The sequence below is a fragment of the Typopeltis vanoorti genome, chromosome 24, assembly GCF_054136105.1.
Source record: "Typopeltis vanoorti isolate ZY-2024b chromosome 24, IOZ_Tvanoo_1.0, whole genome shotgun sequence".
NCBI lineage: Eukaryota > Metazoa > Arthropoda > Arachnida > Uropygi > Thelyphonidae > Typopeltis > Typopeltis vanoorti.
Window position 1 is genome coordinate 32,856,292 of NC_143572.1, and position 144,179 is coordinate 33,000,470.

The following is a 144,179-nucleotide window of genomic DNA, read 5'->3' on the forward strand; positions in this document are numbered from 1 at the left end:
ACCTTTCTTAAAGATAGGAATCACAATTGCTTTTCTCCATTCTATTGGGGGGATACCAGTTGAGTAAATTTTATTTAAAATAATAAGAGTCTTCCTTTGAATCTTGTTCCTGCGTATTTATATAGTTCTGAACCTAGCTTATCTTCTCCAGGTGATTTTCCGTCATCAAAAACACTGATGAAATCCGAATATAAGGGCTCCACAGAATTCATAGCCTTTAGGTTTTCTCAATAACAAGGAAGCTGGTGGATTTTTATTTCCTTTTTTTATAAGCCTACTCGTAAGTTTGTAATTACTTTTCATAATTTTGAAGTTCATAATCGCAAACATTGTTTATCTGTTTAGTATAAAATAATCAATATTTATTGTCCTTCCTTTAAATAATTGGCTTTTTAATTTAAGTCTCAGATCAGATAGAGTCCCTGGAGAATGGCAGGAAGGTATGATAGAAGGTATGATATGATCCACATTATGCAGTGGAACTGCATATAGGTGGTTTAAAACAGATGTTGAAAATTACAGATTAGTTATTGTCTCAGGAGAGATAGTTTAAGTTTTTTAACAGTTGGTGAAAGCCAGAATTAAGAATGTGTGAATAATAATTCGATTCTCTTTGGGGTCATTATGTCTTTATTAAGAGGAAGGTCTTGCTTTAGCAGTTTACTTTATTTCTATAATAAAGTAAGGCTAGAGTTGGATTAGTAGCAGAGGCTCTACCAATCGACCAACCGTTGCCGGCTAGATGATGAATGGTGGTATATACTTTTTCTCGTAAATATTTTGAAATTATATAATAAACACTTACATTTATTATTATTATTATTATTATTATTATTATTATTATTATTATTATTATTATCATCATCATCATCATCAAAAATAAATGCATAAAGGAGAATTCACAAACCACAAACTCAATTTACTAACGGGAATTTGGAAACGATTTTATTTACTGAACAATGTATTCATTAAAACACAAACACGTTATCAAAACTCCTGAACTGGGTATTTGAATAAACAATAATGCCTTATTTTTCGGCGAATTTCCAAGAACTTGCAACATTAAGTTCTTGGAAATGCAATACAAAAATTCGTCGCGACAGCTACAGTCTCTGGTCATTTGATTGACTACGAGTGGTAATTTTAGTGTTACATTTTTTTTTGTTCAGGATTTCATTTGATAACACTGGCCAACAACAAAAAACAATTTTCTGGTGATTATGATCTGACACTTGTTTTTTACTAATTTGGGTGCGCTGATTTCAAATATCAAACCCATTTTTCTCTATCACGTCAGGTTTTTCCTTTATGGCATATTCTTTTTGCTAATTTGTAAGTTTTTGATAGTTTTAAGGAGGCAGTACTATTTAGAGGATCAAAAAAAATCGATTTTTTAATATTATTTTCTGAAAGTATGTACTTTTAAAAATCTGTTCCTAACTTTTTATCAAGAAATTCGAAAAATTCCCGAAGATATAGCCTATTATTCAAAGCGGTGCGCAGATCAGAATCGGAGCGCTCACCGCTCTCGCTTGTTAGTAAACGAATAAATGCATAAGAACCTGCCACGGCACGTACTGGCGCTTTGAATGCGAGAGAGGCCGATAGCCGACCTAATACATTTAGGTGATGAAAAGTAGGCGATGACAACTGCCTAAAACAAATGAATGCTATATGCGTCATAGCGGACAAAGAACGATCGAAATCAGTCAATCGTTAATCGATCGTGAAAGTATTATTATTATTATTATTATTATTATTATTATTACGGGCAACTCCAGGGAGTCATTAGACTCATCGAGGGAGGCCCCAAATCATTTTCATCACAACTATTCGACATTCATACAGTATCTATCATACCTCGCCTTAAACTCATTCACTGTCACAGCATCCACCACAGACTCAGGGAGCGCATTCCACTCATTCACCACTCTAAAAGTAAAGAACCCAGCTCTAACACCTTTACTAACCACACTTTTGCCCAGTTTCCATGATGTCCCCTAGTCCTCCCACAACCAGCCCTGTTCTCAAAAATATCTTCTGAATTAATTTTATAGAAACCCTTCAGTAATTTGAATGTCTCAATCATATCTCCCCTCCTCCGCCTATCAACCAATTTTTGCAACCCACAAATCCTCAACCTGTTCTCATACGGTTCATTCCACAGACCTGCTATCATCTTGGTCACTCGCCTCTGGATCCTCTCCACCTCCTCCCCATCAAGAAGAAACCTAGGTGACCAAATCTGAGCACAGTAGTCGAGATGAGGTCTTATCAAGGCTCGATACAGAGGAACAATAACCTGCTTGTCTCTGCTTGTCAACGTATTCTTCAGCAACCAAGTGATTTGATGAGCTGATTTGGCCACTTTTGCAATATGTCCCCTAAATTTCAATTCCTTATCCACCAACACTCCTAAATCTCGTGCCTCATCAATTTCCTGGAGCACGGTTCCACCAATGCAGTAAACTGCCTCCCATCATTTCACCCCAAAATGTATAACCTTACATTTTGCCACATTAAATTGACATCCTTCTCCCTAGCCCAGACCTCCAATCTATCCAAATCATCCTGCAAAATTTTGACGTCATCTGCATTCACTATTGCCCTACCCAACTTCGCATCATCCGCAAACAAATGAACTGTTCCTCTCAGATCCTTTCCTATATCATTTATGAACAAATTAAACAGCAGTGGTCCAAGAACAGATCCTTGTGGTACACCACTAGTCACAGGCCGTCTTGTGGACTCTACTCCTGAGTAAACCACTCTCTGATATCTCTCCGTCAACCACCCTCCTATCCATCTCACCAACCCTATGTCCATTCCCATATGCTGCAATTTACTGATTAGAATTCCATGTGGTATCCTGTCAAAGGCCTTAGCAAGGTCCAGCAGAATCACTGCAAACCCATTACCCTTATCCAGTTCAGCCGTCACTGTGTTATAATATGTGAGCAAGTTACTGAGGCATGACCTACCCTTCACAAAACCATGCTGTCCCCGATACAGTATCCCATTTTCTTCTATCTAATCTTGTATTTTCCTCTTGACTATTTTCTCCAAGACCTTGATAACGATTCCTGTTATGCTGATTGGCCGGTAATTTTCAACAGCAGCCTTGGAACCACCTTTGTGCAGTGGAACTATTTTCCCCTCTTTCCACCCCCTTGGGACTGACCCAGTCCTAAGGCTCAAATTAAAAAAAATGGTCAAGGGCTCTGATAATTCTTTGGCCGCTTCACGTACGAAACGAGCCGGTATACCATCCAATCCCACAGATGTATTGACATTGAGGTTCTGTAATAGACTAGTTACCTCTACCTCATTCATCACAATTCCAGTATAAGCTGTTGGTTCCTCCATTTCCGCAAAGCCACCACCTGGATGATATACTCTTGCAAAGTGCTCGCTCAGTAATTCCACAACATCGGCTGATTCAGTTACCTCCCTACCCTCAGCATTTTTTAAGATCATTCTACCATGAGCATTTTTCCTTTTACTTGCAACATATTGAAAAAAATGTTTGGGATTCTCTTTAGCCTGCATGGCCAATTTCCTTTCGTAATCTGGTTTTGCTTTTCTTACCACCCTTGTTATCATCCTGGCCTGAGCTTTATACTGTTCATGCACCTGATGGTCACCCTTCTCCTTAAATTCCCTCCACAATTGTTTCTTTTTTTGCAGCTCAAGCTTAATAGTGTTATTCATCCATTTAACCCCTACCTGATTTATTATTCGGACTCTTGGTATACAGTCAACCATTGCCTCCTGCAAACAGTTCTTAACCACCTCCCATGCACCATCAACATCTAGCCCTTGCAGTTTTACATGCCATGGCATTGAGCCAAGCACACACCTAAGCTTGTCATACTTACCAGCCTGGTAATTCCACATATACCCTGTCTTAATTGTAAATTCGACTCCTTTAGCCACCTCCCAAGTCATGACCTTATGGTCACTCTCACCAATTGGTGGCAACATGGTCATTTTCGTTACAGCTACATTCTCAGTTGCAATTACTAAGTCCAGCACTCTCTGCCCCCTGGTATTTTCCAATACATGTTGCCGTAGATAGCTGTCTCTTAATAACTGCATAAAATCCAATTCCTTCCTCCCATGTGCCCTCTCCTCTTTCCAGTCAATGTTACCATAATTGAAATCACCCATAATAATTACCCGCCTTCCATTCATTTCTTCTATTTGCTTATGCATACTATTCCCACCATCCACTCCATCACCCGGTCTATAGCAGCACCCAATTGTATATTTTGTTCTGCTAGATTGTATCTCACACCAAACAGCCTCAAATGTGCTTTTTTCCCCATCCTGCAGTTCAACTTCTATACTCCTTGGCTGAAGCTCATCAGCTATCATCAATAACACTCCTCCCCCCTTTTTATTCACCCTGTCACTCCTGAACACGCTATACCCATCGCATTCAATCCCACTAGCTTTATCATATTCTGTCTGCCATGTTTCACTAATACCAACAACCTGTGGCCTGGAAGTGCCAACCATGGCCAAAAACTCTTCCTTCTTGTTCCTAATACTCCTGGCATTAGTGTACATGAATTGCAGAAGCCCATTTGTCCCATCCCTACTTTGATTCCTTATACTAATTATCCCATTCTGATTTGTTGTCCGTCGTACTCGCCCGGGCATAATATACTCATTCATACACTTAACTGCCCCCCCTAAAGTCTGCATATCTACTCCCCCCCTCTTAATAAATCTAGTTTCCCTGAGTCTGTACATCCACTTCCCCATCATTCATCAACACTCTTTCAAGTCTCCGTACACCAACTCCATTCAAATGTAACCCATCCATCTTATATAAGTCCTTTCGCCCATCGAACTCATTCCACAAATTCCACACCACTCTCCATGCATAACCCACGCATAAAGTCATTGGCAATTATGGCCCTCCTTCTAAACACTTCGCTGTCATACCGCGGTAAGATACTCACCATCCTAACTCTCTCACTCTTCTCTTTTGCTACCTCAAACAACTCCCTCACATCCTCTATCATTTCCATTTTGTCCTCTTTCAAATCATTCGTTCCTGCCACTATTATCATCTCTTTCACCCTCTGTTTTTGCAGTCGAATAGATTCGCTGACGTCCTTTATGTTCGCACCCGGCTGGTACGACTTCGTTAAACTCTCAATTATTAACCCTCTTAATAGCGAATCCCCATACAGCACTCGCTCCTTCATTTTATTGACGTTTACGTACATTCTATTATTTGCCGTCACAGACTTCCGCCGGTTATTTGTCGGTACGTTGAACACACATTTTTGCATACGCTCCAGTTGTCGTTTGGCTCTATGTATCGCGCCATTTAAACGGGCAATTTCGCTACTCGCAATTATCTCACCATTTTCATTATCGATCAAATCATCCATTCCTTCGGTGTTTCTACCTTCATTTACACTTTCAGCGACGCTCTCACACATATCTGGCACTACCACGCAATTCTCTAGTACACCGCCATTTTCTACATTCTGACCTCCGTTAACGATATCAGTCTCGATACACGAAACACGCTTGAAGTCCTCATTCTCTTTACACTTTCTACACATATTAACTCCACTATCACTTTCTAACTAGACTCCTACCGCTCTTCGCAAGGCATACATCTCACAGACAGCACATTGCATAAATTTTTTTACATCAAAACTCTTAAGCAAGCATGGCGACCTGGCCGCCATTTTTTTCTTTATCGGTGCCATGTGTACGCTATCTTTTCTTAAAAATAATAATTAAAATAACAGAAAACACGCAAAAATTGCACAGACACACCAAGAAACAAAAAGCAAACAATACTACTTAAAATTCTGGTAAAATATCTAATGTTAACACAAAATAATACTGATCTTTTCAGGAGCTCTCGACAAGCCGACAACTTATAACGTTTCAACAAAGTCTCTGGTTTTTTGTCTTGTTAATTGCATGTTAGTCGGCAGTGAAGAAAATACATCATGTCTACTACCCGAAATTGTGTCAATAATGTAGATTCCTTCTGCTACACATTTGTGGCAGCTTTTTCTGTTCCCAGTCAAAGGACAAATAGCACTGATTTCGTTAAGAAAGTGTACTTTGCATACTTTGACGTAAAAATTGCAGATAAGGACAAGTCATGGGCTCCAAATAAAGTGTGTAAGTCATGTGTAGAAAATTTACGACAGTGGAGCAAGGGAAAACGCCAAAAATTAGCTTTTGGCATTCCAATGATTTGGCGTGAACCGAAAAATCACGTAGATGATTGCTATTTTTGTTTAGTTCAGACTTCTGGTTATAATAAGAAGAATAAGAAAAAAATTGTGTATCCAAATCTCGACTCAGCAATTCGGCCAGTTGCTCATTCCAAGGAAATAGCCGTGCCAATTTATAAAGGACTTCCTTTACGTGAGAACGAGCATGATCGGGATATGCCAGATGTTCTTGAGGAGCAAGACCCGGATGTTGATTTAGACAATGAAAATTTAATTTCTAGTTCTGGACCGCAACGTTTTACTCAAGCGGAATTGAATAACTTAGTAAGGGATTTGGGCCTATCAAAGGAATCATCGGAATTGTTAGCTTGAAGATTAAATGAAAAAAAACTTACTGGAGCAAGATACGAAGATAACTTTTTATCGTAGCAGGGAAAGTAATCTTGTACAATATTTTAAACACGAGTGTGGGTTTGTTTACTGTAACAATGTGTCAGGTTTACTAACTGAAATGAGTGTTGTACAATATCATCCAAATAAGTGGCGTTTATATATCGACAGTTCAAGCAGAAGTTTCAAGTGTTTCTTACTGCACAATGGGAATGTATATACCTCAATTCCTATTGGCTGTTCAGTCCACTTAAAGGAAACATATGAGGACATTAAAAAGGTTCTGAAGTTATTAAAATATACAGACCATAACTGGATCATCTGTGTGGATCTTAAAATGGTGAATTTTTTACTTGACTTTCAAAGAGGATATACAAAGTTTCCGTGTTTTCTATGCTTCTGGGATAGTCGAGCTAGAAACCACACTGGAATCAGAAACATTGACCTCTTAGAATATCCTTAAATGTTAGAGAACAGAATGTTATAAATCAACCTTTAATCGACAGAGAAAAAATCACTTTTCCACCTCTACACATCAAACTAGGTCTTATGAAGCAGTATGTTAAAGCTTTAGATTTACAAGGTGACTGTTTCCAATACATATGTGAAAATTTTCCACGACTTAGTTATGAAAAAATTAAAGCCGGTGTATTTGATGGACCGAAAATTAGAACTTTAATGAGAGACCCAAATTTCATGAACTCTATGAACGAAATTGAGAAAGAGGCCTGGACTTCATTTACGATGGTTGCGAATAATTTTCTTGGAAACAAAAAAGCGTGCAATTACAAAGATCTAGTGGAAACAATGCTTGAAAATTTCTAGCGCCTAGGTTGCAACATGAGCATAAAGCTTCATTTCCTATACAGTCATCTTGATAGATTTCCCGAGAATTTAGGTGCTGTAAGCGATGAACAAGGCGAAAGATTTCATCAAGACTTAAAAACTATGGAAGATCGGTACCAAGGAAGATGGGATTCTCACATGATGGCCGACTACTGTTGGAGTATTCAAAGGGATTGCCAAAACAGAACACACAGCAGAAATTGCTACAAACAAAAATTTATTACCTGAAACTCATGTGTAAGTAAAATTGTTATTTTTTTTATAAATATTCTTGTAATTTTTGATGAATATTGTTAAGTAGTTACGTATCTAATTATCGGCCTCTCTCGCATTCAAAGCGCCAGTACGTGCCGTGGCAGGTTCTTACGCATTTATTAGTTTACTAACAAGCGAGAGCGGTGAGCGCTCCGATTCTGATCTGCGCACCGCTTTGAATAATAGGCTATATCTTCGGGAATTTTTCGAATTTCTTGATAAATAGTTAGGAACAGATTTTTAAAAGTACATACTTTCAGAAAATAATATTAAAAAATCGATTTTTTTGATCCTCTAAATAGTACTGCCTCCTTAAAACTATCAAAAACTTGCAAATTAGCAAAAAGAAAATGCCATAAAGGAAAAACCTGACGCGATAGAGAAAAATGGGTTTGATATTTGAAATCAGCGCACCCAAATTAGTAAAAAACAAGTCTCATATAAAAGTCAGCAAAAATTGTGTTGGACTGTGTAATAGGTAAGTTGTAGGTAATATAAGAAAATTTTCTTTAATATATGTTTTTATTTCGGTTTTTCCTTTTTTTTTAATAATTCAAATAATTTTAATCTTAGATTAGAAGAGCCTGTGTAGCTCAGTGGATGTGGCGTTTACACACCACCGCACCGCGCTTGGCCGCACGAAGGAAGGCTTGGTTTCGAGTCTAGTCGGCGACTAGAGGAAATTTTTCTAAGCCTTTTTTCGACCGGTTCCCGAGTTAGTCGATCTCTGGCACGGGCAAGCGGGTTTTTCGTCCCGGAAACTCAAGAAAATCGACCGTAGAACCCACATTATTTCAGACATTAAATATATTGTGTTAGGGTTAGGTACCACGAGATGGCGGCACATTTGAGCCGTCTCTCTTCACTACGTACCGCTTAATTAGTGATAGCCTTGGGCCATCTATCTCTGATTGGTACCAGTGGAGATTGAACTGCCCACTCAGTCTCCAAAAGTTAGATAGGGCTAAATGGCCTCGCCTACTCCCCGTATACGGGAATAAAAAGGCGTTAGACGATTTTTTTTTTTTTTTTTTATAATTTTAATCAGGGTTAGAGTTTTGCAGTCGAAAAAGTGGATAGCAGTTAGTTCAAAAAATGAAATAGAACGAAACTTCTTAAACATTAAAAGGAAAAATTTGAAGAAGTAGAAACAAAGACATCTGAAGATACATAGAGCTTGGTGAAGAATCAAATTTTTCATAAAGCGAGCCGGTCGTTAAAAATTTACCAACACACCACTGGCTAAAGCAAATGGGAATGGATGCTGGATTGGTGAGATGGATATGTGGATGGTTGTCAGCAGGGGCGCGCCAGTAGTGTCCGGCGCCTGTGTGCAAAACTTTAGTTGGCACCCCTATACCCTCCCTCCCCCCAATAAAAATCATTTTATAAAAACGTATCAGTGAGTTAAAATGAAATACGAAATATATTAATTACAAATTTATTGAACGAAAAGCAGAAATTACAAAAAAATGTATAAAAAACAATGAACATACAAGAAGGGTATAAAAGAACAAAACTAATTTGGAAAAAAAAGTAAATAAATTAGATAAATAAATAATAGTAACTTACAAGTATATAAATATCTCTTCCTATCTTCAAATCGGAAGATAGAAGGAAGAGAGGTGACATGATAGAAACATTCAAGTTACTGGAAAGGTTTTACGCAAGTAAAAGAAATTATTCACTATGTGACAGGTTGGGAGAGAACAAGATGTCGTTATTGAAAGTTGAATAAGCCTTTTAGATAGCATCGAAACCTAGATTTTTTGCTACCAGGGTGGTAAATGAGTCGCCGGGTTGGCTGTGAGTGTTGTTAGTTCTTCATCAGTGAATCAGATTAAGGAGAGCAATGATAGGTTCAGTGTAAATACTGGTTAGCTTCTCCTCCCATGCCTTTGACTGAAATTCTGATTGGATTGTGGATAGTATGATAGGTATATTGTGAACTATGCTGTGGCCCTCCTGTGATGAGTCTTTTGACTCCATAGAGATACCCATTAATAATAAATAAATAAAATAAAATAACCTTTTATTCTCTTATAGGGAGTAGGCAAGGCCTTTTCAAACTCCACCGGTAGCAAATCAGATATAGCTGGCCCATGACCATCACTAATTATAAGCGACAACTGAAGAAAACTCGGGAAAACAAGTCCTGGCATCTGTTTCTACCTAATCCTAACAGGATATATTACTGTCTGAAACAATGTGGGTTCTATGGTCGATTTTCTTGAGTTTTCTAAGTTTCTGGGGACCCGCTTGCCCGGCCATAGATCGACTAACTCGGGAACCGGTCGAAGAAAGGCTTAGAAAAATTCATCCAGTCGGCTACTAAACTTGAGCCTAAGTCTATCTTCGTGCGGCCTTATTAGTGAGGTACCCAGGCCCTTAATTTTTTTTAATATTATTATTATTATTGTTATTATTATTCGCATCCTGCAAGGCATTTATTTTTGTAGGCCTTGCAACTTCTTTCGTCTATATGAAAATAATAATACCAATACTGTTACTGAAGGTGAATTAGTCGATCTCATACGAAGGTTGCACTCCTGGAAACTATGGTTTTTCATCCCGCGTACAGACAAATCGACCTTCAGAACACCAGCAATTTACAGACAAAAAAATAGCTTTGTTGGTCATAATGGGCGGTAGATGGCGGTGATGGTAGTAATGTCATGGTAGGAGTATTAAGGGTTAGTCGAGAAACTGAAATGTAGTTAGCAAGTTAGAGTAGCGTGTTCTCCCGCAATGAGTCCTTAGACTCCTGGAAGTGTCATGTAATAATAATAATACTGTAATAAAGTTCTTGATGATTTCTTTTGAAACATTTTTGTTTCCTTTTTCTCATTAATTTTTCACTTATTTTTCGAAGATCTTATACGTTCGAAAGTTATTCTTGTAAGACAGGTGTCGCGTTGGCTTGTGATGATTGCTTGTTTAGGAAGCGTTGGAATTGATAATTTTCGATGAATGTAAATTTTTCATAATGATTGATTAAGATTTTCCTTGAAGTAAATCTAAACACAAACTAGGTATCGATTACGAAGTTCATATTATTAGAAAAGTATGTACTATTGTTTTACGATAAAAATGTTCTGGGCGTTTGGTATGATAATGTTAATTGAAAATATTCTAACATTAACATCTTGTCATTTGGAAAAATGCTTGATTTGGATACCCTAAAATCTGATAACACTGGGAAATTAAGTCGATTCAATTATAGAGATGTATCAATCTTACAGTATAATGCAGTGTGAAATAGTTCAGTCTCTTTTATTTGGTTACAGATGGTCTCCCGTTATTAAATGTAGAAAGTAAATTCGTTATTATTATGGTTAAGTACACTTTTTTTTTTTTTTTTTTAGTAAAGTACCAGTGAAGTTTGATTTTGGCTGATTTGTAGAAATCGTCTTCTTTCCTTGTGTCTCACAAATGCTGGCCTCTGCATGACTAATGTAATGTTTATCCCCAAATTCTAAGCGGTAACAGTCAGGTAGTGACGTCTCCTTATCTGTGAAAACAAGAGAGGAAGCAGATGTATGCCATTCATCGCTAATTCTCTGTTTTCAGCACTGTCCTATTGAAGTTCTTTAGACATATCATCAAACAGTATGGGTGCAAAATTGGAACTATAGTGCTGAAGATATCTATGTGCTTTATTACAGAAAGTGAACTGGTAGTAGTTTGGTTGCGCATACTACAGTCAAATGATCGACTCACGTTCGGTACTGCCATGAAAACTAAGGAAAACTGCATTCCATAACTTTTATATTGCAATCTTGGCTAAGATTTTTTTAACGATTTCTTTCTTTTTTTTTTTAATTATTATTATTATTATTATTACTCCTGCCTATTCCCTCCCAGTGGCTTTATAAAATTAATTACAAAAATATCAGCACCGATAATCATTATCCAATCTGTTTGAAGGAAACTGGAGACATTTTCAACCAATAACCATTGTGTTCAAATGAAACTAGGGCATGGACATTTCTGAAAGTCCTTAGGTAATTTTTGTTGCTTGTCACTTCTTTTCTTATTTTAAGCCTGAAGTAGCTTGAAATAAAGTTCCATTTTGGTCTTTAGTGCATAGTTTTCTGTATTATTTAACCCTAAGTCTTCCTAAGGCATTATATTAAATTAAAGACACCAAGAAGTATATTCTTGTTGAGTCCTTTATGCAATTGTATGCAAGCACTGTATAGCATATTGCTATGGAAATTGCATTTTCATCTATAGCGTTAGACTGCCCAAAGAAAGACTCTGAGTTCGATTTGATATCAACTAGAGGAACTTTTTTCTAAACCTTTCTTTGACCAGTTCCCAAGTTAGTCACTGGCGTGGGTAAGCTTTCTTTTTTCTCCAGGAAAAACTTGAGTTTTTTTCCCCATAAACTCAAGAAAATCGACTATAGAACCCACATTATTTCAGACTATAATATATTGCATTAGGGACTATGTGGCAGTGGCACTTGTCTGCCTCTCTTCGTAAAATTCCATTTGAAATTAGTAATAATGGTTTTGTGAAGGGTAGATCACATCTCAGTAAATTGCTCGTGTTTTATAATACAGTGATGGCTGAATTGGATAAGGGTAATGGATTTGCAGTGATACTGCTGGACTTTGCAAAGGCCTTTGACAGGATACCACATGGAATCATCATCAGTAAACTGTAGCACATGAGGATGGATGTATAGGGTTGGTGAGATGGATAGGAGGGTGGTTGATAGAGAGTAGTTTATTCAGGGGTAGAGTCCAAAAGAAGGCCTGTGATGAGTGGTGTGCCACAGGGTTCTGTTCTTGGACCACTGCTATTTAATTTGTTTGTTAATCATATCATATATAGGAAAGGATCTGAGAGGAAGAGTTCAGTTATTTGCCAATGATTCAAAGTTGGGTAGATCAACAGTTAATACACATAATGTCAAAATTTTGCAGAATGATTTGGATAGATTGGCAGACTGGGCTAATGAGAATGGATGTCAGTTTAATGTGGCAAAGTGTAAGGTTATGCATTTTGGGGTGAAAAGATTATCAGCAGTATACCACATTGGTGGAACCGTACTCCAGGAAATTGACAAAGCAAGAGACTTGGGAGTGTTAGTGGATAGGGAGTTAAGGTTTAGGTGGGCACATAGCAAAGTGGCTAAAGCAGTTCATCAGATCACTTGGTTACTGAAGAATGCAGAGACAAGCAGGTTATTGTTCTTCTTCATCGAGCCTTGATAAGAGCCCATCTTGACTACTGGGCACCAGGGTTTCTTGGTGATGCAGAGGAGGTAGAGAGGATCCAAAGGTAAGTGACCAAGGCTTAGCATGTCTATGAAATGAACTTTACAAAAACAAGTTGAAGATTTTTGGGTTACTGAAACTGGTTGATAGGTGGAAAATGGGTGATATGATTGAGACATTCAAATTACTGAGGGGTTTTTACAAGATTAATTCAGAAGAAATTTTTCAGAACAGGTGTAGTGGTGGGAGAACTAGAGGCCATCTATGGAAACTGAGCAAGAGTGTAGTTAGTAAGGTGTTAGAACTATGTTTTTTACTTGGAGAGTGGAATAAGCTGCCAGAGTCTGTTGTGGGTGCCATGACTGTGAATGAGTTCAAAGCAAAGTATGATAGATACTGTGCAAATGCCAAATAGTTCTTGACGTCATGTTTAGGGCCTCCCTCAGTGAGTCTAAGGACTCCTTGGAGTTGCCCATAATAATAATAATCTTGAGCCAGCTATCTTTGATTGGCTGTAGTGAAGTTTGACTCCCCTTAGGTTCCAAAAGCTTGCCTACTCCCTATGAGGAATAAAAAGCACTTTGATTTATTTTTATTTTTATAAATCAAAAAATATCAACTAATGCCTTTTATTCCCCCTTATAGGGAGTATCAAGGCCTTTTTTTTAACCTTATCTAACTTTTGGAGAAGACTGAGTGGGCAATTCAATCTCCACTGGTAGCCAGTCAGAGATAGCTGGCCAAAAACTATCACTAATTATAAGTGACAGCCGATGAAGAGACGAGCAAACAAGGGCTTCCATCTCTTGGTACCTAATCCTAATAGGATATGATACTGCCTGAAATAATGTGAGTTCTATGGTCAATTTTCTTCAGTTTACGGAAACCCCCCTGAGTTTCTGGAAGAAAAAAATCTACTTGCTCATACCAGAGATACCAACAATCCAGTCAAAGATAGGCTTAGAAAAAGTTTCTCCAGTCAACAACTACACTTTAACTTAAGTCTATCTTCGGGCAGCCTAGCACAGCGGATGCAAGCCCCGATCTACACAGTCCTCTTTTATTTTTATTTATTTATTTTTTTTAGTGGAACTGTGACCTGTTTATTTTAGTGTGTGTACTCCTCTTCATTGCCATAATCTGTTGCATTTGCTCTCGTAATACCTGTGATGTGTCTCCTAATTTAAGATTCTTATCCATCATCATATCAGGTCCTTTGCGCTTTCTGCTTCCTTCTGTACTTTTCCACTAATTTGGAGAGACCTGTATTTCAATATTCTAGAATTCAAAGAGCTTTTATAAGAACATTTTTCTTCTGAATGTGAGTTAGTGTCTCATATGGAGGTGGAAGGTTTTTTTTCCCCTCCTTGGGTTTTTCATCCTGCATAATGGGCAAACTGGCCAGCAGAACACATGCACTTTACAGACATAAATATACTGCCCTCATAGCCTTAGTTGCTTCATCGTTAATTTCAAACAACAACCACCTCAGATGGATACACAGCATCCTTGTCTTCCTAATTTTAAAAATCTTGTAACATTGAATTGGTAGCACCACTCACATAAATGATTTATTCAAATCCTCCTAGAGTGCTGTACTTTCACTCCTGATAGTTTTTCTTATCTGCAAATAAATGTATATATCCTTATTTAAGGCACTCCTAATATCATTAATGCTTTGCTTTAACTATCTGGCCAGTCGAACAAATTTTTCCTTAATTAATACTGTACCAGTTCAGGTTTCTTTTTTCTAGATCTTTAATTATCTGGTCTCTCCATCTTTTCTGTGATCATCTTCTTGGTCTCTTCCCATCAAATTTCATTTCATACATTCTTCTTGATATTTTTTCTAAATTCTTTCTCATTAGATATCCAAAACATTTCAAGCAAGAGTTCATAATAATTTCTTCAACACTTTTTAGTCCACATTTCTTATGCTATCTTTCCTTGTTTTCAACATTGTCCTTAAACTTTCATTCCAATTGCTTATAACTTTTGTTAATCAAAAGTTTGCACTTTGGTGTGACTTCACTCTCCTCAAGTAGACTGCTTACATTGGTAAAAAAAAGTTTGCCCCAGCAAAATCCTATTCATTATCTTCTAGGCCAAACTTCCATCACTAGAAAGTATACTTCTCAGATAATTGAAATTTTCACTACTCTTCAAATCTTGCTCATTGTCTAACACCATTAACTTTTACTCTTCTACTGTGATTTAAAACCATGCTCTCACTCTTCCTGCTATTAATATCTAACCCATAATTCTGGGTCACGCTGTTCCATCTGTCCAGTTTTTTCTGTAATTCTACTGAATGTGCCCAAATCACCACATCATCTTCAAGCACAGCTGTTTCTCCTTTCTTGTCATTAACCATATCCAGGACACTGTTCATCACCATAATGAACAGCAATGGAGATATGACACTTCTTTGTTACAGTCCATTTTTAAGTGTACACCACTTTGAATTTATTTATACATATTTTAATTTAATATATCTATTCTTTATCATAACTATTTCTTTTTTTTTCTATGCTTATTTTTTCCAAACACCTTTCCAGACTTTTTCCTGTTAAGCCCAATCAAAGGCTTTTTCCAAATCAAAAATGCCATAAACAATCCAAATTCTCAGTCTGTCCATCATTTCTTTTACAGCAAAAAACAGATCAACAGTTGATCACCCTTTCTAAAGCCAAACTGCTTTTCCTCTATTTTATTTTATTCTTGTTACTGCTATCTTTCATAAATTTTTGCACAGTGACACGATAATAGTATTCCTCTATAGTTACTGCACCCTCTTCTTGAACCTGCTTTATATATTGAAACACTAATCTCCTTTGTCCAGTCATCAGGTATCACCTTCTTTCTCCATATCGGTCTATATAGATGTCACATAACCATTTCAGTTCCGTACAACCAGAAGCTGTGATCAGTTCAATCGGCGAACCATCTATTCCAGGAGATTTTCCATTCTTTAACTTCCTTAATGTTTCTTCAACCTCTTCTAGACTTATTTATTATCTCTCTCTCTCTGTCATCACTGAATTCATTTCACTATGGCTTTCATCTTTATTTAACAGATTTCTAAAATAACATTACCACATCATCTTATTTTCTCTTCCAGCAGTTACAAGACAATGACATTATCTTGTGATTGCTGATATCATTAATATATATATAAATTAAACCAGCAGTTTTTCAAACTGTGGGTCATGACTCATTAGTGGGCTGTGAAATCAGTTCAGTGGGTCCAACTTTCTTTTTTTTTTTCAATGAAATAGAAAATATCAGAATGTATTTCGTACATTTTGCCGATTTAACACATTCAGTTCACGCTAGTGGTGTCACATCCCACATTTCTCTTCAAGAGGGAACTCACTTATAGTATATTGTATCACTTCTGCATTTAACAGGCACATACAGAGTTTTTTTTTTAATAATATATACAGCATGCTAGTTTTAATGTTTTCAATTAAATTTTAATTGGAAAATTGTCTTATTGATAATGTATATTGTCTGTAGTAGGGAGTTCTTTATCATTATGCAGACCTGGGTTATTTTCATTCCAGATATCTCCAGTTTGCACTAATTATCACTATGTATAGTACATACACTGCTCAAAACAATTAGAAGATATTTAGGTTTTCTTGTAAATTATAAAGTTATAAAAATAATTTACAAATAAGAAATTTATTTTAAAATATTCTTAATATACAACAGTGTAGAACACTCAACTACAAAATCATGTTAAGACTTGTCGAAATGATTGCTTCAAAAGGTCAAAATTGCTCTCACAGAAGAGTGGGGAAATATCCCCCAAGAACTGTTTGATCATCTTATCTGGTCCATGCAATCAAGATGTACTGCTGTTTTGGCTGTTAATGGAGACCACACGCCCTATTAAAAATTAACCAAAGCATTTTTGTCTATTCTTGTTGTTATTCTTGTTAAAATTATTTCACACTAAAATGTATAATTTGTTAAATTTGTAATAAATATTGATTATTTGAACAATATCTCATCAATTACACCCTATCCATAAGTAAGAAATATTTATTCATGTATAATGTACCCAATAGTTATAATTATCATATTATAATTATTATAATTATCATTATAATTATCCAACAGAAACTAAAATATCCCCTAATTGTTTTGAGCAGTGTAGATGCTGTGTGCATATTATTTAGTGGTATGATAAGCTACTTGTTTTTCTTGTATGTGAAGTATGGTGTGTCTGTTGGGGAAGATGTATTTATTACTATACAAGGACATTTTCATTTGTCTTCCAAAAGAATAGTTGTAGTGAGCAAAATTGTTTATTCCTACGAATAAAATGGAATCCATGTTTTATGGTAAGCCCACTTGTGCATTAAATATTGCATGATAAGTTGATAGTCAAACTAGAGTTAATGAGGTTGGATATTAGACTAGGACTGGATTGAAGATTAGCTGTCTGATAGGTATCAACAAGTTGTGTATGGGGGAGAGCAATATCCCAGAAGAGAAAAGTCACTAGTGGTGCCTCAGGGTTCTCTTTTAGGGCCATTGATGTTTAACCAGTATGTTAATAATATTGGGGAAGATTTGAATGGGGATATATAGCTGTTTTCAGATGATGCAAAGTTGGGACAAATTATGAGGAGTAGAGCTGATGTTGTGGCCTTACAAGAAGACTTAAATAAACTGAGTGAATGGGCACGAGAGTGGGGATGATAGTTCAACGTTGTGAAATGTAAGGTTTTAAAATTTAGAAAGCAAAGATGGGATATAGAATTTACTCTTGGTGGCGGAGGAAATAAGAGATTTTGGGGTGATGGTGGATAAGGATCTAAAATTTAGAGGACACGTTGCCAAACTTTTGAGGACAACACAATGAATTCTGGGAACGATGCAGAGGACACTGACTTGTAGAAGTAAAGATATTCCTGTTTCATTGTATAAGGCTCTGATTAGGCCACACATGGGCTACTGTGCACAGATTTGGTCACCTGGTTTTCAAAAGGATGAAGAGATGTTGAAAGGGTCCAGAGGCAACTGACTAAGGTAGTTTCTGATCTCTGGAATGTTGAATATGTTGAGAATGATGAATAAGGGGTTGTTATAGGATCAACGTTGAAGAGGTTTTAAAGAAAACAGTGGGGGAGAACCAGAAGTCATCCCTGGAAGCTGTATAAGGAGGATGTGAACAGGTGAGTGAGAAGGAGGTTTTTTGCAGGTAGAGTTGTGAATGATTGGAATGCCTTGCCTGAGAAGGTAGTGTCTACAGAGAATTTGAGTAAGTTTAAGGTGTGGTATGATGAGCTGTGTGTATAACAAAAGGACGTCCTAGATGAGTCCTAGGGTAATAAAAATGAATAAAACATTTCCTAATTCCTGTTTTTGTCATTTCAGTTTTTCTTTTTTAATGTTGTATTTAAATGTTAACAAAATTCATGTTTGATGTTAACAAAACAGCTATAAAATCTAAAATGTATTTTTTATTGTGGGTCATGGTCAGAAAAGTTTGAAAATCATTGCATTAAACAACAATGGATTATTGTGTGTTGTCTATTAGACAGCTGAGCTGCTATCTAAACAGCTATCTGGCACCTTTACAAAATACTGCTACATGGTTGCAGGGATAGTTATCCTTTAATTGGAAAGACAAGATTTGAATCATATCTGGGATGTGATGAATCTGTATAAGGTTTTTCCAGCTAAAGGTGAGTTGTAGTCCTGTAAAGAGTTGCAAGAGTCTTTTTTTTCTTTCCTATAAACTTGGGCAGTATAGCAGATGGAACATGGTTGTCTAATGGCCATGATTGTGTGTGTGTGTGAATGTAAATTGAAAGGAGGATGTGTGGAAAAAGAGTGAGAGAACTCCTTCATTAGACATTGAAGGAATGAACACTAAGTTGAGGAGGATAAATGAAGATGTTAAGATGATGGAGAGGTTGGCTAGTATGAAAAGAATGAGAATGTAAGAGAATGGCCTCAGAGAGCAAGGGAGAGAGAGGAGAGAGAGATTGGGAGAAATGGGAACATTGAAATCGCAAAAAAAAGTTGAGAGAGTGTAGAAGCAAGGCATCAGAGAGTAAGGTGAGAGAATGGGAGAGACAGTGGAAGAGAGGAAATTGCAAAAAGTCAAGAGAGTGTGAAAGCAAGGAATAGAGGGATGAGAGGGAAAGTGGGAGAGAGAGAGAGAGAGATTGGAAGCTGCAAGAGTTGGTGATCCCAGTAGAGAAGGATGAATGAATCTATTCAGAGTATCATGTATGGAGATTCAGTGATTTGGGGGTGTGCAGAGTAGAAGTGCTAGAAGAGTGCTTGCCTGGTGGAATGATAGAATGTGGCTATCGGTGAGGAGGGGTGAAAATGTGGAGGAGATAATAGTAGTGTTTGGGACAAGTGACCTGAGAAGGCAGGAATCATGTAGTGCAAGACGAGGTTGATGTTAGAGATAATGCAGTAGAAATGTGTCTGAGGAAAGATAGTGAGTGTTGCCCCAGTATGATAATGTGGAGTGGAGGAGAAGAGCTGTAATAATGAATGAGATGATAGTGAGAATGTGTAGGAAAAGAGGTCTGGAATATGCAGATGTGTGGAGTATGTTTCAGGACAGAAGAGAGTTATAAGAGATGGATTATATTTGAATGCAGAGTGGGTGAGGGCACAGGCATTTGGAGAGACTTGTTTTCTGGGGAAGTGAGTTTATCGGGGTAGGGAAACTAGAGCTGCACAGATGGAATGTAACAGGGATGGCCTCACAGAGATAGTGGCTTGGGAAATGAGAGGGTGTACACTATATTACAGCTCCAGGTGAAGTATGAGGGGAGTAATTTGTTGAAAGATTTTTCACTTGGTTATACTATAAATTAAAGATGCCAAGAAATTATATTATTGGTTCATCCTTTATCTAAGTGTAAGCAAACAAAGTTTGCATGTGAAGTAACTTCATGACTGGGCTACTTGCATATAGAGGCTAATGACTTCACATCAAATACCTTAGTATCCCATAATATAAAGCACATATTCTTACGGACAAGTATAATGCTATGCATTGTGGAAACGGCTACTACCCAGACCGGTTTCGACCTTTATCGAGGTCTCATCAGTGGGAGTCAGATCCAGAACTGATACCAAGGTTGAAATAATGCAGAAGTCATATTTCCATATACAAGTAGTCAAAAGATTTCCTTAAGGATATAGGGATCATTGCTTTTCAATCTTTATGTCAATGATATTGTCAGAGGACTACAGGAAGATATTCAGTTGTTTGTAGATAATGTGAAGCTTGGGAGGGTTATTAGTAAAGTACTGATGTTTTGGCTCTTCAAGAAGATTTGAATAGGCTGGAAAGGTGGATAAACAAATTGTGGATGTCAGTTTAATGAAATTAAATGTAAGATTTTAAAATTTGGGATCCACAGATAGGATATTTATTACTCACATGGTTGGGTTATACTGGAAGAAATGAAGGTGGCAAGTGATCTCAGGGTGATTGTTGATAGAGATTTGAAGTTCTGAGGACATATTGCAATGGTTGTGAAGACGTCCCAGGGAATTGCTGCAGTGTTGAGGAGGACATTGACCACAAAAGATAAGTGTAATGGTCCCATTGTATAAAGTTCTGATCAGACCACATCTGGATTTCTGTGCTCAGATCTTGTCACTGGGATTTGAAGTAGATGAAGTAACCTAGGAGAGGGTGCAGAGACAGATAACAAAAATAATATCAGGGCTCTACAATGTTGATTATGAGGACAGACTGAGGGCATGCAGACTGCTGAGTTTGTTGGATAGAACAGTGCTTCCCAAACTGTGGGCCCTGGCCCCCTTGGAGCCGCAACTTTTGTTGAGGGGCGGGGGACTGTGAAATAATGAAAACAAATTTAAAATGTTTTAAGACTAGTTCTTTTTTTTTTTAATCTTAAAAGAAACGTATTTAATTTTTATTTATTATTTCTTTTTTGTTATTTTTTATATTGTAATGGAAAAAATCACATATTGGTGTTGGTTCACAAATTTTGCTTCCTGCATATTTCGGCGCTTAATGAATATTAGTAAATATATGCTTATTCATATAAGTTTCATTTCAAAGGTATTGATAAGAAGCACAAAAAAGCTTACAAACACAAAATCTTGAATATAAATTGTATTGAATATAAATACAATAAATATTATAATAATATGTGTCTGTATTACATTTTTTTTTGTTGGGGGCCCGTGAAATATTTTAATTTTTCCAAAGGGGACCTTTACATAAGTTTGGGAAGCACTGGGATAGAAGACAAAGGGGGGAGGGATATGACTGAGACATTTAAGCTATTGAAGGGTTATTATTGTGTTAAAAATAAGGAGATTTTTCATATGGTAGAATGAGGGGGAAGGAGCAGGGACAAGGGGCCATTCCTTGAAGTTGCAAAAGGGAGTGGTGAATAAAAGAGTAAGAAGTAATTTTTTTGCATGGAGAGTGGTAGGAGCATGGAATACATGCTTCTACCACTGAGCCTGAGAGGGTGGTGAACACACAGACAGTGGATGAGTTTAAGGAGTGGTATGATAGACTTTGTGTTGACCTCCCATGATGAGTCTTGTGACTCTATGAAGGTCAGGAAATAATAATAGCTATTTTTTTTCCCCATCTCACAAAATTTATTTGGTCAACAGAATGGAAGCACTTAATTATTATTATCATCATCATGTGACACCTCTAACGAGTACAAAGATTCATCATGGGCAGGGAGGGGAGTGGAAAGAAGGGCACACTACTCCATTATACAACTCACGATCTCCTCTATTTAATCCTCCAACTACTCAGTTGCACTACTACTATCAATACACAATGCCATCTACCATCCATCTCCACCAGTATTATTTTTTGTCTGTAAATTTGCCTGTATGCAGATGAAAATCCCAAATTTCCAGGAGGAAATACCCTACTACATGCATATGAGATCAGCTAGCTACCCTAAATTGAGAAAGCCTATATAAAGATTCCTCCCATCATGATGAGAATCAAAAGACTTTTCTGATTGTTCTGTTGCATGTCCTGTCATTCTTCCAATTGCTCTGTAGAGGCTTAAGAGGCATATTTGGCTGAGTTGGCTGAGTGGTTCACGTATCTGCTCTCCAGCCAAAAGGCTATGGGGGGTCGAATCCCGCTGTGGGCATGGATGTTTGTAATTTTCTGTGAAAGTACTAGTGGTGGTGCTGGTGGGCGGTAGATGGCATTGGTGTAGTTGCGGTTCATTGTAGTTGGTGAATTGAGTGGTGAAGACAGTGAGTTGTAGACTAGGTGCCCTCCCTTGATTAATAATAATAATAATATTACACTGTATGAAATTAGCTGAAATGTAAGAGTTGTGTGATAACTAGATTTGATAATCTGGAGAGGTTTACACATAATCATGGATTGTGACAATGAAGTATCTCCATTACTGTCCATTGTTGTGATGAATAGCCATAGATACTGTTCGAAAAGCAAAAAGAGCTGTATACGCAAATGATGTGGTGATTCAGTCACATTCATTAGAAGGAGTCACAGATGAAATGGACAAATGGAACAGTGACGGTTTTATATTAATAATAAGAAGAGTCAGAGAAAATGTACAAAGTAATGATGTCAGACTTAGTGGACAAGTCTTGAAGAGGTGAAAATTTCAGCTTCTCGATATCCCCTAACCTGTTTTCCGTGTAGATTTCTTGTGATGATCGTATTGGTCAATCCTTCTCTTAGAGCATGACTTAAGAAATTCATTTTTCTCTTCTCAGTCTTTTAGTAAGTTTCGTTTTTGGTTTGCTCTTTCAAATACTTGTTGGTTTATAGCCTTTTCTGTCCAGCTAATCTGCATTACTCTTCTTAGTAATCATATCTCCACATCCATCAGTCTCTTTCTTTTTTTCTTTTTTTTTCCCATTTCTTTTCCAATAGTCCATGTTTCTGAGGTATACATTAATGTGGAATATACTTAGAAAGTCACCAGTTGTATTCTTGTATTATGTTAAGAAATGCTGGTTGGCTCTTTGCATTCTTTTTTTATTTCTTATTCATATTTTTCATCATAAGGAGACTTTCCAGATATACAAATCTGTACTTATTTTATGGGATAGCCTTCTAAGATTATGTTTAGATTTTCATTCATCACTTTATCTAGGATTATGTTTCTGTGTGTTTATCTCTAGTCCAAATTTATCACAGTTCTCTGTTTATTTATTAATTATACTTTGCATGTCCTCTTCATTCTCACTGATTAATGCTGTATCATCTGTATATCTTATGTTACTTATGTTTCTTCCACCAATTAGATACTTCTTTGTGTTTTGTTTTCTTGTTTGATCTTTTCCAGGAAGCTCTCAAACAACAGTGGTGATAATACACATTCTATTATTTTTAATAATATTTTTTTTTTCTTTCTTTACAGGAAAATGGCACTCTATAAAGGTGCAGCAAGTGAGGCTGGAAGAGCCTTGCAATTAAAAAAGAAGCGTGAAAAGGCCCTTGAAGAATTGGAACACCGGAAACGGAAAATTGAAGAAGAAATGAAATTATCTAACATCGAAAATAAATTTGCCACTCATTATGATGCTGTAGAGCAGCAGTTAAAGTCTAGCACAATAGGTTTAGTTACTCTTGATGAAATGAAGGTAAGAATTAATATTTAGAATATTTATTGCACTATGATAGATTATTGTTATAGCACTTTGCCAGATAATGATTTTCTGTCTACCCTGTTAATAAAAGTTGGACAGAAGTCCATAACTTTATTCCATTTGTTGGAAGACTTAAAAAAAGTTGCATTGCTAGATAAAGTGTAATCTGTTTTATTATCTGAGAGGGGATTCTACTTTTTGCATGCAAGTAACAGTGACACAGAAGTGACCCCCCTCACATATACCTAGTCATTGATTATCTGACAGAAATATTTCTGCAAAATGGACATTTTCATCTATTTGGAGCCATCTCAAGCATGTTCAACATATTTTGACCTGGAGCAGTTAATTTGGAGACACCACCATGAACCTCACAAGTTATGCAAAACACCTAGCATATATATTTGCATAGAAACTTCTAAATATGCAGATATTTAAGTACGGTCTAGTATCTTAAAATAGAAAAAGAATGTATAAGAGATTTAACTTTTCAAACAACCCTCATAAACACAAAGTTATGAGGGTTTTTTGAAAAGTTTGGTAAAAAAATAAGTTAAACACATTTTTTTTGGAAAAAATCACCTTTATTTCTTAACATAGTCTCCAAGGTCTACACATTTGGTCCGATGAGTTTCCAATTTTTTCATCGCATCTAAAAAGTAGGATTTGTCAAATTGTGCAAAATAGTCATTGACAGCCTTGATGACATCCTCGTTCGAAGAAAATTTTTTCCCACTGAGCCAAATTTTTAAGTTTGGGAACAAGAAAAAAGTCACACCGGGTCAAGTCCAGAGAATACGACAGATGTGAAACCAATTCGAACCTCAATTCGTGATTTTGCCATTGTGATGGCTGATGTGTGAGACGGTGCATTGTCTTGATGAAAGAGCACTTTTTTGTGCGCCAATCTTGGCCATTTTTTCTTTAGTTCTTCTTTTAAACAGTCCAACAATGATGCATAATAGTCTCCTGTTATTGTCTTATCCTTTTCCAAATAGTCTATCATGATAATTCCTTGGGAATCCCAAAAAACAGTGGCCATCCCACTCCCAGCTGACAAAATGGTCTTTGTTTTTTTTTCCAGTACTCTTTCACCAGGCATTGTCAAATGTTTTGACTGCTGCTTGGACTCAGGTGTGTAGTGCTGGATCCATGTTTTGTCTACAGTCACTAATCGATGCAAAAAAATCCTGCGAATTGCGATTAAACATTGCCAAACACTGTGTTGAAATGTCTTTTCGTATGCGTTTTTGATCGACAGTCAACAATCATGGCACACAGCTTTTTCATGTGCAATTTTTCATGCAGGATATTATACACCCATTCATTTGAGATGCCTACAATCTCAGCAATTTCATGCACTTTCACTCGGCGGTCTTCCATAATGATACTCTGGATGTTGTCAATCATATCCTTCGTAGTGATCTCAGGTAGGCATCCAGAGTGTGCTTCATCTTCGATCGACTTACAACCATGTTCAAACTCATTTATGCAAAAATAAATAGTCTTTAATGCTGGTGCAGAGTTCCCATGAACTGCATCTAACTCAGCTTTGATCTGCATGGCCGTTAACTTCTTCAAATAAAAGTATTTTATCACTGCATGAAACTTGTTTTTCTCCATTTTTATGAAAAATGCAAAACACAGTCATTTTAAATGTTTGCCAAACGAGAACCATGCATCGCATGTGGCTAAAATTTTGCTCGGAGTCATGAAAAAGATGATATGTGTCAACACTGGTATGAATGAACGAACTGTGTTGCCATCTATTGGAAATTTTCCAAACTTTTCAAACAACCCTCTTATATGTTATATGTAGTCATTTTTTAAAAATCTCTCAGCTCTTGGGTCAAGATAAAATGAGATAATGAATATGTGATCTTTCATTGATGCCCACTCATACCAAATGCCTGCATGAGCACCCATCATCATACTGCATAAAAATACAGGATCATACGAACCACTTACCAAATTAGTGTCTCTTTATAACTTTCAAAAAAGAATTATGTATCAGACAAATTCTTTCATTATTAATGGTTCCAAAAATTGATTGTATGTACAAAAAATTAATTAAAATATGTAGATAGCAATTGAGAGATAATAAAGTGTATTTCAAGATGAATTCACTTAAATTATGTTATTTCATATATAGGCTTTAAAGGATTACCATGATTGCTGCCATTTGCTAGGTTATACAGGATCCCTGGTCTTTTTACATTCTGTGGAACATAGAATTGACTGGGATATGACTGTTATCATTTTTAAATCAAAGGTCAGACCCTAGAGACTTTTTTTTTCCCCAGGTGGCTGTATGGGCCTAAGTTAAAATATGACGATCTTATTTTCATTCAAAAGTTGAGTTCAGTGAAATTATTATTATTATTATTATTATTATTATTATTATTTAGGCCTCCAAGGAGTCAAAAGACTCATCACAGAAGTTCCTTCCTAGGAAACACAAGTCTATCAAGACTCATCATGGGAGATCCCTCCTAGGAAACACAAAGCCTATTATATCACTCCTTAAACTCATTGACCATTCTCGCTCTCACCACTCTATCAGGCAATGCATTCCACGGTTCAACCACCCTCCATGCAAAGAAACCACTCCTCACCCTCTTGCTCACAGTTTCCTTTCGTAACTTCCAGGGATGGTCCCTTTTCATCACTCCTTCCTGTTGTTCAACCAAGCGAAAGAACTCCCCAGTGTCAACCCCCATACCAGATGCTGTTAAGAGGCAGTTACAAAGTCTCAATCATATCACCTCTCCTTCTTCTATCCACCAAACTCTGCAGTCCACATTCCCTCAGCTGATCCTCATAACTAACATTGTACAGTCCTGAAACCATCTTTGTTATCCACCTTTGTACCCTTTCCATAATTTTCCCCCTTCCAATCCTGGGGACCAAATCTGAGAATAATAGTCTAAGTGTGGTCTGATACAACAGAATGATAACTCTTTTATCTCTGCAGGTCAGCGTTCTTCTCATTATTGCACCAATCCTCTGTGTTACCTTCACCATTTTTGCAATATGTTCCCTGAATTTCAGGTTTCTATCAATCATCAAACCCCAGATCTCTTGTCTCCCCTACTTCCTCCACTATAGCTCCTCCAATAGAGTATGCAGCACCCCATCGATGTGTCCCAAACCTCAAGACCTTACATTTTACTACATTAAACCGATAACCCGATTCATTTGCCCATTGTCTAGCTTATTCAAATCCCCTTGCAGGGCTACCACATCTGCACTATTACTAATAACTATTCCCAGCTTCGCATCATCTGCAAACAACCTTTTCAGTTGTTTAGAGTTCTTTTGAGGCTACAAGGTTGCAGATTTTCTCCAGCCACTTAATATTCCCCTGCAATCCACTGACAATGTCATTGATATGAAGATTAAACAATATAGGTCCCAGTACTGAGCCCTGTGGACCCCACTTGTAATCCTCTACCTCCTTGAAACTGCCCCACCATACACAACTCTCTGATACTTATTGGACAGCCAATCCTGAATCCAGTTGACCAACCTGACATCCAAACCCATGTGCTGCAACTTAAATATCAGCTTATCATGTGGCACCCTGTCAGATGCCTTCGCTAAATCCAAGAAAATGGCAGTGTATGCCTTTCCCTTATCTACTGCTCTTGTAACTTTATTGTAAAAGGCTAGTATATTTGTACTAAAATATTCTATTTTTACTAAAAGAAGAGCACCCCTTCACAAATCCATGCTGACTCTAACAGATAACATTATCCTCATCTGCCCAATGTTGTATACGATCCCTAACTAATTTCTCCAATATCTTAACAACTACTGATGACACGCAAACTGGCCTTTCAGGGCTGTACAATGTTAGTTATGAGGATCGGCTGAGGAAATGTGGACTGCAGAGTTTGGTGGATAGAAGAAGGAGAGGTGATATGATTGAGACTTTGTAACTGCCTCTTAACAGCATCTGGTATGAGGGTTGACACTGGGGAGTTCTTTCGCTTGGTTGAACAGCAGGAAGGAGTGATGACAAGGGGCCATCCCTAGAAGTTACGAAAGGAAACTGTGAGCAAGAGGATGAGGAGTGGTTTCTTTGCATGAAGGGTGGTTGAACTGTGGAATGCATTGCCTGATAGAGTGGTGAGAGTGAGAATGATCAATTAGTTTAAGGAGTGGTGTGATAGGCTTTGTGTCCCAGTTGCCTCAGACTTGCACTACGTGCAGGTGCAAACTTGACTTACTTGTCTGTTTGCTTACTTGGGAAATAGGATTAAAACCAAGTTTATATAAAATTACTCGGTATCTTTAATGCATAATATACCCAAGTTAAAAAAACTTTCTACAGGATATATATATATATATATATCCTGGCTCTGTACTTCACATTTTCTTTCAGATTTTGCTTTTCGGTTTCTAAGGTTTGTTTTTATTTTCAAACTCTTTTACTCTCTCTCTTTTTTTTTTTTTTTAATAATATTTGTATATCATGGTAGACTAAGTTTCAGTTCCTTTCTGCTGAACGTTTTGAGTATTCCAATCAATTTTTTTTTTTTTTGGGGGGGGGGAAGGATACTTGTTTTTATGAAATAGGAAATAACTACCATCTCATGCTCAACATGTGGTGATAGTTAATTCCTGTTTCATATTCCTTGTATGCTGTTGTGTCTTGACCATTCTGAAAACATCATTATCAAGAATAACATAATAAGACTTCTTATTTCTCTTATGTTTCCTCAAGTTAATTTATGTTCAATGTTGGAACATATAGCTCTTTTATGCTCAGATATTAAAAGTGTTTCTCAGTTGCGTAGCTAGGGGGGGGGGGCGGTCCGCTTTGGGTAGCACTTTGAACCTTACCCTATACATCGGTTTGACTTTTTATAGTATTTTTGGTGTGTATTGAGAGGGGTGGCAAAAGCTATAGCAATGCTGCTGGTGCTGCTCACTGTATCTTGCATACATTGTGAAGTATGAATTTTGAATGTAAAAATATTTATGTAGTTATTGTAACCAAACACCATTCAGGTTTATAACCTTTATTTCTAATTTTTTTTTTTTTTTCATTGTTATTTCTAAAAATCTCTAGAAATTGTTCTGAATCTTAGATTAAACTTCAGACAGTTGAATCCTTAAATAATTTCATTACTACATGGCATTCATGCTTTAACCTGAGAAAAAAGTGCTACCTGTTGTGAAAAATAAACTTGCAAAGATGCTCTGAAAAACATCAGTTAATGATGAAGCATATCTACCAAAACAAAGGAGAGTAATATGCTGCACTGCACTACTTTTGGTTGTTGTTTCTTCCACCCACACACACACACCTTTTGAGTTGTTTAGAGTTCTGTTGAGGCTACATGGTAAGTTGCAGATTTTCTTCAGCCACTTAATATTTCTTGCATCTGAGATGAGATTCAGACATATTCTTTCTCTTTATAGCCTTTTATCATGCTTAGTGCAGGGTCTGCTATGATTATGCGACAGTGGGAAACCCCAACTGACTTTTTGCAGAGTCTGGCATTGTGGAGAGGGAACAGTTTTTATATCTGTAGATGTGTATGTCCATGGGGCCTGGTTTGCCTGTTCTGGGGAGGTGAAAAAATCCCCTACCTCTATATGAGACCAGCTAATACATCTTTAATTGAAAGAGACCAGATAAAGGTTCCTCACATCCTGGACAGGAATCGAATCCAGATCTTTCTGACCAAAGGACTTCGTCTATACCAACTAAGCTACTGAGGCTCTGAGATGAGATTAAAACATGGAACTTCAAATGGCTTTCATCACTCTATCAAGTATGCTACAGAAAAGTTCTTCACTTTGTACCACACAGCTCTTTTAAGATAGTTACAACGATGAACCAGTTCATCATGAAGTATTGTTCTTTTGACAATATATTAATCAGTTGTTCATAATTACAGGGCTTTATTTTTCACTTTCATTGGAATGATAGTGCATAGCCTAAAAACTTAAGTAAAACAACAAAAAAAAAGTACAGCTGACTCTCATCATAGCTAATACCATTACATCAAATTCACTCATCATAACAAACTACTAAAAATTCTGTTGAATTTTTAGTAGTTTGTAAGCTCTGTAGGCACAAAAAAAAATTCATTATAGGAACTATCTACTAAGACAACTACTCCCAAGGTCTATATGAGTTCTCTGTAATGAGAATCAAGTCAACTGTAAATAAAAGTGAATAATGAGAAAAAAATACAGAAAGAAGTCAAGCTGTGAGTGTTGACTGTGCACAAGCCAAGATACACTAACCACTCAGCAAATTGTGGGTGAATAAATCTCAACAGTCTGCTCATTGCACTACTATAATTATAGCCGACCTGATTTGCTGAGTGGTTAGTGTATCTGCTCTCCAGCCAAAAGGCTGCAGGTTTGAATTCCGCCATGGGCATGGATGTTTGTGATTGTCTGTGAAAATACTAGTGGTGGTGGTGGGCAATAGATGGCATTGGTGTAGATGATGTGGTTTGCTGTAGTTGGTGGATTAAGTGGTGGAGACGCAGAGTTTTAAAGTAGGGACCCTCCCTCAGTGAGTCTTTGGACTCCCTGGAGGTTTCCATAATAATAATAATAATAATAAGATCCAATTCCAAGGAAGCACCATATATTATCTTTCATGATGGTATACTAGGCCCAAGTTGCTGACAACATTGGCATTGCAAAATATAGTTTTTTTTGATATGACATGACACTGTTTTTGATAATTGTTTCATTTGTGTTAATTAATATTAATTTCATTAGCATTTGATAATCATTAAAGTCATAATTACATGCCAGCTTAATTGAATGTGTTGGATATGCCATACATGTCTGGAAATGCAGCTGAGTTTTTTAAATCTCTCTCTCTCAGGTAAATAAGTAAATATTATGATTGACTCTTTTCACAGGAACATTCATGCTTCATTTTGTTTCTTGCAAATATTTGGTTTCAACATTCTTGTTTTGTACTCCCCAGATTAATGGTTACAAAAGATTTTAGGTTTAGTAAGGAATGAATTAAACATGAGTCTAATGACTCAAGTATTTCTCTCTATCACAGGAATAACTTTGGGGATACAATATAAGAATTATAAAGTGCACTCACACATGTAGCCTGTAAGTCTAAAGTCCTATGAGAGTGCTATCATTGTATGTTCTAAGATAGGTTGTTGGGCAAGACATCTAAGAATTAGTTTTCCATATCTTAGAGAGTTTCATACCATCATATGTATTGAGAATTGAGATTAGAATTGCGTTAGTTTTTAAGATCTGCTGCTGATTCAAAAAAAAAAAAAAAAAAAGAGAAAGTCTCTTGATTCTTATTAAAATCAGAAACTGATTTTAATAAGAATCAGTTGGCTGCTTTCAGAGGTGCACTGTAACCAAGTATATAAATAATATTTGCACGGGGGGGGGGGGGTGAAAGAGCTGAAAAGGAGAGCCAAGCCTTAGTGACTTAGTGGCAAAATCTGAATAGAATGTTAATTAATTCAGCCACCAAAAGTCTCAACTTAAAACCATTATTATACCTATGGCACAATATGGAGCCGAGACATGGAGACTCAATCAGAAAGAAACAAAGAAAATCAGAGCATTCAAAATAAAATACTCGAGAAAAATAAATAAGATTCACTGGTTAGAACACAAAACAAATGGACAAGTCAAACATGAATAAACTATAGAGAAGATATCATTGCTGTAATTCCTAAACAGCAGTTAAGATAGTTTGGACACCTCCAGAGAATGTTTTATCAGAGATTACCAAATATAGTCTTAAATGGAATCATTGACAGAAGATGATCAAGAGGTAGACCAAAGAGAACTTGGCTACAGTCTTTGAAGGAAATGTCACAATATTGAGCTTCAGAGAGAGAGAGAGATGACAGAAATGGCCAGAGATAGAGCCAGATGGCAAAGATTTCATAGGGGGACTCAATCTGTCATCTGACGAATGAGAAAGAAGAAGATTAAATAAACTTCCCCAGGTCCTTATTCACAGAACACAGGACATTTTGTTTTCATCATTCAAGGCACTTTAGTAACTGAATTCACTTTCTATGTGAAGTCTCAGCAGACTTCATTGAAGAAACAATTAGAATCATAGCAACTGTTTCAAATCATTTTCAGACCGAGAAGCTTTTTAATGACTGATTTTTGTTACACAGAAAATCATAAATATTAGAGCCATCCTATTTTATTGCTCACTAAAATAAAACCTTACTGAAACCATTTCTGTTTGAACTAGAAAACAGCAATATTTCAACTGAATAAAATCCTGAATAAATATTTTTTACCATCAAAACATTGACTTTTGGACTCTTCTGATGTTAAAATAATCAGCAAAACTGTGAATAACATTGAAATGTGAATTGTGGTCTCGTCTCTTCCAGTCTTCTGCTGCCTAAAGACATTTAACTATTCTCTGGTGTCCATTATTTGTAGTTAAAATAACTGTAAATAACAAACATCAGAGTGATCAATTTTTGAACTCTTTCATTGTTAAATAATAATTTAATGTTCAATTAATCGGTTAAACTGAAACAATTGATACTAGAAGTAGATTTTTCCAATGTTAGATAGTTGTTCACCATTCACATAATCGATAAAACCACATACTTTTAGATGTCAGGTGTGTGTGTGTGGGGGGGGGGGAGTTCAGATTACTAATAAAGCTACAAGTATTGCAAATCAGAACCTTTGATTTTTATGTGTTAAGTCAGAGTTTGAAAAAGTCAGATATTAGGAGATCAGGCGCACTATATAATGGGAAACAATAATGCAATTCCCCTTCAGGATTATATATATATATATTTTTTTTCATTATAGTTACTGAAGGCTCTCTTATGTGACTGTTCTTCCATGAAAGAATGTTTTGAAAAGTATGAAAAGTACAGCAACTTGTGATTGTTTTGTTTTGGGATTTCTATTTCAGTAGATTAAAAATATTTAGTTGAATGCAAGTAAATGACTCCATAAATTCTCATCAGTTTATATGTATTTTTACTGCTATTCTATCTTTATGCATATTAGGCCAAACAAGAAGATGTTATAAAAGAAAGAGAGCGACAGCTAGCACAGAAACAACATGAAAAAGAGCTTCAAAGGCAGAGAGAAATTCAAGAAAAGCGAGAAGCCAAAGAAAGACAACAAAGACAGGTGATGTTTAAATTTATTTTTTAATTTTATAATTTGTTTATTTATTTATTTGTCTTGTTTTGTTGTGGTTTATGTCTTTTTCTGATAATTTCTATGTATATATCCTTTATGCACTTCATACTGTAACTAACCTCAGGAGGAAAAAAAAAAAAAAGTTGCGATCTGGAAGAATTCATGAAGTATATATCTATTCTTTAAAGGTACCTGTGGCATGACTATAAACAATAAATTACATGATAACCACAGATTACATCAGCCAAATCTAAATCGGAATGATTGTCTCTCTCTCTCCCAAAAGTTTGGGAGATTCTTATTTTATGTAACCATCAAAAATAATTTTTAATAATGTTATTTATTAATATTAATTTCTAGCATGCAGCAACAGTTTTTAATTGGTAAACCACCGACTGCTGTGTGTACCTTGTATTTTTGTTTCTTTGATTTGCTTGTTTCTACGCACTGATGATGTACTGTTATTTTCAGTACAAAATATCTGTACTTTCATTTCATTAAAGTTAATTACTGTGTTTATCATATAATTTATTGTTTGAAGTATATATCTATGTTATTAGGCATGTGTGTTGTAGCACTGCATAAATGAAATTAGGTCACTTCACCATTCTATATTACAGTGCTACTCTAATTCACTGGATTGTAATGAAATTTAGTAATTTGAGATCTTCCTCTAAAATTTCTTAAGTCATTTTAATTTTAGTTTAAATTGGAAGTGTTTTAGCATGTAAATTATTTCCAACACTACTAAATATGTTCCAACGATACAGAATCCAATAATTTTTGGTGCCACTTCACTGTTTTGTTGTCATTATAGCCACAGTAATTACATCCCTTGAAAGTTCTTCAAGAAATATACTTTCATTTCTTATATTATTGTCTTCTTTTTTATTATACATCGCATCTTATGAAATCTAGACTCATTGTGGGATTCACACACACTAATAAACATTTATATAATGTCTATCATACTCCTTAATAAGGAATATGATAGAAAAAAGGCAACCTTTTCATTCATTTACCACATTCCAAGCTAAAATTATGTCTTGCCCTTGCTGACCATTCCAAAGAGGAATTCTTTGGAATGAAGAAACAGTAAATTACATTGTTTTGCCCACATTTGTGATATGTCTATCCAACTTCAACTATCTATCTACCATTGCCACTAAATCATTACCTGCAGTGCAGTTCTGTGGTTGATCATATAGAAGTCAGCATTCAAAGGTACAGGAAGATGGTTTGATGTTTTAAATCAGGTATGAGACAAGGATGCACATTATCTCCACTGTTATTCATCATCAGCATGAATCACATTATGAAAGAAAGTGGCATTAAATTTAATGTCAAAATTGGAGATTTAATCTCATCTATTTACTTTATGTAGATGATGTCATACTCTTAAATAAATCCAGTATATTCTACAGGATTCCTCAACTAAATTGAGTAACTGCTCTTAACAAATTTGACATGAAAATTAGAAATAAAAAGAACATTAAAAATATCAACTGCATCTTGAATGAGAAACATATAGAGCATGATGCTAGGTACAATTTTTAGTGAAGATAGCAAATTAAACATGGAAATTTGTCAAAAAATCCAGACGTAGGAGGAAGAATTCATCATGAAATTAATACCAAAATCACATTTAATTTTAATGGCTTTATAAAATTTTGGGCTAAATTTCATAGCAATTGTCAATATATAAGGGAACCTAAAAAGAACATTTCAATTGAAAGCCTGTGATATGTGCACTATTGGCTGCAGGAGAATGGCTCCATTCTCCTGCATTTTCCAAAGCAGAAGAACTTCTTTTTTTTTTCCCAGTAGGTTTTAAGTTTGCTGAACTTAGCTGAATATTTTACAAATAACATTAAAATTAAATGTGATTCTGGTAATAATTTCATGATAAATATGGAAATAGACAACAGAATAAGCAAAGCTGGTATCATAAGGAGTCAGCTGAATAAATTTATATGGAATAAGATAGAAATTAGTCAAGCTCTAAACTAGTATGAATTTGAGAGCTGTATTAAAAATAAAACTGTTGATCATAAAATAAAGACCTCAGATCTGAGAGTTTGAAAAAAAAAGGGGGCGGGGAATGAAACAGATAGCATCAATGGCAGAATTAGATTAAAAATTAAAGTATTAGGCACTTATTATTATTATATATAAGGTGCCTTCACAGAGTCAAAAGACTCATCGTGGGAGACCCAACATTGACATACTAACCATTATTCATACAATACTCATCATACTTCCCATTAAATTCATTCACAGATGAAGCATTCACAACCACCTATGGCAATGCATTCCACCCATTTACAACCCTCCAAGCAAAAAATCTAGTCCTAACACCCTTGTTAACCACACTCTTACACAATATTCAGAGAATGAGAGATGACCCCTCATTCTCTCCCTTCCTGCACTGGTCTTAAAAAAGTTATCAGTATCAATCCTATAAAACCCTTTTAATAATTTATATGCCTTTATCATACTCCTCTCCTACATCTATCAACTAGTTTTTGAAGCCCACAGACCTTCAATCTATCCTCGTAGGAGACATCCCACAGGCCTGCAACAATTTTCGTAACGTGCCTCTGAATCCTCTCCACTATTTCCACATCACCAAGAAATCCAGGTGACCAGATCTGTGCACAATCCAAATGAGGTCTTATTAATGCCTTATAAAGTGGGACAATCACTTCCTTATCCCTGCTTGTCAGTGTGTTCTTCAGTAACCATGTAATCTGATGTGAAGTTTTGGCAACCTTTGCAATATGCCCTCGAAACTTAAGTTCTCTATCCACAATAACTCTCAAGTTCCTAGCCTCATCAACTTCTTGCAGTTCAGTTCCATTAATATAGTAAACAGCATGTGATCTCATCCTTCTGAAGTGCATCACCTTACACTTGGCCACATTAAACTGGCAGCCATTTAGTTTAGCCCAAACCGTCTGCCTATTTAAGTCATCCTGCAAGATATCCACATCATCTGAATTAACTATCGCTCTTCCCAGTTTTGCATCATCAGCAAATAAGTGGATATCCTTTCAATGTATTCCCAATATCATTGATGTACAAATTAAATAATAGAGGACCAAGCACTGAGCCCTGAGGCACACCACTAGTCACTTGCCTTCTACTGGACTGTGCTCCACCATAAACCACCCTTTGATATATGTCCACTACCCACCCTCTAATCCAAATCACTAGCCTCGGATCCATACCCATTTGCTCCAATTTATGCAATAGAGTTCCTTGCGGAATCTTGTGAAATGACTTTGCAAAGTCCAGCAGGATCACTGAATAAGGATTTCCTTATTCAGTGATCCTGATAAGGATTTCCTTATCCAACTGCATTGTTACTTCATTATAGAAAGTGAGCAAATTGCTAAGGCAAGATCTACCCTTTCCAAAACCATGTTGCCCCTTATAAAGTATCATATTACTGTCCACCCAGTCCTGAATTCTAATTTTTATCAATTTCTCCAGAACCCTAACCACCACTCCCAATATACTGATTGGTCTATAATTTGCTACCTCAGTCCTGGAGCCACCCCTTATGTAGCAGAATAATTTCCCCCTCTTTCCATTCAATTGGGACTTTACCAGAACTGAGGCTTAAATTAAACAGCCAAGTTAGAGGAGGTGCTAATTTTCTTGCACATTCTAGTAACACATGAGCCGATATGCCATCTAATCCAATGGCAGTGTTAGCATTAAGGTTCTGTAATATACTAAGCACTTCAAATTCTTCTGTTACTAGACTCTCATCAGTCAATGACACATTCGGCACTGCAATATCACAACCAATATGGTACACTTGATGGTACAATAATTTGACATTTTAACATTCAGAAATAGGTGAGTAGAATTGATGTTGAATAGTATGCCACTTAAACAGGTGTTTGGTGCCAGGATGGTAGGGTAAAAGACCCAGAGGAAGCTAGAGGAAGCTTTATCAATCCAAATCCCATTTGGATTGATAAAGGTGCCTTAGCAGACGGAAATATAACAATATTTGAGTCCTAACAAATGACACACTGATATGGGGGACATGCTGATATTAACATGCTCACACCAAGCAGTGTTTCACTTCACACAGGAAGTCACTTTACTGTATATTATATCCTTTTCGTGCCAGGCAGGTGGGCACATTTTTACAAGGTTTTCAATATTTCCATATATATGGGATGTTAGTTGCAATTTTTTCAGTAGAATTTTATTTGTAAAATTAATATTTGTGAACTGTCTTAATGATACAGAAAATCTCATATGCAATTCAAATGAATGATTTTGAGTTATATATATGTGTGTGTATATGCATACATATACATATTTATTTTTTTTACATAAATTGTTTGCTTTCTGCACCCAGTGATGACATTATAGACAGGTGTTGCCACGTAAGTGCTGCAACTGGAAATTTGAAAGAGGGTGTTAAGAAAATGTATTTAGTTACTGTATTTGGTGCTACAATGGAATTGTTTTGCTTGCATATATGCAGTATAGCGTATTTGGGAGGGGAAACATTTTTATTAACTAGGTCACGTTCATTCCTTTTTGTCTCTGATTATGCTAATTGTTGCTAAATATAGTACATAGACTGAAAATGTCTTTGTACTGTATTTAATAATATAATACAATTGCTTGTTTTCCTTGCATCTGCAGTATGATATCTGTTAAGGAGGGATGTTTTCATTCTAATCTTCTGGAAAATTAGTGCAGTTAGTAAAAATCCATCCTGAATAAAAATGAGTATTGTGTATTGTAAGAAGAGGACTACATCTGGATCTCCAACAAAATACTAGTGTATGTAGGATAATGATTGATTAAGACAGATAAGCAGCTTACAAAAAAAAAAAAAATTATTTATATATATATTACTGTGTAAAAAGTGTATTCTGATCTTTCTTCTTTCACCACGCCTTATTCCCGCTTCCTATGCAGGGTCCGCGTGTTACTTAGATGCGACTTCTTGTTAGTACCACTCCCAACTGACCTGTCGCCTGGTCTGCCGCTGGGGGGGGGGGATATATTTTTGGCTGTAGAAGCGTATGTTCACGGGGCTGGTTTGCTTGCTTGCAGGATGAAAAACGCCAGATAAACTGGGGGAAAAAACCCTGCTGTCCACGCCCAAGACCGGCTAACTTGGCTATGGCTGAGGAAGATCCTCAAATTCCTCACGTCTTCGACGGGAATCGAACCTGGGACACTCCTTCCCCAGGCATATGGTTGCGAAGCGCAAAGCCACTAGGCTAACCGCGCGGACAAAAAGTGTATTCTGATCATTAGTGAATAAAAGAAAATTCTTAGAAAACAGAGTGAAATAGAAATAAATACATATAACAAGCACAACAAACATGATTTGCTGCTCCATCAGTCCACATATATATTTTTGCCATGCTTAGATGAATAACCTGATGAACAGTATTAGTTTAGAACTTTTTTTTTTTAAAATTATGCTCTTCATAAATGTTAACATGCATGTCTAGAAGATATAAGATCATATGTAATTTGTTCCATCCTAGCAACTTATTGAACACACACACACATATAATACCACAACTGTAAGTTATATGTAATCCATTTGTCTATAATGAAACTATTTCTGTTCACACCTATTCTTTCTCTCCCTTATAGTTCCCACCTCTAACTCAAGATCTGTTGCACTATCACCTCCAACTATTAGGTACTTTTTTTTAAAATAAATTAACTCTCAGGCCTCAATGTTTATATGTATCCATCAATTTTCTCATCTGATATTCTGCATCATCCTTGTCTTTTGTGAGAATCACCGTATCAGCAAAAAGAAGAGCTTGTAGGACTTATTCTCCTATTAATGCATCCATTCTAACAGCATTGTTTATTCCAATTCCCCAAGGTCACATCAAAGTAGATTTTAAACAATGTTGATGACATGCAACATCCTTGCTTGAGCTCCTTGCTAGTAGTAAATTTCTCTGAAAGTTTGTTACCAATTTTTACAGACCTAGATCCCTGATACATCCTTGGCACTATTTCCACTGTTCTTTCATCTATTTCTGCTCTCTTCAATATCTGCCACATTGTCTTCCTTGGGATAGTATCATAAGCTTTCTCCACATCTATAAAAATTAAACATGTTCTAACCTGCAGTCACTTTGTTGATTATCATTGTCAGGACCTGTAATACTTTACTACCACCTACTTGAACATCTCTATGTATTACCATTCTGCCAGGATCAGCTACCTTTCCATTTTTTCATGCTTGAACAGCCTACCTCACCACCTCCAATAACACTTCAAATGTTCTTTCTCCTGACAATAGCTTCTTGTCTCCTTGAAATTCCACCCTATCCTATATAATAAACCTTCATATTATCTCTTATAATCTTGGAGGGAAATGATATTAAGTCCTGCTCAACATGTATAAGGGGCTTGTATCTGTTGCCCAAATTGCCAAGCCTCAGAAGAATATTATATCCCACCAGGTGTTCGATTCACTTTCTTTCCACACTCTTCTTTAGCCTTAATTACCATTCTTTTCACTTGTCTCTTAATATTATTGTACTCCTATCTGTCCAGAAAGGTGTTGCTGCTTAACCATTTCTTATGTGCTCTCTTCTTTTCTCCTATTTTTTCCTTCATTTGTTGACTCATCCATTCTATATTTCCTTGTTTCTTACCTTCTTTTCCAAGGACTTCTTTAGCAGCCTCATGTATGCATTTCTTTAAATGGTCATACAACTCAAATGCAGATCCCTCTCTGGTTAAGTCCAATTTCTGTTCAAGACATCATATATGTAAATAAATCCTGTATACTATCATCTTGTAACATCCTATTTTGCATCTGGGGGTCTTAATAACCCTACCATCATAATGTGAAGTATTTAGCATCCTAGATAAAACAGCACACGCACACACACATGCGTGCGCTGATCTGTTCCACCTTCAGCTTCATGGAACACTCTCACATCTTGCACTAAATTAGGAATTATTCGTGTTAGAAGACTCTTATAGTTGAGTTGGGTAGAGTGATAATCATTAGGTGGTGGGACATTATGGAGAAGATCATGTTAATGACAATGGGTGCAGGTGTGGGAAAGAAGAAAACCCTGCTACCTGAGTATGAGGTAGCAGGGTTTTTCTCCCAGAAACTCAGGTTTTTCATCCTGCATACAGACAAATCAACCTTCAGGACACATGCAATTTACAGACAAAAAATACTAGTGGTGGTGGTTGTGGGCAGTAGATGGCATTAGTGTAGATGATGGTGGATGGAAGTGGTGGAGATGGAGAGTTGTAGAGTAGGTGCCCTCCCTTGATGAGTCTTTGGACTCCTTGGAGCTGTCACAAAATACTAATAATAACGATAATCCAATTATCATTAGATTCATATATATATATATATATACAGGGTGTTCGGGATAAATTTGACATATTTATAATTAATTATATTTTTCCGTAAGTTACATGTATTAACACACACTTCTCTTCATTTAAAAGTTTGGACCCTTCTTCATTCATATACAAGATGTCAGAAAGGATGGATAGCTGGAACCCACCTGAATCATGGAAGAGAATAACTTGTATCATGATGATTCGTGCCCGCCATCAAAATAAGGATATTACGACTGCTGCCCAATGCTCCCTGAATACAGTAAAAACAATCAGGCATGAACTAGAGACTTGCAATGGTGACTACGAGGATGTAGCAAGAAGAAAGATCCCTAGCAGACGATCTGATTGCGTTCGTACAGCAGAATTCCTCGCAAATCTGCAGGAACAGGTGTTGAAGAACCCTGGCATTGGAATTCGGGCTTTGTTCGTGGAGTTGCTAACTGTAGTCAAGCCCTGGATAACAAGGGTAGCCAATGGTAGGCCGTATGTATGGCAGCAGGATTCGGCCCCTTGCCACACCTCTGGGAAAAGTCAAAAATGGTTGTCTGAAAATTTCTACGACTTCACCAGTCCAAATGTTTGGCCTCCAAACTCCCCAGACCTTAACCCCATGGATTATTTTGTATGGGGCGCAGTTGAAAAAGACACCAATCACACTTCCAGTAATACAAAAGCCCAGTTAATGGATAAAATTAAAACAGTTTTTGCAGCCCTTCCCAGGGAGACTGTAGCATCAGCTTGTTCGAGGTTCCGAAGCAGAATTGAAGCTGTGATCGATGCTAATGGTGGTTATTTTGAGTAAATCTTGTTGATAGTATTATAATTAACTCTGCCTGTAATGTTTTTTTGTCAATTCATTAAATTTAATAGATACAAAGAAGATTTTCTTTTTCCTTACGAAACTGTCAAATTTATCCCGAACACCCTGTATATATATATATATATGGAATAGAATTTGAGCACAAGTGTTCAGATTCTGTCATATATCTTTTTGCTGACTTTACCATGAGCATTATTCATCTGAACTGCTGTAATTGTTACTTTCTTCTTATTAGAATTTGTGCATCCACCACCCTGTTTACAGTTTTACTTCAGACACTGATCTAGTTTTTCACTCTTCATTTGTTCCTCCTATATGTTATTTTCAAGTATACGAAGGTGGTCTGAAAAGTTCTCGGCCTCGACCATAGATGGCAACACTATCGACAAGTTTTTTTTTTTTTTTCTGATTTGGTACATCTGTCATACGCATCCATGTGAAATTGCAAGTCATTCTATCAAGTAGTTTAAATTAAAGATACCAAGAAATTATATACTTGGTTTAATCATTTATCCAAGTGTAAGCAAACAAAGTTTGCGCCTGAAGTATTTTCAGGACTGGGGCAACTCGTGGTAAAGGTGGTATGACTTTACATCGCTTGCCTTAGTATCCCATAATGCAAAGCACATGTCCTTCCGCACATGTATAATGCTATACATTATGGGAAGGGTCACTACCCAGACCGGTTTCCCTGTTTAAGTGCAGAGTTACTTACCACTCCAAAAACTCCTATGATCACTCAGATCACCCAACAATGAGCGACCTGAGTGATCATTTAACTCAGTGTTGGCTCCCCACCACTAAGCAGAGCCATACTCTCAGCAGTAGCTCCACTCAGAGACAGGTACCCCCCCCCCCCCCCCCCAGTGCACAGCCACTCATATCTCAGGGAAAGCACTGCCCTTTCTGCAGTACTTTGCAAAAGCACATCCATGAGAGCCAGAACTGGAAACAGCAATAGCCGAGTCTCAGTTAAAACTTCATTGGCTACAGCATTGCCACAACCACTTCTGCACAAAAGCACATCAGTGGGAACCAGACCCAGATGTGATACCAAAGTTGAAGTAATGCATAACTCATATTTTCCTATACCAGTTGCCAAAAGGTATCGCACCTTATTACTAAATTAATCTGGATTAGAGAAAGGTTGTTGGAAGTTTTTTCACTTGGTTATACTATAAATTAAAAATACCAAGAAACTATATACTTGGTTTAATCCTTTATCCAAGTGTAAGCAAACAAAGTTTGTGCCTGAAGTATTTTGAGGACTGTGGCAACCTTGGTATCACCTCTGGGTCTGGCTCCCACTGAAGAGACCTCAATAAAGGTCAAAACCAGTCTGGGTAGTGACCCTTCCCATAATGCATAGCATTATACATGTCCGCAAGGAGATGTACTTTATGTTATGGGACACTAAGGCAAGTGATGTGAAGTCATAACACCTTTACCATGAGTTGCCTCAGTCCTGAAAATACTTCAGGTGCAAAGTTTGTTTGCTTAACTTGGATAAAGGATTTAACCAAGTATATAATTTCTTGGTATCTTTAATTTATAGTATAACCAAGTGAAGAAACTTCCAACAATATCAAGTAGTTTGTTTTATACAGCTGTCTGAAGCAAAAGTGTTGTCTGTATCCCTTGGAATGGATAAAATTGAGTATTGTGCTGTTATGTAATTGTTTGTAAAAGATGGTTAAATGGCAAAAGAAATTCATTCGAAGTTCATAAAAGTTTATAGGCACTCTTCTCTTTTGGTTTCGACAATTAAGAAATGGGCTGCCGAGTTTAAATGTGGCTGTACCAGCCTTGAAGATGATCCATGTGAAGGATGTCCAAAAAGTGTAACAACACCAGAAATCATTGATCAAGTGCATGCTATGGTATTGGATGACCGGCAAGTCAAAGTGTGTGAAATTGCTGAGACTATAGGCATTTCAAAAGAACTTGTAGGTTATATTTTGCATGAAGAATTGCAAATGAAAAAGCTTTGCACAAGATGGGTCCTGTGCTTTCTCACAGCAGATCAAAAACTCACTCGCATGAAAATCTCTGAACAGTGCTTGGACCGTTTTAAAAAGAATGAAACTGATTTTGTATATCGATTTATTACTATGGATGAGACTTGGATTCACCATTACACACCAGTGGACAGAAGTTGTTCAGCTCCAAAGAAGACAAAGTCGGTTCCATCAGTAGGAAAGGTCATGGCATCAGTGTTTTGGGATGCTAAAGGCATTTTGTTTATTAATCATCTTGAAAAGGGTAAAACAATAACCAGGGAATATTATTCCGATCTTTTAACCAGACTAGACGAAAAAATTTAGGAGAAAAGAGCTGGTTTGCAGAAGAAAAAATCATCTTTCATCAGGATAATGCACCTGCCCACAAAGGTGTTTTGGCAATGGGAAAATTAAGGTATCTGCACTATGAATTGTTGGAACATCCACTCTATTCCCCAGATTTGGCTCCCTCTGACTTCTTCCAAAACTGAAACTCTATCTCGCTGGTCAGCGTTTTTCTTTGTTGAATCAAGAGGTGATTGCAGCTGTAGAGGGGTATTTTGCAAATCTTACTGAGAACCACTACAGGGACAAAATAATGGGGCTGGAGCATCATTGGAATAAATGTATTAGTCTTAAGGGAGATTATGTTGAAAAATAATTTTGAAATTATAAATTCGTTTTTTCGTTGTTAGGCTGAGAACTTTTCAGACCACCCTCGTAATATTTATGTTTATGTATTTCTTGAGAATTACAATTTTAGATGTCAGGCTAAAATGGCTTCGAGCCTAGTGAGTGATAAAAATTGGAAATAAATTTAGAAATTAAAATTTTTTTTACTCTTCCAAGCAAAAGGAAACTGTAATTTATATTTTAAAATGGCTAATGATGGTTAAACATTGTTTTCACCTGGAAGTATTTTTCATAGTGCTGCTTAATCTTGCCCATCTAATAATTATTCACATTTTGTTATGGGTTTTCTTTGTGGGAACCTATTTGTCCTGAGATAAGTAGTGAAGTTGTAACTATGCTATTAATTGTCATAGAGAACATCATCATCTTTTCTGATTGTTCCCCTCAAAGAAGGTATGAGATGTTCTGATAATCTGTTGCAATTTCTATTTCATTACTAGTTTTTAGTCATTAGTTTTCTTTCAGATTAGTCTCATTTGTCTGTCCTCTGATTTGGTCATCTGTGCCTTTCTAACTGCATATCTCTGGATCTCTTTTCTGCCATTTTTCAGACATCTGTTTTTTCTTTAATTTTTCATCTGTCATTTTGTTCAGGCAACATAGCTCTTCTTACATACGTTGTTGAATATCAGTAATGTCAAGTTCTTTTCTAATCACTTAATTTTTAATATTGTTCTGCCACCAATATTATGCCATTTGTTCACTCCCTTAGTTTTCCACAAGTTTTTTTTTCTTTTTAAAATCTCAAATCAACTGTCAGATTCATAAATTCAAATTTATTGAATACTGTCAAACTGTACTATGAGATTGATATTTTTTGGCTTTTCTTTCTTGTTCCATGTATTTTATTAATCCAACTCTCTACCTTTTTTATCTTTACTTATTCCATTACCTGTATCAATATCTTGCTCACTCCATAGGGTACATATCAGAAATTTGATGATGATGATATTCATATGTAATTTATCATCAGCATTAAAGGGTTGCCTAAAATGGCTATAATGTATTGCCTGTTTTATAGGTTTACTGTTGAGAATTCCACTTACTTATGATTTCTTCCTGTGTATGTTTATATTTTTAGTCTTTTTTTTTATTGCTGATTTTCATACCAAATTTGTTATAGCAGTTATTTAGTTTATCTGTATTTTTTTTTATTTCTTTATTTAGTAGAGGAAGTGGATGATTATTAATAACAAACATTTAGATGATCACTATAAATTTTTATAATTCTCATTAATATGTGAATTCATTAATTATTTAGATTGCTGCTCTGTCATTTAGAATGGATGATGATGAAGAAGAAGAAGATAAGGTTGATGAAGAGAAGAAGAAGAAGGAAGAGGAAGTAGAAAAAGAGGAAAAGGAAATGGAAGAAAGGCGTGAAGATAAAGTGGAAATCAAAGTTGAAAATGAAGTAGATAGCGATGGTGATGATGGTAGTGAAAATCATGGGGATTCTCCTATTAATGCTAAAAACTCTCATAACATTGAAAACAGTGACTTTTACTCTGATTCATCTAGTGATTTTCTGGATCTTGAAAGACCAAGAAAAAAGAAAAAAAAAATTGGCAAGAATCCAGATGTTGATACAAGTTTCTTACCTGATATAGAAAGGGAAGAGGATGAAAGGAGGTTAAGAGAAGAATTGCGCCAGGTTTGTTATAATTATTTTTTAGACTGAATTTTAGTTTGGAAAAGAATTTACATTTAAAATAATATATTTTTCCAGAAACATACCTAATGTATACATATATTTTATGACAATCCCACCCATGACAGGTTAGTTACTTATAACAAATAAGCATGATTGAGTAAGGATTAGATGATCTGGAAGTGCTTCTCCAGTAATCAAGGTACTTTTTAAAGTCACTCTCCTCAGGCCTCTAATTAGTAGGGTGGCAATCTTGCACGAGGTTACGAAACATCTCTCTCTTTCTCTCCACCACCTTCTTCCAAAAAAAAAAAAAAAATCTGCTGACAAGGATACAAAATCCTATAGCACATCATCATTGTTGAAAGTTGTTTCACTTGGTTATACTATAAATTAAAGATGCCAAGAAATTATATTCTTGGTTTCATCCTTTATCCAAGTGTAAGCAACCAAATTTTATGTGTGAAGTCACTTCACGACTGGGCTACTAGTATATAGAGGCTAATGACTTCACATCAATTGCTTTAGTATCCCATAATGTAACGCACATATCCTTATGGACATGTATAATGCTCTGCATTATGGGAAGGCCATTTCATTATACATGTCCATAGGGATATGTGCATTGCATTATGGGATACTAAGGCAAGTGATGTGAAGTCATTAGCCTCTATATACAGGTAGCCCAGTCATGAAGTGACTTCAAGTGCAAACTTTGTTTGCTTACACTTGGATAAAGGATGAAACCAAGAATATAATTTCTTGGCATTTTTAATTTACATCATCATTATGTCTAAGCATGTAGTTGAGGAAAGAGTGGAAGAGCACAGTTATATTGACAACCTCTGTCTCTGTAGTTCTTGTAGAAACAGTGTGAGGAAGGTTGTTCCAAAGAATAGGAATTGATGAAATGAAAAAGGAGGTTGAGAAATTAGTTGTTTATCTTTTAACAGACTTTACCATCCATCTAGCAATGGTGAATGAAATACATCAACCTTAAACTTTGTATTTTAATGATATCTCAATGGTATTTCAATTTCAGTGGTACACTTCACATCCATATTTTGCATGATAGGAAAATTTGCCATGATCAATAAAGTAATTAAAGGAAAGTGAGGGAATGATAGTGCACAGGTCGATGGAACAGTGCTCATCAAAATACCTAGAGAAAATCAAAGCAGAAACAAACTTCTTTTCAGATTTTTTCACTCATTATATAGAGTTTTCATTTTTACTGACAACTTTAGCATGTATCTCTTTGGCTGAGTCATTCAATGTTTTCATATTTTGCCATTCAATTTCTGAGGTTTGGTTCCTACTTTCAGACTCACTTTTTTTCCCTGTAATATTTGTGCATCTGAGTGTGCAGTTTGCATTTGAAAGCCAATCAACTTTAAAACTTTTGTAAACAGTTTTCCTTTTAATGTGATATTCATTTTCATCTTGCTCAAAATTAGATAGTCAGCACTTCAACTTTCATATTCCCTTTATACTCTTGTATCTTGAATCTGAAAATGTCACTATCAGCAGTGACTATAAAACATGTCTTATTTCTTGTATATTTTTCTCCATGTGAACTTATACACATATTTTTGTCAGATCATGGTATGAGTAATGAATAAATAGTCCACATCTCAAACACAAATCCAGTAGATACCTACTGTTATTATGGACCATACTTTTTTTTTTTCTATATTTTTTGAGAAAAATTTTATACTATACACAGCTCCTAAATAAAATAAGAAAATTTGAATAAGATTAATAAAATAATTACACAAAAGAATTAGAATATGTTTTATGGTACTCATAGAAGTCTGGAGATTTATTATCTCACTGAAATATATGGCATGGAGATCAGTGTTCAAGGCACCAATTGTTGAAGATCTTGAAATTTGGGATATTTGTATACTGCAGAGTTTGTCATATGAAGAAATTGATCAAAGTATAGTGTCATCAGCAAAACCTGAATGGGAGTTGAGGTTCATGAGAGGAGGTCATTTATGAATAGGAGAAAAGTATGATGTGGCTTCCTTTCTTCAGAAACTGTCCACCTTGACATATAGTGAATGAATGGAAAATAAATTGGCAATCACAAGTATGCCCTAGGATTGCTGCAATGAAAGGAGGTCCTACATCTTATTAAGGTTGGAGCCATAGCTGTTTGTTCCTCACACTGTGGTGTACGTTGACTTCTTCCCAAACAGTGTATGTCTCCACAGTTGAAATCTCCCATAATATTTCATTCTGTAGGCTTCTATCTTACACCAGATAGCCTCAAATGAACTTCCTTTTGCATCCATGTCCTTCTGATATGCTTCTACTCTTTTTGTCTTCAATTCTTTTGTGCACTTGAGTGTGCAGGTGCATGCTATCATTAGTAAAACCTTTCCATCCCTCCCTGTTCCTCTCTGAAGATTCTGTATCCTTTGCATTCTGTTCCTATGATGGTATCATCCTCAGTTAACCAAGTCTCATTAATGCCTATAACTTTGGGCCAAGTTGGGCTAAACAATGTGAATAACTTTTTGTCCTTATTTCAAATACTTCTGGCATTAGTATACAGAGCTGCAATATCCACTTCATTCCACAATCTCCCTTGCATCTTATGTTGCTTAGCTTACTAACATTAAGAACCTGAAGTGCTACACTCAGCATCATGTGATCACCCTCCCATTTACTAACCTCTAGGTTGCCTGAACTAACACTCACCTGCATTCCCCCCCCCCCCCCCAACAGTCTAGTTTTCCTGACTCTGCACTTCCCAACTCTCTGAACAAAACTTTCTGAAGACTCCTGACTTCAAATCCATTCATATGCAAGTCATCCACCTTATATAAATCCTTCCATTGAACTCACTTCACACTATTCCTCCTGCACAATCTGCGCACTGACTTATTTACGATCATAGCTGCCCATCTCAGTTTGCCTCTGTCATACTGTGCAACAGGCTCATAACTTTTACTTTTTCACTCTTTTTGGTGGCATGCACTGGCAACTCTTTCTTATCTTTAATTTAAGATAAGATAAGATTTAAGAAATCAATATTTTAAACATAAAACAGAACACATTTGATATTTTTTTAAATATTCCAAGTATATTTAGTAATTAGGTAATATTTTTACTTTTATGACTTTTAACTTGAATTTTGAAGAATATGACAATAGTTTTTTGTTTTCGGACGTTTTTATAGGCTAGTTGCTTAAACTATTGTTAGTGCATTAACTTACCCTGCCAACAAGTTGTAAATATATGAATGCTTTCAGAGTTTTGATTGGTTTATTCAGAATCAGCCGTTAATGACGTCAATCGACAGAGTTAACAAAGGCTAGTGATTGGCGGAAGCCTGTTCGTGAAGACAAGGTACCAGCAATTTCACCACAGCAACCATGGGTCTCTCAACTGGTTACCCCCCCGTGTATAAGATGACTCCCAATTTTTGGTCTAAAAATTTTAGAAAAAAATAACATCTTATACATGAAAAATACGTGTGTTTGAATAATCAAGTTACTGAGGAATGGTTACCTTAGAACAGTGCTTCCCAAAGTGCAGTATGCATCCACCCCAGGAATATGGAAAAGGTCTTTTGGAAATATAAGACACTTTTATTTTAAATTTTGATAACTTTTTTTTTTCATACTTTTATATTTTTTGCCTTATTCTTGAAGATAATGCACATATTATGTACATTATCTGCAACAATATCTATATGGCTACAAAAATATATAAAAATGCATTGTTCCAGTCTTTACCTATGGAAGTGAGTAGACAACAAATAAAAAACATGAAGACAGATTATGAGTGGCCCAAAGATCCTTGGAGAGAAGAATGCTTCACATAACAAAAAGGAATAGAATTAGAGAGATGATTGGAAGTAGATGATATTCTGAAATATTATAAAGCATGTAAATGGAGATGGGCAAAATTAAGCATTTTTGAATGATTAACCAGGTTTGATTAAAAAAATTTTTTGTTCTTTAAAACTGAATGTTTCTCTGGCATATTTTTCTCTATATGACTGACATCATCTTCAGGAAGATATTTAACACATACAAAAAAATCAAAATTTCCAACAGCTATTATTTCTATAATTGAAAACAAACAAACAAACAAACTGGATTGATAGTTTAATTATGCGTATCATTTGGCACATCATCAGTCTGTACATTGTTGTGTGAACTCTGTATGTGAGTGCTGACATAGGAGAAGTCGTGAATGTTACATACACTAATTAACGACTTCCAGATGTTATGAAGTATAAGCAGGGCCATCGCCAGATTAGATCGCACCCTGAGGCAAACAATTAAATATTGTCCCTGATGGATTATAAGACAAAAATATAAGAAAATCTCCAATTACTATTTTGTTTTTATTACAAGAGAAACATTAATGCAAAACAATTACATAATAATATTAATTAAATGTTTGCTCAATGGGGATATCGCACAATAAAACTTTATAAGCTCTTCTAAATTTAATTATAAGCTATGTCTGCCTCTATCGATATAGTTGCTAGACCAACCAATCTTTCTTGGGTTATTGCTGTTTGCAAATAATTTTTAATCAGTTTAAATCAGTTTTCTTCTTTCCGCAATTGCTACGCTAACAGGAATTGTTAATAATATCCTTAGATTTTAATTCTTAGGGCATGGTTACATTGGGATACATTTCTAGAAGATTTTGGTTGTATATGATAACATTTGGTGAGGACCACTTTTTTCTTGTATTATTTTTGAGAGAATTTTTAATTCTTCAAATAAATCTATTGCATCTACATTAGATGTTGTAAAATATCTTATTGCCCTAATACGGTGCCTAGACCAAATATGGCTGAACGAGCACGCTTAATTAACCAGCGCTGTGAGGCAGGCTGCTTCTATGCTACACCCTGTCGATGGTGCTGAGTATAAGTCTTTGGTTTCTATTTAGTGTGCCATGTGAGTAGATGACTTTGGAATACTCCTTGAACGATCTGACAAAGTATTCTCTTTAAGTAAGGCATGGAGGAAGCTTGCCAATCTACTGTATGAAGTTCTGTGTGGATGTGTGTTGCAAGTCTGCTTTTTTCTCTTCTCTCTTGTTTTCAACATCACCTACATGTTCTTTTTACAAATTTTGAAACTTCTCCTAGTTTGACCTTTGTATACCTTTATGCAAGAACAAGGAATCTTGTCTACCTTGGATGTTTGTAGAAGAATAAAATGTGTTTAAGGGAATGTAGGAACTTTGTAAGGTGTTAACTGGTTTGAAGGCTATTCTGATGTCGACTGTTTTTAATTAATTTATTTATTCATATAGGGTTCCCTCCCCTTTCTCGCCTTCCTTAGGATGGGTTGATCTTTCCTAATGAGGGATTAAATATGCATTTTATGACTGTAAATCTGTGTGTGTGTGTGTTCACCAGTTCAAAAAACCCTCTACTTCCATATGAGACCAGCTAGTTGAAAGAGACCAGATAAAGATTTCTCATATCATGGATGGGTATCAAAACCCAGGTCTTTCCGACCAAAGGGGCTTTGTCTATACTGACTGTGACTGAGTAGAGACTATGGATTGGAGGCTCTACTATTTTTAATAATTGAGGTAATTTTCTTGATGAATTACCAATATGTGGTAAGGAGATTGTGTCTTTGTAATTAATTTCTGGGTTAGCACGAGATCATCCATCAGAAAATAGAAGCTTCTTTGAGTAGCCATCATTTTTGAGTATATTTGTAGCTCTATTTTTTAAGGTTTGATAATGCCTAACTGTTGTTGAGGATGATGGAAAGAGCTTGCTTGTAGATACCTGCTTTATGGGTTTGTTTCCTATAAACTTCTAATGTTAATCCCTCCAGCATTGTTTTTGTTGACAAGGACATATAAGAATGGATACCAAGAAAAGGAAAGACTGCCAAATAATGAGATGGAAGGACAATCTACAAAGATTTGACATGAGATGGTGGACATTGACTAAAGACAGAAAGAACTGGAAAGTTAAGGAGGGGGGGGGGGGCTATGTTCAGCAGTGGATTGAAACAGGTTAAAGAAGAAAAAAATTGCTGCAGATAAGTGAGGTCTATTCTATAATTAATTTTTGAATAAAACTGCTAAATTTCAAATAATTTATATCTTAAGTTGTAACTGTCCGTGGTGATTGTTTCACCACCTTTGCCTGCATCTGTAAATGTTTATTTGTGTTTGTATTACAAGTTACAACGGTTGTACAGGTTACACACACATATGGATAATACTCTTACTTTTTTTGGCAGTTACGTTGCTGGTTATTATTATGCATGAATAAATAAAATAAATCTGCTAATGCGCTTTATTCACCTATAGGGAGTAGGCGAGCAGCATTTGGTGAAGGAGTTATTATGCAGTGTAATAATAATTAATATTAAAATTTTAATTAATAATAATATCTTGTATTTCTTAAACTTTTTAATATGGATCGCTGGTTAAAAATGAGATGTTTTTAACTAGTTCATAATTTTCTTGCAATCCACTGACAATGTCATTGATATAAAGGTTAAACAATATAGGTTCCAGTACTGAGCCCTGTGGGACCCCACTTGTAACCCTCTGTCTCCTTGAAACTGTCCCACCATACATAACTCTCTGATACCTATCGGACAGCCAATCCTGAATCCAGTTGACCAATCTGACATCCAGATCCATGTGCTGCAACTTAAATATCAGCTTATCATATGGCACCCTGTCAAATGCTTTCGCTAAGTCTAAGAAAATGGCAGTATATGCCTTTCCCTCATCTAATGCTCTTGTAACTTTATTATAAAAGGCTAGCATATTGCTAAAACAAGAGCGCCCCTTCACAAATTAATGTTGACTCTCATGGATAACACCACCCTTGTCTGCCCATCTGCTGTATACGGTCCCTCATTACTTTCTCCAAGATCTTAACAACTACTGATGACACACACTTCCAGTCTGCTACCACCCTTATGCAATGGCACTATCTTACCTTCCTTCCATTCCATGGGCACCTTTCCCACAGCCAGACTTTCATTGAAAAGCCTGGTCAAAGGCACTGTCAGTTCCCTAGCACATTCTCTCAAAACTCGTGATGAAATACCATCCAGTCCTACAGCTTTTCTGACATCCAGAGTACTTAGTATTTGAAACACACTCTCCTCCTGTACCTCTAAACCTCGAACCAGCCCTATCCCTCTAGTATTACAACTGACTCCTCCAGAATGAAATACTCCAATAAAGTACTCATCCCGTAATATCATTCTTCCACAGTCATTTCTCCTCCTACTGGCCACATAGCTAAAAAAATTCCCTAGGATTTTCTTTGGATCTTAAGGCCAATCTCCTCTCATATTCCAGTTTCACCTTCTTTACCATACTAGTCACTCTTCTGGCCTGTGTCTTATATTCTTCTCTTCTTGCATCTTCTCTTCACCTGTCTCCTTATATCTCTTCCATAGCCTCTTTTTTGCAATTCCTGCTTAATATTATTTGTCATCCACTTTACTCCAAATTGTGTCCTCTTCTTCACTTGTAGTATACAAATTACCATTGCTGATAACAAATATTCTTTCACAATTTCCCATGCACTAATGATATCTCGGCCTTCCAATTCCTCCCTCCATGAAACTTCCCCAAGTTGACGTCTTAGACTATTATAATCACCTGCCTTATAATTCCATATACGTTCCCGTCTCTTTGATACTCCTGCATGTTTATTCATTTTCCAAGTCAAAACCATATGGTCACTCTCTCCAACTGGTTGGAGAGATGTCATCTCAGTTATTATCAACTCTTCTGATGCTATAACCAAATCCAAAGCTCTTTAACCTCTTGTTCTCTCTATTACACGTTGTCTAAGACATTTGTCCCTCAAGAATTCTAGAAATTCCATTCCCTTATTGCTACATGCATCTTCCTCTCCCCAATTTATACTACTGTAGTTAAAATCTTCCATAACAATCATTCTTCTTGCACTTGCCAAGATCAACTGTCTAAACATCTCCTGGTCCCCACCCCTCTGTGCTCCTTCGTTTGTAGCAACACCCCACTAAATATCCTGTCTTGCCCACCTCTACCTCACACCATATGCTTTCAGAATCATTAGTGTTACTGCCTTCCAAAGCCTCCACTCTTAGAGGACATAGGTTCAGAACAGCAATCTCTCCAGATGCCTACGTCCTTCCTTATTCAAACGTAAGCGGTCTCTTGCATACAATTCCTCTCTGTCCTCAGTCACTTATCATAAGCAGTACTCCACCACCACGCTTTCCCTTCCTATCACTCTCTCCAACTGGTGGGAGAGATGTCATCTCAGTTATTATCAACTCTTCTGATGCTATAACCAAATCCAAAACTCTTGAACCTCTTGTTCCCTCTATTACATGTTGCCTAAGACATTTCTTTCACAATTTCCCATGCACTAATGATATCCCGGCCTTGAAAAATGCTGTACCCAGCGACTTCTATTCCTGTTATTATATCTTCTTCTGTCAATTATGTCTCAGTGATCCCAACAATTTTTGGCCAGGCTGATGCTATTTGCACCGCCAATTCATCTCCCTTATTCCGGATATTCCTGGCATTAGTATAAAGCATATAAATGCTGCTGTTTCTATACCCAGCATTATCCCCTCTAGACTCCACTGGGCTCAGTGTTACCTGATGTCGTCCCCCTTCTCCCAAGTACCCATTCCCACAAGAGGCTACCCCTGCTACCATCCTCCCTGGGACACACTGACTCATTCAGAACAGCAATCCCTCCAGATGCCTACGTCCTTCCTCATTCAAATGTAAGCAGTCTCTTGCATACAATTCCTCTCTGTCCTCAGATGCACCCCAAGCATCCACATATTCCAGTCCTCTCTTGTCACACATTCTAGCTATTATGTCATTCAATATTACCGCTCTTCTGCTCAGCTCGTCATTATCATACCTAGGCAACACACACGCTCTCTTTCCTCTCTCTGTCTTCTTCTGTACAGCCTCAAGCAAAAATCTCATATCTCTCGCCTGCCTGACTTATTACCACTCAAGTCATTTGTTCCTACCATCACAATCATCTCGTCCATCCTTTCACCTCTCTTAATTGCTATAGCCACTCTTTCTATCGTTCCTCCTTGCAAGCACTCTTCACGCATCCTATCTTGAACACCATTGATCATTTGAGTCCCCATACATTATACCTCTTACCATTCCCTCTCTCCTACTTTTCCATTCTCTCCTCTTCTAGCATTCCCATACCTCTCTCATTCCCTCTCTCCTACTGTTTCCATTCTCTCTTCTTCTAGCACTCCCATGCCTCTATCTCTCGTTCTGTCTCTCCTACTGTTTCCATTCTCTCCTCTTCTAGCACTCCCATGCCTCTCTCTCATTCCGTCTCTCCTACTGTTTCCATTCTCTCCTCTTCTAGCACTCCCATGCCTCTCTCTCATTCCATCTCTGCTACTGTTTCCATTCTCTCCTCTTCTAGCATTCCCATACCTCTCTCTCATTCCGTCTCTCCTACTGTTTCCATTCTCTCCTCTTCTAGCATTCTCATACCTCTCTCTCATTCCCTCTCTTCTACTGTTTCCATTCTCTCCTCTTCTAGCACTCCCATATCCCTCTCTCCTACTGTTTCCATTCTCTCCTCTTCTAGCACTCCCATACCTCTGTCTCCTACTGTTTCCATTCTCTCCTCTTCTATAAATCCCAAAATTCTCTCCTCTCCTATCATTCCCAAATTTCTCTCTCTCCCCTACTCTGATTCGCCTTGCATTTATCTCCCATTCTCCTAATCTCATCTTTCATACTTTTCCTCTCATTCACAAGACATTCCATCTTCTCTTTCAGCTCATCTATCTCCCTCTGCAGGTCAGTCACTCTTAATTGAAATTCACTCTCCCAAACAAAACCATCTCCTAAACTTTCACAGTCACTCATGCCTTCCACACTATCAACTATTATTTTCTTATTCATATTTTTTTCTTCATTCTCTCCTATCACACTGCTCGTCTTCCTATATTCATTTCCCATTCCTGGAGCAACAAGGTCGGATATTGATATATCTAATGCATTTATTTCAACCCGCCGGCTGCACTTTATGCACACACGCACCCCCCCCCTCTCACAAGCCACATATCCAGTTCCCGAGATGCATACATTAAATAATTTAGTTGAAATGTGAGCTTTGCAGAACTGATAACTGATAGTTTCTTTAACTTTTCAAGAGATTAGAAAATTCACATGACTCAAACTATGTTTTATTTTCTTATTTTAGCAGTTACATCATTAAATCACTATTATATCTTAAGATTAAACTCTGAAAGAACTGTATACAAATTATTTACCTTATGGGGATTCTGTACTTCAAAAAAAACGTTAAGTTAGACACATCCACCTGAAGTACAGATTGGAATACAGATTACTCAATTATTCTGAATGAAAGGATTGATTTACAACGAGTTTCTTTTGTAGGAATGGGTTCAGAAACAAGAAAAATTAAAGAATGAAGAAATAGAAATAACTTTTAGTTATTGGGATGGTTCTGGCCATAGACGCAGTGTAAAAATGAAGAAGGGAAACAGCATCTACCAGTTTCTTCAGGTATATTTGAATTGGTTTAATGTGTAGAAGTGAACGATTATTTTTCTTTTGATCTAGTACTTATGTTTATTAATTTTATTATTATTATTATTATTATTATTATTCAGGCCTCCATGGAGTCAAAAGACTCATCATGGGAGGTCCTTCCTAGAAAACACAAAGTCTATCAAGACTCATTGTGTGAGGTCCCTCCTAGGAAACACAAAGTCTATCATACCACTCCTTAAAGTCATTGACCATTCTCGCTCTCACCACTCTATCAATGCATAGCAATGCATTCCACGGTTCAACCACCCTCCATGCAAAGAAACCACTCTTCACCCTTTTGCTCACAGCTTCCTTTCGTAACGTCCAGGGATGGCCCCTTTTCATCACTCCTTCCTGCTCAACCAAATGAAAGAATTCCCAAGTGTTAACCCTGTAACCACCTCTTAACAGTTTAAAGTCTCAATCATATCACCTCTCCTTCTTCTATCCACCAAACTCTGCAGTCCACATTTCCTCAGCTGATCCTCATAACTAACATTGTGCAGTCCTGAAACTGTCTTTGTTATCCACCTCTGTACCCTTTCCACAGTTAATTTATTCCCTTCAAATCCTGGGGACCAAATCTGAGAACAATAGTCTAAGTGTGGTCTGATCAGGATCTTATACAACGGAATGATAATGTCCTTCTCATTATTGCAGCAATCCTCCGTGTTACCTTCACCACCTTTGCAATATGTGCCCTAAATTTTAGGTTTCTCTCAATCATCAACCTCAGATCTCTTGTCTCTCCTACTTCCTCCAGTATAGCTCCTCCCATAGAGTATGCAGCGTCCCATCAATGTTTCCCAAACCTCAAGACCTTACATTTTGCTGCATTAAACCGATAACCCCATTCATTTGCCCATCTGTCTAGCTTATTCAAATCCTCTTGCAGGGCTACCACATCTGCACTATTACTAATAACTATTCCCAGCTTCGCATCATCTGCAAACAACTGAATATCCCCCTGCAATCCACTGACAATGTCATTGATATAAAGGTTAAACAATATAGGTCCCAGTACTGAGTCCTGTGGTATTCCACTTGTAACCTTCTGCCTCCTTGAAACTGCCTCACCATACACAACTCTCTGATACCTATCAGACAGCTAATCCTGAATCCAGTTGACTAATGTGATATCCAAAACAATGTACTGCAACTTAAATATCAGCTTATCATGTTGCACCCTGTCAAATGGCTTCGCTAAATCCAAGAAAATGGCAGTATATGCTTTTCCCTCATCTACTGCTCTTGTAACTTCATTATAAAAGGCTAGCATTTTACAAAAACAAGAGTGCCCCTTAACAAATCCATGTTGACTCTCACAGATATCATTACCCTCATCTGCCCAATGCTGTATATGATCCTTCACTAATTTCTCCAAGATCTTAACAACTACTGATGACACACAAACTGGCCTTTAATTAGACACTTCCAGTCTGCTTTACCCTTATGCAATGGCACTATCTTACCTTCCTTCCATTCCATGGGCACCTTTCCTGCAGCCAGACTTTCATTGAAAAGCCAGGTCAAAGGCACTGTCAGTTCCCTAGCACATTCTCTCAAAACTCGTGATGAAATACCATCTAGTCCCACAGCTTTACTGACATCCAGAGTACTTTGTATTTGGAACACACTCTCCTCCTGCACCTCTAAACCTCGAACCTGCCCTATCCTACTTGTATTAAAATATACTCCTCCAGGATGAAATACTCCAATAAAGTGTTCATTGAACAATTCTACTATGTCCTCTGCATCAGTCACTCTATTCCCATCTTTATCCCACAATGTCATTCTTCCACAATCATTTCTCCTCCTACTGGCCACATAGCTAAAAAATTCCCTAGGATTTTCTTTTGATCTTAGGGCCAATCTTTTCATATTCCAGTTTCATATTCCTTACCATACTAGTCACTCTTCTGGCCTGTGTCTTATATTCTTCATGCATCTGCTCTTCACCTGTCTCCTGATATCCCTTCCAGAGATCCTTTTTCACATGCAGTTCCTGTTTAATATTGTTTGTCATCCACTTTACACCAAATTGTGTCCTCTTCTTTTCACTTTATACAAATATCTTCGTAGTATACAAATTACCATACAAATTACAAATTACTCTTCGTAGTATACAAATTACCATTGCTGCTAACAAATATTCTTTCACAATTTCCCACACACTAATGATATCTCGGCCTTCCAATTCCTTCCTCCATGAAACTTCCCCAAGTTTATATCTAAGACTATTATAATCACCTGCCTTATAATTCCACATACGTTCCTGTCTCTTTGATACTCCTGCATGTCTATTCATCTTCCAATTCAAAACCACATGGTCACTCTCTCCAACTGGTGGGAGAGATGTCATCTCAGGCATTATCAACTCTTCTGATGCTATGACCAAATCCAAAACTCTTGAACCTCTTGTTCCCTCCATTACATGTTGCTTAAGGCATTTGTCCCTCAAGAATTCTAGAAATTCCATTCCCTTATTGCTACATGCATCTTCCTCTTTCCAATTTATACTGCTGTAGTTAAAATCTCCCATGACAATCATTCTTCTTGCACTTGCCAAGCTCAACTGTCTAAACATCTCCTGGTCCTCACCCCTCTGTGCTCCTTCGTTTGTAGCAACACCCCACTAAATATCCTGTCTTGCCCACCTTTACCTCACACCTTAATGAAAATAAACCAGAAGATAAATTCATCTACTATAAGACTTCCATTGCTACTTCTCTTTGGGAAGAATTTATTTTACTAGAGTTGCTACTGACAAGCAGGATTCTTTATGCTTTGATCTACACGTCTCTCTAGCCAGCTTATCTTTGAGACACTATTGACAGCATTATCATCTGCTTGTTCAACATTACTAATCTCATGTAAAAACTGTTTAAAGGAAAAGTTTCACTATCTATACATGAAGTTAAAAAAAAGAAAAAGAAAGAAAACTGTATCCCTATTGAAAAGGTAGTCATTGATTTCTCAAATTATCCTTTAACCTGTATTGAAAATAATATTAAAAAAATGCTTAAGTTTTGCTATCATTCCTCGTTATGTTCCACAGGTGACTATATACTGGCTAAAAAAAGAAAAAAGGCTGTTGTTTTCAGCAGAGTTCTACAAATGATATTGAATTCAAAGTTGTGGTTCCTCTTTTTTTCTTCTTCTAAAAAGGAACAAAACATCATAATATCAAAGGCAAAATCCATGCAACAGTTGTAATGAATACTACAGACTGTGATTCAAAAATATCTTTTGCTTGTGAATTCTTCCAGGTACAATGATTGTACTTGGGCAACTCATGAAGAAACCATTGAATGGCTTCATAACATGTCAAACTGGTCAGTAGAATTGAAATAAACACTTAAGTCTCTTCGCCCTCTAAACTCCTCTGAGATCATAGTTGATGGAATAAGCTCACTTACTTGTTTATTATCCAGATATCTTCCTTGACTTTTATCAAACTGCATCAGACATTCTAGTTTTTTCGGCCTCTTTTTCAGGAGTCCTTGAATATTTTCATTATCTTGCCATCCTTGTAACTTCAGATATGGTCTGTCTTTACACCACTGTAGATGATTAGTCTTATCAAAGGGCTTTTCTCACCAGATGTCATAAGCACCTTAGCCTAACTTCTTTAAATGGAATTTTCATAAGCAAATTTTTGGCCTTATCATGTAAAGCTCCTTATCATCTCTTCTGCAGATCTCTTCATGAAGAACTTTTATGAAGATACACTGCTTGCAAACTTTGTTTGCTTACACTTAGAAGGTAAAGGAATAAAACAGGAATATAATTTCTTGTCAAGTCTAATATACTTTGAAACCTAATGGTAAAATTTTCTGCAACTATATATATTTTATATATATATATATATATAGAAAATATATGACTTTTGCATTGATTTAACTTTGGTATCTATACAAAAGAGCTGCAAAATTCTTCGTAATTGCTGCCACCCACCCTAACCCATTGATTGGCCAAGCAGTAGACTACAGCGAACATGACTATAACACAAAACTTTCAAAATTGTACTGATCAGGAAAGTTTTAAACTTACTACTAGAAGATCACAGTGGTAGAACCAAAGGCTCCATAACATTCCAATTAGTGCAACACATATTGGTATACTGATGTGAATAAATATCATCTGTACAAACATACTGAACAGGTAAAGGTGTTTATTATTATTCAGAACAGATGCTCTTCAACATATAATCAGCTCTCAAATTCTATCTCTTAAATCTAGTAATAAACATTACAGAAGGTATAACCATCTACAGTGACTCAAAATCTGCACTTGAGGCATTAAAAAATGGAAAAACAAATCTCACACAGGAAATTCATGAACTACTAACTTCCTTAAATTTGAAAAATAAGAATGCACACTGCAATGGATACCAGCCCATGTAAATATTGAAGGCAACGAAAGAGCAGACAGACTAGCCAAAGAAGCAAGATACGTACATCAAAAACTACACCCCCCACTATCACTAACTGATGCTAACCCTGTCGCCAAAATAAGACTGGTAAAACAAACTATCAAGAAGAAGAATCAAATCAGTGAAATTAATGAAAATAGATAAATAACCATAGTCATCACTAGACTAAGGATGGAAAATTTTAAAGGCATGAATATTCAGCCAGACAGTAGTAGGAGCTATGAAACATACAAAAACTGTTCCAGAAGTTGAACTAACACCTGTCCATGTTTATTCTTGTCCAGCAATTGCTGCTGCTCTACAGAAAATTGACAGTAACCCTAGAGTAAAGCTCTACTCCATCAAAGTTCAACAGATTGCCAAAGCAGTTCTACAGATCCATGGTTATATCTAGAAGCTCTTCAGTGGACTGGACAACAACATTATTATTATTATTTGTTTTTATTAATATAAGAAAACCTTACTGCTAATAGCCCAAAGTGACCAAGCTAAATGCTCATTAATGACCTTAATCCAATAGTTTCTTTTGCAGAAACGCAAAGGGATAAAGAACCACAGGTCCAATCAATCAGTCCATTGCAACAGAACTGCTGACAGGTAACTGGTATCTTCCTCGGTCTTGCTTCAGCTAATAAGACCTCAGCAAAAGTAAACCAGTTTGGATAGTAGCCCTTCCATAATGTTTTTGCATTATAAGATACTGAGGTAATTGATATGAATTCAACAGCTTGTATACAAGTAGACTAGTTGCAAAGATACTTCATGTGCAAACTTTGTTTGCTTATGCTTGAGTAAAAGATTAAAACAAGAATATAGTTTTTAAGTATGATATACTTTGTAACCTAGTGGTAAAACTTTTATTGCTATTAATGCATGGTTACTGCCAAAGAATCCAACAATTCATTGTAGGAGACCCAAACTGTCCACACAGTATCTGTTATACTTCTTCTTGGACTTATGACTGACAAAGCATTCACGACTGCTGGAAATCCATTCCACTCATTCACTACACTCCAAGTGAAAAATCTAGTCCTCACATTCTTGCTAAGCACTCACTTACTCAATTTCCAAGAATGATCCCTTGTTTCTTCCTTCTAGCCAGGTGGTGAAATATTTCCTCTGCACCAATCTCTTGTAGTAACTTAAATGTTTTTACCCTCTCTTTTCTGCCTATCAACCAACTTTTGCAACCCACAAACCCCTGAAACTATTGTCATAGGGAGCATTCCACAGATAATCTGCCTCTGTATCCTCTCCATCACTTTCTCATCCCCCAAACCCTGATATTCCATTTAATCCCGCAGCCACATATGCAATTCCTTCCACATCTGTTACAGCAATATCTTCACTTGCAAAGTGCAACTTGATAACTCAACTATTTTACCTGCTTCTGTCATCTTGTTATATCAGCACTCATTAAAGCTGTCCTTCCATATTCATTCTTCCTTTTATTTGCCGTGTAGGGAAAAAAACTCTTTGGGATTTCCACTTGGCCTGCTTGACTAATTTCTTCTCATAATCTGATTTTACTTTCCATACCATGCAAGTCACCTTTCTTGCATAAAGCTTGTACTGATTATGAGCTTGCTGATTGCTTCTTTATATACCTTACACATTTTCTCTTTTTTGCAGCCCTGGCTTAATGGTATTACTCATCCAATTAATTCCTACTAATTTATTCTCCTTACCTTGGATATAGTCTGATATTTATTGCTTTCTTCAAATATGCCCTTGATTATCTGGCATTAAGCCTCCAACATGATTGTTATTATGATGCTTGAGTAGAACAGCAGGTAATGTTGATGGAAAGATTCACATTGTATAGAGCAGAAACATCTCTGTGCTGAATGTTAGTATTTTGGCTGGAAGGAGTATCAGAAAATAATATACTCTGTATGTAGTTCCTAGAATGATTGTTAAGGATGAACTGGTGAAGAACAGACTAGCATTCTTCTTTTAGTCTGTCTACATCTTTTAAAAACAGAGACTGCTTGTTTTTTCAGAGTGAGTTATACCTAATTTTTGGGAGCAATGGTGAAGAGATGAAGCACAAAGATAGCATCCAGTATGGGCAAACTTTCAGTAAATATTCCAACAAAAGCCATCCCCCTCCTCCATGAGATCAAAGTATCAAGAAAAGGCATATTTAAATCTAATATGAAATGAATGTTTTGGACTGGCAGGCAGAAACTTTTTGTAAAAATGTTTTGCTACTTTTGGGTTACAAAGTATATTTTACTTAACAAATTATAAAATTATATTGTTTTTATTTTTGAAGCAGTGCATCCTTCTTCCCTCAAGAGTCATATTATCACTCATGTTGAAAGCTTAATAGAGTAAAACAGCACTAGGAAAGGATTAAAATTGGTGTTAAATTCTTCTAATATTTCATCTCATTCACAGAGACACCTTTAGGGTGTCTCTATGAATGATATGAAATTGCAACACACATACAAAGGCGACATAAAGATAAGTGAAACTTGATGGACAGAATACCAATCCTAACTAGGTAGGGTGCCTTCTGTGTACACTGGAGACCTCATTTGTATTGTAGCATCTCTGAGAATTATTGTTTCCCAAAATTTGCATATTTTGAACTTTCTTTTGAATTTTGAGCAGTGGAGAATGGTGGTTTTTTTTTTCTTATTTATTCTGTGTGTGTGTGTGTGTGTGTGTGTGTGTGTGGTATCTAGTGCATGTCTAGACCTAACTGACCATATTCATGATGACAGATGTATTTGTTATGTTCTTCTGCAGTTGGTGGCTGATCTTCCATTGTGTTTGAAGGCAGTATTCTGCACAGCCTTCAAGCAGACTTTATGGAAAAGGATTAATTCCATTCCCATAAAATAAAAGAAATGGTGGGAAATGGAACAGTGGAAATCAAAGCAAATAACATTGAAAATTGAAACAGAACAAAGGCAATTTCCCATTCCCACCATGATGAAAGAACACAAAGGATAGGCAGGAATCATACAAACATGAAGAATACAAAACAACAACATGAAAAAGTACAAATACAAATAATGATGGGAAACATATAAGAAAGAATTAGAAGGCTATAAAATTCTGAAAATGTTGAATTGATGTTTAAATTTCAAAATGTTAAATTTTAAATTAGCTTAATGTCACTTACCTGAAATATGTGCAGTCTGTACTATTAAAATAAAAAATAGCCTAAAAACTTCAGTCAGTCAGTCCACTTTATAATTGCACTGAGGGAGAGGACACAAGTGATGAACCTGAGTTGATGATTCATTGAGATGATTGAGACAGAGGGTTGATGATTGATATAAAATCTGAAATTCAGGGGACATATTGCAAAGGTGGTGAAGGTAAAGCAGAGGATTGCTGCAATAATGAGAAGGACGCTGAGAAGGAAGCTTGCCTTTATCAGCTAGGGAGGGGAGCTGGGATGATTGGCACAGCTGGACAGTTGGCATAAATTAATACCACTAAACTGATTAGTGTATCTGTTTTCCAGCCAAAAAGGCTGTGGATTCGAATCCCGTCATGGGCATGGATGTTTGTGATTGTCTGTGGAAATGTTAGTGGTAGTTGGTGGAGACAGAGAGTTGTAGAGTAGGTGTGCTCCCTTGATGAGTCTTTGGACTCCCTGGAGGTGTCACGTAATAATAATTAATCTCTTAGAACTATAAATTATGCTAAATATAGCACAATATACTTCTATTCGAAGTGTAGGTAATTCATTTTATCATATTATTCATATATTTTATCATATATGAATAGCATTTTATCATATTATTCATATGATAAAATGCTATTCTAATTTAGAATTTTTGAGCTAAATTTTTTATTTTAATGGTATAGTCTGCACCTGTTTAAGTTCATTATTAAGATTTCAGGTAAGTGACATTATTGTATGGCTAATGTAACATTTCAAAATTTAAACATTAATTCTGCATTTTCATTTTTATAAATTTAATACTCTTTTAGTTCTTTTTATTTGTCTCCCATTATTGTTTGCACGTGTACTTTTTCATTTTGTTGTTTCATGTTTTGTTGTCAGCATATGATTTCCCATCATTTCCTTTATTCTATGTCCCACAAATTTAGTTCTGCCCACACATTCTTAAATGCTTATAATATTCAGTTACTTTTAATATCTTCATTTTTAATATGATTCTGCCATCTGTTTACTTTCCTAATTTTTCTTAGAACTTTCATTATCAGTAGTCTCTAAGCTCAGTCCACTGTTTTATTTCTATACTTTTATATTCATAAATTCAAACTGGTTTGAACACTGTCATGTATACTGCTAATTTGATATTTTCACTAAGTTTGTTTAGATTCCATCATGTACAAAGTCTCCTTTGATGATAGCAATTATTGATTTTAATTATTTAATAATATTAACTTGCACACAGTACCACAAGAACAACATCACGCATACAGACAAACAATATAATTTATTAAATTGCTCATAATATTTCACTAAGTTTCAAACCAGCATGCCCAGAGCATAAAAAAAAATTAAATAAATAAATATTAAAAATATATCACAAGACTCTAGCAGTCAAGTATTTTTGAAAATTTCAAAATTGCTCCCATACTTACTTAAAGAATTCACATCCTGTGATAATGTTGTTGGGTTTAAGATGGTCCAAAATGACATCCTCCAATTTTAGATGGAGATTCCACCATTAATCTCTCAGATGTATAATGTATTGATTGTAGTATTGTATTATTATTATTTTTTCTTCCTTTGTGGAGAAAGAGGAGGGGATGATGTGCCTGACTTACCTTGCCATAATGATTAACAGTATATATATTCTATGTATTCTTCAATGCAGATGTTAATAGATCTTGTAAATCCATAGTAGGCTAAGGTGCAAACCTACAGTACTTTATATACTTCTTGGATAAGTTCAAGGATGGACTGTGAAGAAAAATTGATGGTTGCTAGTTTGATGTTATGCTTAAAACTGGTTTGAAAATTTTACTGTTTTGGCTATTATTTTCAGATGAAGTAGCTTAAATGATAATTTATCATTTTAAATAGCTGAAAATTTACTTGTTCTACATTTACCATTTAGAATGCAGTTAATGTTGGAATGTTTATGCCTATTTTCATAATGATAAATAATAACTAATGTGTTATTATTTAGTAGAGAAACTTCAAGAAGGAAAAAAGTTTCTTTCATACCAAATAAGGGTTGTCAGTTCAAAATTTTCACTTTAAGACAAATAATCAAGAAAACGTGGGAAAATAACATGAATCTGTATTTATTTAATTTTTGTAGATCATGAAAAAGCATACAATAAGGTGCCAAGAAAAAAAAAGCTATTCAGAATGAAACATAATAACAGAACAATACATATAATAAATTTAGTTTAATCCTTTATCCAAGTGTAAGCAAACAAAGTTTGTGCTTGAAGTAGGACTGAGGCAACTCATGGTAAAGGTGGACTAAGCTCTCATCACTTGTCTTAGTATCTCCCATAATGCAAAGCACATCTCCTTGCAGACACATATAATGCTATGCATTAAGGAAAGGGCCACTACCCATACCGGTTTTGACCTTTATTGAGGTCTTGTCAGGGGGAGCCAGACCTAGAGGTGGTGATACTAAGGTGGAAGTAATGGACAAGTCACTTCCACCTTAGTATCACCACCTCTGGGTCTGGCTCCCACTGAGGAGACCTCAGTAAAGGTCGAAACCGGTCTGGGTAGTGGCCCTTCCCTTAATGCATAGCATTATACATGTCTGCAAGGAGATGTGCTTTGCATTATGGGAGATACTAAGACAAGTGATGAGAGCTTGGTCCACCTTTACCACGAGTTGCCTCAGTCCTGAAGATACTTCAGGCGCAAACTTTGTTTGCTTACACTTGGATAAAGGATTAAACTAAATTTATTATAGTCTAACCAAGTGGGAAAAAACTTCCAACAACAGAACAATACATAGTTACATTTAAGTTGTAAGTCAGCTGTTACAATTAGAAGGAGGTATAGACAAATGGTTTGACATAAAATCAGGAGAAAGACAATAGCAAACACTATCTCTACTGTTATTCACTATCTGCAGTGCCGCACCCAGGGAAGGGCCAAGGGGCCCTGGCCTCCCCAAAAGAAAAAGGGAAAAAAAACCCTAGAAAATTTTCCAAAAATATTTTCCTAATTAAAATGAATTTTTTTAAAATTTATGTTGTGTCTTCTATTTCTATACTACTTATGAATTAGCAACCACATAAGGTGGGAATACCCTATAGCTCTCGGGAATCCCGGTCGCTGTGAATGCAAAGCGAACAAAGTAGTGCCTTTGCAGACCAAGCGCTACTTCGTTTGCCGAGCCGATCACGAGTATCATGTACACTATTGGCAATCACTGCAGATGCTCAGTCATAGGTCGTATGCAATGTAGTGTGCATTCTCAAATCATCTCAACTCGCCTCCCCCAAGATTAAATCATGAGTGCTCGGCCCCCTCCAAGATTAAACCCTGAGTGCGCTACTGACTATCAGTATCTATCAGTATGGAATACATCAAATTGGATCGAAATTTTAATGAAGATAGAAATTACACTTGAATAAATTTATATGGAATGAAAGAGAGAGAGAGAAAGAAAAAATTAGCCAAAATACTAATTTTAAAGTATAGAAGACATTATTCAAACTGATTTTAATTTATGGTTCTGAGATTTGGATTAGAAATAAAACATTTGAGCATAGATATGAGAGTTTTGAGAAAAAATACAGAGACAGATGGCATCATATTAAGAATGAAAATAATAGGATGAAACTTGCATTTTTGGCATTCAAGAATGTGTGAGCAGCACTGATCTAAGATAGTATGGCTGTGCTTTCCTCTTCTATTCACTTAAATGGAATGGGAAAGGAAAGACAAAACAAGTTTTATGTCAGGGATGAGACCCAGTGGAAGACCAAGATTTAGTGGAGACTGGTGCAGTTAAAAGTGTGTTAAAAGGCTGAAATATAACATCCTACAGTATTGGAGTCCAGTAGACTAATCAGAATGAAAATTATTAATAACAAAACAAAACATCATATTAGAAAGGAACCTGACATTGTTAGCATTCAAGCATGTGTGAGCAGAGCTGATCTATGGTATGATCACTTAAACAGAACAGGAGAAGAAAGGCTAGCAAAACAAGTATATAATGCCAGAATGGCAGGAAAAACGATCCAGATGAAAATCAAGATCTAGATTGTAGGTAATGTGTTCCATCCATCCATTCACTTCAAGTGTCCTATTTAGGAGTTTTAGGCAATTAATGCACCCAGCTTGCCATTCCTCTCTGTGTCAATGAAGGGCAAGTATTTATGCTTGCAGATTTGTATGTTTATTGGGCTGGTTTGTTTGTTTTGAGGGATGAGAAACCTGAGTTTTTCAAGAAAAAAATCCTCCACCTCTGCATGAGGTGGAGGATTTTTCCTCTACATCCAACTCATACACCATTTCATTGAAGACACCTGATAAAGGTTTCTCATGTCATAGACAGGATTTGAACCTGGAGGCTCCTACAGTGCATTAGAAAACAGAAATAGATCTGACAATATTTTAGTCCAGAACAATATATATATATATATATATATATATATACACACAGGGTGGTTCAGAATTTCATGTACAAACTTTGAGGGGAGGTAGAGAATATCAAAATCAACCATATTCACATAGGAAAGCATGACCGGAAACGCCACTGAAGGGTACTAGCAGGGACACAAAGATACAGATATAATACAAGGCAGTCAGTAGTGTAAAAAACTTTATTAGGCATAACTGAACAGTTCAATAGTAGCTGGATACATAATATGGTAAACGAGGTGCATGTCTGCCATCTCAGCGTTCATAAAATGACGTATGTTCTTCGTACGACGTTGAAAGCTTGAATGAGGAAGCCCCAATTGCTCACCTGGAGCGCTGCTGAACAGCACCACCTATCACTTTCGGATGCCGTTTCGTCATGCTTTCCTATGTGAATATGGTTGATTTTGATGTTCTCTACCTCCCCTCAAAGTTTGTATGTGGAATTTTGAACCACCCTGTATATATATATATATATAAATTACATAATGCCTGTTTTGAACCTATCATATTTTTTTTGAACAGCTTTTCCCTTCACACCTTCACTTAAAGACAGATGTTATATTCCTGTAATTTCTTAATTGCTTGTCTTGAAGTGAAATGGGATGTTGACAACCACTATTTGACGTGAATCAGTGTTTTACTCCGGCTTCTGTTAACAATTTTTCTTATCCTCTTCTCATGTATACTTGTATAAATTTTATTCAGTAGAGTAAGATTTATACTGCTGTAAATATTACTCAGTGGGCAAATTCCTTTATAATTCTCGCATTGTTTGATTCATTTTAATAGATATCTACTATGAGAACTCTACTCTAATCATCCAGAATTCAACCTTCCTTCTGACTAGGCCTTTGGAATTATTCAATGTAACACTGTAAAACTTTTACATCTCCATAATGTGTACTCTTATAATTTTGTCAGCATTTTGTTTATTTACTAACATTTTTATTAGCTTCCAATTATTCCTTCTTGTAGAAATGCTTATACGCTGGTTAAACATGATAACTAAATACTTAAGGAATTGACAGCGTACACTAGAAATATAAATTAAATCAACTTTAATATATATACCTTTCGATATTTCAGCAATGTCACATTGCCATCTTCATGGGAACTTAAGATAAAGACACGTGCATGCAAGTACTACATAACAGCAAATGAGAAATGAAGCGAGGAAGCTACCATTTTCCTAAAGTCCTGATGGTGCCCCCTGGCAAGCTATATTAGGGTTCTTGGCCTTTGGGCTGAAGTTCTTCTGATATATGTTTCCCAAATTTGGGGCAGTCTCATACATCCAAATTTGTTGAGGTTTGGCATGTTCCTAAAAACTGAGGCTGATTCCATGAATAGTCTTTCATATTTGAATTCTACCCCACAAAAACCTACCATATGGCTTTGCTACATTGATGATGTGTTCACTATTTGGCCACATGGCCCAGATACACTCCTCTCCTTCTTAACACACTTAAACAACCAACACCCTAGAATCAAGTTCACCCTGGAAAAAGAGAAAAACAATAGCCTCCCCTTCCTAGACACATTAGTCAATGCCAATCTGATGGAACCTTGGTTTTCTCAGTTTATAGAAAACCCACCCATACAGGCAGATACATTCACCAACAATCCCATCACCCCCCCCCCCACAACAATATGGAGTTATTAAGACACTATTCAACAGGGCAAAAATAATCTGTTCAAATGACCAAGCCCTAACTACTAAACTAAATCACATCCTTAACACTTTCTCAGCCAGTGGTTACCTCCCCCCCCCCCAAAAAAAAATCCAAAAAATACTAAAACCAGTTATCCACAACCCACCTCCCCCCCCCCCCCTTCACAGAAAATATTACTCTAAATCCATCACCATTCTCTACATCCGAGGCACCTCGGAAAAAATCAACAAAATCCTAAAAAAACATGACTTGACCTCTTGTTTCAGACCATATAGAAAATTGGCATCCCTTATCTGCTCCACTAAAGACCAACCACTTCCCCTAGACCTACTTGGTGTATACCAGGTCCCTTGCAGCTGTAAATTGTCCTACTTTGGCCAAACAGACAGGACAGCAAATATCAGAATCTCAGAACATAAGGACTACATCCGATTTCATCCATGCTTTGAATACTCGCCACAGAATAAGGTGGAAGAAAGCCACAGTAATACACCGCAGCAAGTTCAAATATGAAAGACTATTCATGGAATCAGCCTCAGCCCTTAGGAACATGCCAAACCTCAACAAATTTGGATGCATGAGACTGCCCAAATTTGGGAAACATATATCAGAAGAACTTCAGCCCAAAGGCCAAGAACCCCAATATAGCCTGCTAGGGGACACCATCAGGACTTTAGGAAAATGGTACTTCCTCGCTTCGTTTCTCATTTGCTGTTATGTAGTATTTGCGTGCACGTGTCTTTATCTTAAGTTCTCAAGAAGATGGCAACGTGACATTGCTGAAATATTGGAAAGTATATATTAAAGTTGATTTAATTTATATTTCTAGTGTACACTGTCAATTCTTTAAGTATTTAGTTATTAGCTTCCAATTAATATTTTTTTTTTCCCAAATTAATCTTAATTTGTGAGGTTTCCAATATTGTCAACATTTGCATTTGAGTAATCTGTGTCATCACTACTGAGCATCAATCCACATAGATTTTGTTACTCTTCTGGGATTTTTCTCTCTCTCGTCCTTCTGTTAATGCCTGTGCTATTGTTTCCTTACCTATTCATTAGATTAGTTTTACTTTCATATTCATGATTGGTAATGTTTTCAAGATTATTTTGCATATCTTTATTTTTAGTATGATTCCACAATTGATTTCATCTCTTCATTTCTCAAATTTTACTCAGAGCTCTCATATTTATACTCTCTTCATAATAACTATAATTTCGGTGAATTCCAACATGGGTACCGCATTGAGACTTTTGCCTTTAGAAATTGATTTATTATTTAAAAAAAACAGAAAAAAGATTATTTTTTTTCCATTTTGTACTTTGTGGTACAATTCTTTAGAACTGCGATAAATTAATTTTTAGAATGGCAAACAAACAAACAAAAAAAGAAAAGAAAGAAATAAAAAAGAGAGAGAGAAGTGTTTGGAATTAACAAATAGTTTAACAATTAAAATGTGATTAAAACATGCACAGCAGCATTACACTGAGTTAGCTTTGTATTAGGACCCCCCCCTGCAATTTACATATTCGGCATGATAATGAAGCATCCCATGATATCAACATTGGCTGCTATAAATGAGCACACCTATCCTCTGTACATAATCAATAAATGTTTACCAGAAATTGTAAAACGTGATGATGTAAGCCAGTTTGACTACAGGTAGATAGTTGGGGGCCCAGAGGGCAGGTGCTAGTATTTCAGAAACAGCTGCACTTGTTGGTAGCTCCTATACTACTGTATCAAGGGTTTACTAGAACTGGATTAACCATGAACAGACATCCAGCAGAAGAGCTTACATTGGTCAGCCAAGCATGGTTGATCCTAGAGGGGAGCATCAGGTGTCACAACTGGTATCTCAGCAATAACTTACAATAGCCAAAAAATTTAACCACTAGTACAACAGCAGAGCAGTTCAATCCATTTCTACGTACACCATGCACCATACCTTGCTTCGCCTGAGACCAACAAGGGTACCTATGATGACGGCCAGGCATCACAAACAATCCTTCGCATGGGCCAAGAAACATCACCAATGGACCCTCGATAGATAGAAGAAGAAGAAGATTGTCTAGAATCCTGTTTCTTGCTGCACCATGCTGATGACCAGGTTGACATTTGGTGTAAACAGCATGAAGCCCTATCCCCCTGGTTACATGGTTAGGGTTCAACAGGCCGGTGGAGGTGGTGTTATGGTCTGGGGAGTTTTTTCCTGGCATGCATTAGGTCCCTTGGTTATGATCCCATAAATACTGAATGGTGAATACTACAGGGATCTTTTAGCCAACCATCTCCATTCTCATCTGCAGGAGGTCTACCCTGACCACAGTGCCATCTTTCAACAGGATAACACACCTTGTCATTGAGCTTGTACGACTACTAAGTGGTTCAAGGAACATAGTAACAAATTTGCCACATTGCCTTGGCCTCCAAACTCCCCTGACTATCACCCAATTGAGCATGTGTGGAATATGTATGCTAGAACAGAGTGTGAGAACTGCTGATCCTCCTCCATGGAATGAACATGAACTGATGGAGTTGCTGTTGCAGTAGACATGGGTCAAGGTACTCATGGAAGATGTTCGACACTTTGTAGAATCTGTTCCTAGGCATCCACAAACCACGATTGCACAGAGAGGTAGACCAATGCATTATTAGGTAGTGTTCCTAATGCACAGCTAACTCAGTGTATTATGACTAAAGGCATACCTTTAGTCATAATACATAGTATTTTTCAGTACTTTACAAAGAAAAAAAATTATATATGCTGAATTCTTATGTTTCTTCTCTTTGACTAAGCTAATTGAAATAAGTGATTTCTCGTTGAATAAAGCCTGAGTATTTTTATTTTATAATTTATTAAATAAAAAGTCTTACTTTTGATTTATTTATTTATGTTTTTCACATGATATTTATGACTGTAAAAGTTTCAATGATATTTGTAGTTAATATGAATTGGGATGATTTTTTTCTTTAATTTTAATTTAAATTTTTATTTTTTATTAACAGAAATGCTTAGAAATTTTGCGGAAAGAGTTTTATGAACTGCGAGCAGTAACTGCTGATCAACTGATGTATGTTAAAGAGGATCTCATTATACCCCATCACTATACTTTCTATGATTTTATTGTTACCAAGGCAAGAGGAAAAAGTGGTCCACTGTTTAGCTTTGATGTGCATGATGATATAAGATTAGTCAGTGATGCAACAGTCGAGAAAGATGAGTCTCATGCTGGTAAAGTATTATTGCGTAGTTGGTATGAGCGCAACAAGCACATTTTTCCTGCATCTCGCTGGGAACCATATGATCCTACTAAAAATTATGAAAAATATACAATTTCAGATCGCAAGAAATTTTAAGAGAAAACAAAAAAGAATAGGTTTCTAAACAAATAAAGTGCAAAATATGATTTATTTGAAAAGTATTTTACATTTTACTTAAATATAAAGAGCCAATAGGCTTCATTTTGGCGATATAAACATTATTTAAATCAAGGGGATATATGATGAAGCTTCAATAAAGGCTGAAACCGGTCTGGGTAGTGACCTCCCACCATAATGTAATAACACTATACATTTCCTAGGAAATGTGTTTTTACATTATGGAAAATACCAAGAATAGCAATCAGAACTTTACCACCTTTGCTGCGAGTTTCAATGATATTTGTTTGTACTACGTACTTGGACTACGTGCATTAGCTCATGCTAGTAGTCGCCGATACTTTTATAGTTTACTATACTATATTCGGCATGAAACTCTCTGATTCCAATCTTTGAGTTTCTTGTTCGGTTTTAAAACAATGTAGGATTTAATATCCCCTTAATTTAAATAGTATTTTACATTATTAAAGTAAATATTAAGCTTTTATACTTATTTTAATATATGAAATTTTAATATTTTATTTTTATTAATATTTTATTTTATTAATATTTTAATATATATGAAAATAATCAAATACAAATAAGATTAAATCGCGAGCTATCATATATGAGAGAGATAAACCAAGGGGTTCAACAGGGGTGTCCCCTCTCAGCAACTCTTTTTAATATCTACTTAAATGAAATAATAATAAAATGGAATAAAAATTTACATCAAGGAATTAAACTTTCTCCTATAGTAAACTTAAACACCCTCCTCTTTGCCGACGACCAAATAATAATTACAAATTCTGAAGATAACTTACAGAAAGCCATTTTAGATCTAAATGAGATATCCAAAGATTATGGTATGATAATATCAACGGAAAAATCAAAAACTATGGCCTTTAAAGGACAAGATCCAGCAAGAACTAAAATAGTATTAGATAACAAGATCTTAGAACAGGTGAATTCATTTAACTACCTAGGATGTATGATCACATATGAAAATGAAAAAGATATAAACGTAAAAATTGCAAAATATTTAAAAATAACAGGTGAAATTAACTCTATATTTAAACCAAAAACCTAGTTCAAAAACAAACCAGACTAAAAGTATACAATACATTAGCCCTACCAGTCTTAATGTATGGAAGCAAAATCTGGACAATAAAACAAAAAGACAAACAAAGATTAACAACAGCAGAAATGAAGTTTATGAGAAAAACTGCGAAGTATACCCTATTTGGTCACAAAAGAAATGAAGACATTATGAAAGAATTAAACCAAGAACCAGTAATAGAAAAAATTAAAAAATATACATAAATGGATGGAACACGTTCAAAGAATGAAAACAGAAAGATTACCAAAACAAGCCTTAAAATACAAGCCATTAGGAAAAAGAAAACCAAGACGTCCTCTTAAACGATTCAATGATGACTTCTAAGGCTGGAACAGGCCATGCTAGGCCTAAATCCTTGATACGCATGATGATGATTTATTTTAATTACAATAATATAAACTAGGAACCTGTCTTATTGTGTGTAATTAATATTTTGTTACCTTCTTTTAATACAAAACCTCAGATTTATTAAATTTAATGATTAAAAGACTTTGAGTAGATCTGTAACATACCACATCTCAGTCATTGCCAAGTACAGTCATCTCTCATTATAGCAAACTTAAGGAATCAGAGGAACAGTTCATTATAGTAGATAATTTGTTATAGTGCATTTCTTTTAGTATAGCTTTGTGCTCGTGATTCTTTGGTTGGGACTTTTCAGCGTTGTATCGAGCAGGTCTGTTATAGTAGTGTATTTTATAGTGAGAGATGACTAATAATAGCACCATATGTAGTTGCAGACTTTTCTGATTTTGAGCAAGGTAAAATAAATGCATTACAGCTAATTTTTCTATTCAGATTTGAATAAAAAGCCGGTATCATCAGGACATCACATAACTGATATTCCTTGCTAATTCCTTATTTTGTTCATTGGCTGTGGTAAACAAAAGAATAAAAATTCATCTCTTTCATACTATTACAAAAAAACAACAACAAATCATATAAAAGTATTTATAAAACTGACTTATATTCTGGTGGGTTTCAAACAGAGCACAACTTCTAGTTGCAGTACAAATTCAACAAGCAGTAAATGAAACAGTTCAAATTGTAATTTGAACTGTTTCTGACAAAAGTTCTAATTTGGCATCCTCTAATGTTGTGTAGAAGTTTTTACAGTTGTTCCATTAAAGTTGATCTTAAGATGACTGTTGCTCAAATTTATGGCAGATAAATTGATGCTGTTAGAATACATCATAGTTATTGCCAAATCTAAAAATGGTCTTTCCAACTTATAACGACTTCTATATAGCACATTAGTTTTTCTTCCATCTGATCTTGTGTGAAAATGGCCAAATCATGGTCTGCCTCCTGACTTACTGTAATGATTGGAGTGAATGCATTTCTTCTGCTCTCCAAGGCAGTTGTTAACAGATCTTTCTATATGGCTGGCCACTATGGACAAACAAGGTGCTTCTTACACTCCAGGATATGAGGGAGGATGGAGCTTGGCCATTGGTGACCTGATCAGGTTTGCTAGTTTGTTTTTTGCATTGTAATCTTGTTATTCAGAAATGTAACATCCAGAATTATGCTCTGATTTTCTTGGAATTAATTTTAAAATATAGATTGTAAAATAAGTGGGGGGGAAGCTGAAACAGGAGGATGAAAAATTCCATGAACACTTGAAAAAAAAAAAATCTAAATATTGAAAAGTGATGTAAATGTATGTGAAATTTACTTCACTTCCTCTCCTCTCCTCTAACCTTCAAAATTCACCTCCAACACTTTCACTCTGTTTGGTTGTTGCATAATTATCTAAAAATGATCCTCAATGTGTTATTTAGAATAAAAGTGTTGTTATTTTATATATATAAAATATTTGTTTTAATGTGAATCCCACCTATAAAAGGTTGCTCTAGTGACAAAACAGGAAGCCTTTACAAGCCACATTGGGTCCCCTATAAACAGAGTGGTGATCTCACACTGAGTGGCAAAGTTTGTCTTCTATGTTTTTAAAAGGCATTCTGTAAGAACTAGGGGCCAATGCCTTTTTTCACTTCTATAATTTATTTTAAAATGAGATCAAAAGCTTAATTTCTATATAGTTTTCATTACACAGAATTAATGCACTAATGTATTTTATAACTTATATATTATGTAGCAGTCAAGGAGGGAAGGATTTTCACTCCACTGACTATAATAATTCCTTGAATAAATAAAAATTATTTATTCCAGGAATTATTTTTGTCATTTTCATTTGAAAATAATGATTGCTTAATTTATCTTTACATATTTTGTTATTTATGTACAGTATTTATATTGTGATAAAAATAGAAAGGGAAAAAAAGCTAATAAATATGTTCACTTGAAATAATGAATACATCTGTGTGCAAGTTTATACCTGGAGAACTGTAAAGTGAAATGTAAATAAAGATAAGTATTTAAATTTAAAAATTTAAGGTATTCATATAAATAAAATATATCTTTATTTTGCCTATCTGTAGATAATTTTTGAAAATTTTTTTTAAAATAAAATCCACTTTATGACATTGAAGATTTCCGTACTTATTTACTTTCTCACATTTTATTCGTTTTTCATTCTCACTATTATGGCATTTTTTAGACAGTGAGGTGTGTCCCTTCTCTGTGAAGCTTGAAGTTGGTGCCTAAACATTAAAAATAAGGGTTGACCTGTTTCATAATAATACACTTTCACACACCATCAGATCAAGCCTAGTAGGATTCTAAATCCCGTTCTGCTATGAGTCGAGTTACATTTGTCGTCGAGTTACATTTGCTGAAGTGAGCACGCACAAGCTGTTCATCAAATTAGTAAAAAGTGACAATGAAAGAGTTTGAAGAACAACATGAAATTTTGCTGCAAACTTGGTAAAAATTTTACAGAGACATTTTAATTGCTTAACCAAGCATATGGGGAGGACTGTATGAGCCGAATGCAGTGCTATGAGTGGTTTAAGCACTTTAAAAAGGGCAGAACTCGGTCTGTGTAGATTCCAGACCTGGATAACCTTTCATATCAAAAGATTATTATTATTATTTTTACCCAAGACCCCATGGAGTCAAAGATAGGAGGTCCTTTTATCATACGCACAGCTCTTCATATTGTGCTTTAAACACACTCAAATTCTCTGCAGACACCACACTCTCAGGCAAGGCAGGACGACAACCATGTCAAGAGAGTTCGTACTGTGATTCATGGAAATCATCATTTAACTGTCTGAGAAGTTGCTGATGAAGTGGGCATCAGCATAGGATCTTGCCATCAATTTTTGACTGAAAAACTTCAGATGCATTGCATCAGTGCAAAATTCCTGCTGTGTTTTTTGACTGACTTATGATCAGAAAGAGAACTGTGTTGAAATCAGTCAGGAACTGCTTGCATATGCAAATGTTAATGAAAACTTTTTTAAGAACATCATTGTTTCCCAAACTTAAAACCACTTTGTTGTTTTAAGTTTGGGAAAGTTTGGGATGTTGTTTCTGAACCATAGCGAAGATACAAGAAAATGCGATAAGAGAACTGCACTCCATCACAGGAAATGCATTCCAGGAAGCATTCCAACATTAAAGAAACATTGGGAATGGTATATTGTCAGTAGAGAAGACTACTTTGAAGGGGACAGTGCTTAAAATATTGTAAAATGAGCAATAAAGTCTTTATAGCAAAAGTTTGGTCTTTATTTTTAACACACCTTGTATATTTGAATTTTTTCATTTTGTTTTAGCCTGCCAAATAAATGCCATGTTTTAATATGTTCTGAGCTACCACTTCCCTTTTTCACTGTTTTTCTTATATGTCTTGCATTTTCCCAGCCTTTTTATACTGTAGCTGATTTATTGAAAAAATCTTGCTATTAATATCAGCACATATTCTTTGCTAACAATAGTTATTTTTTTCTTAACTTTTTTAACTTCCTTGTTTTTTGATTATACATTTGCCTATGCCCCTGACTTTTTCAGTTTTGTTTGTTTGTTTGTTATTGATTTTTATGGCACAAAGACATCAAAGGTCATACTATGCCATAACACAAGTTACAGCAGTGCATGTAGTAGACCATTAGTAGGACAATCACAGACATCCATGCCCACAGCGGGATTCGAACCTGCAACCTTTTGGCTGGAGATACGCTAACCACTCAGCCAACGGCCGGCTGACTTTTTCAGTTAAGTGATCTGTTGTATGATTGCTTTATATCTGTTAAACATTTTTTTTCCCCTTATCTAGGATCAAAATTTTCTGTTGTAATTTGTTTTTACCTTAACTGTGAGAGACAGAATATTTATTCTGGCTGATACTTAATCAATCTGGTATGCATAAAATGTAGATATACTTTCAACCTGATGCTTCAAGTTGAAATTTTAAATAAACTCAGTTTTAAATCTTTTGTATTTAATGTTATTTATTCTCCATGCATTTGATTTCTTTGTACTGTTCCTGTTCTGATACTCATGGCCATGACACTGCTAAACTAGCAGCATGTATTGGTTTGAAAGAAATATTGAAAACTTGTATTTTGTATTTTGTGAATTGTCTTTGTATTTATATATGAGTATGTTGAATGGATATGTATTTTCTTCCATGCAATGAAATAATTGTTGCTTGCGTAAGGCTCAGTTAAGTTGTTTTGGATAGATTGTTAGTTTGGATTAGTATTAGGTTGGATATAATTTCAGTAATTTCTAGATTTTAAAAATTCCACTTAATTGAACTCACCTTTTAATTATAATTTCTCTAAAGTGTCATATTGGTTGTTATTAATGTCAGCACATATTCTTTGCTACAACAGTTATTTTTTTCTTAACTTCCTTGTTTGTTGATTATACATTTGCCTATGCCAAGAATGATTATGGAAGGATGACACTGAATATGTCAATTCAAGAAATATGGAGGCATTATGGAGGCAGCATAAGAGAAGTGGTAATAATCAATTCCGTGAAAATTACAAAGAACGGGCAAGGAGGATGATGTTAAGGATAGCAAAAGTGAAGCATGAGCAGCAGTTATCTAATGAAGCCAAAAAGAAACCTAGGGAGTTCTTTACTGTAGATATATAGCCAGCAAAAAAAAAGAATGATTATGGAAGGATGACATTGATTGGAGAAAATGGTATAGGAACAACTGCTGCTGAAGATATAGTACTTAATGAGCAATTCATAAAGATCTTTCTTTCTTGTGATTGTAACATCATGGAGAGTTTGAGAGCATTTGAGAGTTTTGATGATGAGGAGGAGAACAAGAGATACAATAGGTGAGCAAGAGATACATGGGGGAATCAAGCAAACTTCATGTTAATAAGGCTGTGGGACTTGATAATATATCAACACATATTTTGAAGGAATGTGCCAGGGAGTTGGTATCTGCCTTGACATATTTTTTTAATATGAGTCTTGTACCGGTTCAAGTTCCAAAGGAGTGGAAGGAGGGCAAGATTGTGCCACTTCATAAGGGAGGTGATAAAACTCGAGCATCAAATTATAGGCCATATGTGTGTCAGATGTTGTGGTTAAGGTATTGGAGAAGCTGGTGAGAACTAGAATCTAGAATTGGGTTGTCAACAATGGTATTATCTTTGTGGACAGCATGGATTTGCTAAAGGGAGGTCATGTTTTAGTAATTTACTTACTTATTACAATAAGGTGCTGACTTCATTGGACAGGAAAGGGATTCACAGTAGTATACTTAGATTTTGCAAAGACTTTTGATAGATTACTGCATGATAAGTTGATAGTCAAACTAGAGCGAAATGGGGTTGGATATTAGATAAGTGTATTGGATCAGAGAATGGCTATCTGATAGGTACAGCAAGTTGTGTATGGGGAAGCAATATCATCCCAGAAGAGGAAAGTCACTACTAGTGTGCCCTAGGGGTCTGTTTTAGGCGCATTGCTGTTTAACCTGTATGTTAATGATATTGACAAAGACTTGGATGGAGATATTTAGTTGTTTGCAGATGATGCAAAGTTGGGATGAACTGTGAGTAGAGAAGTTGTGGCCTGACAAGAAGACTTGAATAGATTGAGTGAATGGGTATAGGGATAACAGTTCAATGTTGCAAAATGTAAGGTTGTAAAATTTGGGAAACAAAGGTGGGATGTAGAATTTATGCTTGGTGGGGATATATTGTTGGAGATGGATGAAGTAAGAGATGATGGATAAGGATCTGAAATTTAGGTTACAATTGCCAAAATTGTTAGACAACACACAGAATTCTGGGAATAATGAATTCTGGGACATTAATTTGTAGAAGTAAGAAGATTCTTGTATATGGTTCTGATTAGGCCACACATGGACTACTTGTGCATATTTTGTCACCTGGTTTTCAAAAAGAGGAAGAGATGTTGGAAAAGGTCTAGAGGCAATTGACTAAAGTAGTTTCTGATCTCTGGAACGTTGAATATGAGGAAAGGTTGAGAAGATGCAATTTACTGAGAGGAGGAGGAAGCGGTTGTTATAGAATCAATGTTGGAGAGATTTTACAAAAACTGGGAGATCAAGGGAGAGTCAGAGATCATCTCTGGAAGCTGTATAAGGAGGGTTTGAGCAGGGGAGTAAGAAGCAGGTTTTTTGCATGCAGAGTTGTGAATGATTGGAATGCCTTGCCTGAAAGGGTGGTGTCTGCAGAGAATTTTAGTGTGTTTAAGGCATGGTATGATGAGCTGTATGTATGACAAAAGGACCTCCTAGATGAGTCTTTGACTCCATTGGAATAATAATAATAATGGTTTCTCTTTGTTATGCAACTTTTACATGTAATTCTTTTTTCTTCATCTTCTTTCCATCCACTACTACTACTAGATATATAAACCTCTCCATGAATTTCCAGTAGTTTTTGTTCTTAGCTGATGTCCACCAAATTATTTTAAACATTTGTACATTGTCCCTTCATTTCGTTCTTTGGGGATATTTTCTTTTCTTAGTATTCACTCAGTTCATAGTTTTGTTCATCTTTCATCTATTAATCTGCTAATATGGTCAGCCTATCTTCATTTACATGCTTTACGATACTTCTTAACAACATCCTTCACCTCTCTCTGAATTTAATTATTTCTATCATTTCTGTTATGTGGAAAATTCTTCTTTCCAAGGATCCTTGGGCCGCACACAGTTTGTCTTCCTGTTTTTATTTAATCTTTCAAGTCTCACTTCCATAGATAAAATGCTGAAATAATCCATGTATTAAATTGCCAGCCGGATTACCCAAGTTTTGTTTCATAGACATGCTTAAAGCACCAGTTTCATCACCAGTAATAACTATTAAAAACAACCATTTACGAGGTCAGAAATATTTCCGACTTTACAAATTTGGGAATTTTAAATCTTAAATTTTTGAATAAGAAAATTTTCTCATTCCCAAATTGTTTATCAAAATCTTCCTCCCTTGTTCTGTGGCTCAATTTAATTCTTCTCATTGACCATACCTTTAATTCTCTGTCAGACTGAACTAACTGAGGGTCAGGGCATAATACTGGAAAAAAAAAAAAGTAATGTGGAGAACTGACTGGAGCCTAGGAGCTAATATCCAATCCTCACTTTCATGCAGTGTGCAACGTTAATAAGTATCCACTTAGTACTGAACAAATGAGAATGGCCTGGCAATTTGGAATTTAGCTGATCAAATTATACTCTCTGTTGGCTTAAACCACAAATACATACTAGTGGTGGTGGTGTGCAACAGATGGTGGTTGAGACGATGCAGTTCGCTGTAGTTGGTGGACTGAGTGGTGGAGATGGAGAGCTGTGGAGTAGGTGCCCTCCCTTGATGAGTCTTTGGACTCCTTGGAAGTGTCATGTAATAATAATAGTACTTTGTGGTTTAAGCCAATTGCCTAGTTAAACAAGACCTGTGCTGTTTTTGTCAGGGGACCCAGGTGAACAGTAAAAATTCAGCTACTGGAACAAACTCCAGCTCAACATATAGAAGAACTATAAATCTAGTGTCAGAAGAAATGAATTCCAGCAAGCAGAAACATTTTGGGAAACTTTGGACAAAAGGCAAGGCTAATAAGTATCTGCTGGATTTCTGCTCAGGATATCAACTAATCAGTACTAATACTAAGTTCGAACATAAAGATGTGCACAAGTTCATGTGGAAAGAAGATGCAAGAAACAAGAAAGGTCTTAGACTATGTCATTGTTGATATCTTCATACTGGTTTAGGATACAAGAGTACAAAGGATTTGAACTTGGTAGCGACCATCACTTAGTTTTAAGTAGGGTAAAATGAATATCACATTGAAAAGAACAATATGTAAGAAAGTTGAACAGCTTTTACATGTAAACTGTAGACTCAACTATACAAACAGTATTGAAGAAATTAAACAAAACAAGAAACATTGGAGTCAGTGGCAAACCGAAGAAAACATTGATTGATTCAGCTAAGGAGGTATGTGGTGAAGTTATCTGCAAAGATAGAAAAATGAGAACACCATGCTAGACACAAGATGTTAAAGAAGCAGTCCACGACAAGAAGAAAGCATACCGAAAGTTCGTAGCAAATTAGAAGCACATGCACTAAAAGAAGAAGAGAAATATGCAAGAGAGCTCTGTGTAAAAGTAGCTAAAGAAAAGACAGAGACTTGATAAGAATATAAATAATCTTTAATAAGAAGAGACTGATAAATAGACTTAATAAGAATATAAATATCAGAAAGGTGGTAAAATGTTCTGGAGGCTATTGAAAAAATTTAGAAATGGAGGAAGGAGTACTGTAAAAGGAATGAAAAAAGATTATAAAGATTGCATAATAACCGATATTCTGGATGTCTAGAGTAATTAATTTGAATTCTGTTAACACTTTCATTGCCAAGCTGAAAATTGGAATTTCGTGTGGTGGCCAAATTTTTTTTATTTTTTTATTTAGTTAGCGACGTCCACGCGATAATGCGTGATCGGCCGTTTGGTGAGAACTCGCATCCCGCGATATCGCATGATTGGCAATGAACATGTTAAATGAAACTAACAGTGACAGAAGAGTAGTAAAAAATTTTCAAGATGCTTCCTGAAATGTTTCTACTACTTTTCCCCTGAGCACCTCATCGTATCTTGAAAACTTTTACTGAAAAATTTCTACTACTATTCTGAATGCAAACAGGAGTACAGACAATACTTCGGGTAGAAAAATCCACCGAAAACTCAATCGTGGAAAGGCAGAGTAGATGATATTCGAACAGAAATGTTCAAATATATAAGTATAAAAGTTTTGCAGTGGCTATACTGTATAATTCACAAAGTCAAATTTCAGATGATTGGAGCAGAGCACTCATTATATCCATCTGTAAAAAAGGGAAGAAAGCTGAATGTGAGAATTACGGAGGAATTTCTCTACTAAGTGTTTCAGGTAAGATTAGTGCAAACATACTTAAAAAGAGAAAACTGGAAAAGAAGCTGGGAGAAGAGCAAGCTGTATTCAGGCCAAAAGGCACCAAAAATGTCACCATCCAACCGGAGAGAAACCTTTTTCGTGTAAAGTACACAAGCTCAAATTAAATGCTAGAGTTAAATAGTAAAAAGAAAACCACAAAATATTTTTCTGCGATAATCACAACGAAGTTAATTTGCGTTTGTGCTCGTGTAGTAGCAACGTATCTTGGGCTGCAATGCTACCAGCCCAAACCACGTAAATTACATGTTATTATCCCCACTAGGTAGCGGTTTGGTGCGGTCTGCATTGAATGCAGCTCCAGCATTGAGCATACTAGTCAGTGCTGATAATAGCCCTAGCCTGCACAGCACACTAGCTATTGCAAAATACAACTATTGCTACAAAGTGAACTATATAAAATACTATCGAGAGGTATTGTATTACAAACAAGAAAATAACAGTTTTTACATAAATATATAAAAATTTAAGAACGGCGATAATAAAATACGAACTCTCATTTTATACTGGAGGGGCTGCAGCCCTTATCGACGAGCCACCACAGCCCTGATTTCAACTCTATTGAAGATCTGTGTAATGAAAGGGAGCATTGGGTGAGGTCAAGGGACAGCCACCCCACAACAGTCCAGGACTTCATACATGCCTACAAAAAGAATATCTAAAATTCCTGTTGATTGTTATTGTATGATTGTGGAAAGTATGTCCCATAGGATTGCTGCAGTCATTGCAGAAAGGAGGTCCAACATCTTATTAAGGTGGGTGCCAATGCTGTTTGTTCCTTACACTGGTGTCCACTGACTTCTTTCCAAGCTCTGTACTTACCAATACAACAGCATTTTAAGGTGTGATGGTTTTGGATATGCATGGGGTCAGCAGGCGAGAAATAACATCTTGAGTGAAGAAGAACAGGCTTTGGAGGATAACTTTATATGTATGCAATGTGTTTGGGCTAAGAAAGGTTAGAAGTAATTGATTGGCCTGGTTGCCTAAGTGGATATCTCACCAATCACTAAATGATGGGCACTGGATGTTAGTGAATGAATAGATGATAAATGAATCTCATCATTCTGTGTGTGTGTGAGATTGTTTCATCACGTACTGTTATTTTATTTTTGGTATGAGCAGAACAATGTTCCCATACCATGTGAGATGGTATGGTCACAAACAGAATGGAAGACTGTGTTAGCAAAATAAGTCATTGTTGCCAAGATGGGGAAAAATAAAATTCCTAGAGAAAGATTCAGATAAGTGGATTGATGCATTTAATGGTATCTGAGAAAACCAAAATATAAGATCTGATAATTTGGAGTCCTGACAAATAACAGACTACTTTGGAGGAAAGTTGCTCGTATGGAGTTAGTAATAGTTTAATCATACAGCACTATCATATTATCCGGTAGACACTTTGAGGGTAAATATCAGGAATGTGATGATGGTGGTGGTGTGAGACTACAATATTACCCTTCCTATTTGGTGATTTGAAATATCTTGAAAAAGTTGTGTTTAGTTTATAGGACTGTTTCCAGATTGTGCAATTTTTGCCCGCTCACAGTATTAATGTACAGTAAGTTTCGCTAGATCGTCCAAAGAAAGATCGTCGTAAGTTCAACTCTAGTCGCCGAATAGAGGAACTTTTACTAAGCGTTTTTTCGAATGGTTCCCGTTAGTCGATCTCTGACACTGGCAAGTGTGTTTTTCGTTCAGTAAACGCAAGAAAATCGACCGTAAATTCCTCTTTTTTTCAGACAAGTAAACATAGTGTAAGGATTAAGGACCACAAGATAGTGAAAGGAAATGGACCACAAGTCCATTTCCTTTCTGCACATTTCAGCTGTAAGTCCACTAGATGGCATGCATAATTAATAATAGCCTTGGACCAGCTATCTCTGGCTGGCAGAAGAAATTGCTACCTATGGGAATAAAAACGTTAGCCGATTTTTAGGTTTAAAACCTTTCATGAGTGAAATTCACCTTAAAAAATTAACTGATGAAAAGAGATATCTGGATTATTTTAAATCCGTGTATTATCAGAGGTAAGAAAGACAAACTAGAATCTTCAAGTTGACCAGGTCTTATTAGAGACTAGGGTTCAGATCAGTGTTTAAAGCAGCTGTAAGAGAATCGTGAAGATTAGCAGATTTCAGCACTATAAATTTTGCCTCATAAACAAGTTTATCGTATTAGCTAAGTGGAGATTTTTTGACAGGCTATGAATTGAAAATTTCATTGTAATTTGGATGTTTTTGAATGCCTAGGTTATATGATTTCTTGTCATCAATTGTACGACAGCTGCCATGTTTATTTCTAGAACCAGGTTCATCGATTATGTAATCCTTGGTCCTCTCTATTGTCAATGTACAGGATTAAAGGTGATATAGACTACACTATAAGTGTAGCTATAGGTTTACAACCTTTATACGAGGGGGAGGTAACTGAAAAATTCCGATAAGCACTTAGAAGAAAAATGACATTGAAGCAATTGATATTACCACTTTTATTTCAGAGGATTGCAAATCATGCAGGGGTGTTACAACGCTGCTGCATCATTTGCATTCCTCTGAGATAAAAGTGGCTATATCAGTTGCTTTAATATCATTTTTGTTCTAGGTGTTATCAGAACTTTTTAGCCACCCTCGTAGTTTGATGAGTATAAAATAAATAAATAAATAAATAACTGAAAAAAATAACTCATTACCAGAACCTACTTTCCATGGTTTAGCAGGTGAACTCTTGCTAGCAGGAATACAGAACAAGTACTTACTGTCTCTTATACAATACTGTGTATATAATTTACACATTGGGTTATAGTTGAGAGAAACATTATTATTTAAAAAATATACTAATGACTTTTATTCTCTTATAAGGAGTAGGTGAGGCCATGTTAGTCGTTTCTACCTTTTTGGACATTGAGTAGGCAGTTCATTCTTCACCAGTAACCAGTCGGAGATAGCAGGCCTCAAGACTCACTTTGAACCTGTGTAGCTCAGTGGAAGTGGCGGTTGCACTCTACTTTGCTTGACCACCTTGGGTTCAAATCTAGTCGCCGACTAGAGGAACGTTTTTCTAAGCCTTTTTTCGACTACTTCCCGAGTTATTCGATCTCTGGCACGAGCAAGCTGGTTTTTTCTCCGGAAACTCGGGTTTTGTGTGTTCGACGGTCAAGAAAATCGACTGTCGAACACACACTATTTTCAGACATTTAAATATTGTGTTAGGGTCAGGGACAACGAGATGGCGGCACTTGTGAGCCTTCTCTTCACTGCATGCCGATTAAATTAGTGATAGCCTTGGGCCAGCTATCTATAATTAGCTACCAGTGGAGATTGAAGTGCCCACTCAATCTCTAAAAGTTACATAGGGCTAAAACGGCCTCGCCTACTCCCTATACTGGAATAAAAGGCGTTAGCTGGCCCAAAGCTATCACTAATTTAATCGGCATGCAGTGAAGAGAAGGCTCACAAGTGCCGCCATCTCGTTGTCCCTGACCCTAACACAATATTTAAATATCTGAAAATAGTGTGGTCTCCACATCCCTACTGACTACACTCTTACACAAAAGGGATGTGGAGACCAGATTTTTTGCGTGTAGAGTGGTGAGTGGAATGGATTTCCAGAATCGGTTTAGAGTTCCGTGACAGTGAATAGATTCAAGTAGATGAGTCTCCCACGATGAGTCTCTGGAGTCCATGGAGATGTGTTAAAATAATAACACCTTTAACCATGCTACTGGTCAAGACGTCTATAGACGTCAAGGTTATCATGGATGCGAAGTGCATATTAAAACTTGTAATACCATTGATATTACATTGAAATATATGATGGATACGAAGCGGATGAGGATGCGTATTTGATTCATAATGGCCGGTACGGTGGTTAATACTTCCATAATTCTAACCGTCTTCTAAGTTTTTCAAAATCACTCACCTTAGACTTCCAAATACAGAAGTCCTGATGAAGCTAGCCGCCATCCAACTAATGGCTTTGCGATCACTTTCACTAGTTGCAGTAATTCAGATGTGTATGTATCAGTATACATCAAGTCCTTATGAAGAGGAATAACAACTTCCTTATCTCTGCTTGTAAGTGTGTTGATCAACGGCCAAATTATCTTATGAGCTACTTTAACTGTCTGTTTATCACTTTAACTAATCTTTAACTGTCTGTTTATCACCACCACTCCTAAATGTTTGGCTTCATCTATTTCCTGGAATACAGTCATCAATGTGATAAACAGCTTGTAATCTTGTTGAACGTTTTTCCACTTCGTTATACTATAAATTAAAGATATCAAGAAATTATACACATGGTTTAATCTTTTATCCAAGTGTAAGCAAACAAAGTTTGCACCTGAAGTATTTTCAGGACTGGGACAACTCGTGGTAAAGGTGCTATGACTTCACATCACTTGCCTTAGTATCCCATAATGCAAAGCACATCTCCTTGTGGGCATGTATAATGCTATGCTTTATGGGGAAGATCACTACCCAGATCGGTTTCCCTGTTTTAAGTGCGGGATTACCTCTCCAAAAACTCGTGCAATCAGTCAGATCAACCAACATTGAGCAACCTGAGTGATCATTAACTCAGCGTTGTCCCCCCCCCCCAGTGGCAGGCTCACCCCACCACCGAGTAGAGCCATAATATCAGCGGTGGCCCCACTCAGAGAAGGCAAAAACCCTACCTCCAAACAGAGCCGCTCATATCTCAGGGAAAAGACCGCACCTTCTCTCAAAAGCAAATAAGCCAGACCCAGAAACAACCATGCCACAGATACAGCCTTGCCACAACCACTTCCGCACGTAAGCGCATCAGTGGCAGTCAGACCCAGAGGTGATACCAAGGTTGAAGTAATGCAGAAGTCATATTTTCATATACGAGTTGCCAAAATTTTCATATACTCCCATCTGATTATCCCACCTTATCTCAGGTATACAATTTCATATTTCTTCCACTAGATTTCCCTTAGCTATTTCCCATGCACTACTAACATCCTTCCCTTACAGTGTTTCACTGCACAGATTTAAGCTTCTTCCTAAGCTTGTCATAATCACCTGTCTTGTAGTTTCACATATATGCTTTTTGACAGAATATTTCTCGTTTTACAATATTTCTTATCAAGATGGCATGGTCATGTTTGCCAATCGGAGGTAATGTGGCCACTTTGGTTATGGAAAAGCCTTCTATTCCTATGATCAGGTCCAATACTCTACCACTCTTAGTGCCTTCTATCACATGCTGCTTCAAGTAATTATCTTTCAGTAAGTATATAAAGTCCATTTGCTTTCTGCCATGTGATGTTTCTCCTTTTAGTGTATATTTGAAGTCAATCATAATAATAACTCGACCTCTATTCATTGCTAATTTGACGATTCATGCTTCCAGATCACCTGTGGAACACCCTGACCCATAGCAATAACCAACTGAATATTTTGTCTTACTGACCTTGATCTCACTGACCGCTTTAAACGAACAACCACTCTCCCACCTATCTGCTATTCTTTTTGACTGCAATTAATTTCCTATCATAAGCAGTACCTCTCCTCCCATCCTACTTTCTCTATCTTCCCTGAAATTACTAAACGCTTTGCATTCTTTCCCGCTAAATATATAATCTGCTGCTAGCCAATCTCCCTAATGCCTATAACGTTTGGTGAGTTGCACTAACTAATTCCAAAAACTCTTCCCTCTTGTTGCTGATACTTCTCAAAATGAGTATACAGAAACTGAAGTATTCCTCTAGGACTCAAATCACCCTTACTTCCTGAATCGACCACCGTGTTCAATACTTTTGCTTGAGAGACTAGATTCTGCACTTGGTCATTCTCACACTCCCTCTCCTCATGGGTGTGCCTTTATACAAACTCATCTGCTTCCACCTTAATATACAGAGGGCGTTTAGGGTTCGCTTAACTTTTCCTGAATTTCAGCTTGACATGCCACTCAGAGCAAGAAATTCAATGTATTTGGTTCTAGAATGCTGTCTCTTCGTTCCAATCTATATATAACCAGAATTGAAATCGTCCACAACGATACCTTTTTGTTATAAGCCAGGCCAATTTGCCTATATATTTCCTTTTCACTGACCTCCAAATTATCAGGTCTATAGGAACACTACTAAACATGTCATACCATCCATTCATGTCCACTTAACATTATATTGCTTAAAACCACCGTCACTATTTGTTTCTTGCATCTCCACCTTATATGGACACAACTATTCTGACATTATATTATTATTAATATTATTATGTGACATTTCCAACACTCTTCCTCCTCCCTTTCTGTTCTGTTTGTCTTCACGAAAAAACTATATATTCCTGCCTGTCTTTCTATTCCTTTCAGAATTTTCATTCATCCAACCACGTCTCACTTAATCAGATAATTTTGGGGCGAATGAACTTTCTGAAGGTAACATTTTTTGTTTTTCTATTTTGAATACTTCTGGCATTCGTAAACACACACAGTTTGTTTTGAAAAGACTTTCCTGTGTTTAATTATCAGCAGGACAGAAAAACGCCTAGAAAAAGTTTCATTAGGTCGAAACTAGAATTGAAGTCGATGCTATGGTGATCCATTTCTGCCAATCTATGTAGCGTGATATAAAAGTTACCCAGACGATTTGTACATGATATGTAGATGATGTTTAGGGTTTATGCTTCAAATCTAAGTTTCTTTGGGTTTGGGAAGGCTTTCGTGTTTACGTTTTAACTTGCTTATTTACTTATTTTATTCTATTTTGCGTTAAACTATTTGAACATGAATTCTGTTGTTTTGGAGAAAGAACTTTTTGAGGAACTGCAATAGTTCGGAGTGACGACTGTCGATGATTTGTCAAAAAATTGGTTTCATTTCATTTTATTTAGTATATCATAAGCATTCGGCAGGCTTTTAGGTCTGCTGCAGTTTGTGAGATTAGTCAGAGATGATCTTGTCCCATCATATGTTATTTAGTGGTACTTCTTTTCGGAGACATTGATCTTTTAAACTCTCATTTAATTTTTAACACAAGCATTTAATTTCATGTTTGTTCTAAGTAGTATATACGAACGTTATGAGATTTCATAAAGACGTTACTTTGCCATTTGTAGTATCGTTGTCAGTAAAGATTTGAAATATCTTTAAAAAATATGCTATTAAACACTGACATTCGGTTCTGTTGAGCAGATAAGTATGGGTAGTGAAACTTATTACTACCGATCTTGCACAAACTAAATAGCAGCAAATATTTTGTTTTATCGATTATCAGCAGTAAAGAATTTGTATGGCAGACAGACTTTTCTTTTTGTCATTCTGACTATTCTAACCATACCGTACAATTACGCACTTCTATTTTAATACTATCTTTATGCAGTTGCGCACTGCACCCTTTACCTCTTTTCACTCATATGGAATCCTTCTGTTGTAACAAAGTTTGAAGGAGGTAAAACAAAAAATGAGATGAGATGCTGAGATGTTTTTTCACTGTTGTTTGGTCTAGGAATGGAACAGTATATTCCATCAGGTACTCATGCCTAAAATTTCACACATTTTGCATCCTTTGTCTTGTATTTTTATTCTTCCCACAATGCCATTTTATTTCCACCTTCAGTGAATAGTATGCCACTAGCTAAGCAAAGCACTCATATTTTGAACACCATTTTTTACTCTTCGGTTTTCTGTTTCTAGCAACTAAAGTCTTTCTTCAATAAATCAAGAAAACTCCCATGGATTACACTTGCTTTCACATAAAGTCCATAGGAGTTTCTTGATTTATCCTGCCAATCACATTTTATATCCCGATTTCTCCTTTCCTGTTAGCAATTGGGAAAACAGTGTGTTCCTTATTTCCTTACATATTTCAGAATATTCTCCCACTCATACTATTTTCATTATGTTTTTTTCTCTGTAGTTTGTTTCCGTTACTTTAGATCCTGTTTAGGAATCATTATAAGGGTATTTCAACTGAAGATGAGTTAGCTCTGAATTCATATGGAAATTATTATTATTATTATTATGTGACACCTCCAGGGAGTCCAAAGACTCATTGAGGGAGGGCAACTATTCTACAACTCTCCGTCTTCACCACTCAATCCACCAACTACAGCGAACCGCATCATCTACACCAATGCCATCTACTGCCCACCACCACTACTGTTTTCACATACAATCACAAATATCCATGCCCACTGCGGGATTCGAACCCGCAGCCTTTTGGCTGTAGAGCGAATACGCTTACCACTCGGCCAACCAGGCTGACAGGGTTATGCCCTTTAAACTTCAGTCTGCTGTCAGCTATCCCCTCACCCACCTCAAAGCGTATCCATTTCCTGCAGCGCAGTTCCATAAATATAGTAGAAGGCATGAATTTCATCACCCCCGTATGAGATCACGTCCCTACTTATTGGAGACTTGAAAAAGTACCATGTTTGGTCTCTGTAGCAAAGTTTCTGGACTATGTAAAAAATAATAATAAAAAAATTAATAAAAAAATATATAAAAAATCCTTAGTCTATCTACAGTATGAATGTAATATAGGTTTACAAACCTTTTCATTGGTGGGATCTAGTGCAGAGATATAAGGCTCTGTATTTTACACAGCCTTATATCTCTTCACTTCAAAATGTAACACCTCGTTCTTGTTAAAACGACAACCTTATTCATTTTTTCAAGCTAAAAGGCTATTCAAATCTTCCTGAAAGGAATTTACATCAGCAGTGCACCTTATAATTCTTCCCAACTTTGCATCATCAGCAAACTGCTGAAGATCTCCAGTCAATCCACATGGATATCATTAACAAATGAGTTAAACAGAATTAGCAGAAGTTGCTTCTTCTAATTCAAAGTCAAATGAAAACTATTTCCATTATTCACCCATTTTGTGTATTCTCTTAAATCACAGAAATTCAGTCATTATACATTTTTAAATCTTACCAGTTCCTCTTACAATGGTATATCTGAAGTCTATCGTAATCTATAGTTGGTATTATCATCTTCCGTGGAACATGTACTTGCCAAACAATAGACCTTCCACCCTTCACCCTCCACCCCTTTTATTGAATGTATATCAAAACAGATCAGTAGCTAGATTTAAAACCATGGAGTCTTACATTAAATGCTTTAGTGCTAGTATGACTTATTTAGTTATTATTATTATTTAGCAAATCAAAGAAATGGGAATACAAGGTACATTACAAAAATCGGTTTACCAATAAATTGTCTGATGTATTGGCTAAAGGCCATGATTTTACTTTGTTATCTAAATGCATCCCGTATCTTGATTTTTTGCATAACATCGAACGCAACCTGTCGGGACTTTCAAGCGAGGAGGCTAATAAACTACGCTTTGAAGTTGCTGCTTTACATTTGAAAAGTAAATTAACTCCATATAATTTATCTAGTGCTGAAATCCGTGCGCTGTTTTCATTAAGATAAAAGAACAGTATTTCGAAAGCGGATAAAGAAAAGCTTAATGGATAAGGCCGACTATGAGAGGAAGATAGACTGCCTTTTACAGGATACCTCCACGTATCAATAAATGACTTATAACTCTACAAAAACGCAAAAAAATTAAATAAGATGCTTGATGAAGTTGTTACTTGGGATCAAAATACTTTGAACAAGCTGTTCATTCATTTTCGAAGAACTCGTTTATATGGCCTCCCAAAAATTCATAAAGAAGGTTATCCAATAACACCCATCGTATTGACTCTCTCACCTATAGAACTGCTAAATTTTTGCAGTTTGGATTGTCCAATTTGGCTAAATTGGACAATCCACATCATTCATCCAGAATTCCACATATTTTATTGAAAAATCAAAGATATTTAAATACAAGAGTGGCATGTTAGTCAGCTTTGACATTGTTTCCCTCTTTACCAACATTCCATTATCCGACATTGTTAATTTACAATATGATGATTGCCCTCCTGATATTGCGAAGATGTTTGAATATGTTATACAATCAGGATATTTCAGCTGGAAAAACAAGATCTACAGACAGGTTGAAGGCACTGCCATGGTTATCCCCGCTGTCTCCACCTTTGGCAAACATTTTTTTTTAATCTTCTGGAGGATACCTTGTTCTCATCCATTCATCCCCAACCCTCTCATTGATTTCGTTATGTTGATTATGTTTTTATTGGTTGGCCTCAATCTGAAAATTAACTTACCACTTTCCTACAACGGATCAATAGCCTTCATCTGCGCATTCCATTCACCATGAAAAAAGAAAATACTTCTAGTTTACTATTATTGGGCATCCTTGTTACGCGCACAGCCACCGGTAATTTATCAACCAGTGTTTCTCGAAAACCTACCTTTACTGGCAGATACATTCATCAAAAGTCTGCTCATCACTCCTCTCAAAAAATTAGATTATCAAGTCTCTAATGAATAGAGCACATAATTGTGCTCATCTCCCTCAAGCTTACAACAAGAACTTCTCACTATCAAAACTTTAATCGAATTTAATGGTCACATCACTCATCAAATCCAGCAGATAACTGACCCCTGTGTTCGAACACCCCAGGATTCTTCAACAGACCGCAGGGTTCCAATCCCTTATATTTCTAGTATCTGAACCAATCGGTCGAATTTTGAAGAAGTATCACCTTATTCCCACATATTTTCCTATCAACATAATTTCTCATCTCTCACCATCTACTAAAGATAAACTGTCACCTCTGTCATTAGCTAGCGTTTACCTTATAAATGTAATCTGACATACTTTGCACAGATAGGCCATTCTGTGGGGGAAAAAAAGAAGAAGAATTAATGAACATCAATATTATATTGAATACATGAAACCTTAAAAGTGTGGTTTGGCATGACATAGTATTGACACTAAACACAGTATCCGGTGGGATGAAGCTCATCTTCTCCATAGAAGCAGTTTTAAATATGAAAGTCTCTACAAAGAATGGTGCGAAGCCCTTTTACGTCGACCAAATCTGAATCGAAATGATTGTCTCTCTCTCTCTCTCTCCCAAGAGTTTGGGAGATTATCATTTTATGTAACCATCAAAAAAAGTTTTAATATTATTAATATATTAATTTCTAGCACGAGACAACCGTTTTTAATTGATAAACCGATTGCTGTATGTAGTTTATATTCCCGTTTCTTTGATTTGCTTGTTTCTACGCGCTGATGATGTGCTGTTATTTTTAGTACGAAATATTTGTACTTTCATTTTATTAAAGTTAATTACTGTCGTTATTGTGTAATTTGTTGTTTATAGTCTTGCCACAGGTACCTTTAAAGATTAGTTTCTTTAAAGTACTTTAAAGATTAGAAAAGGCAAAAAAATGCCTTTTCTTTGATAGTGAAGGTATCAGTTTCAGTTTTACTGAATCTGTAATATAATTTTGGTATCATTCCATTATAGAAGATTTTATGTGATAGCATTTGGGTTTCTTTCTTTTCATTTTCAACTTGTTTTGTACAGCCTTGTATAAGCATCTGTAGGTTTGCATTTAGACTCTAAAAGGATGTTGGTAAGCCACTCCTTGTGTTTCAACAGGCTTATTGGAACATTATTATGACATAAAACTAATACACACTGTTTGTGAGCAGTTGAAGTAGTGTGTGAGTGTGTGTGTGTGAGAGAGAGAGAGAGAGAGGGTAATTTGAGCAGCAGAAGTGGACATATCTGCTAATATATATATATATATATATATATATATATAAATCAGCTAATGTACAGGGAGTAGGCGAGGCCGTTTTACCCTATCTAACTTTTGGAGACTGAGTGGGCAGTTCAATCTCCACTGGCAGCCAATCAGAGATAGCTGGCCCAAGGCTATCACTAATTAAGCGGCACGCAGTGAAGAGAGACGGCACAAGTGTCGCGATCTCGTGGTCCCTAACCTTAACACAATATATTTAATTTCTGAAATAATGTGGGTTCTACGGTCGATTTTCTTGAGTTTACGGGACGAAAAACCCGAGTTTCCGGAGATCGACTAACTCGGGAACCGGTCGAAATAAGGCTTAGAAAAATTTCTTCTAGTCGCCGACTAGAATCGAAATGAAGTCTTCCTTCCTGCGGTTAAGCGCTGTGGTGTGCAAACGCCACATCCACTGAGCTACACAGGCTCCATATATATATATATATATATATTATTTAAATATAAAATTATAAATATAAAATTTAAATAAATTATATTTATTTAAATAAATTTGAATAAAATCAAAATAAAATTATAAAATTATATGAAATTACTACATTATAATTATGTAGTAATTTCTTCGAGTACAAATAACAAAATACAATATAAAATAATTCAAAACATATAATATAAATTAAAAACATGAATATGCGATTATATACTAATAATAACTATGATTATTATTATACCAATGCAAAATATAAAATCATAAATATAAAATAAATACAAAGTGTTTAAATATTATACATCTTAGGCCAAAGCTGTTTTTTGATTATAGGATGTGTATTTCCAAAAAGCAGGGGGGGGGGCAAAATCGTCTGCAGCTTCGTGGTATTTCATCACTGATAGCTTGCAATATTTATACTTGATTCAAAGACCAAGTTTGTCAATTTGTTGGCGTTTTATTTGTTATCCGTGAGGCAAGGTTGGGAGCAAGTTACATCATCCGGACGGCAACTTCACCACGTGGGTCATTAAAACTTGTTCCTTTATTTATACTTCTTGGGGGAAAAAAAAAAAAATCGCATGCATATTTTTGAATTTTGCAAGCGTCTGCTGCCACCTAGTGTTCGACGATGGACTTATTTTATTTAAAAATATAACGCACAATTTCTTTTTGTCAAAATGAAATTTACATAAATTTAAATTTGTTAGAACGGCGGGCCAACTAAAAAAAATAATAAGTAATCTGAAAAAAACCAATAAAGTGAAGGCATGTTCATTGGATTTTAGTGGTATAGACGCGAACACAGATTGATAAGAAAATAACTATTTATTGCCTTAAAAGCTAATATTTCGCTGGTATTATATCCAGCATCTTCAGAGCACACAAACAAAGTTTGTTACAGTAGCGAGCAACCGCAATCCGGTGTAACAGTGGGACTAGTATGAGTAATTGTAACGTGCAACACAAAGACTAAAGTCCGAATTAGGCGCCATCTAAGTTGAAAAAAAAAAACGAAAGAGAAAGAAGGTATTAATTTGGTCTTAGGATGACTGTCTCCCAATCTTTGGGAGACAGTCATCCTAAGACAGCCATACTTGTTGAGGTTTGGAGTATGTTTCAAGGTTTCTGTTGATTTCAGGAACAACCTCTCTGACTTGTAGATGCTTCTGTGCATTACTTTTGTTTCTTTCCAATTGATCCTGTGTGAGGGGGGGGTATCCAAAGCATGGTTTGCTAGACCCGACTTGTCATAGTGAAAGTGCCGGATATATATATATTGTGTTAACTGAGGCAGATGTCACACAGTTCTTCCTGTCTGTCCATAGTAGGCTCGATGACATGAACAGGACACTTCATAGACTCCTTGATGTGATAAAGGAGAGAATCTGTCCTTAGGTGAACGGATGAGAGTTGCCAATTTCACATAAGGTTTAAATACGGTGCATAGTTGGTGTTTGTTAATCACCCTAGATATCTTTTCAGATGTGCCTTTAATGTATGGGATGGTGATGGTTTCGTTGTAGTCTTCTGTGGTAGACAGTGGGTGGGTGGGAGAATTTTTGGGGGAGCATTTAGTATTTTATCTATCTTATGGGGATTATAGCCATTGGTCAGGAAGGTGTGACGTAGGTGAGAAAGTTCAGCAGTGAGAGCAATGTCATGGGAACAAATTGCTCTAGCTCTAAGGGTTAGTGTTTTTAAGATACCATATTGTTGAGAAGGGTGATGGTTTGTGTAAATATCTCCCTGAATGTGTGGGTTTTCTATTAACCGAGAATGATAAGGAACTTTCTGGAAGACGTTGATTAGTGTGCCCAGGAAGGGCAGACAGTCATTTACAATAGAACTTCTAGTTCCATTGTAAAGTGGATTTTAGGGTGTTAGCTATTTAGATGCACTAAAAATGCAATCAATGTGTCTGGCCCATGTGGCCAAATAGCAAACACATCATCAACATAACGTAGCCATAGACTAGGTTTGAGAATGACTGTATTGATAGCCAGCTTTTCCAGATGTTCTGTATAGAAGTTGGCTAAGGGGAAAGAAAGGAGGGTTCCCATAGCTGTCCCATCTAATTGTTTGTATATTTTCCCTTTCCATGTAAAATAACCTACCTGTACTGTGAATTTAAATAGCTGAAATATATCAGGGGGAATCGTGAATTTAGTAAATTAAGAGTTTCAGTTAATGGTACATTCATAAATAATGAAATGATATCAAAACTCAGCATTAAGTCTGAACTTTTTAAGGTGTGGTTTTATAAAATACTTTTAGGTGGGTAGAATTTTTAACAAAAGAGGGAGAATTGTTCGTGAAAGTGGCTAGTAGTTTGGCTAAATGTTTAGCAAGTTTATATGTGGGACTGTTTATACTATCTACAATAGGGAGTAAAGGTGTACCTTGTTTGTAAATTTTTGGAGCTCCATATATCTTGGGTGTTTTAACGTGGAAGGGAGTTTGTTGACTGTTTCTTTAGACCAGGAAGTGACTTTATTCAATAATTTGCACACCTTATTTTTATGTGAGTTGGTGGGATCCCGATCTATAATTTGGTATGTTGACTGGTCTTGGAGAAGTGCTTGCATTTTGTTTGTATATTCTGTTGTACCATCACCACAGTTGCGTTTCCTTTGTCTGATTTGGTTATTTTGCAGTTACTCCTAAAGAAGATCCAAAAGCCAAAATAATGGCTTCCGTTGAACGCGAGATATACGACCTGCCTCCAGCAATAGCCAGCAATATTCGGTTAGAAGTGGCCAACATCAGTTGGCCACTTCTAACCTAGTCCATTCTAAGCCTCCCAAAAATAATATCCCACATAAAGAAATCATGGCTCTAAAAGAGCTACACAATAATAACAATATTACTAGAACCAAATCAGAAAAAGGAAATGCAACTATGGTGATGTATACAACAGAATACAACAGTGTCGCCCCGTGGATAAGAGGCGCCTTTGTTCAAAGTTATATTTCAGCGCTATACATCTTAGGCTTATTTTATGCCCCCATAAAATAGAATTTGCAAATTAAAACGAAATTAATTTCAATAAATTTTTATTTATTTAGTAAATAAATACAAGATATACGTATGTGTACATAAAAATAGAGCATTTCAAATGAATTTTTTTTCAATTATCACAACACAATTCAAACCTTTGCCGCACCACTCCATTCATGGAGCGGTACGTCAAAGCAAAGCGACTAATCGGTTGTTGAGTTTTACTGTTCATTTTTTTTTTAATCGCTTTATTGTTTATTTTAATTCGCGCAATCTATGTAGTAAAGTTTTACTTCATGAATAAGAGCATTGTATAAAAATGTACTATTATTTATCGGCTTGAAATGGCGCCTCTCCTGATCAGGCGCCTTTGTGCGGGGCGCAACCTGCACACCCTCAGGGAGCGGCCCTGTATATGTCTGAAATAGTGTGAGATATAGGGTCGATTTTCTTGAGGTTTTTTGGGGAAAAAAAAAGAAGTCAAGCACACTACTAGTTAGGTGGTAATAATAATAATAATAATAATAATAATAATAATAATAATACACACACATTTTTGTACTCGTTAATAACAACTTTTAAGGAGATCGGAATGTTGGTTAGGTTGTTCTAAAATAAATAAATAAAGCAGCCTGCGAATCATTTTTTCCAAGTTTGCCTGCGCATTACATGACAATAACAACGATAACAATTTCTCATTTTCTGAATTGAAAAGAATTTTCGAAATTCTTGAACAGTATGAACGCTTTTAGAACTGCAGTGCAATTTCACAATCTCAAGAAAGATTGTTTTATTTTGCGAGAATAGCTACGTGAAATTGTTACGTGTGAATCTTCAATCAATGTCAACAACACAGTTTATGTTTGTTGCAGACGATAGACGGTAGGAATGTTGGGAAAAAATAGCTGATAGATATTGCATATGAGATTGTGATGACGTATTGCAGACGAAATATTCCCTTTTTTTTTTTTTTGCTATTTTGGAAATGAAGTCGAGAACTGCAGAGTTATATTTTGCATATATCATCATCATCATCATCATCATCATCATACGTATCAAGGATTTAGGCCTAGTATGGCCTGTTCCGGCCTTAGAAGTCATCGTTGAATCGTTTAAGAGGACGTCCTGGTTTTCTTTTTCCTAATGGCTTGTACTTTAAGGCTTGTTTTGGTAATCTTTCTGTTTTCATTCTTTGAACGTGTTCCATCCATCTATGTTTATATTTTTTAATTTTTTCAATCACTGGTTCTTGGTTTAGTTCTTTCATAATATCTTCGTTTCTTTTGTGATCAAATAGGGTATACTTTGCAGTTTTTCTCATAAACTTCATTTCTGCTGTTGTTAGTCTTTGTTTGTCTTTTTGTTTTATTGTTTAGATTTCGCTTCCATACATTAAGACCGGTAGGGCTAATGTATTGTATACTTTTAGCCTGGTTTGTTTTTGAACTAGGTTTGGTTTAAATATAGAGTTAATTACTCCTGTTATTTTTAAATATTTTGCAATTTTTATGTTTATATCTTTTTCATTTTCATAAGTGATCATACATCCTAGGTAGTTAAATGAATTCACCTGTTCTAAGATCTTGTTATCTAATACTATTTTAGTTCTTGCTGGATCTTGTCCTTTAAAGGCCATAGTTTTTGATTTTTCCGTTGATATTATCATACCATAATCTTTGGATATCTCATTTAGATTTAAAATAGCTTTCTGTAAGTTATCTTCAGAATTTGTAATTATTATTTGGTCGTCTGCAAAGAGGAGAGTGTTTAAGTTAACTGTAGGTGAAAGTTTAATTCCTTGATGTAAGTTTTTACTCCATTTTATTATTATTTCATTTAAGTAGATATTAAAAAGCGTTGCTGAGAGGGGACATCCCTGTCGGACTCCTTGGTTTATCTCTCTTGTATATGATAGCTCATGATTTAATCTTATTTGTATTTGATTATTTTCATATATACTTGTGACAGCTTTTAGGATATTATTTGGTATTTGTCTTTCTTTTAATATGTTAAATAATATGTTTCTTTTAACTTTGTCAAATGCTTTTTCAAAGTCAATAAATGCAATATGTGTTTCTAAATTATATTCACTTCTTTTCTCTATTATTAATTTTACGCAGAAGGCTGGGTCTATACATGATCGTCCTTTTCTAAATCCATTTTGTACCTCTAGAATAAAGTTTTCGGAATATTTCATTAGTTTGTTATTTAAGATTCTGCTGTATATTTTGTAACATGAATTTAGTATACTGATACCTCTATAGTTTTTAGGGTCATCTCTATTACCTTTCTTAAAGATAGGAATCACAATTGCTTTTTTCCATTCTATTGGGGGGATACCAGTTGAGTAAATTTTATTTAAAAATAATAAGAGTCTTCCTTTGAATCTTGTTGCGGCGTATATATATAGTTCTGAACCTAGCTTATCTTCTCCAGGTGATTTTCCGTTTCTTGTTTCTTTCAGGCTGATTTCTAATTCTTCTTCAGTTATTTCCTTTTCATTTTCGTTAATTGTTTGCCAGTTGTCTTTTTTAAAATATTTGTCTGTCCTCAGTTCTGTGTAGTAATTTAGAAATTCTTATAATTTCAATTCAGTGTTTAATTTTATGTTTTCTTTGGTATCTGCATTTAGGTGTTTCAAAATCTTATATACGTTGGGTCTTATTTTATATAAATCATGTTCTAAATTAGAAACAAATTTATTCCATGATTCTCTATGTCTTTTTCTGACTTCTCTTTTAGCTATGGCTCTTATTCTTTTATATTCTATTTCATCTTCTAATCTTTTACTGCTTAACCATTTGTGATAGGCTTCTTTTTTCTTTTTGATTATTTCTTTGATTGTATCATCCCAGATCTTCAGTTTTTTTCTTTTATTGAATTTTTTGGTCTTTCCTAAGCTTTCATTTGCTGCTGCATTTAGTATCGTTTTTATATTAAGCCATTCTATTTCTATTTCTTCATTTTGTTTTATTTTATCTAGATACTGGTTAATTCTTTGTTCATATAGCCATTGTACATTTGTGTCATTCAATAGTCTAGTTTTATAAACAAATGTTTCAATTTTTCTTTCTGTTCTTGTTACTTGTAGCCATTTAGGTGGTAATCTTAATTTTATTTTAACAAGGAAGTGGTCACTGCTTATTTCATATCCTCTGTGAACTCTAACATCTAGTGAAAATTTTGATGTCTTTTCATTTAATACAAAGTAATCTAATATTGATTTCCATCCTCTTGCTGCCCAAGTATATTTATGTATGTCTTTATGTTTATAGAAGGAATTCATTATTTTTAGGTTATTATAAACTACAAAGTCAATCAATTTTTTACCATTTCTGTTTAGAGTGTGTTCTCCATGTATTCCTATATTATTATTAATTTTCGTGTTTCCAATTCTTGCATTTAAGTCTCCTGCTAAAATTATGTAATCATTTTTATTTATTTTATTATATATGTTTTGTAGCTGATTATAAAAATCAATATTATCCTGTTCTCTTCCTTCTTCTGGGGCATATAAACCAATTATTGTTAAATAGCCTCTATCTATTTTTATTCTAGCTTCTATTATTCTTTCGTTCCATAATTTATAATGTTTTAACTGTGTTGAAAGGGAGTTATGAATCCAAATCATGACTCCTGCTTGTGCTCTTTGGTCTCTGTCGACTCCACTGTATATCACATTAAAATTTTCAGTTCTCATAGTTCCTTTTAATTTCTTTTTTGTTTCAGTGATTACTGCTATTTTAAAATTTGTTTCATTTAATAACTGGTCTAATTCTATTTCTTTATATGCTATTCCTCTTACATTCCAGTTTGCTATGTGTATTATATTTTGTCGTTTCCATTTTCGTTTTCCCTTTTCCATTCCAGGGTCGTTTCCCATAGATTCAATCCGATTATCTTTTTCTGTCAGCTTACAAGTATGGTTATGTTCTCCATGTCTGGGGACTAGCCTGACGATGGAATAGTTCAGTGGTAAGGCTGCTACCTTAAGGCTTCTGAACTCGCCTTCTTCCGAATTTAAACCCATAGGAGGAATAGGGTATATTGAAGGGGAAAGGGGAGATTATAGAAAAAATATAGTAAGGTTTATAGAGAGGACATAGTTGTAAGGCCAGAAATGACCCCATGGCCCTCGAGTACTCTAATAGCACAAGGGTCATAAAGTAAGAAGAGTTGGCTGATAAGGACTTATAGGAAAGATTAAAGTAAGTGGATCTTCCTCAAAGTAGGAGAGGATAGATCCAGCTAGGGGTCCATGGGAGTGCCGCTTCCCTTACAATTAAGATGATTGCCCTGTTGGTCCACGAGTCCTTATTCAGTATATTACACACACACACACACACACACACACACACACACACACACACACACACACACACACACACACACACACACACACACACACACACACACACACACACACACACACACACGCGCATGTACACACACACACACACACATGGTGGGCTCCCCTATCCGCCACCCAGGGGACGCGCTCTCTAGGGGTTACAGGGTCCCCTGAGTGGTTTTGCATATATATATAAACAAACATATATATATATTTTGCATATATATATATATATATTACAAAAAAACAAACAAAAAAAAAACGCTTACAAAAGAACAATCGTTTTTTTTTTTTTTTAATAGTAAAATAAAACTATTTCAGTTATTATTATTCTTTTCCTGACCTGTTAATTAAATTTCGAAAGATGTAAGAATAAAGTAGTAAGTAAATATCAACTTGTTTATTTAAAGTTTTGTATTTGCCTTTTTTGTTGTCGTTATTGTTCAATGACGTTGATACAACAAATTTACGTACTACATGGGCCGACATAAACATAAACCTTCCTACCACACACATCATTTTCCAACCGAAATATAAAGACTTACCACAGCTTTAAAAGTGGTAATCTCACCCCTCAAATAAAATGCCTTATTTGATAACTTACTTTTACAACGCATAAAAACTACACAGACAACCAGTCTCCCACTAGGATTTGGCCACATGAAGATATATGTTGTGACGTAATTTCCTAGTGGCATTACTACAAGAGTCAGTGTAAATCAATGTGATGGAATGAAATAAACAAAATCGAGTTCTCTGTATTGTTGTAGATGGCGTGTTAGTCTGTCTACGTTAAATGAAATGTCTGCATGAGTATTATATTGAATTCTGTTTTTAATAATGTGTTTCAGTAAGTGTTTTATACAATACACCAATGAATATGACTACACATTTCCTCATTGAGAGATGTCTGTGTAGACTTGTGAAAATGGTGTTTGTTTCTATAATACTGGACCACCCAAAGAAAGCCCTTTACAGTTTTGGATGTAGTAGCTGTCTAGAGAAACTTCATGTAGGATTTTCTATGGCTGGTTAGTTGATCTTTGGCACAAATTTTCACCCCTCCCCCCGTAGCTAGTTAAAAATATACACCGAACTCTCACTCTTTTAGGCATAATATATACCTGTTAAGGTTTAGGACCGCGAGATGGCGCAACCTGTCTGCTGTATTCTCTCTCTCTGAAAGTTTCAATTCATTGCTAACCACAAACTCAGTTTCAATGTTGGCTAAAGAGTGTAGCTGGCTGTCCTCTCTTTGAGAATAAAAGGTGTTAGATAATATTTTTTATATATATTTTGTTTTTATATAGGTTGAGAGCATATCAGTGCAGTACGTGGGATGCAGATGAGGAATGAGTCGAAGTTTATTGATTTTCTTCCACTTTTTTTTTTTTTTTGAAGAGCTGCAGGTTGTAGTTGTTTGGGAATACTTCATGAGGAAGGCTGTTCCAGAGGACCGAAGTAGATGAAATAAAAGATAAAGAGGAGAAGCCGGTTCATTGTGTTAGCAGTTGCACAGTAAAAGTGTGCTTAGTAGCTGCTGCTCTTGTAGTAACAGGCACAACAGAAAGTTGTAGAATGATGGTTCCCAATTCACTGCAGCAGTGAACATAAAAGTACTTCTAGAATACATACAGTGTTGAAACACTGCGTCTGTGATATAGAGGCTGAAGTGAATCTGTAAAAAAAGGGATCATCTATGAGCCTAATTGCTCGCCTCTGGACAGCATCAAGGATTTTTAATGAAAGTTTTAGTTTAGTCTAAGCATGGACGGATTTGGCATTTGTATATAGTTATAAGAGTTGGGTGTAAAATAGTAGATCTTGAAAAAATGCCTAGTTTTTTGAATGCTGAGGAGGCTATTGATGCTGTTTATGCAGGAGAGACTGCAGGTGAAAGTTAGTCCAAGCAAAGAGATCTGATCTTGTTTGGTGATTTGTGTATTCTAAGGGTAAGGATAATAAGCTGAGGTTTGCTTTGAAAGGAAAAAGGCAAGATTGTGTTTAAGTGGCATTGGATATGGCAAGGTTATCCTCGCTCCATTGGAGGATAGTATGCTATTCAATGTTACTTTTAAATGATTGTGTAGCCTGGGATATCATAGTACTGCATGGTTGGTCATTGCGTAGGATGAGTGGGGGAGCACTGTCCTTGGCAAAGCTGTGGATAGGATTAGTGGTAATATTGTGAATAGGTCATTGATGTACAGGAGAAAGAGAGTAGATGATAGGACAGAGCCTTGAAGCACTCCAGCATTGGTGGTGAAGCTTGAAGAGAGGGAGCCATCTACCATCATTCGCAGAAAACTGCTAGAGATAAAGCTGGCAACCCAATTACAGAGGGTGACAGAGAAACCAAAGGATGGCAATTTGTTAAGCAGGCCTAGATGCTACACACGGTTGAAAGTTTTGGAAATGTCAAGGGCAACAACGTAGATGTCTTCGAACCATTCCATGGCACGTGTCTAGTGGTGGGTGTTGTAAGCTAAGAAGTCAGCTGTGAATCTTGAATGGCGGAATCTTTACTGGCGATTGCTGATTAATTGATGGGTCTCTAATCGGAGGGGTTGGCTATTGATGATCTTCTGGATTATTTTGGAGAGGACTGAGGTTGGTGACAATTAGTCGTTAGTTTGATGGTAAACTTCTATCGCCTGTTTTAGAATAGGATGGATTGATATTACTTCCATGCATTGGGATTATGAGCTATGTATAATAGATTGTAGAGACAATGCAGGACGGTTGTTAGCTCTCGAGCACAATCTTTGAGACAGTTGGAGAGATGCCATTAGGACCAGAAGACATTTTAGTGTCTAAGTTATTTAGTAGTTTTCTGATGCTTTTTCGAAAAACATCAGAAAACTACCTCCTGTCGTTTTTCGACAATTTGATGAATTGTCGAAAAACGACAGTGCTAAGGTTCCAGTATGATAGCAGACGATTTATTTTGGTCATCTATGTAGGAGCTCGAGGAATTCCTGAGATAACAAGATTTCTTCATTGATCCATTATTCTCTAAGAAATCTGACTGAAATGGATTTTGTACATGAATGCAATCTTCCGGTGGGAGTATTATCATAGCGATCCTAACTGTTCACAAGAAATTCCTTACAGAGATTATTAAATGGTATTTTGACCTTAGATTCATGTAAGTTATTTAAAATTTAAATATAAATTTTAAATAATTTATATTACATTATTAATCTGGTTTCCATACTGCTTGTGTGCGTGAAGAAGCTTTCATTATGCTTCTATACTTTGAAGAAGTTCAGGCTACTAACCTAGATCTTTAATACTGTCTCTCCTTTTCGCTAATCTTGTTTCAATCATATTTCACGTTATAATCATAAATCAATCGCACCCAAAAATGGTAAGGTGCTTCATAGAATCAAAAGCTTGCTTATCCCTTATAGAGATTTTCATACGTATGAACAAAACTTATGGGCATCACAGTTTTAGTAGTTATTTCCGTAATATTTACAGAACTATTTGAAACTATGTAATTTTATAACTATTTTTAACTATTTTATTTTAACCAAAACTAAATATTTCGCCTTTTAATATACATGAAAGTATCTTTAAGTATATTTAAAGAACTCCTTGGAGATATTACGTAATAATAATAATAATAATAATAATAATAATAATAATAATAATAATAATAATAATAATAATAATAATAATAATAATAACATTCCAGGAGCATTTATTGTTGATATTAAGATAATTATTATTATCTTTTAAGTTAACGGAAGGAACTTAGTGCGAGATTGCATCCCTTGGATGAGATTAAAATCACCGATATCCAAGGGTATCTTCACTACATTCATCATCATTATCTTCATTGCTCGCACACAGAAATTAATCATGCGATGCAGTGAAAAATATATTCTATTGCTCTTCGATTAAAGTTGTGGCTATTATTGTTAGATTTTAACAAAAATTAAAGGTGTTCTCTGCAGTTTTTCTTCAATCTTAAATATTAAGCTTGAACAAAATCAATTCAACTGGTCTTAGAATGTATCATTCATCCAGAAGTAACGAAATCAATAGACACTTATAAAGACAATGATGTTTGTCTCAGTGTGATGAAACTTGAAAGGCGCTACCGTTCGCAGATTGCTGTTGTAGACAAAAACCTAAGAGACATCTAGATATGCTATTATTAGTAATAGCAGTGAAATCAAAACTTGTGGCTTTGTGATGGAGCCTGCCATAACTTTCAGAAAATTCGTAGTCACGCTAATTTATGTAGGACAAAAGGTCCTTAGTATTAATGGAACACTTTCTTTAGTTGCACGCCTACTTAGACAATTGTTCTGTATGCAGTTCCGACTTCATTATCGTCAACATTCAAATGCAGAAAGCATGTTCAAGATAAATCCCCTTAGAAGTAAATCGCAGTCAGGAGTTTCACGGGCTGCGTAATTGGATGAGAGCAAGACATCGAACTAAGAAAGACAGCAACTACGGGTTATTTATTCGATTAAGATGTGCCATAAAGAACTGTCTGAACCGTTTTAGCGCGTGCCTTTAGAGCCTGTCTGGTTACAACAGAAACCAAACTATTGATTGTTATATACGTTAAATGTGAATGCTATTTCTTTTTTTTTTTTTTTTTTTAACCTTTCTCATATCCTTTTATCTAATGTCTAATTTATCCATCGTTAGCTTTCTCACAGAATGTGATAAATATAAATATTTGTCCATATTTATACCTCTGTAAACGTTAAGGTCTGTAAATATATTTAACTAGCTCACGATTGTAATGGAGATTGTTTATCTCTGTTATCACGCTTCTAATACATGAGCTCGTGCAAATGTAGGAAATAATCCTCCGACTGCAAAATGAGTAGGGAGATAACTCCGGTTTAAATCGATCCATTTGAACTCAACTGTAAAGACTCGACAGCTTCCTTCATCAAAGCTCTCCTGTCTGCAGTTGCTTAGTGATATGCCTGTTTAGACAATCGGGTGAACGAAAGTAATACAAGTATACCGTACTCTTGAAACATATAATTATTTTAATAAAGGAATATAACAATAATATAATGATAATCATGAACTTCAACTGTTACGTTCTTACTATTCGCTTCCTCATTTTCTCTTCCTAGTCTGCAACCCTTCGTGTGCGTGCGTGCGTGCGTGCGTGCTTCCTCATTTTCTCTTCCTAGTCTGCAACCCTTCGTGTGCGTGCATGCGTGTGTGTGTGTGTGTGTGTGTGTGTGTGTGTGTGTGTGTGTGTGTGTGTGTGTGTGTGTGTGTGTGTGTGTGTGTGTGTGTAGAATAAATTTCACATCTACGGCGATGCGCAAAGGTGAAGAACGGCTACTTGCCGATTTTGAAACCTTCTAAAACAGAACCGCCCATACTTTATAAAATATATAAACGTGTTAGAGGCGTTGTATATTTTTTTTAAAAAAATTTAGTATCGTAGATTCCATGACATCCTAATTTCAAGTGACCTCCATTAAAGGTCAGGCAAAAAGAAATGTATTACATGTAGTAAAATTGCAATCCTCTTCAAACCTTGCAAATCAATTTCCCAAATATGTGATCTCAATTCTATATTTGATGATTTCTGTTTTTATCTGTGATCTTCCAAAACACACTACTCTTCTTAACCCACACCATAACAGAAAAAAGAAGAGAAAAAAAAAATTAAAATCACTGCCTTCCTTACTTTGCACAAATATATGTTTTTCTTTGAATACTTTCCCCTCATATTCCATATCGGGAAGTGTTCTAGTCTAGAATTTTTCCTTTTTGATTATGTTTGGTCTGTGTGCCTTAGTGGAAGTGATGCTTGCATCCTCTGCACTGGGCCACCCGAAGACAGACTTAAGTTCAATTCTAGTCACTGACTGGAGGAACCCATTTTAAGCTATTCTTCTACCGGTTCCCGAGTTAGTCGATCTACGGCACAGCGGGTTATTCCTCCTGTAAACTCAAGAAAATCGATCGTGGAACGCACATTATTTCAGACAAAACATATTCTTTTAGGGATAGGTACCAAGAGATGGCAGCAGGTGTTTGCTAGTCTCTTCATCGGTTGTCACTTAAAATTAGTGATAGTCTTGGGCAAGCTATCTCTGATTGGCTACCAGTGGAGATTGAACTGCCCACTCCGTCTCCAAATGCTAGACAGGGTTAAAAGGCCTTCCCTACTCCTAATAAGGGAATAAAAGGCATTAACTGATTTTTTTATTATGCTTGGTCAAGGTATGATTAATAACCTCCTTAGAACATTTCTCCAACATATTTCTCCTTTATTATTATTATTATTAATTTACTTTTTATTTATTAATTATAATAATAATTATTATTATTATTTCTCTTTCTTTCCAGAATTTATTAACACCACCAGAGGGCTAAAAACAAAATCATTGAAATAAATGTCCTCAATATTAAGAATAAATATTTCACGTTCGTAGAAGCCGTATGGTCATTGCCGTACCACGCATGGTTTTGGCAATGATGTCTTCTGCTAGAATAAGTAGTAGGGTTGCGGATTCCCTTTCCACACAGAGTTTGTAGGACAATCAATAACATCCATGCCCACGCAGCCTCTTGGCTGGAAAGCAGACACGCTAACCAGTCGGCCAATGTAAACGTCTGTTGAACTGCAGAAAAAACTTTGGCACTGAAATTTACTAAAACTGTTTGAATTTGTTTCAAAGGCGGTCTTGAATTTTTTTTTTTTTTTTTTTTTAAACAAAGATACAGATAAGGCTTATAAATGGATTATTTTTTCTTTGACTTCCTTTACGAATTTAGGATTAATCGAATATAAAATTATCATTTCGATTTCTCCTGTATTTTAAAATGTCCATAAAGACACATTTTAGAATACTTTTAAAATTGAAAACTGATTTTTTTTAAAAAATTAATTGGGAAAATATTATTACAGATGCTCATCATTATCTGTGGTTCTAACATGCCCTTAAATTCCCAAAACCTTCAACCTTTTTTTGCCGGTGATAAACCCTGCCATTTCCGAGTGAAATCAGCTAAGACATCTGAAGTTGAAAAGTCTTGATAAAAATGAAAGCTTGCTGACGTCTTCGAGGAGATCCGAACTCAAGTCATTCAACCGGAAGTCCTCCAGTAACCGGGGGGGGGGGGCGCTTACTAGAGGCCTGAAGTGGCCTGAAAAAGTTCCATGTTTGGTCTCTAGCGTAGCGTTACCAGTTATGGTAAAAATAAATATAAAATCAACAAAAATTGCAAAAAAAAAAAAAAATCATTAGCCCACTCATGGTAGGAATGTACTATGGGTGGACTACGGATTTTTTTTCACAAAACCTTTCGTGCGTTGGAGCTACATAAAAATAAAATAAAATAAAAATAAATAAAACATTGGTACTTTAATGATTTCTGATAATTTTTAGTTTAGTACTTTAACTGGTACCAAATAGTTTTGTGAATTAAAAACATTCTAAAAAGAATGTTCACCATTATTAAGAGAGGCTTGAAATAGTTTCGATTACATAATATGCTTTTAAGAATTGCTTTTCAGATTTATTGATAAAATCTTAAAATACTTGATAATTCATGTTAAAAATCGAGTTTGATGAACAATAAGTAATTAAACCTTATTCTCTTTCTTCTTTCACTCCGTGTGTTCCCCATGATTTCCACATATGAAGTGCATTCCAATAAGTTTTATAGAATTAAAGTGAAATAGAGACTTTTTTTATTTGTATTTTTTTTACTATTCACTTACCTAGATAAATAATATCAGGACATGAAGTTCGAAAAACAATCCAAAGACAATAGTCAAAAACGAAGATGTTTTACTGTAGCGGGTTTAGTTTGTTGCAGTTTACTAGCGTAGCAACCAAGCATACGGTGCTAGTATATTATGTGTCAATTAGTTGGTTGTTTACCTGCTTTCATGGAAAGAAATTCTGCTACCTCCTTATGAGACACCAGCAAGCAAAAGTTGTAAGTAAAACAGTATTCAGATATTGAATATCATACCATTACCTATAGACCTACTCAGAGAAATTTATCTCTTTTTTTTTTTGATGAAATTTACTGATAGGCTTTAAACTGGATTTAACATTTCGTCTACCATTTGTAAGTAAAATTTATATTGCAGATTTTACTTAAATTAGTTAAAATTCAATTTAAATTAAATGTGTGTTTAATGAACTTTTGGCTGACCTTCCCTGTAATGTTGTCTGGAAGTAGAATTATGTGGTTGCGTGCAATCTAACACCAAGTGCTATTGTAATATTGGTGTTGAAGAGAAAAATGATTCCATTTGGAAGTATTATTGGGTTCTTCCTTATATATTCATTCTGGTATTATAAATCTTGATACTCCCGAGAGATGGTTAAAATATAGCCAAGGAATTTAAAATTTTATTAAATATTAGTTATCATAAAAATAAAATGTGGTGGGTTGAAAAATTCTGCATTTGGTGTTTAGATCAGGGTTCTCGGATTATTTAAACCTCATCTGCCAAACATTAATGATTCATGATTTTTCGTGAGTTATTTTTTACTCCTTAATTGCATATTAGGACTTCACCTGGATAGAGGAGTCCTATTTATATTCACTTAGTTCATGTATATTCTAGACGCAGGCGCTCCAGTTGTGTCTTTGTAAGAATGTGCTATGTTGTCCAAAGTGTTTCGGCCTCATTCCGTCTGTTCCTTGGTCATCCTTGACCTCTATGTTTTCCAGCTGGATGGCATCGAAATAGCTTTTTGAGCAGTCTTGAATTGTCGACTCATAATACGTTCGACCTATTTCTTTCTGTTGTATTTGTATATTTTCTTTGAGTCTATTTTTACTTCTGTGCATAATTCTATGCTTCTCTTTTTTCTCTAGAGCGTATAGCCTTCTGTCCTAAATATGAATTTCATTTCTCTACTTTCTGTTCTTCTTCTTTTTTTTTTTTCTCTTTATTCTGAGGTCCATATCTCACTCCCATGCACCAGGTCTTTCAGGAACTTTATAAACTCTTCATCTATGTTTCTGAACTTGGTTAGGTTTGAAAATGATTACGCCTGTTATTTTTAGGAAGTTTGAAATTTTGTTGTCAATGTTAACTACTTTTATATATGATACAAAGCAGCCCAAGTATCTCATGTAGTTAATTTGTTCTAATATTTTAATTTCAATCATGATTTTACTTTGGACTGTAGATAATCCTATAAAAAAGCATGAATTTGGTTTTCATCTGTTGATATTTCCATTCCAAATTTTCTAGTAGTTGTATTTAATGAAAATATTGATCTTTTGGATTCATCTTCTTGCTATGATTATTTGGCAACTTGTTCATTGTAAATTTGTTTCGATAGGTTAGTGATACTTGAGGACAGTTGATTTGGAATGTTTAACTTTTTGAATATCATCCATTGCTTATTTCTTATGACTTCAGTAGCATTCCGGTAATCTCCAAATTCTATCTAGTAGTAGAAGTGCAAGATCCAAGTATACGAATGGAGGCTGAGCTAGTAAGTGTAGTTGCTTGCATATGCAGACATCTACAAACAGTGTGGATGTTCTAGGAGGACTCCTACCTAATCATGACTTTCTGATTGAACTAATTAATGATTTTTACGTAATAACAAAGAGTTCATATTTAACAACGGTTGTAGTGGTACCTAAACCGCAGACTCAAATCTGAAAGACCTGAAACGAGTATTTTGGAGTCAATCTCCAATAATATTTATTAGCATAAGGTAAAGGAATAAAAAAAAAAATTGTAAAGATAAGTCCCATAACTATCTTTATTTCACTAATCACTAATTGGTCCTTCATTTATCAATTCATTAAAAACACAAAACAGAGTTCTTTGTAATAATTGTAATTAAGACAATACGAGAAATCCTCCTTTTTGCCATGGCACAAATGTGTGGCCTCTGAACCAAAGAAAGTTTTCGAGAAAATGACATTTTAAATCCGTACTTTGCATTACATGAATGATGTGTATTTGTCTGCCTTTCACAGCCATCTGTTACCTTACAATGACGTCGTTGCCATGGAGATGTTCAATACAACATATCAAGCAGTTTTAACGTCTTTTATTCGTATATATATTGACAAATACAGCAGCCTTTGGGCCCAAGTTGTTCTCGTTCACAAAAATACTATTGTTCATCAAACAATCCAATTCACATTTCGGTTAAAACACTACAAAGAACAAAGAAATTCGATAATTTCCTTTTCTACACCTACAGCACTGCATACTGCAAGTTGTTAACAAAGGCACTACATTATATACAGTACAAGCGCACAGCAATGCAGCGAAAGTGGTTAAAATTCGATGACATTGTTTCTTTTCTTTTCTACCATCTAGGAACTCTACAAGGGTTTCATTTATATATATATATATATAGAATCTATCGCTATAATCGCTAGCGAGGACGGGTGAAACTATGATTGGCTACGCTATTTCACTATTGACCTATTCTGTGTTTTCTCATTATCTTATATTTGCTTTCTTTTGTTCCTTTTATTCGTCTAAAATTTGAATGATTCACATGGTTTCCAATTTTCAAACGAAAGCAGAATAGTTTTTGAATATAATGGAACAAACGTTCAAAAGCTAAAGTCATGTTAGGTTGATTTAAATAAATAAATATTATACATCGATTTAGACCTTTTTTAAGCATGAATAATGCATTTGATTAAATACATTATGTGCATTTCAATATCGAAAACTATGCCAAGAATCTTTTGCTAACCGCTAATAACCTCGTTAACAAAAACTCTGAGATAAATCTTAAACAATTATTTTTTTACAAGTACAGTGCCGACAATTAACTGATTAGTCATACAAATTACTTTTCTATCTGACACATTCGAACCATAAACCAACTTATAAACGTAGCATTTTTTTTTTATTACAGCCACATTTTCCTGTATTCATCATATATTTCCCAAAAAATTATATTGCGATAAATGCAGTTTTAGCCTGAAACGTTAAAAGCAGTATGAATATACTTTCTGGTCATAAAGCTATATATCTAATGCACCGATAGATAGGTGATTTATATGGAAATAATATCTGGATACATGAAGTTAACATTCATACATTATAAACACAGATGAGGCATTTAAGAAGTTGTATATGCAAGTGGACATACGTATTTAATCTTGATGGCAAATATATTCAATATACACGTATGCTTATATACTGTATTAATATAGAAATATGTTTAGTTTCTTATTATACAGAGATAGATGGATGCCCTCAGAATATTTACAGATAATTGCTTCGTAGACAACAGATATACATCTAGCAATGACAGCAAAGTTATTTCCTGCGGGGAAATATTTTCATTACGGTTTCATGCTCTTTGCCCGGATAACTGGATATTCCTGACTTCACTCATGGTGTTTCATAGTAGTAGTTTGTTGTACTTTTTAAAATAAATTGATTATTGAAAAAATAAATTCAGTTAGTTCAAGAATTTTATTTTCTTTATAACTTGACCTTTTAATGCTACACGATTGGTCATTTTTAATAGTGTAACTATTAAAATTTCATATAAATTTAGAGCATTTTTTTCCCGGAAAATCAAGCAGTAATATTTAATACTAAATATTTGCGGTTATACATTCCAAAATATAGTTTAATTTATTCTCATCTATTTTCTTATTTCAACTACACCTAGATTCCTATTTGATATATGAAACAAACAGACTTTCGGACAAAAGGGTTATGAGTTATGTAGAAATTCTTGTCACGGCTTCTAAAGACCATAGGGCCAATATATATGATGTTAGTTGGGTATATTCACTGGCAAGTTGTCTCTTTTACAAGTAGAAATAATCTTGCCACCACCAAATAACTCAGCATTAGCTAAAACAGCATATTCTTTCTAAGGAAAGGAAGAACACGTAGTTCTAACTGCGTTTTTCTGTGGCTACTCATTGCAACATCTTGCAATACTTGAATGCAAGCGCAGTCGTAAATAGTGTGAAATTTATGACGTCACTGGAATTTCGTCTGCTGCGTTACCATAGCGACGAGCTGCCACTAGTCCTAATTATTGCATTAATAGCATTATTACTAGTGACTAATGGTGTATCTTGGGGGGGGGGGGGATATCCGATTACGAATATTTGTTTTATTTTATTTTTATTCAAAATCGAATCATACATTCATAATTTAAAAATAAAATAAAAATTATGTACCAATTAAGAACAGATTAAATTATTGATGTTATGCGTTGCCGCAGTGAAAAAAAAAAATATTACAGACGAATCAACATATTGCTTAGTTTCTTCAGGTTTCTTTTATTCTTATACTTAATTCAGGAAGTAATAGTAGTACTCTGAGAACTATTCTGATGACGTCATTGACTAACTCTATAATTTAGTTTTTATCCGTTATAGTTTATTAGTCCTTTATTACATAATAACTAAAGAGCAAGAAACATGGAAAGGAATTCGCTTTTTTGGGGGGGGGGTTGCTCTGGCTTTCTGTCTGCTGTTTAGTTATTACGATCTTGTCTAGTCACTTAAAGTATCTTATAAGTATTTCGCCTGTAAAGTAACATGTCAGATTTTAACTTCCGGTTTCTATCTATTTTTGGGTGCACTGTCAGCAATGTCTTTTATTATCATTTTATGTTTTTATTTGCAAATATTCTACAGTATGTAGCTGGTAAATCTTGCCTTTTTGATAGTTTTCGAAGAGACGTTATTTGTAACGTCTATATGTGTGTGTGTGTGTATCCTTCGCCATCTGTAATATTTTCTTCAGGCTTTAACACACACACATTCTGAATATCATTTCCCAGTCTATTTAAATGTATTCCATCATTTCACTTCTTTCTATATTATATGCATTCAACACTTTTCTATTTGTATTAAAATGAAAATCCATTCAAAACTATCCACCTTCGTCAAATTTTCAAAAGACCATTGGTGTTTATTCACAATTTCGAATAGTTTTATTTGCATTCGTTTGAACTTTTTCATAAGTAATTCTTTGTTGACATTTCCCATAATAGTCAACAAATGAACTTAGATATATTGCAACACAGCTCTATGAAGATATGTTTATAGATTTATTCAGTACACATCACAACATTCATATTGAGTATTAACATTCATAAGACATTTGAAGATAAATTAACTACAGTGTATATGTGTTTATATATTTATGCGTAAATACAAAGTCCAGAATCCTGGACTGTTAACAATTTCACAACTGCGTAGCAGTTATTTAAGAATTAAGAGGCAATACAACAGCACTTTAATCGGTGAAGAGTTTACAGATTTTTTATTCCATTTATTTAAGGCTGCACTCTTTTCTACTACCAGTTTTTCACATATTTTTTTTTGGACAAAGTTGTTTTATCTGCTTAAAGCCACATCGTAATGATATTTGACTTGTACGTACGTACGTATGTGTGTGTGTGTGTGTGTGTGTGTGTGTGTGTTTACAACCGTAGCCCTATTGTAGCTGATAGATCAACGATATGTATAAATACTCTTATATCTGAGTGTATAAGGCAAAATGGTCAGATTCATTTCTGTTTCTCTTTGTAAACCATATTTTTATGATATGAACAGTTTCACAACTATTCAAGAAATGAAACTATGAAGATCTCGCTAAAGAACTGAACCCAGTTCTTTTCATTTATCTTTCGGTTTGTGTCACGTTTCGGTAGTATAAAAAAACTCAAGTAACAGTTAACTGTTGTAAGCTACTCTGCATTTTAACTAGAGGATTACTAAGCCTAAAATGTCTAGACGATTTTTTGTGTTTACTTCGATTCATTCATTACCTTGTGAAAATGAGCTAGTTTCGTTATCTCTCTCTCTCTTCGAAAAATCACTCTACATTAACATCGCATAAAGTCGCCTCTTAAATCGAAACAGCGGAAGATAAATACGTAGATTTCGGAGAAAATAAAAATAAAAAGAATGATGTTCATAAAAGCAAAAGAAAAAACAAAACAGATATTTTAAAGTCAAACAAACAGTCTCTTTCACTGCAAAACAAAAGGAAAAAAGAAAAAAGAAATTTCTAAACCGCAGGAAATGCTTGCTTTAGTCTTCATGCCAAGTTATAATTCATTACTAAAAATTAACTCCGTTCTTCGGACATGGTGACATAAATATGCCTTCATGGAAAGTAGCCAGAAATCTTACTACATTTACATTAACATCATTTAAGCAAATTGAAATGGACACTTTTGAAACTTTTGCAGAAAATATTTTTAAAATCTCATAGATATTCTTTGGAAACGATCGACAGAGTTCATATTTCAAAAACAAGAAATAAAACTTACCAATTCTAACTTTATAATTATTATTATTTATTTAAATTCAAGTCGGTTTAAAGCTGAAAAACGAATAATAATCTTTTCGGGAATTCTCTAAAAGGTTCCTTACACCACACATTTATAAACACAATTCTCAGCCGTATTTATTAAGTTTAAATTTTACTGGATATGACTTGTCGTTGAAATTTAAATTTGTAGCACATGCAACACGTCACTGCGTATGTTCTTAGACTTTGTTTTTCGGAGCGAAAATCCGATATTCTGGGAAGAATATCGGATTTTCGATATTCTTCCCAGAATATCGGATCGGAATATAATCTAAGGTTATAATGACATTATAACCTTAGAAACAAAATCCCATAACAAAATTTTTTTGTTTTCATTGCATTTGGTTGTTAAAGTTCTCTGGCCATTTATTATCAAAACGCGGCTTCCTATTCTTCTCCTTTTTTTTTTTTTTTTCAGGAATATTAATATAGGTCGCATTCACAAACAGCTATATTTCAACAAGATACTATCGATTCCAAGTACTTATTTTTTTGTAATAATAATTTTAAATATTCCGACAGTCTCTTTTTGTCGTATCTCAATTTAACTCTTAGTTATGTCAGGGACCTCCAAACTATTCCAAGAGTAGTAACATTCGTTGTCATAGCATCTGAGGTTCGAGTCGGGCTGTTTTTTTTTCTTTACTTGGTGTAAGTATTTTCCACAACACATCTATTGACATTTGTAATTGTTTAAAACCACTTTTGCTAATAATTTTTTCGACTAAGAATGGTTATCTTGAAACCAAATTTTAAATAATTGTTAAAGTCGTCAAAAAACGGAACTAATTTTAGTAGAATCTTCAAATGCAGACTCTAGGTACTATACAAATTTTTCGAAATACATTACAACGAATGAAGATGCCTATAATCGTAAAGAAATTAACTTTAATGCAAATTATTAATAGAATTTAGTTTACTTAGCAAAAGATCGTTTTTCATAATATTCCGATACCAACCTAAAACTAGCTTACTGATTCAATTGAGCAATAGTAATATTTTAATAATAATAATAATATATTTACTATAGGGTCTAAACTTGTCATAATTGCATTGGATTGGTACTAGTTGGAATTAAGGTTGAAGTAGCTATGGCTATGAGGCCAGCATATTATGTCTGTGAATTGCGTGTGTTCTAAGACAGGTTTGTTTTTCGGAGCGAAAATCCGATATTCTGAGAGGAGAAAAAACAATCTTCTCTCAGTATGAATGAGATCAGTTAACTGTCATCCAACTGAGAAATTCCCTATAAAGGTGTCTTGAGTTTTTGATAGACTTCGAATCCACTCTTTCAACGAAGGACAAATGTCGTATAGTGCTCGCGACTATGCAGTGTAGGCGTTAACTTAATTCTATAATCCTTTACGATTCGTGTGACATATAAGTATCACACATATTAGAAACACAATGAGTATATTCTACTTTATGTAAACATACAAACGTTATCAGGGAAATATTATACAATCACTTATGTGAGTTTCTTAATTCGATTAGTAAATGGAGACATACTAAATGACATTATGCCCAAATACCCGCACAATTTGGTACAACCCGCCTGTGAACATTTTCAATTATATTTGAGAGATATCCGACAGATTAATACGATATAATAAGATAAAGATATTAAACAAAGAATGAATAATTACTATAAAAGTTGTTTTTTTTTCATGATTACATTATTAAATGAAAAAACTGCTTATATTATTAATAATTTTATTATAGAACAAACTAAACGAACCTTGCTATTTACTTGTTTATGAAACTTATCGTTTAGATAAAGAACAGTTGCTTATCTGTTTCGCAAATTTCAAGGCGGTTTATACTTCAAGTTTGTGATTGGGCGTCTAAAAATCCAGAAAATAGAATTATGATAAATCTCGTAATTTATGGATGCCCCTTTAAAGGCCATATGCATTTTTTTTTTTTTTTTTTCTAAAATCGATTCCGGAATTAACCTACGGGTATTGCTGCAAGAATAGGTCATGTAATGATGGGACTCATGGGGAAATGACGATGTAGAATGTCTGCGAAAGCCGCAACTTCACCTGAATGAATTTGCAGTTTTTGATGAAGTACAAGTATTGGATGCATTGCTATTTCCAGTGTACTGATTCTATTTAAAGCATTCTTTGGAACAGAAGGGTTAATAAACTTTAAAAAGTAATCTAAAGCCTTTTCATCCCTACCTAGCCCTAACTATTCAGAAATCGGTGAGTAGCTGAACTCCATCTGTCACCATCGCCGACTTTGAGTGCGTTCCTACGGCGTACTAGATGAAGGGCAACTATAAAACAATTATAGAACAGCCCTTATAAATATTGCTTTCGGACAGAGTGAAAGTCGAACATGTAGCGTTTTTCCGAATGCATTCTCGAGTTTAACTGCGATGTTCCTGTCTACATCAGCAAAATTTCATTAACCCACTTATACACTCTGCTAAAATAGCCACTACGTTCCTCCACTTACTTCTAATCTTATAAGAACCAGAGCAGCCACTTGTCAACACCCATACACTATCCATCTCCAAACATACCGAACGAAGTTATCTTAATCTTCCTTCATTCCATCCGCCTCTGTTCTTTGGAGAAAACAGAGATTGTATTCATTGAGAAAAACAGAGGTCAATGAATACAATCCCCAAGTTTTTAAGAAACACCTTAATAGATTACTTCTTTGTCCTTAATCATTTGCCCACGCACGCCACTGTTGTATTATAGGTCACGTGACCTTTCATGTGTGGGAGTCATTATTAATATATATATATATATATATATATATATATATATATTAATAATGTTATTCTAGTGATTGTATAAACTTTCTCTGATGGCTTCTACAATTGTAAGTAAACAAAACCTCGTAAAAATCATTTCTGTTCTTCATCTGCGTACATGGTTCTGTGATGAGCGTACTGTTTCAATTATTTTGCTCTGTTTTGTTTAGCGAATATGCTAACGATAAATATAATAAAAATGACTGGTTGATGAGTTTAAAATTCGATTATTCCAAAATATCGCACTAAATTATTTAAAAAAATATATCCAAGTTAATCGTATCTAAAAGCAGATCACTGTGCACATACTCTCGACAGCAAATAGTTTGGTTTAGCTAGAAAACTACTTATACGTGAAATTGAAAATGATCGTTTGCTGTAAAGAGTTAACATTAAAATAAATAAATAGCAAAAAAAAAAAAAAAAGAAATAAAGTAACAGAATCTACAAGTGGTTGAGGAAGAATTTTTAACTATTCTATTCTATTCTATGATTTATGGTTGATTAATTTACAAATATACTCGCTATTGATTAATTGATTAACAGAGTGAACACATTGAGTGACATTAAAAACGACAACGAATGAAATTATCCTTCAAAAATGTATATGCAAATATCTTAGTCTTATTTACTATTTTTTTTACTAATTAAAAAGAGAGTACTCCTAAACCTATCGACTGTGATTCAAACTGACTCGCTAAATGCTGATCTATCTCGACATATATGGTGAGAGAGAAAGAAAGAGAGACAAAACCTCACCTCACTACCTCGACAGTAATAACTGCTGAACCTCCAACTTCTACAATCGCTATTGATCTGCTTGGTCGCCACTTATTGGATTATTTCTGATCAACTTATTTGCTAGTAAGAAGGTTAGTATTGCTACGGCAGATGGTCTTGCTGCGATATTCGACCTATTTTATTGAATCGCTGCGTTGAGCTTGTTAGCTGTTGATGTCCATTTGCTAACCCCATAACAAGTGGGGTTGGCTTACAATAGGAATAGTAAACCACTTAACTATTTTTTTTTTTCATCGGCTATGCTCAACAAAAATAGGCAAGGATCCAATTCGTTGGTAATTCACTTATATTTAAATTAGTCTCAGTATTTCACTGGTCTTGTCATATTGACTTTGAATCATCATCATGCTTGACATTTAAAAAAAAAATTTTTACTACAATTGACAACACTTCTAACACTAATTATAATACTATACTATACTATCCAATGGAAGGCATAAGAAGCAAAATCCATCTTTATCCATAACTTGAGACTGTAGTTCATTCTCTATTAATAAGATCGTTCAACATTCGCAAAAATATTTCAAGTCTCAAGCTCTTTCTTATTTCAGCAATAACAGGATACCTGACGCGGCTATTCTTTTGTAGCTTATTCTAGATTGAAATATTTCAAGCAATCACTCCCTGTTAGGAAATCACAGACCAACTGTAGAATAACTACAAGCAATGTATCTCTTTTTTTTTTTTTTTTTTTGCAGTAGAGACCGAATCTAATTAATAAAAATATTTTGAACGGTCTACCACCTTAAATAAAAAGTGTGTCATTTCCAAGCATAATGCAAATAAAATAGCAGGCACGTGACTGCACAACAGCTAACACTAATTCAAAACACTGGAAATATTAATACGCCCAAAGGTACTCAACACAAGTACACACAGCGTTGAATAGCATTAGTTCTTATCCTTCAGCATTAAACAGGTTCGTACAGATGCCTAATATCTCGGTGCTACGGGCTGGAAGGTGCCCTGAAAAAACGTATACAAAAAAGAACACTCCTGGTGTATATTAGTGAATATTATTATAGGCTGGAAATAACTAACTCTGAAATATAGCTAGACAGACAGACTGACGAACAGATAGAAATAAAGTATAAAAGTTCTCTGTGTGAAAAGAGAACGCTGCCCGTTCTCACTCTATTCGGAGCCCCCTAACAGGTGTCCGAAGCGCCACCAGCAGAATTTAGAACCTTTCTGAAACCTAAATCTTCGCCATTACGTTTTTGGAATCCTGCAAGAAGAAAAATATAAGGTCACATATAAATATGAAGTTCTAAATATAGTTTAATGAAGGTTTTAAAAAAAAGTATTTTAAGACGCTATATGCTTATCCTATATCAGCAAATTTCAACTCAAGTTCCAATCCTCAGAAATATTCGGTTGTGTACGTATGCTCCTGTATGCCGCAATGTGTAGCTCAAGCATGTAGCTACCCAACAGCAACACGGAAATGATATGGAATATGAAACAATATGGGAATGAAATGGCTCTATCTAACTATACCATCAGACACCTCGGAAGGCCAACATATCAAAATTCATGTCTTTTCTCTTCAAAAGGGAAATAGAGTAGTGGTTAATAAGCGCAAAACTTGGACCGATAAATCTATTTCTATCAAGCTATGGTTGCGTTTAAATAAGTGTCTGCACTCTTTCCAGCGATTAGCAACAATGAATCATGTAGCAGTTGCACATCAATGCATTCCACGCCATTAATGATATAATTAGTCAACGATTGTGGTAAGTCTTACATAAGGTTATGTGCAAATGAAGGTTGCGTGTGCTTCCTCAGATGAAGGAGTTCAGGCTCCATCTAAGGAAGTGAACTGGAGTGTATAATGATGTCACCGAAACGTTGTGGAATACATTTAAGGCCAGCTAAATTGCCTTTGTTGGGTTTTTCGTTTTCTTGGAATATAAAATCATAATAATCTCTAAACATGCCTTTACTAAAGCATTACATAGAATAACACCACTTTAATTTAACTTCCTCTTATTTCGTTAAGTTACTATGCCACCTTAAAGAGAGACCTCCTTACTAGGACAGAATGCAAATATCACACCCATACCACAGGCGGGTTTAACATTCGGCAAGTTAATAAATATTATGAGAATAATTTCTCTCTGTATATTAAAGTCCAGAAGAACATGCACAATATACAAACAGATGACACTATGGAAATTAGGATTTACCATTCTATTCTGTCGGATTTGGTTTCGAACACCTGCGTGAAGGGTCTCTGAGTGGGGAAGTGCTGTGGGGGGGGGTACATCTTATCTGGGCCCGGGGTCAAAAAGAGGGTCCCGAAACCAATAAAACAATGACTAATCAAGAAGGTAAGGGCCCAAAAGAAACGTTGTACTCCCTGATAAAATTCCTCTCAGGGGCCCTGCCGCGTGATACGGTATGGGTCAACATGTGAGCTTAAATTAGGCAGGTAGTTATGAATTCAACTAGTGTTGGTGACTAAGGGTGGAAACAGGCTGCCACCAAACTTTTATAAAAAAAAAAATAGGAGCAGAGAGTGCCACGTGCCGTGTTCCCTCTGAAAAATGAAAACGCATGGAGGATTTCTACTTATTTTTTTATAATAAAAATTACACGAGACTACTTTATAAAGTGTATAAAGTGTAATTTTGATACTTTTGGGTGTAATATTTATAATTTTTATAACTCAAGCTCAGGTGGATAGATTTTATAAAAAATAAAAATAAAAATCAAACCAGCAAAAAATGTTCAGCTTTCTCTCAAAAAATTATGCAGTTCTCTTTTCTCTATATGCATTAAAAGCAACATATCCGTTGTCTTCTCTACTAAGGCATAGGTAGTGTCACGTTCGCCTTGAGGCGTGAATGCATAATGTTTCAGCCGAGTGCCTCCTTCTTAGTTCATCGGATGGTTGACACTATCATTCAGTTTGAAAAGACTTTGATTTGAATTTTAGTGACTGACATGAGAAACGTGTCTTTAGAAGAAAAAGTACTTTTTCAAGGTAAGTAGCCAATGTCACATGGAAGTAACGAGTTTTTGCTTCCCTTCAAAAACTCCTGTCTCGTTCCGTCAGGATTAATTTGGTTAGATTATGTGTTTCGTCTAGCTAGTTTGCCTCTTTTATGAGATGAAAGACACCTCTACATCCCGAAAACAGACAAATCAGCCTGCGAACATACTGGACCCATCACAGGTGGCCGGTATGCACGGGTGGCTAGGAGTAGTTTAAGGGATGGGGAATATAGATTATGCTAGGAGCTCTAGAGATAGGACTTGAGGGTAGAATATCAAAACCCTGATATAGGAGATGCTGTTTGGATTAAGGACCATAAATAGGAACTTGAGATGAGAAGTTGCTTAGGTAACTTGTTAGGAATACTAAAGAACCAGCACCACCATAATAAGCAGTATTTCAACTGAAATACTGCTTATTGTATGGAGATCCCATATGATTTAACCTTTGTACCTTAAGAAGTGAATATTCGTAAGGGCTAAGGATTAACCTATTTTTGGATAAACAGACAGTAATGCAGTGTTTAAAATAAGAATATTCAGCCGTTTTCCATATTCACGAAACAGGAAAATATGAAGGACAAAAAAAAAAAAAAAAGAATGGAATTTGCAGAGAGAGTGCGCCAGAAGTCTCACCCCTCCACTAGTAATTTCATGGCGTGAAGATGGATTCCATTTTAGCTTGTTGGATTCTGTCAAGCTTAGACTAGAATGAACTGGAGCACACCAGACAGCATATCTGAGTAGTTTGGATGGTTGCCACTTTCCAGTTCACAGAGGGAATTGCGATACGGATATTTGCGAGTCTTTAGATGGTAGATGAACCTATCGGTATGAGGTATTAACACTCACGGTATTACAAAGCTCATGTGTAAGTTTCGTGAATGAATGGTCATAAATAACATCGAGGATGCAAAATTACAGAGGGCATTATAAAACTGTCCAATAAAAATTGCATTTTCTTCATTTAAGATTTGTTCGTTTCTTCCATCTGTAAGTCTCTTTTCTTTTCATTATTGTTACTATTGCTAAAAACTCATTATACCACACACACACACACACACACACACACACACACACACACACACACACACACACACACACACACACACACACACACACACACACACACACACACACACACACACACACACACACACACACACACAGCACCATTTATCAATTTATTATATCTGCCTAATAGCATATTGGACCACGGTGAGTTTTCAGACCAGTCTTCAATGGAAACACTTCAAAGGCATTCTTTGATGAATTCCTGCAATTCTATCAAGTTTCAGTTTCTGAAATTATGTTCCAGTGACGAATATCTCCTTCAGTCACAGCCCAGGATGGGGGGGGGGGCAATTGATTAAGGAAGGGAAGTATCGTGTTCCTGTAATCATTCCTGAAAGACAATTTCCTGAGACATGGCGCGTACGTTCTCCTGTTGGTAGTGGTCATCACATACAGAATAAACGGTGAAAAGGAATGGATATATTTGGTAAGAAAAGGTTTGTCAGAGAGGCTGTACAATTTTCCATTTGCTCTCCTGGAATCAATGGGCCTAGTGAGCTCCAGGATAATATACCCCAAACGACCACTCCACTATCTCCACTTGCACTGGTTTTACATCTGCATGAAATAATCTGAAATAGCAATCGTCATTCCATGATATCTGTCTCAAGTACTCCTGTATCCAATGGTGATATATCTAAATCCACTGCATATTTATTTTTGTTAGATAGGTCTGATGATATCAGTAGTTGCTCGGGAAAGCATTCCATGGTGCTTGCAGATATATTCACTCGATGCCTTGGCGTGTTGTATCATGCAGTTATTTGACCAATTATAGTATGTCTGTTGGGTTTTATGATCCTATCAATTCTTTGTTTGCTTCTGACGTTTAGCTGTCAAGCTACATTCCAAATATTTACTTCGTTTTCTTCGTTTATCACAGCATTCTAAGTATACCCGAAATACATACTTGCCACTATAGGTTACTAGTAGACTCCATTTAGCATGTTATTATTATTGTTGTTGTTTTAATTTACTGAAAAGGACTCCGATTTAAGTTTCTGGAGTTCTGCACGTCTCTTTATGTGATTCCAGAAGCTCACGACTCCTAAGAATCGGACCTATAGTTTGAAAGTCTCTGATTTTTATGTATTATTCTTAAAAATATGTGTTTAGATTTATTTTATCTGACATCATACAGTTTTTTTTTTTAATAAAAAAATATTTCAGCCCTCGATCCGGTTTTACAAAATTTCGACTACTCGCCCTCTACTTTTTAATTTTTCTAAAGGCCCCTTCAAAGAATCATTAACAGATCTTTTGAATTATTTAAAAAATACAACTACAGTATTTTAACACGTATTCATGAAAAATATTCCAATAGTTATCAATATTAATTAAAATCACCACCGAATTAACATCGATGTATTCAGTAGGGTAATCCTACCCCACTCATGTTTTTAAATCTTCCACGGCAATTTCTCTATTCAATAAATACCGCAGCCGAAATAAAATATCTTAGAATTGATCCAAAAGATTGATCTTGTTCATTGATCGTTTGCAAAATCAGTTGAAAACGTTTCCTACAAAACAATCCGGCAGTCCCCGCGGCTGTATATTACGGATGAGAAATTTTCAACCATTCTGAGCTATAATTCTAATATTAGTTTATGTCGCGAGATCGCATGTTGCAATCTTACGACAACCTTTTAGTCTAGACTAATATGAAATGAAGAACATACCTGGAGTGCTTGCTGCTGATTGGAAGAGTTCGCCGCTGAATGCAGGGTTTGACCCATGCGTGTGCAACTTAATGTCTTTGACAAGCAAACGAACATCTTAGTTCACTTTAATATCGATGAAAAGCAAGCTCGGCCTGCTGCTGCTGCACGACATCAGATTGCTTGTCGTACGTCAAGCGTTAGTATGTGATAAACCGCAATTAGCTCTAAGTATTAGCTCTATTTAAATATTTTGGTCTTTAACACTAATCAGCAAGTTAAAAAAAAAACCTCTAAAGTTTAGTTATTTTGTACATGAGCAATTTTCACTTAACTCTTTACGATGTCTGTTACTTTCTAAGCAGCGATAATAAAAATGTAACGGACTGCAAATTATCCGCAGCAATTTAGTTAAATAGTCTTAATGATTTCTGCACTAATTAAAATAAAAGTTACTTTTATCGTTATTTAAATAAAAATAATAAAATACAACCGAAAATTCTATTCACTTGGTAGTCGTATTTTTTTTTTTTTTTTTTTGTATGTAACATATCAAGTTTTTATAATTAGTGGTGGCGCACTTGTTCTGCCAAAGATCGTCTGCTCGCGAAAAACATCTAACTTAAATAGGAATTTTAGGTAATTCGATTATGTATTTTCGATAGTATTTTACAAGACAGTAATTAAGGTACAGATAAAAAGTGAATAATCTTGATGTTATTGATAGTATTGGATCATTATTGATAAATCGGGAAGTACAGTTTAGTCGTGAGAAAAGCGTATACTTATGGAAGTTGCATTATTAAATGAAAGAACTGGTTATGTTCAGCTACAGTTCAATCAGCGCATTGGAATATTTATAACTATTTCAAGAACTGAGCTGTCTGGAATCTTGGTAAGTTTGTACATCAATTTAATGTAAAAATGTATGTAGGTATAAACAATGGCGAATTTCAAAACTATGAAGTTTTGAAAGTAATCAAATTTGTTTTTGGTTTCAGTAACAAAGTTTGTATAGAAGATATTAATTTTTTATGCATATAATAACTCCGTTATTAATATTAGCAATTTTTGTTAATGGAATTTCAATCATTTCAAGTATAACTTTGTAAAATGCATCACTTTAAAGCTGATCTACTATGCCTGCTGACAAAATCGATAATAGCCTGATGGAGCGAGACTATTTTTTAAGCATTGCAGTACTTTAGATATGCATGTTAAAATACAAAACTATTGAACGGTATTTAAATAAACCATTTCACAAAGATGGGAAGTTGTTCTAAAAATAATGAAAATGCTCTATATTAAATTGTTAGATCACATCAAATCTGACCGAATTCATGATAGTATATGAGATTAAGAGAACAATCCAAGCAATTTTGTTTTCTAATCAGATTTTGAACAGACCTCATCTTCAATAATAATAGTCGTGCTTTGGACATTTTATTTTACGAAAGAGTCCAACGTTCAGATATGTTAACAGAAAAATATATAAATTCATTTATTCAACAGTAAGTCGAAATTGCTTGAAAATTTTTTGAAAATAAAACTAAAATTAGTTTAAGGATTAATTTTAATATCGTGCAAAAATGGATTCAATAAAGAAGGATGAAGTACGTTCTATAACTTAATGGATATTTGATTCGAAATGCATAATACGATTGCAGTATTATTTTTAGATATAACAACATTTAATTTCGATGAGAATTTTGTTCAGAGATAATAAAGATCACATAATAACTTTAATATGAGCTTGAATACCGAATTTGTTGGATTCTGTTTTCGTTAAAATATCTTTAAATATTGCCAGAATGATAAACTGATGCGATTTCTAATGAATTTATCATTTATTCTGAACTTACTTTGCAAATTAAATCAAATGTAAAAGTACCGAGAGAAAGAGAGAAATGTGATCTTTTTGACTTGAGAGAAGAGTAGTATAACTAAATCGATTTCATGAAAATTCATCGAAAGCAGTTAATCGAAAGACAATTTATCGATTGGCAATTCAGAACGACAATTCACCGAAAAAAGCAATTCATTGAATAAACAATTCATTGAACTACAAATCGTCGTAAAAACATCGCAAAAGCAATTTGCCGATAATTCTTTTCATAATTCATCGGAACAATTTCATTTTCTTGCTAAGTATTGATTTAAAGTTTTCGGTAATTACCTACGATGCAAATAACATAAGTAGATGATCATCGAGACTTTTAATAATTATTTTGATGCATTTCAAACATTATTATATAATGCGTATGTATTTCTCCAGTGATTCATTATGCGAAACAGCATCTTGTGTTTGATTATACACTCCATTTATAAAATTTATTTTGCCTAATTTTTCTACAACAAATGGTCTGATCGAAACCGAATCGCTGAAATACTCATCCGGCTTTAGTTAGTCTGAAGAAAGGAAGCCATCCACCTAACAGTGACTCGTAGCAAACGACCAGAGAGGAAGGAACCTGAGAGCAATACATTTGCAAAGAGTGACTTTCGTAAGCAGGCCTGGATATGTCAAGAACAGCCGCACAAGTTCATCCCAACCTTTCCATGGCTTATGTCCAAGGCTCTATTGAATATAAAGTATTTAGCCAATAAAACTTTCCTACTGATTTAATTTCGATGTAAATCTGACTATTGATATGTCATATATTGTTACTGAAGACCATGCCCCTCTTTAGTCAAAGACTATGTAACTAGTTAACTGGCTATGTAAGGAAATAAATGTAACAGGCACAGCATCACATCCGTCATACCGTACCTTAAATTCATTTAGTATATGTGTACTCACCAATCTCCACAAAAAAAAAAAAAAAAAAAAAAAAAAAAACATTTCATACTTTCTGACAATACATACAGTTTCCAAGGATGGGCTCTGTTTCTTTCTTTATATATATATATATATATATATATATATGTACACACTAGGGGGGCTCTTCCCCCCTGGCACCCAATCCCCCTAGTTCCGGGCTGGTAGGCCGGTTCTCCTCAAATACTAATGACTCGAATTTTGAAGACTCGACACTCAGGGTGCTACCTTCGCTTGTCATTTCTGGAATCTTGATATTGGATAACTTACTCGATCAAAAATATTTCGTAATAATTTATTGAAATTAAAAACTACGACTTCCGTGTTATTTTTTAGTTTATAATTTTAAAAAGATATAAAAGTTAGAAAAAATTCTAACACTATCACATTAAAGAAGTTGGATAAATTCAGAAAAGAATGATACCAAACATATATAAAATAGGCCCGATTTAAAATGTGACAAAAAACGTAACATAAAAACGTTTCAAATTTTGGCTTATCTTTTTATATATAGAATGGATATATATATATATATTTTATTTTATTTTTCCTACAGTTCTGTCTCCATAATATTATCCCTTCTATAAATTCAGGAGACTCTGCAGATAAAGTTTCCTAAATATGTCGTCATAACTCATAACTGACATCCCTAAGTTGGGATATTACCTTTGTTGCTCATCCTGAACCTTTCTCGAAGCTTATGCATCTTACCGAAATCTATATGATTATGTGTCTAGCAGTCTATATGTGGTTTGACCAAGTTACAATGGAAGAACTACTTTCTTGTGTCTACTTTTTATTTTCCTTGTCTTTGAGCAATTCTCTTCACTACCTTTGAGAACTGTCTTCCTTGAATTTCCACTATCATTTCAAGACACCCATTCCCAACAGTAAACAGCCTTAAACTTCTGAATTTCAAAATGCAAAATCTTATTCTAAAGTATAGAGGCTTTAATTGCTTTCATTTGGCATAAATAAGATATTGAATGAAGATATTATGGATTCGATATTTTATAGCCAATGCCAAATTGAAGCCTTTAAGCTCTATACTTTAGTATTTCTTTAATATTTGTTTGTGCACTTGCTGAGAGTTCACTTATGATGAATTTCATTTTCTGACACAGGATTGCTATGGTATTGAACAGAGGGTTATTGCCCTCTTTAGATTTTTGTCTGGCCTCATGTAAACCAACGGTACGAAACAGCTGTCAGGCCAGCGAAACCTAATCTAAGTGCTAATAAAAGGCGAATATAAAGGCTCCTTGGCAGAGTCTGTCTTTTAAATCAAGGCAATTCCGATGCTGATGATTACATTCTCATAAACTCTCTGGTAAATTTTGAAAGCAAAATCTTATACTTGGCTTCTTTAAGCTTTTATATCTATCCTTTCCCCCATTAACAAACATGACTGACCAAAGCATATCTTGCTGATGTACCATTAAATTAGTATTCCTCCTAATATTCTCCCAAACAAAATCATGCAAATCTCACTTCTTTTCTTATTGCTCAGAAACGTTATAACTTCTTTATAACTGATGTCTATCAGAAAGTCAGAAACTTATTCAGCTACATTTTATCACTAAAATATCCTCTCTGACAAAGCAATCACCACACACTCACACACCTCACGCGTTTGTATGTGTATGTGTGTGTGGAGATGATGACAACTTTGACAATCTTATATAAATCTTTCTATATTTCTCGCATAATTACCTCTTCGTTCGTAATTCTGTAATCTATTCATTTTCTTTCCCCCCAGGGTATATCCTAACTTTTTGATGTAAAGTCTTCCATTGTGATCTTCAAATGCCTTAAGTAGTTAGCAAGTATTATTGATCTCTTTCCCCTTTAAGTTCATCCTTCCATGACATTCCAAGTTCTTTCTTAAGTATCATAATCTTCTGTCTTATAGTGACACGTATATCATTTCTTCCCTGAAATTTCCATATCACTGGTTATTTCCCACATCAAAGACTACATAATCATTCACCAAATATGATAAGTGATTATGTAGTGATTACATTTTGCAGTATATAGATATTATGCCGTGTTTCAAACATCCCCTGAAGTAATTTACACCGTCGATTTTTGTACCTTGTGGATTGATCTGTATTCAGTCACATCCTTTATTTCTTATGAATTATTATTTTTTCATTTTTTTAAAATTATATAATAGTGAAATAACAAAACAACAGAATTAAGCTTATCTCAAAATTTTGAAGACCGACAACATCGGGTATATAAAAAATATCAAAATCGTGATTTTTTTTTTTCTAACAAACACGATAAGAGTCGATCAACTTTGACGAAATCGATATTCAAGTTCCAGAAAATGACTCCATTCCGAAGATAGTTTTCAGTGCAAGGAACTTTCGAACGTGATGATCGTATTACACGTTTAGCGAATTCTAAACCTCCATACGTCTCTAGTTATGAAAAGCAAATTGATTTTTAAAATAAAACTATTCTTGTAGATAAAATATTTTGCACTACCTACTAGATAACGTTTATTGATTACTTTGGACTTTCACAGAGAGAAAATAATGCAAAACATCTCCTGTGTCACCAATTTTCTATTATAAGGCTTAATTCAGACTAAAAGTTTTAATAGAAACGAACCTCTTTAAATACTTTTCGTATATCGAAGCCAATGCATCACTTAAATTATAAGTTTGATCTCATCTTAAGTTCTTGGAGAACGATAAATTGCTGCTTGCGATAAATTGCACCAAAATAATAACCGCGTATTATATCTCCGACATAACGCAGATAAGAAAAAAAAAAACAATTCATTGGTTATTTTTATTCGGTTTCATTACTTTATTAAGTACAGCAGAAAACAAAGAAAAGAAAAGTATCAATTGAAGGAATTTCTTTGACATTTACTTTCACAAAGTATTCTTCAATAATTTGCACTAACTAAAATGTTATCTTACGCTTCTGATCAATGCTAACTCTCAGAATGTGTACCTTCCAAAATTTCTTTAATATGGATGCACTCAATGTTACTAACACGTACGGAATATTAATGATACAAATTACGAGAATTTACAATTTTCTCTCGAAAACTCGGGTTTTTCATTTCTCAAACAGGCAAACCGGTCCCGTGAACACAGATGTCTACAGTGATAGATACTTACTCAAGGAAGGCAACGGGAAAACCACCTTGTTCCATAATCATTATTCCCTAGTAAAGTATATTGCTACACCACCAACCATACGTTTGGTGGAAGCATACAATTACGAGAGTGCATCTAATTTTAATGAGCGTTTTATTGGATATACGTTTCTGACAGTATTTACCTTTACTTAATTTCAGGAATCGTGGCTAATTAAACTAAATTAAAGTGATCGCATTTTTCTTAAAGATTTTGAAGAGACAGGCACACCATTTTTAAATGATAAATTTTTATAAACATTTATTTGTGCATATCTAATTTACTAAAAATAAGAACTTTTGCTTAATTTCATTAAGTGAGTAATTAAAGGAGGTAGAATATTTTCCCGAATAATTTATCTTCTTCAGCATACTAAGATTTGCCGCCAGTTGCTCACTAGGTAAGAAAATATATTTGTTTTCGCTATTACAAGCTGTAAGAGCCTGTAATGTTTATTTGTTGATAGTTTCAACTTTCTTTTATTTTTATTTTTTATTTTAGCCGAAATAATCCGGATTTCCTTATTAACAGTGCATACATACTGTTCTTGAGTTATCTCAGAAATAAATTATAAAAATAGTTTTCTCTCTCTCTCTCTCTCTCTTCTTTCTTTCTTTCGTTATGCAATACTCAAACGAATCCGTCAACCAGCACTAGAAACAAATACGAATTGTGGAAACGAGTAGTAGACGAAGCTGTTAAACCAACAAAGAAAATAAACTGAACGTCTTATGGCTGCACTATACGTCATGCCACAGTTTTTATTTCCCTTCTTCTTCTTCATTAAGCGAGTAATTAATTCTTATTATTATTTCCAAATCCATTTGATAAATCTGACATAACAAGTCCATAATAATCCTTGTCACAGTTCATTAAAACAGAAAAATTTTCTTTTCATCCGAATTAGACAATTTCATTTAGCATTTTAAATGAAGTGAATTTATGCGTAAGAATCCATATTATAGTTTCTTAATGCTTTTTTTTTCTATATTGTATCATAATATTTTATCTTTGGGTTTGTTAATGAAAGATAAATTCATCTCCACAATCTAAGACATATTCATGCAAATCAGGTGTAAAGATAAATTAAGTCTATATGGACTGTATAATTATCGAAACCATATGAATCCTGATATGAAAATATAAATTCAGCCAAGCTCTGTACTATGGCTACATATTCTCTATACATCATGTTGCAGTTTATTATTATTATTATTATTATTATTATTATTATTATTATTATTATTATTATTATTATTATTATTTCGAAACCCATTTGATGACTCTGATATAGCAAGTCCAGGGAGTATAATAAGGTGTTTAAACCAATTTTGGCATATAGTCCCGAGTTTAGTTAGAAATATGAGAGTTCTCAGTAAAGCTGTGAGGAGGCGAATGAATTTGCCTTCATAGAATTTGCCTTCATGTCTTCACTAGCAGAATCATAGTGAGAAGTAAGATATGAGCAAGAAGTTTGACATTTTAATATCCAGGAATGTACACAGAATTAATTAAATTAGCATAGTCACTTACATAAAATGAAAGATGAAATATGAACAAAATGGGTGTTTGAAATAAATGGCAGAGAAAAGAATCTGGTGAAAGCCAGATAGATGGGTTGGTGTAATCTGGATTGCCTTGGAAAGGAGAAAATTAAGAGATCTTCGGACTGAAGAACCCAACAAGAAAACTAACTAGGAAGAAAATCTGATAAGAAATTAGTAATGAAAATCTTCACTGTGTTCTATTATCTCAGCATCCCGTACTGAGTGTTCTAGAAATTTTTAAATGATATTTATTAAAAAACAAAATACCACAGAATGACCTACCTTTTTTTTTTTGCTTAAATTTCAAGTGGTCTTTGAGTACCGACTAATAACTTAAATCCCTACTTGTTATATTAATTTTAAAATTGACTGTTTTACCATTTTAATATCAATTCAATTAATGCCATCTCGAAAATTTAACAGCTGTTTTCAGCTGTTAAAAGAGAGGCCGCGGAGATAAAGATAGCAATTTTTTAGTTCAGTTAACTACCAGGTGAAGAGTTAATTTGAGTCTTTTTAATTTAATCGAGTATTAACGAGGCTATATTTGAAAAAAAATCTTGATGGCTTTTATCTCTTAAAGTGGGCCATAGATAAGAATTTAAGGAATTTAATGAGGCAACTAGCGCTATTTACATTCAAATGATATGCAAGAGAAGATCGTTATTTGCAAGATCAGTGATTAACATAGGGAACCTCTATTTAGTTTGAAATCGTTTATTAATGGCAAAAGGTTTTTACTAATTATGATGAAATAAATTTGAAATCAGAAAATAAAAAAGAGTACAATAGTTTTTTAATAAATAACTTATAACTTGTTAGTAAATAATAATCAACAAACACTATACATATAGGTAAATAAAAATGTTCCCTTTTAAATTAAAAATTGCTAAATTCTAACGTCTTGCCTTAAGCGCTCAGGAATGATGATATTTTTATGTTTGCTTTGTTTAGATGATATGGTTGCTGCACAACGATAGGTTACTTGAGTAAAGTAATAGTTAATGACAGGGGAAAAAAACGTTTCACTAGCTAGGATCGTCTTTTGATTGATGAGAAATTCAAATAGTCCTGCTACAACGAATTTTAATGATAGTATTGTGGAAAAACCATTTGATGACGTCAGTTTGATGTCTTCCGCCTCAGAAGTTATAAATGCAATTACTGCGAACTGCATATCTTTTTTTAGGAAAAAAAATCTGAAGTGATGTTGACAGAGATCATGTCGGTGCACACAGAAATGAATGAAGATGACAATCGAATGAAAATATGTCGATTCCTCCCCTTTCTTTTGAAAGGAAGGAGGGTTGTCATTATTTGTGAAGTCCATTGCGATTCCATAGCATACAAAAAATTATATTTTCTGTTTCTTCGTTGGGCTCTCAAAACAGTAACTAAAGACTATCTCTTTCTTATTCTTTAATATCTGCCACAAGCATTTTTAAAAAAAGTGTGATGTGTCCGATTTATCAGATGTGTGATTTTTCTCTCAGAGCCATAATTTCTGAAAAATGTAGACCTTAGTAATTGTACCTCACTTTAGTTGGATAACAACGAAACGTCAATTTGAACTAATGTAAAGCAAGTAGCACGGTCTAGTCATCCAAATTTTCTTCTCTATGTGAATGACAGTGGATGATTACGAACACTATCCGTTGTCTCCGAAATTCTGTAATATGAACTACTTTCGTTTGGGAAATCTTTGAAATTGGAAGAAAATGGCGTTTACTCTACATAACCTTGACGCATTTTTGACAAGTTAAAATCTGTCACTTTTTTGCATCAAAGGATCTGCAAATGTTCATCATTGTACTGTAATTATGCAATTGATATTCAAATCGAAACTTAGCGTCCCCTCGCGTTAAATTATCTGTCAATTGTATTTTGCTGAAACTGAGAGAGAGATGTGCATTCTCATCCATTTGCTATCTCAATTCTTTCTGCCTGCGTACATTTAAATAACTTTTCAGTCATTGATATCAGCAGATGATATCAGTAGATCGCTTCGAGATGATCAATTTCGAACCAATTGAAATACTCCCTTCAACACACGAAATTTTGGGAAGAGCGTTTGTTTTATGTTTCTTTCTCAAACGATTCTGTGCATTTGTGTATGATGAAGAAATGTGACTGTGAATCGGTTTGTCTTCTGGTATGCTGTTTCTTTTCTACCAATTTTAATTCCACTTTATAAATAATTTTCTGAATTATTTCAAAACGCTATCTTGTCATCGAACATACAGTTCTTTTCCCTCTTTCAGGTTTTTTTTTTCCACAAGCACATTATTTCTATTCGTTTTGCAGTAATATGGATATACTGCCACCAACTGAGGAAATATGTAACCCTAAAAAAACTGAACATAAATCGAATCCGAATCTAAAAGCAAAACTTTGAATGATCTAATTTTATGTACATATTTCTAATTATGAAAAAAAAATATAGTAAAACAGCAATACTACAATGATCACATAAAAAGCATTCGATTTTTCACGTTCATTGTACTCAAAGTTAAGTAACGTGATCTCTAGTTGACTACTACATGAACTTATTCTGAGCTAGCTGAACCTCCCTAGCTCAGTTGGTATCGACATTTCCTTTTGGTTGGGAAGACAAGGGATCGATATTCTCGTCTAGGAAAGAACATTTATGAGGGCTTTTCAAAGGTGAGTTGGAAGAGATTTTCAAAAACTTGGATTGTTTTCATCCTTAAAAGACAGACAGACAGACAAACTAGCCACAACAACATACATAATGCGCAGACACGATTCACTGGCTTCATAGCCATAGTTGCTTCGGTCGTAATTCCATATAATAACACCTAAGCTAATCTAGCTTCCTAATATAGGAATTATTCTGAGTAGTATTACTTAAAAATTGCAGAGAAAGGCTTACTCACAGACAATTATTTTATTCGATATTACTTCGCACAGATCGTGAAGAATTAATCAGATTCTTCGAGTCTAGTTAACTGAAATAAAAGGGGAGGCTTTGTACTGAAGATTTTGAAAAGCATTGCAGTCGTGCTTCGTACTCTAGAAATTAAATGAATGCTATGTACCTCATGACTTTATTAAGTCGGAAGGTACCCAGTTTTGATATCGTATTTATGAAAATAAATGCCGTAACTTTAATTCTAACTTAATTACATTAGCATATATGAGTTAGATGTGCTTTTTATTTAATCTCAAGGTTTAATTCTGTCTCTAGGAGAGGAAACATCTGCTAAATTACCATGAGCCGTGTAATCACATTAGACGCACTATTCATGGCATTCTGGAACGGAATGTCTGTAACACATGTCGAAATTTCTGGAACGGAAAATACTTAGATAATGGGGTATAAATAAATAATTTACTATAATTAAAATGAAATATATATTGATTTTTAATTGACCATGATTCATAAACATCTAATACCAACAAGTTTCGCCGACGGGACTGTCCGGCTTCTTCAGGGGTTATAACAGTAAGAGGAAAAAAACCTCAAAGTGCCTAGTACAGAGAAAATGGAGTAACACTATCGTATAAACTATACATTAAAACAGAACGCGTAACATTACACGCATGGAGCGTGTTGTGTTAGTCACTTTTATGAGAGCACGTTCTGTAGTTTTGAGCGAAATTAAATTCTGGCAGACTGAGTGATCTTATTAAGGTTTTTCATAAGTCAGCTATTATCATTCCCTGGTTTCTGTTAAGATTTTTCTCCAGAACGGAGAACTACCACGGCTTCCTTGAAATTTCTACAACGGAAATCTTCTAGGTAAGGCATGGTGCTGATATCCCAATCAATGGTATGGTTAGTAATGGCGAAATGATGGGCTAGATCAATTATCTGTTCTGTTCTGTTGTTATTAACAGCTCCTATATGTTCTTTTTTTCGGATTTCGAGGCTTCTCGACGTCTGTCCTATATAGTTTAGACTACAAGCACATAGGACGTCGTACACCCCAGCGTGTTTGAAAAAGCATTAATGTCTTTTGGCGATCTTAAAACGTGACGGACAGTCTTGACGGTTTTGAACGCAACTCTGATGTTGAAAGGTTTAAAACGTTTTACGATCTTTTCGGACATTGTACCTGCATAAGGAATAACTATGGATGAACTGTATTGAGTGATGGTAGGTTGTTGTTGTGGTGGTGGGGTTTCTATGAAGAATCTTGTTCATTAAATTCCTTGGAGAGTCATTTTTTATTAATGTCTCTGATATATGAGTAATTTCATCATAGAGTTCTTTTTCTTCTGAGATGATGTTAGTGGCTCTATTTTTGAGCATATGTATATTGAGCTTCTGGGAAATATGGTGAGTTGATTTGAAATGAAGGTAACGTCCAGTGTGTGTTGGTTTGCGGTAGACTGTTAGTTTGATATGTCCATCTGCTAGTTTCTTCATTAGGGTATCCAAAAATGGTAGTTGATTATCTTTTTCCAGTTCCAAAGTGAATTATATTTTTTGATGAAAAGAATTAATTTTGTTTAAAAAGTCCAAAAGCGCTGTTTTTGTGTCCCTTCAAATTATTAAGACATCGTCTGCATACCTCCAACACACTAAAGGCTTTGGGTCTAATTTTGAAAGGATGTCTGTTTCTAGTTTTCCATGAACAGATCTGCATAGAGCGGCGAAAGGGGACTGTTATTTAGCCATTTAGTTGCTCATATATCGTTTCATTCCATTTAAAAAATAATTAGATTTAAGGCAATGATGAAAAAGGTGAGCCGTATCGGGAAGAGATTGTATAGTCAGGGGAACGCCAAGGGTATTTTCCGCCAGGGTGCAAACTTTTATGTTGCCACCCGGGTGCGGTGCACCCTCGGGTTGGCGCGGCCCTGTGTATGGATACTGATACCTCCTTCTACTGGGATGTTGTTAAATAAAGATACCACGTTCAAACTAGCGAGAATGTCTGTCTTTAAGATCGAGATGTTTTATCAATTTTTCAATAAAGTGTTTTGAATTCTTAATGTAAGTGTCAGATTTTCTGATATGTCCTTTTAGGAGGCTGGAGAGGTGTTTGGACAATAAATATGTGGGAGCATTTCTTCCGTCAACGATCGGGCGTAGCGGAACTCCACTTTTATGGACTTTCGGGGCTCCATACAATCGTAGCGTCAATGGGTGTAAGTGACTTCAGATTCCGTTGAAAGTCTGTGGACCAACTAGTCATGTTTCGTAATAAGTTATTAGTGTCCTTGTGGTTTTTTCATGTTGGGTCCAACTCTATATGTGATACGTTGATGAATCTGATAGTAATTCTGCAATCTTGGCTATGTAGGCCTTAGTGTTTAAAATGACTGTGGTATTACCTTTGTCTGCTTTTAAGAGAGTTATTTTTTTATCCTTTTTCAAGTTTGAGAGAGCTCTTTTTTCTTGGGGTGTTATGTTTAGGTTAGGTGGCTTTGAAGTTGAAAGGATAATAGTACTTCTTAATCTCAGATCATTTGCCTTTGTTTCTGGAAAGGATTAGAGTGCTTTCTCTATGTTATTGATGATGTCGACTTTAGGAATAATATTCTGGGGCATTCCTGGTGCCAATATATGGCCCGAAAGGTTAAAAATCACTTCAGGGAGGCTCGGTCCAGAGTTGTAATACTTTTCATATAGCGTGTTGAATTTTTTTATTTGAGTTTTTTTACTAATTAGAAAACTGTTGTAAATCATCTTATCTAGAAGTGTCCATAAGTTGATCTCTATGTTATTAGAAAAAAGTGTTATGTTATGTTTAGGTTAGGTGGCTTTGAAGTTGAAAGGATAATAGCACTGTTTTCTAATAACACAGAGAGCAACTTATGGACACGACACATTGGTTCGATCTTAAGAACCGGAGATGACACGTTAGCCTGACATTTCACTTCAAGAATCTCTACAACTGAAAAAAAAGTAACTTGAAAGTGATACCGACTGCCATGACTAAGATTAGTTTCCAGCACCCATTCGCAGCATGCAAATGGTAGACGCGGAGTACCATTGCTGTTTCTTTTTCTTTCTTTCTTTTTTTTTTTTTTTGAATCACTTAACTAACATGAAAGTCCAAGGCAAGTACTTTCACTACAAGTAGGATCTTGCGAACGTAAACTGGTGTCTTGTGGATATTCAGAAACACTATAGATAAAAATTCCCGGCTACTATGAGAATAAGTGGAAAGATTATCCAGAACGATCGAGGATTATAATGACCGAATGTAAACCATGAGCATCATTTCGGAGGACTGATAGGATTTAGTCCTCCGAAGCCCTTTTCGCTAAACAGAAACAGAATCCATCCCAGAATTCATGGAATGAAATTCCAAGATATAAAAACCCTCCTACCCACTCGCCACCTTTTTCTCTAAATCGGCAGTACATCGTGCCTATGAAACTAATTCTTTCGCCAGCTTAAAACAGTAAAACTGAATTTATCTTTCGAATTATTCATGTTGCATTCTCCTGTTGTTAACTGTCTTCTTAAACAAAATAGAAATCACAGCTGACGCAACTCAATCGGTAATGACTGTCCTTTGGTAATGATTCTGGTTCAATCCCATCTAGTACGCAAAGAAGCTTTATCAGAACTTATTATTATTATTATTACTGAAGAAGAGTTAGCTGATTACGGAGGTAGAAGCGTTTCCCTCCCTCTCTCCCTTCCGGAAACTTGGATTTTTTTTATTTCTCAAAACAAGCAAATCAGGCCAGAAGAACATACGCAGTTAACAGACATAAAAGACCGAAATTACGTAAAGCAGCCTAAGTTCATGCGGTAATAAACAAAATATTGACATCATTTCGACTTACCCTTTATACTGTCTTACAGTTTTAACTATCACGACTGCAATTTCAAACATGATGAAATGGAGCATTATTAAATCCATCATTATTTCAAAGCCGAATGTAGAAACTATGAAAGTTTCTTATGAAATTTGACCAGATAGCTTACGGGAATACACTCACCGCTATGCACGAGTTGCCCTAGCGCGGACCACATAGAAGACATGAGCGTTTGTCTAAGCATCCATATATTCGTCTTTTATTGGTCCATTTTGATAAGGTTTCACTGGCCTGCGAACTGGTTGGTTCACCTTAGAGACTAGGCTTTTTGATTTTGAGTGATTATTTTATTCATTAGAAGGATAAGGAGACTGTGATCTCGTAATCATCAATATTGTAAAAATGCACATATGGGATATTTAATTTATGCTCTTCCTTTAAATATTCCATACCCCTTCGATGGATTATGATTCTGATAACAAATTTAACTTAGAAATGAGCATTTCGAACTACTACAGCAAAACGAAAAAAAAAACGGCTTTCATTTTTATTTAAAAAAAATAGTTTACAGCTCATTTTCATCATAATATATAAAAGTAACTAATTATATGAAGAGCCGAAGGCTTCAATTCGGCGACATGAACTTATTTAGGTTAAGGGATATTGCATCCCATATTGTTTCTTAGCCGAATAAGAAACTCGAAGAGTTTCATGCCGAATATAGAAACTATATAAAGTTCGGCGATTCCAAGCGTAAGCAAATAACTGAATAGCAGCACCTGACCAATTTGGTAGTGCAAACTGAAGCAACTCATAGAAAGGGTGGAGCAAGCTCCGATCACTATTCTTGGTATTTACCCATAATGTGAACTTAGCTTCTAGGAGCTGTATTACTGTTCTACATTATGAGAGAAGGTCACTATCCAGACTGGTTTCAACCTTATGAATAAGTAAAGCCGTCTCTAAAAAAATTCGGACGATCCCTAGGCCCCTCAATAGTGGGCGAAAGACCGTCCATCTCAGCGTTGGCTCCACTCAGTGATGGCCTTCCACCCACCGCCACCACCACCACCGAGCAGAACCGCTCATATTCCGGAGAAAAGCATTCACCGACAAAGCCCCTCACCGGGCCGTACCGGAAAACACTTTCCGTGGAGACTCAAATTGCTCCCTTAAGGCAAAAATCTTACGAGAGCATACTCATATTAGCAAAAGCCGAGCCTCAGTTAAACTTCATTGGCTACAGCATTGCCAGACCGGTTTCAACCTTATGTATAGGTGAAGCAGGCTCTAAAAATAACACGATCCCGAAAGATTGCCCAAATCAGCGTTGTTCCACTCTATGACAGGCTCACCGTCACCGTGAACTTCTCAGCATTGGCTCTACCCAGTGGCAGGCTCACCCCACCACCAAGCAGAGCCATAATCTCAGCAGTGGCCCCACTCAGAGACAGGCAAAAACCTACCTCCAAGTGGAGTCGCTCAAAGCCAGATCTTCCCCGCAAAGGTTTCCGCCCTTTAGAATAAGTAAAGCCGTCTCTAAAAAATTCGGACGATCCCTAGGCCACTTAATAGTGGGCGAAAGACCGCCCATCTCAGCGTTGGCTCCACTCAATGATGGCCTTCCACCGACCACCACCACCGAGCAGAACCGCTCATATTCCGGAGAAAAGCATTCACCGACAAAGCCCCTCACCGGGCCGTACCGGAAAATACTTTCCCCAGAGACTCAAATTGCTCCCTTAAGACAAAAACCTTAAGAGAGCGTACCCATATTAGCAAAAGCCGAGCCTCAGTTAAACTTCATTGGCTACAGCATTGCCAGACCGGTTTCAACCCTCATTGAGGTCTCATCGGTGAGTAGGTAGACCTAGTTAATAATACCAAGTTTGCAGCGAAGAGAACTTACATCCCTTCTAAGAGAATTGCCAAGAAGGTGTCCTAATATACTAATTATATGAAGAGCCAAAGGGTACAATTCGGCGACATGAACTTATTTAAGTTAAGGGATATTGCATCCCATATTGTTTCTTAGTCGAATAAGAAACTCAAAGAGTTTCATGCCGAATATAGAAACTATATAAAGTTCGGCGATTCCAAGCGTAAGCAAATACGTGGATAGCAGCACATGACCCATTTGGTAGTGCAAACTGAGGGAACTCATAGAAAGGGTAGAGCAAGCTCCGATCACTATTCTTGGTATTTACTCATAATGTGAACTTAGCTCCTAGGTCTAACTAGGTCTACCTACTCACTGATGAGACCGCAATAAAGGTTGAAACCGGTCTGGGTAGTGACCTTCTCTCATAAAGTAGAACAGTAATACAGCTCCTAGAAGCTAAGTTCACATTATGGGTAAATACCAAGAATAGTGATCGGAGCTTGTTCTACCTTTTCTATGAGTTGCCTCAGTTTGCACTACCCAATGGGTCAGGTGCTGCTATCCAGGTATTTGCTTACGCCTGGAATCGCCGAACTTTATATAGTTTCTATATTCGGCATGAAACTCTTCGAGTTTCTTATTCGGCTAAGAAACAATATGGGATTCAATATCCCTTAACCTAAATAAGTTCATGTCGCCGAATTGAAACCTTTGACTCTTCATATAATTAGTAATTTATTAGGACACCTTCTTGGCAATTCTCATAGAAGGGATGTAAGTTCTGTTCGCTACAAACTTGGTATTAACTAGGTCTCCCTACTCACTGATGAGACCCCAATGAGGGTGGAAACCGGTGCGGGGAGGATCTGGCTTTGAGAGGCTCAGCTTGGAGGTAGGTTTTTGCCTGTCTCTGAGTGCGGCCACCGCTGAGATTATGGCTCTGCTTGGTGGTGGGGTGAGCCTGCCACTGGGTAGAGCCAATGCTGAGAAGTTCTTCTCGGTGACTGGTGAGCCTGTCATTGAGTGGAACAACGCTGAGTTTGGCGATCTTTCGGAATCGTCTTATTTTTAGAGCCCGCTTCACCTATACATAAGGTTGAAACCGGTCTGGGTAGTGACCTTCTCTCATAATGTAGAATAGTAATACAGCTCCTAGGAGCTAAGTTCACATTATGGGTAAATACCAAGAATAGTGATCGGAGCTTGCTCTACCCTTTCTATAAGTTGCCTCAGTTTGCACTACCAAATGGGTCAGGTGCTGCTATCCAGGTATTTGCTTACGCCTGGAATCGCCGAACATTATATAGTTTCTATATTCGGCGTGAAACTGCTTGAGTTTCTTATTCGGCTAAGAAACAATGTGGGATGCAATATCCCTTAACCTAAATATAAAAGTAATTTTATTTAAGAAGAAAAAAATATAAAAAGAAAATTTAATTGTTCATATTTAATATTAACAAACACTTGCCAGTATAAAACTTTATTATATATCGAGGTTTAATTTCCAAGAAGTAGTGCATGTTTATTTGAGCAAGCTCCCACTTTTCCGATAAGTTTTTGTTGGTTAAACAGTATAAAATTGCATGTTTATTCCTCAAATGAGCAT

At 35.5% G+C, this 144,179-nt stretch overlaps 1 protein-coding gene and 1 pseudogene across 1 annotated transcript; one reads left to right on the forward strand and one right to left on the reverse strand.

The window, feature by feature from the left end:
* Positions 1-10,411: 10,411 nt before the first annotated feature.
* On the forward strand, positions 10,412-72,958 carry LOC150093087 (protein FAM50 homolog). Its single transcript, XM_090413346.1, has 6 exons — positions 10,412-10,486; positions 23,341-23,563; positions 32,591-32,716; positions 44,889-45,281; positions 55,707-55,835; positions 72,554-72,958. Coding segments are annotated over exons 1-6 (1,224 nt in total). The 5' UTR covers positions 10,412-10,484; the 3' UTR covers positions 72,905-72,958.
* Positions 72,959-142,409: 69,451 nt separating this feature from the next.
* Positions 142,410-142,523, reverse strand: LOC150093088 (U4 spliceosomal RNA; annotated as a pseudogene).
* Between the last annotated feature and the right edge of the window lie 1,656 nt (positions 142,524-144,179).

What these genes read in the sequence shown, in the direction of transcription:
- LOC150093087 (XM_090413346.1), top strand. An exon ending in TTACTCTTGATGAAATGAAG is followed by an intron (nt 23,564 to 32,590) that starts GTAAGAATTAAT and finishes TATGCATATTAG; the next exon opens with GCCAAACAAGAAGATGTTAT. An exon ending in TAAGAGAAGAATTGCGCCAG is followed by an intron (nt 45,282 to 55,706) that starts GTTTGTTATAAT and finishes TTTCTTTTGTAG; the next exon opens with GAATGGGTTCAGAAACAAGA.